The sequence below is a fragment of the Lampetra planeri genome, chromosome 48 (genome assembly GCF_965212315.1).
Source record: "Lampetra planeri chromosome 48, kcLamPlan1.2.h2, whole genome shotgun sequence".
Lineage (NCBI taxonomy): Eukaryota > Metazoa > Chordata > Hyperoartia > Petromyzontiformes > Petromyzontidae > Lampetra > Lampetra planeri.
The window spans coordinates 2,998,191-3,101,670 of NC_136154.1; the positions used below are offsets into that span (position 1 = coordinate 2,998,191).

The 103,480-nt window shown below is 48.2% G+C and overlaps 1 protein-coding gene and 1 long non-coding RNA gene across 7 annotated transcripts; both read left to right on the top strand.

Annotated features, from left to right (window-relative positions):
- The first annotated feature begins 17,799 nt into the window (after positions 1–17,799).
- Positions 17,800–71,271, top strand: LOC144733855 (glutamate--cysteine ligase catalytic subunit-like). 2 transcript variants are annotated; one of them, XM_078615861.1, is made up of 19 exons: positions 17,800–18,170; positions 25,481–25,597; positions 26,620–26,727; positions 27,337–28,075; positions 42,208–42,320; positions 48,670–48,852; positions 49,246–49,356; positions 50,113–50,171; positions 50,309–50,445; positions 56,250–56,324; positions 56,450–56,566; positions 63,893–64,031; positions 65,074–65,189; positions 65,807–65,899; positions 66,200–66,304; positions 68,003–68,084; positions 68,731–68,816; positions 69,789–69,909; positions 70,399–71,271. In XM_078615861.1, exons 4-19 carry the CDS (start codon positions 27,929–27,931, stop codon positions 70,593–70,595), a joined length of 1,881 nt encoding a protein of 626 aa, XP_078471987.1. In that variant the 5' UTR covers positions 17,800–18,170; positions 25,481–25,597; positions 26,620–26,727; positions 27,337–27,928; the 3' UTR covers positions 70,596–71,271. The 2 variants fall into 2 exon arrangements, with proteins under 2 accessions (XP_078471987.1, XP_078471988.1); XM_078615862.1 differs by having other exon boundaries at positions 26,652–26,727.
- Positions 71,272–89,467: 18,196 nt separating this feature from the next.
- LOC144733856 (uncharacterized) lies at positions 89,468–99,262 on the top strand. Of its 5 annotated transcripts, XR_013588440.1 has the most exons (8): positions 89,468–89,844; positions 92,272–92,389; positions 93,188–93,257; positions 94,830–94,945; positions 95,850–96,905; positions 97,072–97,230; positions 98,216–98,311; positions 98,444–99,262. It is a non-coding gene; the product is annotated as an uncharacterized LOC144733856 (long non-coding RNA). The 5 variants fall into 5 exon arrangements; XR_013588438.1 differs by having other exon boundaries at positions 93,188–94,945; XR_013588439.1 differs by lacking the exon at positions 93,188–93,257.
- Positions 99,263–103,480: the final 4,218 nt, after the last annotated feature.

The following is a 103,480-nucleotide window of genomic DNA, read 5'->3' on the forward strand; positions in this document are numbered from 1 at the left end:
CTGCCCCCCAGACCCCTCGGCGCTGATAAAGAAGTCAACGCAGCAACTAATAAAACGAGCCAAAAAAGGTTCCGTCCCTTGCATCACGTCACTCCAAATGAGGCTCCCCCCCCCGTCATTAATAATCATGAGCGGTTGACGTCACTCCACATGGAGCACACCCCTCATTAATAATCATGAGCGGATGATGTGAGGCACCCCCACTTGAATGCAGTGGGCTCACATGACATTGTTTTTTTCCGAGACCAAAGTACTCTGCAAACCTTCGGGCTACCATCAAAGATTTGTTCATTAAGCCATCCAGATATATAAACACAGACATATAGATTCCAAGACCACAGGATGAGATATTACTATCCTTTGTGCAAGCACTTCCAAGAGTTCATGAACAGTGAGCCTGGTGAAATTTGGGGAGCGCATCGTCAGTAGTGTACCTTTGGTTCCTAGAGTGTTTCGGCCTTTCACACTATACACCCTCCCCAAAGGCGGCCAGCGACAGGGTGATCAATCCTACGCTTGCTTCCCATTCTCAATTAGTCATAGGAGTTGCCTTGTTGTTGATAGCCAACATCCCATGGGACTATGCATGGCAGGGGCGTCCTCCTCTCTGAGTCAAGCATTGTTGACCGCATACCTCTTGGCCCTCTCACTTCGGGGCCCAGCTGGGGTCTTTCCTCTTCATCCAGAGCCACTGACTGCTGCCTTCTGCCGCCTCCGATACAGCTCTGATTGCCAAACGCTGGCTCTGGCCCTTAATTCCCAGGTCTCTAAGCAGTCTGGTTGTAGATGTTGCCACAAAACCTCTGCAGCCCACCTCCACTGGTCGGACTTCTGTGTTCCAGCCATGATGCCGTGCTTCGGCAGCTAGATCGGCATAGCGCAGATGTTTTCGCTCATAAGCCTCATCTACTGAGTCCTCCCAGGGTACTATGGGTTCAATGATGAAGACCTTCTTGAGCGAACGGGACCAGAGCACCATGTCAGGTCTTAGGGTGGTGGTTGCGATCTCCGGAGGAAACAAGTTGCCGGCCAATGTCAGCTAGCATTTTCCAGTCGCGGGCCAAGCGCAGCTGGTCTCGCTCTGATGGTGAGAAGATGGGTACAAATTGAGCGATCATTGGAAGGACGTTATTAACCAGGTAAAACCTTAACTGGTTGTTGATGTTTCCATCCTACCTGCCATTGTCAGCAGTTATTTTCGACTCTCTGGGTTACATTACCAAGTTAAATGTCTTTACATTAACGGGCAAAATGTCTCACTAACAATGCCAACGTTGCCCCCTTTCCCTCGATGTGGCAGTGGCTCTCGTATTTTAGCAGACGACAACTGGCTGTGATGTTGTTGTGTGTGTCTCTCTCTGTCTATTTTGTGTGTCCCTCGATTTGTGTGTGTCTCTCTCTTTCTGTCTCCGTGTATGTCTCTCTCTGTGTGTGGGTGTGTCTTTCCGTGTGTGTCTTTCTCTCTCTCGGTGTGTCCCTCTGTGTGTGTCTCTGCGTGTGTCTCTGTGTGTCTCTCTAGGTGTCTCTCTCTCTCTGTGTCTCTTTGTGTGTGTGTCTCTCTGTCTTTGTGTTTTTTATCTATATGTATCTCTCTCTGTGGTTGTCTCTCTGTGTGTGTGTCTTTCTGTGTGTGGGTGTGCCTCTCGGCTTGTGTCTCTCTTCTTCCCTCGATGTGGTGATGTCCCTCGTTTATTTCCCTCGTTTTCTAACGAGCTGGATGTCGCACTAAAACAGCCCCCGTTGCGTTGGTTCGTTTACATTGACATGCTAATCTCTCACAATACAATGGCCACCTCCTCACCTCTGCGTCGTTGTCGTGCTTTAACCCCCCCCCATCTCGGTTCCCATCTTTGGATTTCCCACTCGCTTAGGCACAGTCTCTAGCCCCACTCTCTTGCCCGATGCTGCACCCCCCCTCGGCTCTCTGCAGTGAGGGAAAAAAGTATTTGATCCCCTGCTGATTTTGTACGTTTGCCCACTGACAAATAAATGATCAGTCTATAATTTTAATGGTAGGTTTATTTGAACAGTGAGAGACAGAATAACAACAAAAAATCCAGAAAAACGCATGTCAAAAATGTTATAAAATGATTTGCATTTTAAAATTATAGACTGATCATTTCTTTGTCAGTGGGCAAACGTACAAAATCAGCAGGGGATCAAATACTTTTTTCCCTCACTGTATATATAAGGACTTGTTTCTGCTGCCAGTTTCTCTCTCCCACCTGAAGACGATTTCTTGTGGCGATCGAAACGTCGTGATCTATTATTGTTTTCTACCTACATGACTTTACCGAAAGAACCAAAGAAGTATGAATTCCGTTAGTGACAAAAGCTTCAAATCAAGATTATTAATAATTATTAGCGGACCACGTCACTCCACATGGAACTCTCCCCTCATCAATAATCATGAGCTGATGACGTCACTCATGTGGACCCCGCACCCCACCCCGCATTATTAATCATGAGCAGTAATACAAATTAAGTTAATAAAAAATAATTAAAATAAAATAAACTGCCAGTACGCTCACCGAGGTTAAGAACCATTCTACAGTCTACATTCGACTGTCAGCACAGTCACCACACTTAATAACCAGGCTACAGTCTACATTATAGACTGCCAGTTCACTCACTCAGATTAAGAACCAGGAGGCTACAGTCTACATTAGTGGTGCGGGTGGGGTGTGTGTGCGACTCCTCGAGGCGCCTCACCTGGCTAACGCTGCCAATAAAAGCAAGAGAGAGCGATAGAAGCAGGGAGGGGGTTATGAGGAGGCAGCGGCGGTGGTGACGGCTCTGGATGTTGGCCAGGTGAGAGACGGGCGAGGCGGCATCCGGGGTAAGACACTTTCACCGCGGGTGCGTGGCACCACAGGGTGACCACCCTCGTGAGAGCGCAAGAGACCTCTCTGGCTCTCGCGCAACGTGTAAACAACGCACGCATACGCACTGCACATCAACATTTGCGCATCAACACGTACACATGATCATGCACATGTGTATTCGCGTGTAAACAACGCACGCGAACACAATGCACATCAACACCTGTGCATTAACGCCTCCATATGCGTGTTGCATATGCACGTGAACGCATGCGCGCGAAAATAAACACAAACGTATACACATAAATACATTAACACGCTCACACACACGTGCACATGAACACATCAACACGATCACATATCACACCAATGCACACATGTGAACACACACACAGATGTGTATGTTAACACGCACAATAGAAGGCGACGCGTGAACACTGTGGCGAACTTGTGGGTCATACGTTTAGTTTTGCCCACTTGGCAACCAGCTAATTATTTGGTTAGGCTCGATGTCTTCGAGTTCATTCCTGCCTTTTTATCTTCCAGAGTTTTTGAGAAGTAGTGTGGTGCCATAGCCGCGGAGCAACTCCGCAAGCGCCGCGACTCCTCCCTGGCCCCCACCCTGAGCACACACACACACGCAGCGCACACACGTAGTGTCCCAGCGCGGGATTGCCTGGCACAACGGGTTTTAGTCTAAAGGGTCCTTCGAGGGAAAGTCCCACGGTTTCCTGATGCCAGGAGATTTGCCGACCCTCACAGGTCACATTGCGGTGCCCCTGAATTGGCTTAAAATAGTTTTGGCGCACAAAGGTACACCGGGCAGCAGCAATGAGTCATACACGACATCGGTGAGGGGGCTGGGGTGTAATATTAATACTCTTAGTTCATTCTTTCGGTAAAGTCACGTAGGTAAAAAAAATGAAATTAAAATTAATAAAAATAAAATAAAAATCACGACGTTTCGGAAGCAACACAAGTCTCCGTCATCAGGTGGGACCGTCACAGCCAGATTTGCTGCATCAAGTGAATCTGGCTGTGTTGCCTCCGAAACGTCGTGATTTTTATTTTTTATTTTATTTTATTAATTTCAATTTCATTTTTTTTTACCTACGTGACTTTACCGAAAGAACTAAGAGTATGAATCCTTGCAGTCACGAAAGCTTCAAATCTAGAAGTGTAATATTAAGTTAACAGAGCAGACAAAGAGGTCAGGGGATCCCAGCGACACAGACCGAATGTACACTGGCAGGGTGTTTATTCACCAGCTGGACGTGCTTCCAGATTAAACAGGTGAGCCATGTGGCTCTTAAGTCGCGTGCAACCGCAACAAACAAAATATGAACACAGAACATCCCAAAGCGACGACGCACCACAGGAACATCCTGGAATGAACCAGCAAATATACCCAAAAAACGTATTCAAACGCTGTGTGCAAAAATCACAATGTGGTGCAAGCCAACAAGAACAACCATAAGACAATTTAGATTAACCATATGTTTTCGAATCATCAAAATAAAGCTATACAAACAATGTAACAACAGTAATCATAGGAACTGTGATTTAAATTTAACAATAAACGATATACATAACACGTACGACCAAACCTGCAGCCATAGCTGGCAGCACGACACTCCCAGTGTATGATGTGTGAGTCAACGGCAGCGTGAGTGAGTTTATGATGTGCGAGTCCCGCGGTCCCACCGGCCCCCTCACAAACGGCCCCACCAGCCGCTGCTGTGAGCGCAGCCCGGGAGCGCGCGCCTCAAGTGGCCATCTTGCTCCAATAGGTAGCAAAAGAAACTGTCGCAACGCTGCATGTAAGGGAAGGAAAATGAGCGAAAATCACGGGAGGCGCACGATTGGCTGTGCGGGATAACGTAACCCTGGATTTTTGAAGTCAAGGGGCATAAAAAGGGAGCCAAAAAAAGTTCAGGAGAGATCTCATCTCCAGCAGCTTGGTCGCTAAGACCCCCCTTGCCGTCCTGCCTCCTCGAGCCGCTCGAAGCATCCGTGTGATGCCAGCGAGTGCTGCTACGAGGCAGTTATAGGCAAGTTCTGTTTTTTCGTCTTCCTCCCTCCGACTCTCACAGCGTCTGTACGACGCCGTGAGTACAGCTGCGAGGTACGTGATAGGGCGTGTGAGTGTTTGGGGACTTGGATAGCAGTAGGCTAGGTACTGGTCACAGAATAACGTCGCTCCCCACCTGCATGGCGAGGGTGGTGGAGTGGACGCCGGCCACCACAGTAGCTTCTAATGTCGCTGTGATTAACCTCAGTTCCTCTTGTTCGAATGTGTTCACGTGTATGTTCTGATACTTGTTTTATATGTAACTCTCGCGTAGTTTATCCAAAATCACCTCGTTACCTCAAAACATTATCCGCTTTCACCTCGTCACCTATTCACACTTCCTTACCCTCACCTCATTACACTCCATTAACATCACCTCACCACACTCCCTTATCCTCACCTTGTCACACTCCCTCACGTCGTATCAATTCCGCAAGTCGTCTTTAACCTCATCAATGTCTCTCTGAACCTCATCGCCTCCCCTCACCTGCACTCTCACCTGCTCGTCACTCACCTCATCTCGCCATCGCCCCCCTCATTCTCTCCACCAAACCTTGTTGCTCACCTAATCGTCTCTCCATAGCCCCGTAGTCTGCCTGATGATGGTGCTGGTTAAATGTATGTTAAACTTCTGTCACGCCCGGGGGAAGGTGCGGGGGGAAGGCCAATTGAACATGAAATTATAATCAACAAAACACAATCACGCAACAAAAAAACTTGTCGCTTTACTTCTAGCGCCACAGTGTTACTGACGAATATGTTTGTTATATTTTCAGTCTGAAAGAGGCATCGGCTTGGCGGTGATGACCCGGCAGTGCCGCTGTTACCTCCCTCCACCTCTCCATCTCCCCATCCTCTCTCCGTCCTCCCCTCCTCTCTGCGTCTGTCTGTTGTATATATCGGGTTATGAAATTTTGATGAAAATAATACAATTTAATAATTTTCCGAAAAATGCGCAAATCGCATTAATTATGTTAATGTGTGTATTAACATGCATAAATTATGATGGTGTGAGTAATTATATGCATAAATTATGATAATGCATGTAATTATATGCATAAATTATGATAATCGCTGAGATAATCGTAGTAATTTATGCGAATGCTTGCGATGATGTTAATGTGAGCAGTTATGATAATTAGGCTCAGCTTCGTTTATCCAGAGTTATGTCAATCAGGATAACACGATGATCATTGATTAAACGTTTACCGATTATCCTAGTGTGTGTTATGATATTTAGGTTTCCATTTTCATATCTCATCACAGGATACAGTTATCAAGAATAAGATGGTTTTGCATGGACTTGGAAAGAAGCACTCGAACAGTTGGTGTTAAGCAATTTTATTCTAACAAGCATGTGACATTCTATCATGCAGGTCGAACATGCGTCAATAATTCATGAATAACCAAACTCTTATGCATTTGCGATATTATGCATCCGATTAATATGAATAACTAAAATCCTTATGCAATTACGAGACTATGCATTTAACTAAAATGAATGAATAAACACTTATGCATTTGCGAGAACAACTCAAAACTCTTATGCATTTAACGAACTGAATGACTAAAAAAAACCTCCTAACAACCAGGCATCTCATTAGTTCATTTTTGTATGGATCACAATCGGCGACTGGCCGAGTTTGAAAACAAGCATGACACACTTCATTTTGCGGTAATAAAAATCACTTGTTATACCCAAGAGGCGAAAGTATATGTCAATAGATTCATCGGCAAGTGTGAAATCCTTTTAACGGAAGGTTGGAGTCAATGGTGGGTGAGGCGTGTTGCGGGAGAGCGAATTTGGCTCGGTTTTAATTAATTCTTCCGCGAGACTCTAAGACAAAGGAAACTGGTTTGACAAGATTTTCTCTGTGTTTCATTGAGTCTGTGTGTGGGAAGCGATACGACCTCTCTGCTGTCTGTGCGAGCGTCAGCTGACACTTTCTCCGCTGTGAGGTGAGCGGCGGCGCTCGTCCAGAAGGCTTTGACTCTTTTCCTCCACGGCGGGATGACGAGTCGGTTTTGGTTGATGCGGGTCGATCTGGGTGTCGCTCGTTGTCGCTCGGTGGCGCGCGGTGGCGCTCGCTTGGCGCTCGCTTGGCGCAAGGTGGCGCAAGGTGGCGCAAGGTGGCGCAAGGTGGCGCAAGGTGGCGCAAGGTGGCGCAAGGTGGCGCAAGGTGGCGCAAGGTGGCGCAAGGTGGCGCAAGGTGGCGCTCGTTCAGCGATCTCCGCCTTTCCTGCGGGTTGTTCGCTGGTCGTCACTCTGACGAGGAGCGATGCTTCGTTCGTGGCAGGGTGGACGTTGGCGTCTTTGTTGGCTTCACTCGCAGCTCTGCGACTCAGGGTAGCGATTCTTCTCAGTTGGTGCAGACCTCGGCTTGTAGCGGCGCGTCGCTACCTCGCGAACCTCGTCCTGCTGGATGACGAAAACTTCTTCGTTGTCGGCGTTGAGATGAGATGGGGCCCGTGGCCCGGACGATGTGGTGGGGCCAGAGGCCCTGACGATCTGAGTTGGGGCCCGTGGCCCGGATGATCTGCCCTGGCGACGAGATGGGGCTCAGAGCCCTGGCGATCTATTTTGGATGGATTTTCCTTCGGTTTATATTGAGAAAATCCCCTCAGTTTCCCGAGTTGTTCAAAGTCTGTCATAAAACCTTCCTGTGGGTGGGACCATCTGCATCCGTGTGTGTGTGTCGTGTGCGTGTCCGTCCGTGTGTTTCGCGTGCGTGTTTGTCCGTGTGTTTTTTAGCTTTGAAGACACAGCTGTGTGTCGTTCTGGAAGGGGGGGGGGGGGGCCTCGTGACGGCGCCACCGAAGTTATCCATCAGACCGATGATTCGCGTCGAGTTATATATATATATAAGAAATATTCGAATCCATGTTTTTGTTACTGAATAATATTTGTCGCGAAAACCTATGCGTTAAGCGAGCTTAATTATTCCCTCCCTTGTGGGATCATATCTTTTGTCTCACACAGCTTAAGTTGTTTTGGTTTGGAAGTTGAAATGCGACTTATTTCCATTATGCCCCAGTTATGCCGAAACCGTGTTCCCGATGTTTCATCGTGACCCGATCTCTCATGGAAATGTTATTTCCTTGCGTGTGCAATTTTTGCTGTCCGTGTTGTGGGAAGACAAAGACGGTTGTTTCCACGGTGGAAGCACCCGGCGCATGCGCTCATTTATTTATTTCCGAGAGCGTGTTAATTTCCTTTGTTAAGAATATAATTATATATTCCTCCGTGGTGCCCGGCCCTGCAAGGCTGTTTCCGAGAGGGTGTCATTCCAACCCCCCGCCTGCCATTCCCCCCTCCCTTGTTCCTCCTGTGTGAAATTCGGGGAGTTTTTATGATCTTGATTACCCTTCTTTCATGGCCTCTTTCCTTTGAAATGAGGTGTGCGCACATGTGTGGGAGTGTGGGGGCGTGTCCGTTCTCACGTTGCCCCGTGTCTATTAAAAAAACGATATTTCATATGTTGGCAGAATAATTCTAAAAAAAAATTAACAAATAATATTTTAAAAAAATAAAAAGGGGGCGTATACACAACAGTCCGCCCGTTTGAAAATTATCAGGGGTCGATTTGGCCACTGGCGAATTTTCAAACAAAGTAATGCCCCCATTTTATGTCATGCATCCCATCAGCCGCCCTTACTCTCGGCGGTTATTTCTTACGACGTGCGTGCACGTATTACAATCTTAACCTGGTTACATCTGAAATAAGCAAAGAAAATAAACAACACGTTAAACATCGATATTGCGTTACATCGGTTCTCATACATCATAACTCCGACGAATATTCATTTTTGTTTTCGTTAAATCCTGGGAAACGCTAGGTAGCGGTTTCGAACGCATTTATGCGTCACCTTCCTCATGTTGCCTGGTTTACCACTTATCACTTTGATAATTCGATTACGGTTTTCGGGTTCGTCTTTGTAGTTTCCTTTCTCACTCTCTCGCGTCGTGATAGTGTGTGGTGAAAAATTGTGCTGCACATACCCAGAATTCGCGCACACGACCCACTTTGACACTTGGTTCGTGGCGTTCGCTCTCTCTGCGATTACATGCACATTTGCCGAGTCAGTGTGTCGATTTACTCCTGTGCCTCGTAATGTTGCCCTCTTTGTTTTTACGAGTGTGTTAGATTCCAACACCATTCCCGATATGTCATGAACATTCGTCTCCATTTTAGCACTCCGATCCACATAAATTTTGGTTTCCCTTGGATATTTTTCATTCAAAGGCTCACGCCTGCGCTCCTCAGGGCGTGTCTCTGTGTGCTCTCTTTGTCTCAGCTGTCTGTTATCTACTGTCCGATCACGCCTCAATGCAACCCTGTCCCTGTATTCGATCCGCGCGTCATTTACAAGAGCACTGCTCGTGTTTTTGCCCGCCCTGTCACTTGCAGCCTGCTTGTATTTCCCATTGAGCTCGGGGTTTAACAAAACCTCGGCGGGTGGTTCATCCTGTATTTGGACCGCATTCATTGTTATTCCTCTATTCCCTCCTGGTATAGCCGGTGGAGGAATTGGTCGGAATTGGATCGATTGTGTTTGACCTCCCATCCTGCGATTCTCCTGAATGTTCGCATCCATACCTCCGCGGTCTGTGTAACACCTTCCCGCTAGGTGGTTATCTCGCCATCTTAGTGTGCAACTTTGGCCTCGTGTGTGTCGTGGCATGGGGTGTTGGTATGGTTCTGTTTTGAACCTCCCCCTCCTGCGATTCCTCTGAATGTTCGGCTTTGTGCCGCTCTCATTCTCGTGCCAACCTCTCTCTGGGTTATTTTGCCATGTGTGCGTGCGCCCTTGCTCCGTCCTGCATTGTGGGACTGCTCGGTGATTTTTATTCCTCTCTGAGAGGCTGGGTTCCTTATCCCTCTCCCTGTGTTCTGGATCCGAATTACGATTCTTAGCTCTGTATAACCATGCCATGTACGCCTTGCTCTCTATGCGGCGTAAGGATGCGGTTTCTGGATTCAAAACCATTCTCACCCTTTCTGTAATCTCTGGGCTCAAGGATTCAAAAAACATAATTTTGAACATTTTATCTCCTTCGTGGTATTGATTCACATCGCCTGCGTAATACGCTCTTTTAAATTGTACGAGGTAGTCACGTGGATCTTGGTCCATGCCCTGGGTCATCGATTTTACAGCATAAAACCCCTCAGTGAGTGTCGAATATTCTCCAAACTTCCGAATCACTGCCAGGCTCAGTTGTTTAAAATCATTTCTAACCTTGTGTGGTAGTGACTTTACCCATGGAATAGATTCTTTCTGTAAGCTCCGTTTCAACAAACTCGCTTTTTCATCCCGTCTCCTCAGCCCTCTAATCATTGCCTCCTCTTCTACTGTTGCGATATGTGTGTATATATCTATAGTCTGATTGTGTGGGTCAAAATCGGAAATTCTGACTAGAGCCTTGTCCATCAATTTAAGGGTTTTACTGTTGAATAAGTATTCCGAAAGTTGATCGCCGACAGCGTCATCATCAAACAAGTTATCATCAGGCAATCTGTCACTTTTATCTGTGCTGTGTCGCTTGTGTTTAAGTGGCGTGTATTTTTTGTGTGCGCGCCCAGTGCTGTGTCGCTCGTGTTGCCATTTCCCTTCAGTTTTTGCCTCTGCCCTTAGTGGAGCATGTCCAGTCGACTTTACTTTAACATTTTGCCTCCCTCTATCTGTGAAGTTGTCAGTCTCACATGTTTTTGTTTGCATATGTATCTCTCCCTCCCTTCTCTCGAATTGTGAGGGTTTCCCTTTGTCAAGGATTTTTTGTTCGATATCCATAATTTTTTTCCGATCAGTCCCTGGACTCTGTCCACGTACACAAGAGTGTGGTTTACTGTTACTTCCATATTTATTCTGTGGATCAACGTCTGTGAGTTTCGCTGGTGTCACGAGCACTGATTTCTCCTCCCTTACGATGGTGTGAGGACATTTTTCCTCGTTTATTAGAGACGATTTCTCTCCCGTTTCCTTTCCAAATTTTTCCTCATTCCACAATCCCTGTCTGTATGCCTGTGTGAAAAGGAATGAGTCCTGTCCTGCCTTCTCTGCAGCTTTTGCATCGTGTTCGCCTTCGTTACATTTTATCCAGTCAATTAGTTTCCCCCGAGGTGTGTTCGTGTTATCGATACAGCTCCCTTCCCATATGTCTCTCTGACTGTACTGCTTTGTAACAGATTGGTCGGTACGTTTTAATACGAGCTCCCCGTATCCCGTAACCCATTCAAAAATTATTCTTAATCCTAGCATCTTAGGTATGGCAAGAGTTACTTTGACAATTCCTTTTAGAGTGCATATAAAACAATTATCTCACAGAGTGTAGTCAGTTTGACTCGAGCTATTGTTTTTTTCCGATTCAGAGTGCGTACCTCTAACACCATTTATCACAGGATGCAATCGGTTTGATACGATATTATCTTAATTCCACTGTCTCTGTTTCAACCTGCTATTCTGGGTTTTAACCTTAGAGGGCGTTTTTTGTTTTTTGTTTCACGCCCGTTTACAATCACAATGCAATGTTTGGTCACAATATTCTGGTTAACACGAAGTGATTCATTCCTTCATCCATGCAAAACACTGTCTGTGAGAGATCCCGGACGAGCCCCCATTATGTTGTGTGTGTCGGGTTATGAAATTTTGATAAAAATAATACAAATTAATAATTTTCCGAAAAATGCACAAATCGCATTAATTATGTTAATGTGTGTATTAACATGCATAAATTATGATAATATGTGTAATTATATGCATAAATTATGATAATGCTGAGATAATCGTAGTAATTTATGCGGATGCTTGCGATGGTGTTAATGTGAGCAGTTGTGATAATTAGGCTCAGCTTCGTTTATCCAGAGTTATGTCAATCAGGATAACACGATGATCATTGATTAAACGTTTACCGATTATCCTAGTGTGTGTTATGATATTTAGGTCTCCATTTTCATATCTCATCACAGGATACAGTTATCAAGAATAAGATGGTTTTGCATGGACTTGGAAAGAAGCACTCGAACAGTTGGTGTTAAGCAATTTTATTCTAACAAGCATGTGACATTCTATCATGCAGGTCGAACATGCGTCAATCATTCATGAATAACCAAACTCTTATGCATTTGCGATATTATGCATCCGATTAATATGAATAACTAATATCCTTATGCAATTACGAGACTATGCATTTAACTAAAATGAATGAATAAACACTTATGCATTTGCGAGAACAACTCAAAACTCTTATGCATTTAACGAACTGAATGACTAAAAAAAACCTCCTAACAACCAGGCATCTCATTAGTTCATTTTTGTATCGATCACAATCGGCGACTGGCCGAGTTTGAAAACAAGCATGACACACTTCATTTTGCGGTAATAAAAATCACTTATTATACCCAAGAGGCGAAAGTATATGTCAATAGATTCATCGGCAAGTGTGAAATCCTTTTAACGGAAGGTTGGAGTCAATGGTGGGTGAGGCGTGTTGCGGGAGAGCGAATTTGGCTCGTTTTAATTAATTCTTCCGCGAGACTCTAAGACAAAGGAAACTGGTTTGACAAGATTTCCTCTGTGTTTCCTTGAGTCTGTGTGTGGGAAGCGATACGACCTCTCTGCTGTCTGTGCGAGCGTCAGCTGACACTTTCTCCGCTGTGAGGTGAGCGGCGGCGCTCGTCCAGAAGGCTTTGACTCTTTTCCTCCACGGCGGGATGACGAGTCGGTTTTGGTTGATGCGGGTCGATCTGGGTGTCGCTCGTTGTCGCTCGGTGGCGCGCGGTGGCGCTCGCTTAGCGCTCGCTTGGCGCAAGGTGGCGCAAGGTGGCGCAAGGTGGCGCTCGTCCAGCGATCTCCGCCTTTCCTGCGGGTTGTTCGCTGGTCGTCACTCTGACGAGGAGCGATGCTTCGTTCGTGGCAGGGTGGACGTTGGCGTCTTTGTTGGCTTCACTCGCAGCTCTGCGACTCAGGGTAGCGATTCTTCTCAGTTGGTGCAGACCTCGGCTTGTAGCGGCGCGTCGCTACCTCGCGAACCTCGTCCTGCTGGATGACGAAAACTTCTTCGTTGTCGGCGTTGAGATGAGATGGGGCCCGTGGCCCGGACGATGTGGTGGGGCCAGAGGCCCTGACGATCTGAGTTGGGGCCCGTGGCCAGGATGATCTGCCCTGGCGATGAGATGGGGCTCAGAGCCCTGGCGATCTATTTTTGATGGATTTTCCTTCGGTTTATATTGAGAAAATCCCCTCAGTTTCCCGAGTTGTTCAAAGTCTGTCATAAAACCTTCCTGTGGGTGGGACCATCTGCATCCGTGTGTGTGTGTGTCGTGTGCGTGTCCGTCCGTGTGTTTCGCGTGCGTGTTTGTCCGTGTGTTTTTTAGCTTTGAAGACACAGCTGTGTGTCGTTCTGGAAGGGGGGGGGTGGGGCCTCGTGACGGCGCCACCGAAGTTATCCATCAGACCGATGATTCGCGTCGAGTTATATATATATATAAGAAATATTCGAATCCATGTTTTTGTTACTGAATAATATTTGTCGCGAAAACCTATGCGTTAAGCGAGCTTAATTATTCCCTCCCTTGTGGGATCATATCTTTTGTCTCACACAGCTTAAGTTGTTTTGGTTTGGAAGTTGAAATGCGACTTATTTCCATTATGCCCCAGTTATGCCGAAACCGTGTTCCCGATGTTTCATCGTGACCCGATCTCTCATGGAAATGTTATTTCCTTGCGTGTGCAATTTTTGCTGTCCGTGTTGTGGGAAGACAAAGACGGTTGTTTCCACGGTGGAAGCACCCGGCGCATGCGCTCATTTATTTATTTCCGAGAGCGTGTTAATTTCCTTTGTTAAGAATATAATTATATATTCCTCCGTGGTGCCCGGCCCTGCAAGGCTGTTTCCGAGAGGGTGTCATTCCAACCCCCCGCCTGCCATTCCCCCCTCCCTTGTTCCTCCTGTGTGAAATTCGGGGAGTTTTTATGATCTTGATTACCCTTCTTTCATGGCCTCTTTCCTTTGAAATGAGGTGTGCGCACATGTGTGGGAGTGTGGGGGCGTGTCCGTTCTCACGTTGCCCCGTGTCTATTAAAAAAACGATATTTCATATGTTGGCAGAATAATTCTAAAAAAAAATTAACAAATAATATTTAAAAAAAATAAAAAGGGGGCGTATACACAACAGTCCGCCCGTTTGAAAATTATCAGGGGTCGATTTGGCCACTGGCGAATTTTCAAACAAAGTAATGCCCCCATTTTATGTCATGCATCCCATCAGCCGCCCTTACTCTCGGCGGTTATTTCTTATGACGTGCGTGCACGTATTACAATCTTAACCTGGTTACATCTGAAATAAGCAAAGAAAATAAACAACACGTTAAACATCGATATTGCGTTACATCGGTTCTCATACATCATAACTCCGACGAATATTCATTTTTGTTTTCGTTAAATCCTGGGAAACGCTAGGTAGCGGTTTCGAACGCATTTATGCGTCACCTTCCTCATGTTGCCTGGTTTACCACTTATCACTTTGATAATTCGATTACGGTTTTCGGGTTCGTCTTTGTAGTTTCCTTTCTCACTCTCTCGCGTCGTGATAGTGTGTGGTGAAAAATTGTGCTGCACATACCCAGAATTCGCGCACACGACCCACTTTGACACTTGGTTCGTGGCGTTCGCTCTCTCTGCGATTACATGCACATTTGCCGAGTCAGTGTGTCGATTTACTCCTGTGCCTCGTAATGTTGCCCTCTTTGTTTTTACGAGTGTGTTAGATTCCAACACCATTCCCGATATGTCATGAACATTCGTCTCCATTTTAGCACTCCGATCCACATAAATTTTGGTTTCCCTTGGATATTTTTCATTCAAAGGCTCACGCCTGCGCTCCTCAGGGCGTGTCTCTGTGTGCTCTCTTTGTCTCTGCTGTCTGTTATCTACTGTCCGATCACGCCTCAATGCAACCCTGTCCCTGTATTCGATCCGCGCGTCATTTACAAGAGCACTGCTCGTGTTTTTGCCCGCCCTGTCACTTGCAGCCTGCTTGTATTTCCCATTGAGCTCGGGGTTTAACAAAACCTCGGCGGGTGGTTCATCTTGTATTTGGACCGCATTCATTGTTATTCCTCTATTCCCTCCTGGTATAGCCGGTGGAGGAATTGGTCGGAATTGGATCGATTGTGTTTGACCTCCCATCCTGCGATTCTCCTGAATGTTCGCATCCATACCTCCGCGGTCTGTGTAACACCTTCCCGCTAGGTGGTTATCTCGCCATCTTAGTGTGCAACTTTGGCCTCGTGTGTGTCGTGGCATGGGGTGTTGGTATGGTTCTGTTTTGAACCTCCCCCTCCTGCGATTCCTCTGAATGTTCGGCTTTGTGCCGCTCTCATTCTCGTGCCAACCTCTCTCTGGGTTATTTTGCCATGTGTGCGTGCGCCCTTGCTCCGTCCTGCATTGTGGGACTGCTCGGTGATTTTTATTCCTCTCTGAGAGGCTGGGTTCCTTATCCCTCTCCCTGTGTTCTGGATCCGAATTACGATTCTTAGCTCTGTATAACCATGCCATGTACGCCTTGCTCTCTATGCGGCGTAAGGATGCGGTTTCTGGATTCAAAACCATTCTCACCCTTTCTGTAATCTCTGGGCTCAAGGATTCAAAAAACATAATTTTGAACATTTTATCTCCTTCGTGGTATTGATTCACATCGCCTGCGTAATACGCTCTTTTAAATTGTACGAGGTAGTCACGTGGATCTTGGTCCATGCCCTGGGTCATCGATTTTACAGCATAAAACCCCTCAGTGAGTGTCGAATATTCTCCAAACTTCCGAATCACTGCCAGGCTCAGTTGTTTAAAATCATTTCTAACCTTGTGTGGTAGTGACTTTACCCATAGAATAGATTCTTTCTGTAAGCTCCGTTTCAACAAACTCGCTTTTTCATCTCGTCTCCTCAGCCCTCTAATCATTGCCTCCTCTTCTACTGTTGCGATATGTGTGTATATATCCATAGTCTGATTGTGTGGGTCAAAATCGGAAATTCTGACTAGAGCCTTGTCCATCAATTTAAGGGTTTTACTGTTGAATAAGTATTCCGAAAGTTGATCGCCGACAGCGTCATCATCAAACAAGTTATCATCAGGCAATCTGTCACTTTTATCTGTGCTGTGTCGCTTGTGTTTAAGTGGCGTGTATTTTTTGTGTGCGCGCCCAGTGCTGTGTCGCTCGTGTTGCCATTTCCCTTCAGTTTTTGCCTCTGCCCTTAGTGGAGCATGTCCAGTCGACTTTACTTTAACATTTTGCCTCCCTCTATCTGTGAAGTTGTCAGTCTCACATGTTTTTGTTTGCATATGTATCTCTCCCTCCCTTCTCTCGAATTGTGAGGGTTTCCCTTTGTCAAGGATTTTTTGTTCGATATCCATAATTTTTTTCCGATCAGTCCCTGGACTCTGTCCACGTACACAAGAGTGTGGTTTACTGTTACTTCCATATTTATTCTGTGGATCAACGTCTGTGAGTTTCGCTGGTGTCACGAGCACTGATTTCTCCTCCCTTACGATGGTGTGAGGACATTTTTCCTCGTTTATTAGAGACGATTTCTCTCCCGTTTCCTTTCCAAATTTTTCCTCATTCCACAATCCCTGTCTGTATGCCTGTGTGAAAAGGAATGAGTCCTGTCCTGCCTTCTCTGCAGCTTTTGCATCGTGTTCGCCTTCGTTACATTTTATCCAGTCAATTAGTTTCCCCCGAGGTGTGTTCGTGTTATCGATACAGCTCCCTTCCCATATGTCTCTCTGACTGTACTGCTTTGTAACAGATTGGTCGGTACGTTTTAATACGAGCTCCCCGTATCCCGTAACCCATTCAAAAATTATTCTTAATCCTAGCATCTTAGGTATGGCAAGAGTTACTTTGACAATTCCTTTTAGAGTGCATATAAAACAATTATCTCACAGAGTGTAGTCAGTTTGACTCGAGCTATTGTTATTTTCCGATTCAGAGTGCGTACCTCTAACACCATTTATCACAGGATGCAATCGGTTTGATACGATATTATCTTAATTCCACTGTCTCTGTTTCAACCTGCTATTCTGGGTTTTAACCTTAGAGGGCGTTTTTTTTTTTTGTTTTACGCCCGTTTACAATCACAATGCAATGTTTGGTCACAATATTCTGGTTAACACGAAGTGATTCATTCCTTCATCCATGCAAAACACTGTCTGTGAGAGATCCCGGACGAGCCCCCATTATGTTGTGTGTGTCGGGTTATGAAATTTTGATAAAAATAATACAAATTAATAATTTTCCGAAAAATGCGCAAATCGCATTAATTATGTTAATGTGTGTATTAACATGCATAAATTATGATAATGTGTGTAATTATATGCATAAATTATGATAATGCTGAGATAATCGTAGTAATTTATGCGGATGCTTGCGATGGTGTTAATGTGAGCAGTTGTGATAATTAGGCTCAGCTTCGTTTATCCAGAGTTATGTCAATCAGGATAACACGATGATCATTGATTAAACGTTTACCGATTATCCTAGTGTGTGTTATGATATTTAGGTCTCCATTTTCATATCTCATCACAGGATACAGTTATCAAGAATAAGATGGTTTTGCATGGACTTGGAAAGAAGCACTCGAACAGTTGGTGTTAAGCAATTTTATTCTAACAAGCATGTGACATTCTATCATGCAGGTCGAACATGCGTCAATCATTCATGAATAACCAAACTCTTATGCATTTGCGATATTATGCATCCGATTAATATGAATAACTAATATCCTTATGCAATTACGAGACTATGCATTTAACTAAAATGAATGAATAAACACTTATGCATTTGCGAGAACAACTCAAAACTCTTATGCATTTAACGAACTGAATGACTAAAAAAAACCTCCTAACAACCAGGCATCTCATTAGTTCATTTTTGTATCGATCACAATCGGCGACTGGCCGAGTTTGAAAACAAGCATGACACACTTCATTTTGCGGTAATAAAAATCACTTATTATACCCAAGAGGCGAAAGTATATGTCAATAGATTCATCGGCAAGTGTGAAATCCTTTTAACGGAAGGTTGGAGTCAATGGTGGGTGAGGCGTGTTGCGGGAGAGCGAATTTGGCTCGGTTTTAATTAATTCTTCCGCGAGACTCTAAGACAAAGGAAACTGGTTTGACAAGATTTCCTCTGTGTTTCCTTGAGTCTGTGTGTGGGAAGCGATACGACCTCTCTGCTGTCTGTGCGAGCGTCAGCTGACACTTTCTCCGCTGTGAGGTGAGCGGCGGCGCTCGTCCAGAAGGCTTTGACTCTTTTCCTCCACGGCGGGATGACGAGTCGGTTTTGGTTGATGCGGGTCGATCTGGGTGTCGCTCGTTGTCGCTCGGTGGCGCGCGGTGGCGCTCGCTTAGCGCTCGCTTGGCGCAAGGTGGCGCAAGGTGGCACAAGGTGGCGCAAGGTGGCGCAAGGTGGCGCAAGGTGGCGCTCGTTCAGCGATCTCCGCCTTTCCTGCGGGTTGTTCGCTGGTCGTCACTCTGACGAGGAGCGATGCTTCGTTCGTGGCAGGGTGGACGTTGGCGTCTTTGTTGGCTTCACTCGCAGCTCTGCGACTCAGGGTAGCGATTCTTCTCAGTTGGTGCAGACCTCGGCTTGTAGCGGCGCGTCGCTACCTCGCGAACCTCGTCCTGCTGGATGACGAAAACTTCTTCGTTGTCGGCGTTGAGATGAGATGGGGCCCGTGGCCCGGACGATGTGGTGGGGCCAGAGGCCCTGACGATCTGAGTTGGGGCCCGTGGCCAGGATGATCTGCCCTGGCGATGAGATGGGGCTCAGAGCCCTGGCGATCTATTTTTGATGGATTTTCCTTCGGTTTATATTGAGAAAATCCCCTCAGTTTCCCGAGTTGTTCAAAGTCTGTCATAAAACCTTCCTGTGGGTGGGACCATCTGCATCCGTGTGTGTGTGTGTCGTGTGCGTGTCCGTCCGTGTGTTTCGCGTGCGTGTTTGTCCGTGTGTTTTTTAGCTTTGAAGACACAGCTGTGTGTCGTTCTGGAACGGGGGGGGTGGGGCCTCGTGACGGCGCCACCGAAGTTATCCATCAGACCGATGATTCGCGTCGAGTTATATATATATATAAGAAATATTCGAATCCATGTTTTTGTTACTGAATAATATTTGTCGCGAAAACCTATGCGTTAAGCGAGCTTAATTATTCCCTCCCTTGTGGGATCATATCTTTTGTCTCACACAGCTTAAGTTGTTTTGGTTTGGAAGTTGAAATGCGACTTATTTCCATTATGCCCCAGTTATGCCGAAACCGTGTTCCCGATGTTTCATCGTGACCCGATCTCTCATGGAAATGTTATTTCCTTGCGTGTGCAATTTTTGCTGTCCGTGTTGTGGGAAGACAAAGACGGTTGTTTCCACGGTGGAAGCACCCGGCGCATGCGCTCATTTATTTATTTCCGAGAGCGTGTTAATTTCCTTTGTTAAGAATATAATTATATATTCCTCCGTGGTGCCCGGCCCTGCAAGGCTGTTTCCGAGAGGGTGTCATTCCAACCCCCCGCCTGCCATTCCCCCCTCCCTTGTTCCTCCTGTGTGAAATTCGGGGAGTTTTTATGATCTTGATTACCCTTCTTTCATGGCCTCTTTCCTTTGAAATGAGGTGTGCGCACATGTGTGGGAGTGTGGGGGCGTGTCCGTTCTCACGTTGCCCCGTGTCTATTAAAAAAACGATATTTCATATGTTGGCAGAATAATTCTAAAAAAAAATTAACAAATAATATTTAAAAAAAATAAAAAGGGGGCGTATACACAACAGTCCGCCCGTTTGAAAATTATCAGGGGTCGATTTGGCCACTGGCGAATTTTCAAACAAAGTAATGCCCCCATTTTATGTCATGCATCCCATCAGCCGCCCTTACTCTCGGCGGTTATTTCTTACGACGTGCGTGCACGTATTACAATCTTAACCTGGTTACATCTGAAATAAGCAAAGAAAATAAACAACACGTTAAACATCGATATTGCGTTACATCGGTTCTCATACATCATAACTCCGACGAATATTCATTTTTGTTTTCGTTAAATCCTGGGAAACGCTAGGTAGCGGTTTCGAACGCATTTATGCGTCACCTTCCTCATGTTGCCTGGTTTACCACTTATCACTTTGATAATTCGATTACGGTTTTCGGGTTCGTCTTTGTAGTTTCCTTTCTCACTCTCTCGCGTCGTGATAGTGTGTGGTGAAAAATTGTGCTGCACATACCCAGAATTCGCGCACACGACCCACTTTGACACTTGGTTCGTGGCGTTCGCTCTCTCTGCGATTACATGCACATTTGCCGAGTCAGTGTGTCGATTTACTCCTGTGCCTCGTAATGTTGCCCTCTTTGTTTTTACGAGTGTGTTAGATTCCAACACCATTCCCGATATGTCATGAACATTCGTCTCCATTTTAGCACTCCGATCCACATAAATTTTGGTTTCCCTTGGATATTTTTCATTCAAAGGCTCACGCCTGCGCTCCTCAGGGCGTGTCTCTGTGTGCTCTCTTTGTCTCTGCTGTCTGTTATCTACTGTCCGATCACGCCTCAATGCAACCCTGTCCCTGTATTCGATCCGCGCGTCATTTACAAGAGCACTGCTCGTGTTTTTGCCCGCCCTGTCACTTGCAGCCTGCTTGTATTTCCCATTGAGCTCGGGGTTTAACAAAACCTCGGCGGGTGGTTCATCCTGTATTTGGACCGCATTCATTGTTATTCCTCTATTCCCTCCTGGTATAGCCGGTGGAGGAATTGGTCGGAATTGGATCGATTGTGTTTGACCTCCCATCCTGCGATTCTCCTGAATGTTCGCATCCATACCTCCGCGGTCTGTGTAACACCTTCCCGCTAGGTGGTTATCTCGCCATCTTAGTGTGCAACTTTGGCCTCGTGTGTGTCGTGGCATGGGGTGTTGGTATGGTTCTGTTTTGAACCTCCCCCTCCTGCGATTCCTCTGAATGTTCGGCTTTGTGCCGCTCTCATTCTCGTGCCAACCTCTCTCTGGGTTATTTTGCCATGTGTGCGTGCGCCCTTGCTCCGTCCTGCATTGTGGGACTGCTCGGTGATTTTTATTCCTCTCTGAGAGGCTGGGTTCCTTATCCCTCTCCCTGTGTTCTGGATCCGAATTACGATTCTTAGCTCTGTATAACCATGCCATGTACGCCTTGCTCTCTATGCGGCGTAAGGATGCGGTTTCTGGATTCAAAACCATTCTCACCCTTTCTGTAATCTCTGGGCTCAAGGATTCAAAAAACATAATTTTGAACATTTTATCTCCTTCGTGGTATTGATTCACATCGCCTGCGTAATACGCTCTTTTAAATTGTACGAGGTAGTCACGTGGATCTTGGTCCATGCCCTGGGTCATCGATTTTACAGCATAAAACCCCTCAGTGAGTGTCGAATATTCTCCAAACTTCCGAATCACTGCCAGGCTCAGTTGTTTAAAATCATTTCTAACCTTGTGTGGTAGTGACTTTACCCATGGAATAGATTCTTTCTGTAAGCTCCGTTTCAACAAACTCGCTTTTTCATCCCGTCTCCTCAGCCCTCTAATCATTGCCTCCTCTTCTACTGTTGCGATATGTGTGTATATATCCATAGTCTGATTGTGTGGGTCAAAATCGGGAATTCTGACTAGAGCCTTGTCCATCAATTTAAGGGTTTTACTGTTGAATAAGTATTCCGAAAGTTGATCGCCGACAGCGTCATCATCAAACAAGTTATCATCAGGCAATCTGTCACTTTTATCTGTGCTGTGTCGCTTGTGTTTAAGTGGCGTGTATTTTTTGTGTGCGCGCCCAGTGCTGTGTCGCTCGTGTTGCCATTTCCCTTCAGTTTTTGCCTCTGCCCTTAGTGGAGCATGTCCAGTCGACTTTACTTTAACATTTTGCCTCCCTCTATCTGTGAAGTTGTCAGTCTCACATGTTTTTGTTTGCATATGTATCTCTCCCTCCCTTCTCTCGAATTGTGAGGGTTTCCCTTTGTCAAGGATTTTTTGTTCGATATCCATAATTTTTTTCCGATCAGTCCCTGGACTCTGTCCACGTACACAAGAGTGTGGTTTACTGTTACTTCCATATTTATTCTGTGGATCAACGTCTGTGAGTTTCGCTGGTGTCACGAGCACTGATTTCTCCTCCCTTACGATGGTGTGAGGACATTTTTCCTCGTTTATTAGAGACGATTTCTCTCCCGTTTCCTTTCCAAATTTTTCCTCATTCCACAATCCCTGTCTGTATGCCTGTGTGAAAAGGAATGAGTCCTGTCCTGCCTTCTCTGCAGCTTTTGCATCGTGTTCGCCTTCGTTACATTTTATCCAGTCAATTAGTTTCCCCCGAGGTGTGTTCGTGTTATCGATACAGCTCCCTTCCCATATGTCTCTCTGACTGTACTGCTTTGTAACAGATTGGTCGGTACGTTTTAATACGAGCTCCCCGTATCCCGTAACCCATTCAAAAATTATTCTTAATCCTAGCATCTTAGGTATGGCAAGAGTTACTTTGACAATTCCTTTTAGAGTGCATATAAAACAATTATCTCACAGAGTGTAGTCAGTTTGACTCGAGCTATTGTTTTTTTCCGATTCAGAGTGCGTACCTCTAACACCATTTATCACAGGATGCAATCGGTTTGATACGATATTATCTTAATTCCACTGTCTCTGTTTCAACCTGCTATTCTGGGTTTTAACCTTAGAGGGCGTTTTTTTTTGTTTTACGCCCGTTTACAATCACAATGCAATGTTTGGTCACGATATTCTGGTTAACACGAAGTGATTCATTCCTTCATCCATGCAAAACACTGTCTGTGAGAGATCCCGGACGAGCCCCCATTATGTTGTGTGTGTCGGGTTATGAAATTTTGATAAAAATAATACAAATTAATAATTTTCCGAAAAATGCGCAAATCACATTAATTATGTTAATGTGTGTATTAACATGCATAAATTATGATAATGTGTGTAATTATATGCATAAATTATGATAATGCTGAGATAATCGTAGTAATTTATGCGGATGCTTGCGATGGTGTTAATGTGAGCAGTTGTGATAATTAGGCTCAGCTTCGTTTATCCAGAGTTATGTCAATCAGGATAACACGATGATCATTGATTAAACGTTTACCTATTATCTTAGTGTGTGTTATGATATTTAAGTCACCAGTTCAGATCTCATCACAGGATACAGTTATCAAAAATAAGATAGTTTTGCATGGACTTGGAAAGAAGCACTCGAACAGTTGGTGTGAAGCAATTTTATTCTAACAAGCATGTGACATTCTATCATGCAGGTCAAACATGCGTCAATAATTCATGAATAACCAAACCCCTATGCATTTGCGATATCATGCGTTCGATTAATATGAATAACTAAAATTCTTATGCAATTACGAGACTATGCGTTTGACTAAAATGAATGAATAACTCAAAACTCTTATGCATTTAACGAACTGAATGACTAAAAAAAACCCTCCTAACAACCAGGCATCTCATTAGTTTGTTTTGGTATCGATCACAATTGGCGACTGGCCGAGTTTGAAACCAAGCATGACACACTTCATTTTGCGGTAAGAAAACGCACTTATTGTATCCCAGAGGCGAAAGTATATGTCAATAGAGTCGTCGGCAAGTATAATATCCTTTTAACGGATTGTTTGATATAATGGTGTGGGAGGGCGTGTGTGTGTGGCGAGCGGATCTGGCTCTGTTTTAATTAATTCTTCGGCGAGATTCTCTGACAAAGAAAACTGGTTTGACAAGATTTTCTCTCTTTGTGCACGGTCGATTCGTAATGAGGATTTCGGGAGGTTGAGTTTGCCTCGACGAGTCTATTGATCGCCTATGTGATGAGCGGAATGAGGGAAAGGCACGGAAAACAACCTCACTCTTATAACCGACGGACTCTTAATCACTCGATGGGCCACGATTCCTCATGGCCAGCTAATGGTTCATGTGGTTGATAATCAGTCTTCTGATAATTGACTAGGGTTGATACGATGATAAGGGTGAACTAGATAGGATAGTTGCACAGGTGAGTGGGGCGTCGATGCGTGCGTGTGTGTGGGTCTATTGGTGGGGGAAGTTGTGGGTACGAACGACTTTCGGAGAAGGGCCCTCCTTGTCGCGGTTGCGGTGATCAGCTGCTGCAGACTCCGCCCTCGGCTGACCCCGTACGATGATTGTCGGCGCGGCCGCGCTCGTTTGCGTGGTCAGGCGATGCACCTCGGCGTGGCGACACGGCACGGGAGCTGGGCTCGTACACTCGTGTGCGGCAGGCGATGCACCTCGGCGTGGTGACACGGCAAGGGGTTGAGTCTCGTGTACTCGTTTGGGTCAGGCGATGCGCCTCGGCACCCCGCGAACCTCGTCCTTCTGGATGACGAAAAGCTTCTTGTTGGCGGCGACGAGAAGAGTTGGAGCCGAAGCCCTGGGTATCTGTGATGGGGCCAGAGGCCCTGACGATCTGTTTGGTGGGGCCCGTGGCCCGGACGAAGTGGTTTGTATGGATTTTCCTTCGGTATATATTGAGAAAATCCCCTCAGTTTCCCGAGTTGTTCAAAGTCTGTCATAAAACCTTCCTGTGGGTGGGACCATCTGCATCCGTGTGTGTGTGTGTCGTGTGCGTGTCCGTCCGTGTGTTTCGCGTGCGTGTTTGTCCGTGTGTTTTTTAGCTTTGAAGACACAGCTGTGTCGTTCTGGAAGGGGGGGGGGGTGGGGCCTCGTGACGGCGCCACCGAAGTTATCCATCAGACCGATGATTCGCGTCGAGTTATATATATATATATATAAGAAATATTCGAATCCATGTTTTTGTTACTGAATAATATTTGTCGCGAAAACCTACGCGTTAAGCGAGCTTAATTATTCCCTCCCTTGTGGGATCATATCTTTTGTCTCACACAGCTTAAGTTGTTTTGGTTTGGAAGTTGAAATGCGACTTATTTCCATTATGCCCCAGTTATGCCGAAACCGTGTTCCCGATGTTTCATCGTGACCCGATCTCTCATGGAAATGTTATTTCCTTGCGTGTGCAATTTTTGCTGTCCGTGTTGTGGGAAGACAAAGACGGTTGTTTCCACGGTGGAAGCACCCGGCGCATGAGCTCATTTATTTATTTCCGAGAGCGTGTTAATTTCCTTTGTTAAGAATATAATTATATATTCCTCCGTGGTGCCCGGCCCTGCAAGGCTGTTTCCGAGAGGGTGTCATTCCAACCCCCCGCCTGCCATTCCCCCCTCCCTTGTTCCTCCTGTGTGAAATTCGGGGAGTTTTTATGATCTTGATTACCCTTCTTTCATGCCCTCTTTCCTTTGAAATGAGGTGTGCGCACATCTGTGGGAGTGTGGGGGCGTGTCCGTTCTCACGTTGCCCCGTGTCTATTAAAAAAACGATATTTCATATGTTGGCAGAATAATTCTAAAAAAAAAAATAACAAATAATATTTAAAAAAAATAAAAAGGGGGCGTATACACAACATGTCCCGGTGTGAGCGCGCACGTCGAGTACATGCTCGTCTCCTTCGATCACACGGCACGCAGGGCCCGCGTCTTGTTCAACGCAGAGGAGCTGATCAACTACTTGAGAGCCATGGATGAGGAGGCCAACCCGGGGTGAGACCTCCTCCTCATCATCCTCCTCCTGCCACGTGCTCACAGGTGAGCGGCCGTGGCCCAACGGCTCCAAGCCGTTTTTCAAATCCAACACTTTGCGTAAATTATGCGAATTCCCACTGCTTCCCCCCTCCCCCATTCGGGAAGGAGCAGGAGGAATGCACGCAGGCTGGAGACAGGAATAATGACACGCAGAGGTGGTGAGGGCGGTTGGGGATGGGGAGCCGATCCTAGAGGAAGAGATTTTCAGATTACATTTTCGCAATGTTTCGGAATTGACTAGATTTTTTAGTACAAAATGTCCAGCCTCAGCCATGCATTCACTAATATAATGAGCCAAGAATGTATGTGTGTAACGCGCGTGACGTCACTCCACGTCGACCAGCCCCCCTCATTAATTATCATGAACAGGTGGGGTCCTCCACGTAGACCCCCGCCCCGTCATAAATAATCATGAGCGGGTAACGTCACTCGACATGGAGCTCCCCTCCTCATCAATAATCATGAGCTGATGACTTCACTCATGTGGACCCCACCCCCTAATTAATAATCACGAGCGGTAATAAAAAAAAGTAAAGGAAAATGTAAAATAAATAAAAACTGCCAGTACGCTCACCGAGGTAAAGAACCAGGCTTCAGTCTACATTATAGACTGACAGTACACTCACTAAGATTAAGAAACAGGCTACAGTCTACATTGTATTTTTTGTTTTATATTATTTTATTTTAATTAACTTTATTTTTATTTTTCTATCTACGTGACTTTACCGAAAGCACCAAAGAATATTCATTCCTGCAGTCATGAAAGTTTTAAGTCAAAATGAAATCATGAGCGCGTCATTATTTTCTATTGAATATTTAAGATGAACTGCAATCCACCGGTCTTTGGACGGGCTATAGGCCAGTGTAATAATGATGGTTGTGGTTAAAATCCTTTTCCTGCACACAACCAACTAAAAAAGAAACTCAGCACGATTGATGTTTCGTGCGCCTGCAGATGATCAGGGCACGTCTTCGTGATTGTTTTCTGTTGGCATGTCTATGGGGTGTGTTTGTGACTCCCCGAGGCGCCTCACGTGTCTAACGCTGGCAATAAAAGCCAGAGAGAGAGGAGATCGACGCAGGATAAGGGTTAAGAGGCGGCGGCGGTCGTGACAGCTCTTGATGTTGGCCAGGTGAGAGACGGGGGAGGCAGCACGCGGGGTAAGACACGATCACTGCGGATGGGTGGCACCACAGGGTGACCCCTCTAGTGAGAGCCCAAGGGACCTCTCTGGCTCTCGCGCAACGTGTAAACAACGCACGCGAACGCACAGCACATCAACACTTGTGCATCAACACGTACACATAACCATGGACATGTGTAAATAACAAACGTGAACGCACTGCATATCAAGACCTCCATATGCGTGTTCCATATGCACGTGAACGCATACGCGCGAAAATACACACATACACACACAAGCGTATGCACGTAAACACATTAACACACACACGTGCACACGAACACATCAACACGACCACATATCACACCAACGCACACACAGACGTGTATGCTAACATGCACAATAGAGGGTGACGCGTGAACACTGTGGTGAACTTGTGGTTCATACGTTTAGTTTTGCCCACTTGGCAACCAGCTTCTTCAAAGGTTCTGTCTTCGAGCTCAATCACGCTTTTTTATCTTCCAATACGAGTGTCTGAGAAGTAGCTTCTAATGACGCTGTGATTAACCTCAGTGTGTGGCTGTTCCACACTCACCTCGTTACCTCAAACACTCTCAGCCCTCACCTATTCACCTCATCACACGTCCTTACCCTCACCTCATCACACTCCCTCACGTCGTCTCAATTCCGCAAGTCGTCTTTAACCTCACGAACATCTCTCTGAACCTCATCGCCTCCCATCACCTGCCATCACACCCGCTCATCACGCACCTCATCTCGCCATCGCCCCCCTCACTCTCTCCAACAAACCTCGTCGCTTACCTCATCGTCTCTATCTAGCTCCCGTCATCTCCCTCATTTCTTCACTCTCTTCATCCCCCCTCCACCTCATCAACTCATCGCTCACCTCTTCACCTCTCCCTAGCCCCCATCATCTCCCTCATCTCGTCTCCCACCCTCATCCCCCTCCCCTCATCGCCTCCTCCACCTCATAAACTCGTCACTCACCTCGTCATTCACCTCATCGTCTCTCTGTAGCCCCGTCATCTTTCTCATCTCGCCGCCTCGTCACTCCCCTCACTCCGTCCACCTCGTCTCTCCCTCGTCCCCGTCATCTCCCTCCTCTCCTCCCCTCGTCAACCGCCACCCCCCCCTCACTCCCTCAACCTCGTCCACACCCCAACCTCGTCGCTTCACCTCGTTACCGAGGATGGCGCCGCAACTGAGAGGAACGACGCTGCGCTGGAGCGACACGAAGCTGCGCGCGGGGTTCGTGCGCGCACGCGGCCTCCAGCAGCTCGTGCGGGGCCTCACGCAGCGGGGCCACGGGGACCACCCGCTCCTCTGGGGTGATGAGGTAAGATCGACGAGGTGATAAGTGAGGCGACGAAGTGATGAGTGAGGGGACGAGTGATGAGTGAGGCGACAAGGTGAGAGAGACAACGCGAGAACGACGAGGTGAAGAGTGAGGGAACGAGGTGATGAGTGAGGCGACGAGGTGATGAGTGAGTGGACGAGTTGAGAGACCAGGTGATGAGTGAGGCGACGAGGTGATGAGTGAGGCGACGAGGTGATGAGGCGACAAGGTGATGAGTGAGGGAACGAGGTGATGAGTGAGGCGACCAGGTGTTGTATATATTCGGTCTTGAAAAATTAATAAAAACAAAACAATTAAATAAAAATAAAAAGGTGTAATTATCCAAAAGTATGCTAATTTGTGTAATTTTGCAAATAAATGTATGCTAATTAAAATTGTGTAATTGTTTAAAGTTATGCAAGTGTGATGTAAGTATGCTGATTAAGCTTGGCTTCGTTGTTTAGGGTTGCATTATCAATCGGGATAATACAGTGAAGAAGGTGTCATTGTATCAAGTTATGTAAGTGTGATGTAAGTATGCTGATTACGCTTGGCTTCGTTGTCTAGGGTTGTATTATGAATCGTGATAATACAATGAAGAAAGTGTCATTGTATGAAGTTATGCAAGTGTATGTAATTGTGCTCATTAGTCTCGGCTACGTTGTCTAGGGTTGTCTTATCAATCAGGATAATACAATGATTCTCGCTTTAACTTTTACTGGTTATGTTTTAGTGTTTATGTCAAGTCTCATAATACAGATCTCACTGCAGGATACAGGTATTATAATTAAGATTATTAATACGCATTCACTTAGGAAGGCACTACTCAGACTCTTCTGTGTTGATCAACTTTAATCTCGAAACAAAAATATAACACTCTAATATGTGAACTCTTATACTAGGAATGTCAACACAGTACTCCTGGAGATGTACTCCTCATTGATACGTACATTTAACCCTCAATTATTACGTTTGTTAAACTGGGTAACAGAACAATCGGTTAATTCCTCAGAGTAAAGCGATCATTCACGGCGATGAGAAAAAGTCCTTTAAAATTAATGTGACAATATTCATACAAACAGCAATAAAGAAACATGTCCCGAAAGCAAAGGTAGACCACGATGAATTAATGGGTAAGATTATGCAATTAACGAAATGTCTTGGAACCATGGTGTACGGCAGTGTGCCTGCTTGTCTAGTAAATGCTTATCAATTGGCTAAGGCTTCACTAAATTCGTGGGCAAGATTCCTGTGATCAAAAGAAAGATTTTTAACACAAAAGACTCCCTGCGAGTGTGTAGATTCGTAACATAGATGTTTCTAAATGGTTAGTTTCGTCAATGAATTCATTGGTACAGTTAGGCTATTAACAACAAGAATGACTAAAACACTTCTAAACGACCGTAGCTACGTAACTCGATGGGCAGCAATGCTTTTCATGATCAGTTAACGCACCACCTTAGGATGGCCACGCTTTTTCAAACACAAAGATAACTTTGGAGTAATCTTATTAGTCCTGTTATGTGCGTGTGTGTGTGGGCATGTTATACACATGGCGATCTCGCTCTCTCCTGGCGGCAGCTACAGGCCTGTCTGCTGCTGGATGAGTCAGCACGACGCTTGTGTTTGAAGGTGCCCGATTGCGCTCGCAGCTCGTCCTCAGGTCGCCGGGGCCTGCACTCTTGCTCGGCTGTGCTGGTTGCGTGCTCTTGTGGGGGTCGCTAGCCCCCGAGATCCCTCCCTCGATAATACTAACGGCCGGACTAACATCATCAATCGCCCCCCCGCTGCTAAGCGAACCGCCGCTAGGCTCCTCACCCAGGGTGTGGGAGCCGTCACCCGAGGATTCCCCTCCACCGCGGGTCCGCGTAGCAGGCATGGATAACCACGCACGCGCACACCCACACACAGCTCTGCACGGCACTCACCCAACCCTGACCACTCACGTTAGGATCGCGCACCTGTGTTACACACGTCGTGAACGTGCGCGCACACACGCATACAGCTCCACACGCGATACCCACTCCTGCGCCGCTCTGCGCCGCGCTGGCCGCCCACGTTACGATCGCGCACCTTGGGCACGCCGATTACGCACGCCGAGAGCTTACGCAAGTAACGAGCGCACGCAAGCGGGGCACACGCCGACACGACGACTCGTCCCCTCCCCCACTCGCGCGTGCACGTCAACACAAATATCGTACAAGGACGATTCTCCTCTCACACGGCTGCGTAGTCACGCCAACACACCAAAAGTGCTCTCCCCGGGCGTTAACGCACACACCTCCGTACCCGCACAATCGTACAGAGACCACGGCCTTTATGCGTACAACGACCACACACTCGCGAATGCAGTGCACGCTAATACCACGTTCCAAAAACACCCAACAACACGGTTTTGTTACTACGCTCGAGATTTTATTAGCCCTTGCTAACCAACCGAGCCACCCGTGTGTGTGTGCGGGACAGCAAGGCGCTTCTAACCCACACTCTGGTGCCGTGTAGCCCTATTCTATGCTGCGCTCTCTGCTAAACCGCTTTCCTACTCGTCCTTACCCCGAACTAACCCTCTCCTACGGATCCTACCCTCCGCTCTGAGGTGTTGTAAGGCGCGCAACACGATACCGTCTGTAGTCCTTGGTGACCTTGCGGCGCTCAGATCGTCCTGCAGACAATCTAGCGGCTCGCCCGATGACTCCTTCGTCGCTGACCCCGTGTCCAAACTCCAGAAGAAGAGAGTTCCCTACTGCCCCTGCGTTTTCTTTTAAACTATTCACATCAAAGGCTAGGCGCCCCCGTCCCGACCGCCTTGGTCTCTCGACCAATCCTGAGCCTAGGATTTCCCGCTCTTTTGCGATCCCGCCGGCCTTTGAACTTTCGACCAATCAGTCGTCCCGGGTCCTGATCCCAGCTATTTGCCTTGCTGACCCGTGTTTGTGTTTGTATGCGTTTCTAACTGCGGGGCTCTCTGAGCTCGCCGTGGTCGTGCGATCTCAAATCCGCCCACGGCGCCGCAGTGTTACTTGGCCTGGGAAGGGTCCTGTCCAATTCCCTGGCCCTGAGAAACCGTGGGGTAACCCCCCTAGGGGGCCCTCGGGTGAAAACTCAGGGTAGGTGACCCGACCACGAGGCCCTACGTGGGTGCGGGTGCGTGTTTATGTGGGGGGGGTGATGGGGGGCAGTGCGGCGGTGGAAGCCGGGCGGCTCCCTGGCTCGGCCGAGCGGCCCCGTCGCTGTGGCACCACATAGCCCCCCGGGGTGCCAGTCCCCGTCCCGGGTTGACTGGAGCACCTCGCCTGGGTTGCCCCCACGAGGTATCGCCGCGGGGTCCGCGGGATTCGCCCGGCCCTTGTGGCTGGCCTCGGGGGTGGCGGCTCCGTCTCCTGGGGCTCCGGCGGTGGTCTCCTCCTCCATTCCAACGGCTCCCCTCGGTCTCCGGCACCTGCGGGCTGGGGGACAAACTCAGAGGCGGTGGGGTTTAAGGGTCGCCGTCCTCGTCGCCCCCGGCCCCGCCCGGGGCCCCTCGGAGCCCGGGGCTCCGTGGGGCCCATATACTGCGCGAGGCCCCCGGGCACGGGGGGTGGGGGGACCCCGGGGTTTCGGGGTACTTGGACGGCGGGGCTCCCCCCCTCGGGGGCTGCTCGCCACGGCTTCAGTCGGCGGATGTTGACCACCATCTCCCGGCCCCTCTCTCCTCCCTGAATCAGCACCGTCCATGGTGAGATCTGCCGTCTCACAATCCAGGGTCCTCGCCAGTAGGTGGTCAGCTTCCCCACCTGTCCGGCACCGACGCGGGGAGTGTACAGCCACACCTCAGAGCCCGCAGTGTAGAAGGGGGGCTCCATACGGGGTCGGGCGCCCTGCTCTTGCCGCTGGTGCGCGGCCTCTCCGTGCGGGTAGGCTCGGCCCCTGGCCTCTCGCAGGGTCTCCAGCAAGTGCTCCATGGGGTGGCTCCCTTCCTCCCGTTGCGGCGGAGGGACACCGAACAGCAGATCTGCGGGCAGGCGAGACTCGCGACCAAACATCATTAGGAACGGGGTCTGTCCTGTAGATGTGTGAACGGCGGTGGTGTAGGCGAACAGGGCATAGGGGAGGTGTTCGTCCCAGTCCTGTTGATTCGCGGCCGCCATGCGTTTAAGCTTCCCGGCCAGAGTCTGGTTCATCCTCTCTACCATCCCGTTCGCCTGGGGGTGATATGCCGTGGTTCGGTCCTTCTGGATCCCGAACTCTCGGCACAGCGCCTGGAATAGTTCGGCCTCGAATTCACTACCCTGGTCGGTAATGACTCGTTCGGGGATCCCGCACTTAAGTACGTAGTTTTCCACGAAGGCCCGGGCCACTACGAGGGCTGTTTTATCCGGGATAGCCACCGCCACGGGGTAGCGGGTGAAGTACTCCACCGCTACAAGAATATATCGGTTGCCCCGGTGGGATCGTGGAAAGGGCCCCTGCAGGTCGATTCCGACCAACTGATTCGTCCGACTGACTCGGAACGGCCTCAGGGGTACCTGGTACCTCGCCGGCTTTTGCCCACACTGCTGACAGGCCCGGCAGCCCTGCACCCAGGCGGCCACATCTTGCGCTAATTTAGGCCAGAGATACTGGCGACGCAGAGTCTCCCGGGTGCGCCGTTCCCCATCATGGCCCCCGAGCGGGTGGTCGTGTACCAGTCGTAGTAGTTGGGGCCGCACATGGGCGGGAACGCAGATGCACCCCGGCTGCCCAGCGTCGGCCAGTTCCCTCACCACCCCGTTTTCTACACACAACCGGGCATACAAACCGCTCCAGGGCCCTGGTAGTGCATCCTTCCTCTCTCGCAGTGCCGCCTCCACCGCCGCCAGATCCGGATCCCGCTGCTGGGTTTGTCGCAGCTGCTCGTCGTCCAAGCCCGGGAAGGCGCAGCCGACATCCTCTTGGATCCGCCCGGTTGGGGTGGGATGATCCGTCTGTCCCCGGGCTCCTTCTGCAGGGGTTCCTGCGGCGCACACTGCACTCTCTCTCGGGGGGGGGAGTTTAGTTTCCGCGCGCTCCTTGGGTTCTGCTGTCTGGCGGCAGCGTCCCCCCGTGAAGCACGGGCAGGCGTCTCCCTCCCTCGTCTCAGCGCGCACCGCGGGCCGTCTTGACAAGGCGTCCGCGTTCGCGTGTGTTCGCCCCGCTCGGTACTCGATCTGCAGGTTGTACTCCTGCAGCTGCGCCAGCCATCGAGCCATCTGCCCTCGCGGTTCCTTGAATGTAAGGAGGAACTGCAGTGCATAATGATCGGTGCGCACACGACATTTCCTGCCGTACAAGTACGGTCGGAACTGTTTACACGCGAAAATTACAGCATACAGTTCCTGACGGGTTACACAATAGTTCAGTTCGGCCCCGCTCAGGGTCCGACTGGCGTATGCGATGACCCGCTCCGTCCCACCCTGCACTTGCGACAGCACCGCGCCCAGCCCACTGCTGCAGGCGTCAGTGTCCAAAATAAAATCGGTGGTGAAATCTGGGAAAGCCAAGGTGGGGGTGTGGGTGAGGTGGTCTTTGAGTGTGGTGAAAGCCGTCTGGCAGGCCTCCGACCACTGATAGGGGTTCTTAGGGGAGGTGAGTTGGGTGAGGGGGCGTGCAATCTCACTGAATCCCTTTACAAATCGACGGTAATAAGTGGCGAGTCCCAAGAATGACCTGATCTCCGTCAGGTTCCTCGGCCGCGGCCAATCCACTACGGCACGCACCTTCTCGGGATCGGTGCTCACCCCTGCCTCGCTGACTCGGTGTCCGAGGTACCCCACCTCGCGTTGCGCAATGTAACACTTACGTGGCTTGAGCTTGAGATGGGCTGCTCGCAGTCGCTGGAATACTTCCCGCAGCCTGGACCAGTGTTCGGACAGCGACCTACTGAACACTATTACGTCGTCCAGGTAAATCAGGCACTGTTCCCACTGCAAGCCCCGCATCACCAACTCCATCAACCGCTGGAACGTCGCGGGCGCGTTAGTGAGTCCGAACGGCAACACTCGAAACTCAAACAGGCCCATCGGGGTGGTGAATGCTGTTTTTGGCCGATCCTCCTCCGTCATCTCCACCTGCCAGTAACCGGACGCCAGATCGAGGGTGGAAAAATACCGCGCTCCTGCGAGACTGTCGAAGGTGTCGTCGATGCGTGGGATGGGAAAAGCGTCGCCGAGGGTGACTGCGTTCAATTTTCGGTAATCAACGCAGAACCGAGTCGATCCGTCCTTTTTCGTTACCAGTACCACCGGGGCAGACCAAGGGCTCGCGGAGGGCTGGATTATGTTATCGCGTAGCATATCCGTGACTGCCTCTTTGATCTGGGTCCGTTCAGGCGCGCCCACTCGGTATGCGGGGAGTTTGATGGGTCGGGCTGCACCTGTGTCAATTTGGTGCTTGACCAGGTCGGTCCGGCCCACGTCCGAATCGTGCTCACTGAACACGTCGGCGTACTCCCGCAATAACCCGCGCAGCTGATCGGCCTCCCCCTTAGGTAAGGCTGCCCAAGGCACATGTAACGCATCCTGCAGGGGAACAATCTCGGCTCGGGGGGTCGGGCCGACCCGCCAGGCCAGATCCTGGCTGTCCTCGGGGCGGCCAGGGTCCTCCGCCCAGAGTGCGAACACCGAGTCGTTCGAGTGGCGAGCGTGCAGGGGGTGTACGGTGGCTACCGGGGTGCGTCGTCGTATCATTGCCGGGGTACTGTGTGGGTTAAACACACGTATAAACAGCCGGCCCCCATCTGCGTTTACCAGTGTGGCTGACCCTACCACCCCGTATCGCGATGCCAACTCCGGGTGAGGAGTCAGCATTACCTCGCCCGATGGTCGGTGGGTTGGGTCGGTGGAGAGGGTTGCCACTGGCACCAGCATCTCGGCGAGAGGCCCGATGGTGACGGCCGACACCAGCGTAGCGGCCACGGGTGTGAAGCGTGGGCGATTCGGCTCCTGTCCTAGGAACGGAATCCGCTCCCCGCTGCCCTCCACCGTAGCGCATCGTTGCCGGGGCTGTACGTTAAGTCCCAACGTTTCCAGGAGGTCCGTTCCTGCAATGCACTCGTGGCACAACACACTCGAAACGTAGAATTCCTGTGTGCACACCTGGTTTCCTATGCGGACCTCTAGGGTGGCTCTCCCCAGCAGCCCCATTCCGGCTCCGCTCGCCGTGTGCAGCGCGCGGTCCGGTGCCTGCAGGTGACGCACGTCGACCCCGATCGCGCTGCAGTGCGCTGCGCTCACGAGCGAGGCCACCGCCCCCGTGTCCAGCAGAATTCGGGTACGCACTCCGTGTACCTCCCCTTCCACCAGCGACGTGGCCCCCGTGATCCCCGCCACCAGCTCCCGTAGCCAGTCGCCAGGAGTCACCGTTTCCGTGGGCGTTGTTGTTGGAACCTGTGTGGAGATCACTCGCTCGCCATTATTACCATTACCGTCTATTTGTATCGGGACCGCGTCGATTGCACCCCTAGTTGGTCCGCTCACTAGGAGGCGTTGGAGTTTAACCCCCGCGCCTGCCTAGCTCGGGTGATTTCAGGACAGTCTCTCACTAGATGCCCTCGGCGATCGCACATATAACATGCCCGGGGAGGGGGGGCGGCTCCGTAGTGGGCCCCCCGCCCACTCCCTCCCCCCCCATTACGCCGCTGTCCACCCTCCGCCTCTAGTCGGGCTACCCTCCCAGATAACCCTCCCACCGTGGCGCGTAGGTCCACCATTTCAGATCGGATGGTCTCAACGGAGGATTGCAATTGGGTCATATTTTTGTTCGTTTCCTCGCGTACCTGGGTTACCTGGCCGGAGACATCCTTTATACCCGTTTGTATACCGGCAACCCATCCCGGGGTTGTCTCGCGGGACACTGGAGGTTCTCTTTCCCGGCCCCTTACCGTCCTCGCGAGCTCCTGTTCCTCCTCCTCGTCTTCCGAGAGCAGGCTCGCAATGGCGCGCTCTCGTCCCAGCCCCCGGAGCTGCGCGCGTTCGCTGTGAATTCTTTCACACTTACGTGCGCGCTCGACAAGGGTGTTAAAGGGAAGACGTGGGCAGCTCATGTCTGGCTGCCACCACGCCGTGCGAGACAGGTACCGCTGGATTTTCTCGGCAGCCAGTTCCTCAATAACCTCAGTTGCGTACCCCGGGCGTGCGATCTTTGTTAACTCGCGCACATCCTCGGCGTAATCACGGAGATCTTCGCCAGGTTGGCGACGGCGCGCCTCTAAGGCCGATTTTGCTTCCTCCTCGTCACGCGTGCCAAAACGCTGATCGAGTCGGCGCATCAGCTCCTCTAGTTGTGTCTGTGCGCTCGCGGGTAACGCTTCTACAAAATCGGCTGCCCGCCCATCAAGATTCATATTAAGTTGACGTACTGCCTGCGCGTCCGTCCATCCATTAATTTCCTTGGCCCCTAAGAGATTGCGGGCGAATGCCTTCCACGAAGGGGCCCCCCGGCCGGTAAATATCAGTCTTATTTTAGCGTGAGGTAACGCGGGGGTCCGTACCGCTTCCGACACCAATTTGTGGGGGTCGCTAGCCCCCGAGATCCCTCCCTCGATAATACTAACGGCCGGACTAACATCATCAATCGCCCCCCCGCTGCTAAGCGAACCGCCGCTAGGCTCCTCACCCAGGGTGTGGGAGCCGTCACCCGAGGATTCCCCTCCACCGCGGGTCCGCGTAGCAGGCATGGATAACCACGCACGCGCACACCCACACACAGCTCTGCACGGCACTCACCCAACCCTGACCACTCACGTTAGGATCGCGCACCTGTGTTACACACGTCGTGAACGTGCGCGCACACACGCATACAGCTCCACACGCGATACCCACTCCTGCGCCGCTCTGCGCCGCGCTGGCCGCCCACGTTACGATCGCGCACCTTGGGCACGCCGATTACGCACGCCGAGAGCTTACGCAAGTAACGAGCGCACGCAAGCGGGGCACACGCCGACACGACGACTCGTCCCCTCCCCCACTCGCGCGTGCACGTCAACACAAATATCGTACAAGGACGATTCTCCTCTCACACGGCTGCGTAGTCACGCCAACACACCAAAAGTGCTCTCCCCGGGCGTTAACGCACACACCTCCGTACCCGCACAATCGTACAGAGACCACGGCCTTTATGCGTACAACGACCACACACTCGCGAATGCAGTGCACGCTAATACCACGTTCCAAAAACACCCAACAACACGGTTTTGTTACTACGCTCGAGATTTTATTAGCCCTTGCTAACCAACCGAGCCACCCGTGTGTGTGTGCGGGACAGCAAGGCGCTTCTAACCCACACTCTGGTGCCGTGTAGCCCTATTCTATGCTGCGCTCTCTGCTAAACCGCTTTCCTACTCGTCCTTACCCCGAACTAACCCTCTCCTACGGATCCTACCCTCCGCTCTGAGGTGTTGTAAGGCGCGCAACACGATACCGTCTGTAGTCCTTGGTGACCTTGCGGCGCTCAGATCGTCCTGCAGACAATCTAGCGGCTCGCCCGATGACTCCTTCGTCGCTGACCCCGTGTCCAAACTCCAGAAGAAGAGAGTTCCCTACTGCCCCTGCGTTTTCTTTTAAACTATTCACATCAAAGGCTAGGCGCCCCCGTCCCGACCGCCTTGGTCTCTCGACCAATCCTGAGCCTAGGATTTCCCGCTCTTTTGCGATCCCGCCGGCCTTTGAACTTTCGACCAATCAGTCGTCCCGGGTCCTGATCCCAGCTATCTGCCTTGCTGACCCGTGTTTGTGTTTGTATGCGTTTCTAACTGCGGGGCTCTCTGAGCTCGCCGTGGTCGTGCGATCTCAAATCCGCCCACGGCGCCGCAGTGTTACTTGGCCTGGGAAGGGTCCTGTCCAATTCCCTGGCCCTGAGAAACCGTGGGGTAACCCCCCTAGGGGGCCCTCGGGTGAAAACTCAGGGTAGGTGACCCGACCACGAGGCCCTACGTGGGTGCGGGTGCGTGTTTATGTGGGGGGGGTGATGGGGGGCAGTGCGGCGGTGGAAGCCGGGCGGCTCCCTGGCTCGGCCGAGCGGCCCCGTCGCTGTGGCACCACACTCTCTCTCCTGCTCCGTGCACGGTTGGTCCTTGTAGACTTGACCTTTGCAGGAGTATGCTCGGCTTCCGAGTCCACACGCTCGTGAGTAGTCGTTAGCCGCTGCTGCTGGTCCTGTGCGATGCTCGCTTGGTTGATGCTTGGAGCTTTTGCACCCTTTCTCCAGGTTGATTGCTTGTCGTTGCTCATCACTCTCTCTTTCTCTCTTGCTGCAGCTGCTAATGGCAGCTGGCACTCAATGTAGAATACAACTTTTAGCGATACTTCGTCTTTCAGCGCCGAACTCGTACTCGGTGACACATCGCTACTCTTCAAGCCTTGCCATCCTTGGTCGATTACAGGGCCCACCCCCGGAGTTTGCCGCAGCAAGACTCAATTTCCGTATCTCTTGTATAGCTATTCAGTACTAAAATACAGTGAGGGGAAAAAAGTATTTGATCCCCTGCTGATTTTGTACGTTTGCCCACTGATAAAGAAATGATCAGTCTATAATTTTAATGGTAGGTTTATTTGAACAGTGAGAGACAGAATAACAACAACAAAATCCAGAAAAACGCATGTCAAAAATGTTATGAATTGATTTGCATTTTTACGAGGGAAATAAGTATTTGTCCCCTCTGCAAAACATGAATTAGTACTCCATGGAAAAACCCTTGTTGGCAATCACAGAGGTCAGACGTTTCTTGTAGTTGGCCACCAGGTTTACACACATCTCAGGAGGGATTTTCTCCCACTCCTCTTTGCCGATCTTCTCCAAGTCATTAAGGTTTCGAGGCTGACGTTTGGCAACTCGAACCTTCAGCTCCCTCCACAGATTTTCTATGGGATTAAGGTCTGGAGACTGGCTAGGCCACTCCAGGATCTTAATGTGCTTCTTCTTGAGCCACTCCTTTGTTGCATTGGCCGTGTGTTTTTGGTCATTGTCATGCTGGAATACCCACCCACGACCCATTTTCAATGCCCTGGCTGAAGGAAGGAGGTTCTCACCCAAGATTTGACGGTACATGGCCCCGTCCATCGTCCCTTTGATGCGGTGAAGTTGTCCTGTCCCCTTAGCAGAAAAACACCCCCAAAGCATAATGTTTCCACCTCAATGTTTGACGGTGGGGATGGTGTTCTTGGGATCATAGGCAGCATTCCTCCTCCTTCAAACACGGCGAGTTGAGTTGATGCCAAAGAGCTCCATTTTGGTCTCATCTGACTACAACACTTTCACCCAGTTGTCCTCTGAATCATTCAGATGTTCATTGGCAAACTTCAGACGGGCATGTATATGTGCTTTGTTGAGCAGGTGGACCTTGCGGGCGCTGCAGAATTTTAGTCCTTCACGGCGTAGTGTGTTACCAACTGTTTTCTTGGTGACTATGGTCCCAGCTGCCTTGAGATCATTGACAAGATCCTCCCGTGTAGTTCTGGCCTGATTCCTCACCGTTCTCATGATCATTGCAACTCCACGAGGTGAGATCCTGCATAGAGCCCCAGGCCGAGGGAGATTGACAGTTCTTTTGTGTTTCTTCCATTTGCGAATAATCGCACAGACTGTTGTCACCTTCTCACCAAGCTGCTTGGCGATGGTCTTGTAGCCCATTCCAGCCTTGTGTAGGTCTACAATCTTGTCCCTGACATCCTTGGAGAGCTCTTTGGTATTGGCCATGGCGGAGAGTTTGGAATCTGATTGATTGATTCCTTCTGTGAACAGGTGTTTTTATACAGGTAACGAGCTGAGATTAGGAGCACACTCTTAAAGAGAACACCTGGGAGCCAGAAATCTTTCTGATTGAGAGGGGGTCAAATACTTATTTTCCTCATTAAAATGCAAATCAATTCATAACATTTTTGACATGCGTTTTTCTGGATTTTTGTTGTTGTTATTCTGTCTCTCATTTTTCAAATAAACCTACCATTGAAATTATAGACTGATCATTTCTTTGTCAGTGGGCAAACGTACAAAATCAGCAGGGGATCAAATACTTTTTTCTCTCACTATATGTATCGCTTTTTGCGGTTTTGACGCTTTAAGTGACTCAAGGGCATGTTTTGAGCAGTGTTTACAGTAGGCGTGATTTGGAATTTCTTCATGGTGTTTGATATCTTAAGGGGAGGCGCCCTCCCTGCATGTGTGATGTATTGCTACCACGTGTTTCTGGAAGACAAAGGCGGTTTGGAGGTTCTGATTCTATGGAATACATATATATCTTGGTCGTGTGTGATTTACATGTTTCGCATTTTATTTCTTCTGGATGACCCTCGGTATAATATTTAATAATTATTATTTGGTTTATGTTTAACCAAGATTTGTGATCTACCATAGTTGTTACCACAGATATTCCTAGGGTTTTATTAACCTTGTTCCCCGTCTGTATCCAGGGATCCGTGCTTTTTATTCTCGAGTTGTATTTTGATATCCTGAGGTTTGGAGATCTGGCTAAGTAAATTCACGTAGATAGAAATATACAATAACAAACAATATTTCTGGTGAATAAGAGTAAAATAAGGTAAGTAATAATAAAAGTCACTAATGTAGACTGCAGTCTGGTACTTAATCTGAGTGAGTGTGTTGGCAGTCTTTGATGTCGACTTATTCTTGTCGCTAAGTTTCGAACTTTACCGTTAACTAAAAACAACTTTTTAAAAAACGTGTCTGTTCGGTTCTTGCCGCCCGGGAAGAATTGTGGCGCATGTTGCTTGTACGTGCTATGTGGCAGCCTTTGAAGCCGTGTAGAGATTTCCCCAGAATTTCATTAGCAACCCCCCCACCTCTCCCCTTTTGCACCAGGTTTTTTTTGTATTACCTGTTATGTCTACTTCCTAGCCTGGTGTGGCTTGTGGGAGGCAGCTGCTGTTTTAGGGGAGGGTGTTTGTGTCGCCAACCTTTTTGCCCCAAGCGACACCCCGATCGATTATTATAAAAATATACATATTGTCAGACTTATTCTTAATATCAATGTTGGAAAAGGACCTATATATGCAATAGAGGTCATGAGTGATGTAACGAGGTGAGAGAGACAAGGCGAGAACGACGAGGTGAAAAGTGAGGGAACGAGGTGATGAGTGAGGGGACGAGGTGATGAGTGAGGCGACGAGGTGATGAGTGAGGGGACGAGGTGAGAGAGACGAGGTGATAAGTGAGGGGACGAGGTGAGAGAGACCAGGTGATGAGTGAGTGGACGAGGTGAGAGAGACAAGGTGACGACAAAGCGAGTGAGCGCGGTGATGATGTGACTAAGAAAAAAAGTGAGAGGACGCGGTGATGATATTATTTAGGGGATGAGGTAAATGAGACGAGGTGATAAGACAAGGTGAGAGGATGAGGTCAGTGTGAAGTGACGATGTGTGTATCTAACGTGATGAGGTGCGTTCCCTTTTGCCTCTATGCCCAGTCAGAAGCAGCAATTACAATTACACACCTGTACCTCGAGCCCATTGCAGTGTGACTGTGTGAGTGACAGTCGGTCGATGGTGGTTGCTCACTCACAACAACTTGCTCCTGCACTCGGTGGAGCCTGTACGGGGCATCTTTGGCGGTAGTTAGATGCCCGCTCACGGACACCAGTGACGATTGTCTGAACCGGTACCTGGGATTCCACTAGGTCGACTCGGTCTCAAATGAGTACCTAGTGCGATGTGTAAACATTGGCACGGGGGAGACAAAGGCGGCCGGCGTGATGCTGGCCAAACACCCCCTCATGTGCCGTGCCGGCCTTCGTAGGTGCTCGCTAACAGCACTTGCCCCTACAGACTGTTCGGGGGGATTTGCCTTTGGTGAAGGTGATGATGATGTTGCTGGTCGTCTGAATGTTGAACTTCCGTCACACCGGAGGGAAGGTGCGGGGGGGAAGGCCAATTCAACATGAAATAATAATCAACAAAACACAATCACGCAACAAAAAACTTGTCGTTTAACTTCTAGCGCCATAGTGTTACTGACGAATGCGTTTGTTGATATTTTCACTCTGAAAGGGGCATCGGCTTGGCCGTGATGAAATGGCAGTGCCGCTATTACATACTTCCACTTCTCCGTGTCCCTTTCTTCTCTCCGTCTCCCCCTCCTCTCTCCATCTCCCCCTCCTCTGCGTCTGCCCCCATGTGAGCACGCAGGTCGAGTACATGCTCGTCTCCTTCGATCACACGGCGCGCAGGGCCCGTGTCTTGTTCAACGCAGAGGAGCTGATCAACGACTTGAGAGCCATGGACGAGGAGGCCAACCCGGGGTGAGACCTCCTCACCCTCCCCTTCCTCCTGCCACATGCTCACAGGAGAGCGGCCGTGCCCCAACGGCCCAGAACCGTTTTCAAACCCAACACTTTGCGTAAATTGTGAGAATTCCCACTACCCCCCCACCTTGCTCCCCCCATCGGGGAGGAGCAGGAGGAATGCACGCAGGCTGTAGACAAGCAGGGATAATGACACGCAGAGGTGGTGAGGGCGATTGGGGATGGCGAGCCGATCCCAGAGGAATAGATTTTCCGATTCTATTTTCGTAAAGTTTCGGAATCGATTAGATTTTTGGTACAAAATATCCAGCCCCAGCCGTGCATTTACTAATATAATGAGCCAATAATGTCTGTGTGTAACGCGCGTGACGTCACATAATCATAAACAGGTGGTGTCCTCCACATGGACCCCCCCCCCCTCATTAATAATCATGAACGGGTAACTTCACTCCGCATTAATAAGGTGCAGCGGAAAAGAACATTTGTTTACGCAAATTGGCTTTAATTTTAACCTTTCTTCATGGTAAATAAACCTAATAAATAAATCAACGCATCAACTAATATAACGAACCAAAAAAGTTTGTGTCTGTGTCCCGCGCGTGACATTACTCCACATGCGCCCCTCCCCTCATTATTATTCACGTGTGCCTGGATTTTCAGACGACCGCAGAAGAAGGTCGAGCGGCTATGACATTTTTTAAATGCAAATTCGCTTTCGATTTTACTTATCTTCATACAAAGTGAAGGAAATAAATCATTATACGCCGCATCACTGTGCATTTGGTGTCTTTAGCTTCCTAATTATGCTATCATAAACATTTCTCTGCTACTTTGCAGACATTATATTGAATTCGAATGTTTTCAACCCAGCGAGCGAAAGCGGAAGGTAAGTGTCAGAGCAGTAAATATCAAATAATTGATAAGTCCGTTAATTACAGTGCTACTATGATGTTACGTCAGGTGTTTTATGAAATAGTTGCGTGCAACAAACACTGCGATTAATGCAGTGCTGCTGTCAAATGCTGTCAGGTGTTTTATGACTTCGTTTTGTGCAACATTCACTGCCATTATTACAGTGCTACAGTGAAATGCAGTGAAGTGTTTAATGACATTCTTTTTAAAATATTCATATTTTTTGGGTCCCATAGATAGGTTCAAAGAAACGTAGTTTTTGTTATTGTTTGTGATTTTCTTTGAACCTATCTACGTGACTCTACCGAAAGACCCAAATAATATGAATTACTGCAGTCATGAATGCTTTAAGTCAAGATTTTTCAATATTCTTTGCCATTACATTTAGAAAAGATGCAATTATACTCTGATCAATTTATTCATAACTCTAATGCTTCTCTTTGGTCTTCGTTATTTGCTAAGTTACTTCAGACAGTATCACCACTCTACTTTCTTCACTCTTCCCTATTAAGCGCCCTTTGGAGAAGATTCATTTGTTAGTTAACAGCTTCAGGTGATTTTAAAACAGTGCTAAAGTGAAGTTACAGTTTTTTTTCAAATTAGACAGCCACATAGATTGCTCACCTTTGACTATTGTGTAAGATACCGAAGAGTTCCTGGTAAAAAAATTACCAATTTGAATGCTTCTTTTGACTCTGCCAGCTAAATGTGGCCCCTCTGTAGATCACACTGCCCCTCTACAGTGTCTAAAAAGCGCGAGGCAACCTTATTCGCAGTTTTACAGCTGCTGGAGCACGTTAAGTGTCATAAGATCTAAATACGTGAGCCCAGGATTGCCAAACATCATGGAGGACGAAGATACTGCAGCTAAGAAACGCCGTTTGCAAAGAGAAAGACAGCAGAGATGGAGAGCTCGCCAGAGCCAAGACACTTTGATGCTGGAGCTCAAGTCAACGCAACAGTATGTTGGAGCGCAAACGGTGATCAGAGGCACATTCAACCCACAAATCAGTGCTGGAAAGCTTACAAAACCGTGTATTGTCGATTCGTACCTGCAGGTTGAACCTAATAATTTGAATTACATACGTCAACATCAGCCGAAATTACGAGTTGAGCTTTATCAAAAACTTGCCGATCACATAGAGAATGCCTATCAAATGGCTGCAGGACGAGCCGGAATTCCTGTTATTCTGCCATCGCCTTTCGAAGGTTCACCGCGGAACATGAAAGAGCAAAGCACGGACGCCATTACAATTTTCACAAAGCAATAGCTCCCGATCTCTTCATAACATTCACTGGAAATCCAAGGTGGCGAGAAATCACCAACAATTTGCAGCAAGGTGAACAAGCATCTGATCGACTTGACTTAGTGGCACGTGTTTTCAAGTTGAAACTGAAATCGTTGATGCAGGATCTCACTGTCCATGGCGTTCTGGGAATCTCAACGGCTTTCGTCTACACCATCGAGTTCCAGAATCGTGGTCTGCCTCACGCACACATCCTGGGAACATTGCAAGTTGATGATAGATTCACAAGCTCTGAGCACATTCATCAGGTTGTGCCTGCTGAAATTCCCGTTGCGGCTAAAAATCCGCAGTTACACGAAATTGTCACAAGATGCATGATGCATGGCCCATGCGCAGCTGCAAATTCTCGCGCAGCCTGCATGCAAAATGGAAGGTACTAAAAGGCGTTCCCGAAGGAATTTGCTACCATGACAGTGCACAATGTTAACGGATATCCTTTGTATCATCGGCGACAAGGAATTTCAGCTGAAGTTCGTGGATCGTCAATGGATAACAGATATGTGGTGCCGTACAATCCATATCTGTTGCTGATGTACAATGCTCACATCAATGTTGAGGTCTGCACGTCACTACGAGCTATTAAATATATTTATAAATATATTTACAAAGGATTCTATTGCGCCAATATGACGATCACTACCAGCGAGATTTCTCTACTTACACACGACGAGCTGTGAAATTTCATCAACGCAAGATACGTCAGTGCACCAGAGCTATGTGGCGTTTGCTCGAGTCGCCAATGCATGATAGCTCGCATGCCGTGATGAGATTGCCCATGCATTGCCACCTCAGCAATGACTTATGTTCCAAGAGGGTTGAGAAGATGAGGCGTTGGAAGCCGCACGAACAGGTCGCAGGAAGATCGACGCTAGGTTTCAGCTATGCTTCAAAGATCCACACGCACAATAATTTATCTACAACGACATTCCCTACAATTGTGTATGTCAACAACAACTGGAAGCAGCGACAAAGAGGAGGCACTAAGATCGTTGCGAGATTATACAGTGTTCGAATAATAGATGAGGAGCGCTTCTATCTGAGGATGCTGTTGCATCACGTCAAAGGCGCTACCAGTTTTGAATTGCTCAGAACCGTCGATGGTGTCGTTTACAACGCATTCAAGGAAGCTGCCTTTCATCGGCATTTGCTGGATTCAGACGAAGAATGGGCTCGATGCATGCAGGAGTCCACGAAATGACCAATCATATGCGACAGACGTTTGCTCACGAGTTGTGGAACAACCATTAACTTGACATCTTGCTGGATTATCTACGGTGTCATGATGAGAATGTTGCAACATGCCTCTGCACGACATCAACGCTATTCTCAAGCAACATAGATTGTCTTGTGCATCAATTGCTATTCCCGAACCGATAAGCCATCCAATCGAAGCTCAGCTATACGATGCAGTGCATGAAGAACGAGAAGTGGAAACGGGAATTTCCTCCCTTAATGGCCAACAGTTTGAAGCTTTAACAGCAATAATGAGAGCTGTCGATGATGAGCATGCTCAGAACAGACTTTCCTACTTAGATTATCCTGCCGGATCTGGTAAGACTTTCCTGTACTCCACGCTGCTCTCATTTGTTTGCGAAAAAGGTCACATCGCTCTTCCTTTTACCACCACTGGAATCGCAGCTACTTTACTGCAAGGCAGACGAACTGTGCACAGCGGATTCAAGCTTCCAGTTCCCCTCATTGACACCTCTTCTTTGTCGATGAGACTTAATTTGCCACAAGGCGAAACGATGAGCTTCATTCATAATAATTGATGGAAATTACGATGCTGACAAAGCATGGCATTCGATGCATCGATCAGCTGCTGCGTGACATCGCGCAGATTCAATGCCCATGTGGTGCAAAAGTCATCGTTATCGGTGGCGACTTCAGACAGACTTTGCCGGTTGTACCAAAAGGCACACATGTTGATGTCGTCGAGTGCTGTATCAAATCCAGCGTATTATGGCAGCATTTTTGCAAGTTGACTTTCACGGCAAACCTTCGGAGTGATGGTCAAAATGAGCATAACAATTGGCTGCTGAAAGTTAGATAGGGAAGTTTGACGGAGTTATCTCGATTGCGGTTAGGTTCCATTGAAATTCCACCTCAAATGATCACGGTTGATGATCTGGTCACCGCAATGTACGGTCAAAGCTTGCAACACATGCCTGCCGAAGAACTTGTGAAAAAAGCGATTATGGCACCTACCAACAAGGATACTCTCGATATGAACAGAAACATCATCACACAGCTGTCCGGAGATATCCAAAATCATTACAGCTCTGACTTGATCGTGTCGGAAGATTCTGTGGACGCATTTATTTACCTTCCAGAATTTCTTCACGCTTAAACACCTTCAGGAATGTCTTCACACACATTTGCACTGAAGACAGGCGTTATCATCATGCTGCTGCGAAATCTTAACCCGAAGAATGGCCTTTGCAATGGAACGCGTTTGATGGTCAAATCATTACAAAATAACTTAATCACCGCAAATATTGTATTGGAATGCAACCGAGGCGAAATCGTCTTCATCCCGAGAATCGACCTAACTCAAAGTGATGTCACTTTTCCTTTCGTACTGAAACGACGACAAATTCCAATAATTCCTGCATATGCAATGACGATCATCAAGTTGCAGGATCAGACTTTTGAAAATGTGGGTATTTATCTCAATTAACCCGTATTTTCCATGGCCAGCTGTACGTGGCTCTGTCTAGATCTACATATCCTCAGCGGATCAAAGTGTTCATCAAGGATAGCCAACTGAGCCAACTGCAAGGAAACCTTTTGAACAGTGATAAGAGATTCACACAAAATATTGTATACCGAGAAATCTTTCAAAGTCCTTAATTTAATTTAATAAGTTAAGAATTTTTTCTTTATGTGCTACATTTCCTAATAAAATTTACAATGACACATTAATTTACATTTTTTATATGACAGCTTCCATCCTATGACGGGCTAACAATTGAGTTCCATAAAATGGAATCGAAATTACACTGCTATATATTTTTTTCAAACTATAGATTCAAATACAATTACCCCCACCTCTAAGACAATTATGGCTCTCGCCTGATGATGCTGGGTGTAGTTACCTGCAAAACGTCGTACTCGAATTGTAAATGTTGTGGGTTTACTCTCCAACACACAATTGTGCTGAACTACTGAGTAATTGGCAAGTTTTGTTTACGTGACAACCCTTAATAGTTGGGTTTGTTGGGTGGTGGCAGGTTTTACGACGCATTTATATTTACGCGATCTAACCCAAAAAACTCTGTTCAACGGTTATTTCCTACACGGAGTATCCTGTTTAGCCAGTTACCCAGCTAGTTTTTCAACGAAGTTCCGTTGTGCATCACCATGGAGCGAGCACAAGTGATCCGCGGTATGGAGGAACGGGCGACGTCACAACACTAAAACGTGACAATATTAACCAAACCAATAGGCACAGTGCACCAAAGACAAGGACGAGAGGAGATGCGCGCTAAGTTGTAAGCGAATGCGGTCGAGCGAATGCAACCATCACGGGAACGCAAGGTTAATGAGTGGGTTATGTGGTTCTCGCCTGCCGTCTCCTTCAAAGTGGACGCTAAAGGTCTCGTGACGTCATTTGCAGGTGTAGGCCCGTTGTGCACCAGCATCCAAGGGGGCGCTACGGTGGCGAGATGTTAACTACCTCGCTTGGTATGCAGGAGGTCGTGGGTTAGATCCCTACCTTGACTCCTGTTGTATATTTGGAGTTAGCATGTTATCCCCGTGGTGGCGTGGGTTTTTCTCCAGCTGCTCCTGTTTTTCCCTCCACATTTACTAACATGGTTATAGTGTATTTGGCTGCTCTATATGTCCACGTGATAAGCCACTTCGTTGAACTATCATTTGTGGTTAGGTAAAATAAAACAAAAATAGTTTAACAGTTAGAATTTTGCCTATTTTGAAGAAAAAAATACCCGCAAAATTACATGCATTGGAATATACATATCAATCATCTCCACCCTACTATGACAATAAGGCAGGACTCCACTTAAAAAGAGTCATTTTGGCTCGGTGAGACTCCCTTGCGTGTACAAACAAGCAGGATGAAGCAACGCAATAATAATAATGGTAATATCTCTCCCATGCGGCAGGTACCCATCGCGGTGGCACCTGGAGTATGGCAGCTACATGCTGGAGGGGATCCCAGCGCAGCCGTACGGAAGCTCCATGGCCGAGCTGGCCAGCGTGGAGCCGAGCATGAGGCTGCGGCGGAGGGACATGCTGGCTCGGCTGCGCTCGAACGAGACGATATGCTCTCTCACCACCTTCCCCAGGTGAGTGGGAGCGTCGTCGGCGTCGCTATCCTCTTAGTGGAAGAAGTAGGCACCTGCGTGCAAGCTGAGCCCCTTTGTATGTATGTGTAGTGTCGTAGGTCTCTTCTCCCTTGTTGAGGCTTGTGTGTGTGCGGGTGGCGTGCGGCGCACACACTCAGCCGGAGACGAGGTAGTCGCAGGAGGCACTGTCCTTCCTTTAATACGTTCACGCCATCAACTCCGGCCCTCTTTCTTTCTCACGACCACGCTGCTGTACGACCCGGTCGCTGTGAAGATGTCGGTTCAAACAGGGAGAGGCAGCCTGCATGCGTGTATAGCTGGTTCGCTCGCATTCACGCGCGGGCGACCTCGCTCACCCGCTGGCTTGCCTGTGCATGGCTCCTGTTGATGCAGACTCGGCTGCCCAGGTTTCTCTGAGCCCGAGTGTGTGCCCCAGCACCGAGACGGACAATCCGCGTCCCTGTTCTTGCCGGACGAGGCTATCACCTGCCACCCGCGCTTCAGGTGAGAGTGTGTGGCGAGTGATTGAGTGTGTGGAGTGAGGACATGAGTGAGTGCGTGAGATCTGGACAGAATCACACTCATGGTCAACAAGAGTGAAGATTATCTGAACCGGTCCTGGGCCTCCCCTAGGTCGACTCAGCCTCAAACGAGTACTTGGGAGTAAACTAAATACATTTTTATTGTTTACTCTTTAGTTATTTCGGTGAAGTCTCGTACTTAGAAAAAATAATAGATCACGACGTTTCGATCGCCACACAACTGAAGACGGTTGCTTGTTTGGCGATCGAAACATCGTGATCTATTTTACCGAATAAACTAAAGAGTATGAATTACTGCGGTCACGAAAGCTTCAAATTAGGATATTTATTTTATTTTACCAGGTAAGGCTCACAGAGCTATGTAGCTCTTTTCCAGAAGCGACAAAGTGGCTCATTGTGTGGAAATGTATAGCAGTCAAATACTCTAAACACATGTTTCTAAATGTGGAGGGAAAAACCGGAGGACCCGGAGAAAAATCCACGCAATCACGGGGACAACATGCAATTCCAGATATACCGGCGGCAGCGTCGGGATCGAACTCACGACTTCTTGTATACCAGGCAAGGTAGTTAACATCTCGCCACCGTGGTTCCCTGGGATTAACGTCAGGGGGCAGGGAATGCTGATGCTGCGGGGAACCATTACGGAGGGCCGTTGCATTCATTTGAAATTAACAGGGACTTTGTCGGATTTTGATTTGTCGTCTTTTGCCCACAGCGCGCTTACGAGGAACATCCGTGAGAGGCGAGGAGAGAAGGTCGTGGTGAACGTACCGAGTGGGTATCATTCAAACCAGCTGCCCCCCTCCCCCTTCTTTTCCCTTTCACCTGCAACGTACAACAACAGGAGTATGTGCTGCGCTTCAAACCTCGCTTCCCCCCCCCCTTATCTACCTACCCCCCCCCCCCCCTAGTCTTCAGGGACAGAAACACTCCGTCCCCATTCATCGACCAAATCCCGCACGGTGACGAGGAGGCGGCCATCGCGGTTAAGGCTGACCACATTTACATGGACGCGACGGGATTCGGCTTGGGAAACTGCTGCCTGCAGGTAGAGTTAAGAAAAAAACGATTCAACTATTGTCAGGAATTTCACATCGGTGTACAAAGTTGAAACTAAACAATTGTTTTCTTAGTATGAGAAAAAAATCATGATAAGAAGGCCCACTAAGCTACGTAGCTTTTTTTCAGAAGCGATCAGGCTATCACAAATGATAGCTCGACGAAGTGGGCTTATTATCATTGTCGTGTGGAAATTTACAGCAGCAGCCAAATACTCTGAATGTGCGATGATGATTCTAAATGTGGAGGGGAAAAACCGGAGGACCCAGAGAAAAAATCCACGCATCCACAGGGAGAACATGCAAACTCCAAATATACAGGCATCAAGGTCAGGATCGGACCCACGATTTCCTGTACACCAGGAAAAGTAGTTAACATCTCCTAGCCACTGTGGCGCCCCAGTTAGACAAGCCTACCCCCACGGGGCCCACTCATGTCCACCGCGGGTTTTGTGAAATCCCACAAACTGGCTTACGACACGAAAACGATTGAGAAACATTTGTTGCATGTGTAATGCGGGCGAAAGCGACCTTCCGGATGTGACGTCACAAGGAGGCGGAGCCAGGTGACGTGGGTGAAAGGTTGGGGTCCTTAAGTGGGTAAACCGGAAAGAGAAGTCAGTCGGGTTGTGAATGGAAAAGGGTGAGGCCACGAGGGCGAACGAGAGGAGGGGGGCACCGCCGGCGAGCGGGAGCCGACCCCAGAGTACAGCCAGGAAGGCTGTGTGTTAGAGGCAGCGGTGTGGCTGCAGAGAGTCGCAGGAGCGACGAAGAGAGAGGAGAGTACAGCCAGGAAGGCTGTGTGTTAGAGGCAGCGGTGTGGCTGCAGAGAGTCGCAGGAGCGACGAAGAGAGAGAGAGACAGCACGAGGCTGTCAGCGCTGCGGAGTGAGCAGCAGCGATTACAGCCAAGGGGGCTGAGAGTGAGTAACAGCAGCGGAGCTGCTGTGGGGGCTGCAAGAGCGACAAAGAACAGCAGCGGAGCTGCTGACGGTGACTGGAGTGACATCGGAACCAGCACTGAGAGAATAAGAGAGACAGCCGTGTGGGAACGCAGTACGGACCAAATAAAGGACACTGAGCCAGAGATCGTGGTCAAGTCTTTTATTACACTGGTGTCAGAAGTGAAACGGCTTGTCAAGACGGCTCGGAAGAAAGAATATTCCTGTGCCATCATCTGCTACATCATCCGACTTACGATTGAGACAGATGGCGCAGCTGGAGACCTGGAAAATCGTGCTGGCGAAACCGTGTGAGCTCACCACGCCGACGACGGCAGTGGGGAGAGCCGATGGTGGTCTGCAGGCCGACGCCTTGCCTGCGCTGCCAGCGCCATCTGCCACGCGGCACGAAGACGCCATCTTGGGCGTGGCAGGGGAGAAACGGCGGGAAGCCGCCATCTTGTCTTCACCGCGGCGGGGAGACGCCGCCATCTTCAACATCGCGGCGGAGAGGCAGCCTTGCGCTGCCATCTGGAGGTGCCGCGGGGAGAGCAGCCTGCTGTGAGCTGCTGTTTTGCGAGGGGGAGCTGCGAGGAGAGGACGACGACGCTACAGCTGCTGGGGCGGGAGCTCTCCCGTCCTGGCTCGGGTGCGTGACAACGGAGCAGTCAAGTCGCCGAACGAGTTCTGCGAGACGACTCAAGTTGCCGCCCTGCCGTCCTCTTCTTGCTGCAGCCCCGGGCGGGTCGTAACAATACGCACCCGGCCTTTACACACACCTCACCCATCTTTCGAGGGCCGGGTGGGGGCGATTTTGTTTTCTCTCATGACTCGATTGTGCGGAGCGCGGTTCGGACTGTGGGTATGTGTGTGTAATAACGATGAACGCGCTATCTGCTTGTTGCTCGGTGTCAATTAAAGTGTGTACGTGTGTTGAGAATGGACGGAGAGTATGCTGTGCTTGCTGAGTGTTAAATTGTGTGTGTGCGCTGCGGTGTGGAGTTGTTATATTGATGGCGAAGTTAATTATTAACTCGGGAGCGTCGGGTATCTTGCGCTGTATCATCTCGTGGGTTACCTTGTGCGATGGGCTTAATTGGAAAATATATATTTTTTTTTGGTCTATTGTGCTGCGAGGTGCTATGTGCGATGTGGTTGTTGCAAGAGAGAGAATATTTGTGTTGTTGCTGCAATGTTACGACTGGATTAATGGTGTGTTGGTTACCTGCAGATCGGCTTGCTATTGTGCTTAAATGTGCGTGTGTGATCGCGATATGCTGACTGTATGTGCTGTTACACCGTTCTGTACGGTTATGGGGTGCGATGCATTGATTGACTATTGTTGTTGGGATGTTATTAATTGTGCGTACCTGTTTGGAAATTGGTAACAAATTCGAGGGGGACCCTATTATTTGGTCGTATGGATGTTATGTACACGCGATTTTGTGTATATTATGGGTAACGGCGCTTTGTGAGAGAGAGAGCGCGCTTTGAGGGTGCGTGATGACGCCGTTGTGGGTGTCTCAAAGGTTAATGCTAATGGGACCATAAATTGGCGCCAAGTTGCGTCGCGTATTCGGTTGGTCGCATGCAGCCACGAGTTGCTTTGCGAGTTGGGTTGTGTAACCAATGTGGTTGGTAAAATATTGGTTAAAAATTCCCCGATATGACTGCTGCGCGCAGCAAGCTGGGGCTGTGCGTCTATCGTTGTTGGGATTGTTACAATAAGACGGGGGAAGCAATTTGTGACCCCCAGCAAAGGGAAGCTGGGGTGCACGAATGGAGAAAACTGGCCACGTGTTCGCACGTTGGGCCGCCATTTTGCGCACACGCGGGGTATGGCGTCGATGCGCTTTGCGGAAAGGGCCGCCATTTTGAGTGCACGCGAGATATTGCGCGAACGCGCTGGGCGAAGGGGGCCGCCATTTTGAGCGCGCGGGAAAAACCTCGGTGGGGCAAATATTCCATCTGTTATGCCTGCCATTGTTGATTGGGTGATGCACGAGTGGTGGTCACGTCGGCCTATGGCTGATGGCTGACCTGACAGCCCGGAGGCGAAACCTCCGTGGTATGTCTTAAACTAATGGGCCGTGTGCTCATATGGCTCGGGGAGTCATGGTTCAGTTGTGCGGTGGCAGACTGAACCTGGTGTGCCGGGGGCTCACGGGTTTTGGGTTAGGGCGTTATTGTCTCTATAAGAGAACATTACCCCGTGGGGGGGGTCGTTGATATCTGGCCTTGCCGAGGGATTGATCTTCCCTTGGCTATGAAGCGCATTTCAAAGATTGATGGAGCTCGTTTGACGGGGTTGCAGTGGCAGACGTGTCTTATATATTTGGACGATATCATTGTCTTCAGCCGCACATTGAGGAACATTTAACACGGCTGGAGACAGTGTTCACGAGGATGCGCTCTGCGAATTTAAAATTTAAACCAAAGAAATGCCACCTACTGCAACGGTCCGTCCGTTATCTGGGGCACATTGTGAGTGCTGAGGGGGTGTCCACGGATCCGGAAAAGACGGCGTGCGTCCGGGATTGGCCGACTCCGGCCACCGTGGGGGGATGTTCGGCGATTTTTGGGATTTGCCTCGTATTACCGAAGATTTGTGCCGGGTTTTGCGACGATTGCGAGGCCCTTGCATCTCCTTACGGGTAAAGGACGGAAATTTGTTTGGGGACAGCCGGAAGAGGCGGCCTTTTGGAGTCTGCGTGATCTATTGGCTACGGCTCCGACATTGGATTATCCCGATTTTGATCGCCCTTTCATTCTTGATACGGACGCGAGTGACACAGGTAATGGGGCGGTATTATCACAGTCTAAAGGGGGCGTAGAGCGCGTCGTGGCGTATGGTAGCCGAGTCTTGTCGCCTGCGGAAACACGCTACTGTGTCACTCGTAGAGAACTTTTGGCGGTTGGTTTTTCCTACGGCAATTTCGACCGTACCTTTACGGTCGTTCTTTTATTGTGCGTACGGATCATGCGGCCTTGCAATATGCACTTAAAATGGACCAGCCATCGGGACAGTGGGCACGTTGGTTGGACACGCTACAGGCATTTTCCTTCCAAATTCAACATCGGAAGGGAGTGCGCCATGCGAACGCTGACGCACTTTCCAGATTACCAGGGCGCGCCCCTTGTAAATGTGCGTCGGGGACGCATAGGTGTTCGCCGATTCTAAACCCCCCTCAGCCGCTTACGTTGGCCGTCGAGAAGTCGGATACTCCGATGGAACCGGGACCGACTGACGGGGTTTTGAATCTGCCGCGGTCTGTCTGGATTCGGGAACAAATGATGGATGAGTTGTTGTTGTCCATGCGGAAGCGGTCTATGAGGGACAATGGGAGTCCGAGTACGGCTGTGGGGCCGCGAACCGCTCTCCGAGATGGTCTGCTTATGTGGCGAGAAGGGTTCCAGGGAAGCTGGCGTGTGGTGCTACCAACGTCCTTGCGATTCGAGTTGATTAGAACTCTCCATTGTGACACACTATTGCATTTAGGGGTGCAGAAGACTTTGTTGACGTTGCAACGTCATTATTTTTGGCAAGGCTGGTGTGTGTCCATCGCTGATGGGATAGTAAGGGAGGAGCATGGCCGAGTGCTGCTCATCCCCGAAATGGCACTAGCTGAGAGTATGGTAAATGGATGTTGCCGTGGGTTGACGACCACGGTGAGGGTTACGGCGAATTAAACGTTACCGCTGGGGAGCGTGGCTCTCTCCACGCGAGGGTGTGCGATTAGGGGTTTTGTTGGTTTGTTGAGAGTGACTGTGGGTACATGCTGTGTACGTCTGAGGTCTGTGCTGGTCCTCAAGGGAGGACTGCTGGTGGGTAAGAGCAGAAATGTTTTTGTTGTTGTTGTTTTCACGTGTAAATAATATTGTTGTTAAAATGTAAATACTCGGGCGTCCATCGCGGTTATTTGGGTAATTATTGGGGTTTTCTTAAGCGGCCCGGAATTACATCATCTCCACTACCCTGGGGCCGGGTGGCTGTCGTGTACGACATGCGGATGTGCGTTGTTGTGCTTTGTGCTGTTGTTGTTCTTGTTGTTATATTACATGCTTAGTGTCCTTTAAGGGGGAAGGTCGGTTCACCGCATTACGCTTTGGTATTGTTCAGCCGAGGTCGGCTGGGTTTTTTCTATGGGGGAGGGTGGTGTAATGCGGGCGAAAGCGACCTTCCGGATGTGACGTCACAAGGAGGCGGAGCCAGGTGACGTGGGTGAAAGGTTGGGGTCCTTAAGTGGGTAAACCGGAAAGAGAAGTCAGTCGGGTTGTGAATGGAAAAGGGTGAGGCCACGAGGGCGAACGAGAGGAGGGGGGCACCGCCGGCGAGCGGGAGCCGACCCCAGAGTACAGCCAGGAAGGCTGTGTGTTAGAGGCAGCGGTGTGGCTGCAGAGAGTCGCAGGAGCGACGAAGAGAGAGGAGAGTACAGCCAGGAAGGCTGTGTGTTAGTGGCAGCGGTGTGGCTGCAGAGAGTCGCAGGAGCGACGAAGAGAGAGAGAGACAGCACGAGGCTGTCAGCGCTGCGGAGTGAGCAGCAGCGATTACAGCCAAGGGGGCTGAGACTGAGTAACAGCAGCGGAGCTGCTGTGGGGGCTGCAAGAGCGACAAAGAACAGCAGCGGAGCTGCTGACGGTGACTGGAGTGACATCGGAACCAGCACTGAGAGAATAAGAGAGACAGCCGTGTGGGAACGCAGTACGGACCAAATAAAGGACACTGAGCCAGAGATCGTGGTCAAGTCTTTTATTACACATGCACAGATTTCGTTTACTCTCGCGCACACAGAGAGACAGGCGAGAGAGAAAATGATCAATACGGCTTTGGAAGCTTTCTCTTTTGCGTCACAGGTTACACTGCAGGCCAGAAACATAGAAGAAGCACGACATATCTACGACCAGCTGGCTCCTCTGTGTCCCATCATGGTGAGTGAGTTTCAGTGAGTACAGCTGGCTGCTCTGTCCCATCATTGTGAGTGCCAGTGACTACAGCTGGCTCCCTCCATCATTGGCGAGTACCATCTGACTGTGTGCACTCGCCCCTCCTGCAGATGGCCCTTGGCGCCGCCGCCCCCTTCTACCGGGGGCTCGTGTCGGACGTTGACTGCCGTTGGAGCATCGCCTCCGCGGCAAACGACGACCGCACGCGACAGGAAAGAGGGCTCGAGGTGACGTTTAATCATCTTTTTTTTACCCCGCCAAATGCGATTCCCCCCCCATTCTGATCGCTCTGTCTGTGTTCACGATGGAGATTCCGACACCCCCCATGAAAGCGGATATCACAGAACTACCGCTGAGATCCCTCGTTCAAAGTGCCATCTGATCCAGCGCTCTTTCACTTGTGCGTCGCACGGCAGTCACACCGATATTTTCATTTTATTTCATAGCCAAATTAAGTGCAGAACCAGTTTAACATTTTCTTTATAGTACTTTTCATTCAGGCAATGTGCAGACCCGACACATCACCTTGTGACGCACGTGTACACACACCGTCAGCATAAGCCAAGGGTTGAATTAAGGGGGAAGGGATGACGAGGGGAGAGAGGGATACATCCTGTGAACGTATTACAGGTGTTGTATGAGGGGGGACCATCTGGCTTCAAATTCCTGCAGAACCAAATGTAATGTTGTGGGGGTTTTTTGTGCAAGTCATTGGTGACCTGGCTAAAACCATTACCTCACTGCACTAGAAAGCACAGATTTAGTCACAGGCAGCTGAGACCTGGCTTCAAACCCAGAACCTCAGTGGTGCTGGCTCACTTCCAAGAATGTTTTATTTATTTTCATAATCGCTCATTGACTGAGCAAACCTTGGGGATTGGCAGTCGACTATAAATATTTTAGGCAGCGATGGCGAGGTGCGGTCGCACCAACGGTGTTTGGTCGTGGTAACCTCTTGACCGTTGCAATGATTTTTCAGGCTGCACGACATCTATGAAGCCGTGTATTGCAATCAGGATTTAAGTTCTGTCACTGAATATCTTCCGGTTGTTGACAGGTGACTGGAGTAGGTGGCTCGTAATGAGTAGAAGTAGGAGCCAAGCCGTAGTGGTGAGAGATATACAGGATATTTATTTTATTTCTGGGTGCAATTGTGAACAATAGCAATATAAGACACTAGTGGTAAGAACCCGGCGTTGCCCAGGGGAAAATATATCTATATATATAAAATCTCAAATCTGTCTGTCTGTTTGTCTGTCTGTGTGTGTGTCTGTCTGTCTGTGTGTCGCCGGACCATACACAGTTTCATTGGACGAAATGTGAGGGATTTGTGAGACACGATTGGTCCGTTTGGTTTTCCACGGCGGTTGCCCCTGGCAACGGGTAGCGACGCATTCGCTGCGGGGTGGACGCCATTTTTAATTCCCGTTAAAAATATGCGCACGCATTAACACGCGACTCTGAGGTAAATTCATCAAAGTTTCACGTCCTCTTCACTCCCCCCCCACCCCAATGTGTGCAATTACTATTATAGGGTCGGTAGATAATACAATTATAGCGATTAGACAGTATTATTGTAGCGCGGGGGGGGGGGGGGGGTAATGGCCCCAGTACCCAACCTCAGACGGGTGGGCAATTTAGGCGAGGCGGAGGCTCTGCACGGTACTAGGCCTCGACACCCCACCATACTATAGGCCGTACATATTACTGCACAGCGGCCGAGGAGATCGTGGCTGGGGGGGGCAGGGGTAGCAGCCCATCTGTGTATATATGTAAGGTTATTAAGAAATATATATTTTTCACCCGGGCAATGCCGGGTACTTCTGCTAGTATATATTTATAAACTTCTCTTACAAACATAACATATACATACACAAATACTAAAAAGTTTTATGTATGTAAAAAGTATTTGCGTATAAATTTTACGTGATTAGGGGAATGCAAAATAAACTCATACTAAATAAGCAAGCAATGCAACTGTGAACGCAAATGATGGACCACATAATAAACCAGTGTGGTCTCCGTCTCTTCAATGAAGGAATAACAGGATAGCATGAGCTCTCTCTTGAAGCCTTTTTGTTGTAAGCAGACCTCAACATTGACATTTAGCTCCGCAAAAGTGGCATACGCAAGTATGCACTTCACAAAACAAAGACGGTATATAATTGGGAATAGGTAAATGAGGGAAATTGGGGAGACGGGAGGTAGGGCAAGTAATGACCAAGCGGTGCCGCAAACAATCGCTGGCAGCCAGATCGCCAACAGGACACTTGGCAGGCAAGGAGGCAGACAGGAGACTTGGGGATGGGGCGATGAGATGTGGGATGGCGAAGAAGCTGCGCTGCATGAGCGCCATCATGAACAGCCGCCGGCAGCCAGGCCGCCGAAATGGTGCCCGGCAGGCGCGGGTGCAGGCGGGAGACCCGGAAAGGAAGCGATGTGCATGCAGCACAGGGCGGCGAGAAGTGGGCGCGGCTCAGCGAGCACTCGCCAATATCCGAACTGCCCAACAGCAGGCGTGAGGTAAAGAAGCACACGTGATTTTTATTTTATTTTTATTTTACTTTTATTAATTTGAATTTTTTTTACCTACGTGACTTTACCGAAAAAACCTAAAAATAGGGCCTCTCAAAAATAATCAAACTGACACATTTTGCTGACCCCCACACCCCTATCAAAGAGCTTTTTTGTAAACAATGTCTCTGGTGTGGACCAATCAGTTTCAAAGACAATGCATAAATTAGCAGAGTATTGTTTTTTGTTTGCATTTGACTGCAAGTATTGTGGTTAATGTAAGCATGATTCCTTGCAAAAGGTGTCAGTTTTGTTGCCAGAAAAAAAAGGGGAAAAACCCTATTAACATCATAGGATAGTTCACGTAGAATCTCTTGGGCAAGGACAAGCAGGTTGTCCCTGGAGGATGTTGGTAGTCCGATAGACTTGAGGTCTTTTCCACTAATGGAGTGAAGTTTGTCTTCAAGGAGGATGAGGGCCTGGTTAAAAATAACATCAGAAAAGTTAAATTCGATTCTAGATTTGAAGCTTTCGTGACTGCAAGGATTCATATTCTTAGGTTTTTTGGGTAAAGTCACGTAGGTAAAAAAAAATTAATAAAAGTAAAATAAAATAAAAATAAAATAAAAATCACGACGTTTCAGAGGCAACACAAGCTTCCGTCTTCAGGTGGAACTGTCACAGCACGCTTGCTGTATCAAGTAAATGAGAAATTCCAAGATATACTACCCGTATATATGCTGGTTGAGGGGGGGATGAGCCAGGACAGGCCCCCTTTTAATTATTATGGTAAGGTTGGTGCGGCTTGAAACTACGGCTAGTCTACATAACAAAGGACTGAGCCTTTGTTATGTAGACTGGCTGAGAGGGGGCGGGTGCCAGAGTTGTTAAAGTGCAACTGCTGATAATGGGGCCGAGCCTCTGCCATGTAGATGGTAAAAGCAAAAAAGCAGGTCAGGAAGAAACAGCCTCCTGCTATGTTGCTTGGTGGGTAAAACTTATAGCAGGAAACCAGCGTGTGAAATAAGAAGCTAAACATGATAAAACAAAACTGGCTGTCTATCAGTAAACTGTACAGTAACTCAAGAATAGTTGTCTGTCAAATAAGATGGTCCAAATATGTGTAGTTAAATATTTTTTTCATGGTTAATCACATTTTTCCAATGATTACTCAGTTTGTACCCATCATTACGGTTGAAATTATGTCTGTGTTTGTATATTTGTATGGCTTCGTGTACAAACCTTTGATGGTAGCCAGGAGGTTTGCAGAGCACCTTGGTCTCGGAAAAAGACAATTTCATGAGAGCCCACAGAGTTGTAGCAATGATCGGCAAAGGTCGAAGAATCAGTTCTACCGTGTTTCAGATCTGACTTGTGCTCGCGGACACGATCAGAGAAATGACGTTTCGTTTCTCCAATGTAGCAATCACCACTACTGCAACTCAGTTTTTAGACTCCAGGGTACTGTAAGTCAGGAACGACATCCTTCACAGATGGAATCAGATCACGGATTGTATGCACTGTACTGAATCGGACTTGGATCTTATGTTTGTTTAGAATTTTGGAGATATTTTTGGTCACGCCTGCTATGTATGGCAAAGTGATAGTTTCATGTGGCTGTTTCTGTATGGTGGGAGAAACAGCTTGGCGGATGGTGCAGTCAGAGTATCCGTTCATCCTGAGGGCCCAATGTACATGTCTTAATTCACTGGCCAGGTGGTGTTGGTCAGAAATGCCATGAGCTCTGTGGTATAGCGTTTTGATGAGAGAATTCTTTTGAGATGGGTGGTGGTGGGAAGCAGGTTTCAAGTAGGAATCTCGAGGTTGGAATTTTCTCGTTGATCTCTGTGGAGGATGTCCTCACTCATGCCTTCTTCGTATTTTTTACAGAGTCCCATGGGGTTAGATAGGCTGCAAACTTGAAGAATTATGCATAACAGCAATCTCAGTTGAGAAGCTTCTGTCATAGCTTTATCAAGATGCTGATCATCCTCGAGAATCCCACGAAGATTGCAAGCTTCCATGTATGTTTGACAGACAACTCCTTCCACTGTGTTTAGGTCTTGGAAAGATTTTGGCCCTTTGACAACATGGAGAAGCATTCGCAAAAATTAGCACTCCTGATTATTGGGATGAACTGTGTAGACTCTTCCTAAGGAATCAGATTAACCATCACCAGCACGTCACTTCCTTATATAGTAGGAGGGAACTAAAGGTAAGTGATACAGTAATTTTAGCTGTGACGGTCCCACCTGATGACGGAGACTTGTGTTGCCTCCGAAACGTCGTGATTTATTATTTTATTTTCATTATTACTTTTATTAACTTTTATTTTTATTTTTTACCTACGTGACTTTACCGGAAAAAACCTAACAGTATGAAGCCAAGAATTCTCCAAACGGCCTCATTGCTGCTGATGTATCTGCCTTTGACAAAAAGGTGAACTTCATCCACACTTTTTCCCCTCTTTTTGTAAGGCAATCACAGCCATAGCAGACCCTTTGTTGATGCATTTGCAAACATATTTGATAGCTTTCACAGAATTGCAGAATTCCACATTAATGTGGGCTTCAAATATATTGCACTGAAGAGGGCAGTCGGGAACGACTTACTGGTTGTCAACCTTCATTTCATAGTTAGTACCAGGTCTGAGCGTTGTTTGAAATCTACCATCTTCAGAGGTAGTGGGTAGTTTGTGATAAACTACCTCAGGGCGTGATGACCCTGCCTTACGCGAGTCCCAGGCACAGCTGGCCCAGCTGTCAGTACCTGGTAAGGGCCCCTGACTAGGTACTGACATTTTGCATCGCGTAGTCATGACCTAAAACGTCTAGCTTTACTCCAGAATGTTTGGCCACTTCCGACACCAGCTGTAGGGAGTTAAACTGAGTCACAGACATACTCTTTGGAGGCAACACATTTATTTATACCAACACAAAGGGGTAACTGCACCTTTACCAGGTAACAACCTATGGTGGTGGACCACCAGGCAAACTACACTAATTACACTGGGAGTAGCTCCAATGTATAGGACCCTAGCTTGGGTTCAGGTCCACGTGTTGGTGACTCTTCTTGGGCGTAGAATGTAGAACGTGGATTCTTTAGGATAACCACAGCAGCCGGTCCATCTAGGGAACCCGGCTTGTATCCTCTGTGGTGTGGCTGGCTCCGCCCTCAGCCACAACCACCTTAGAAAACCCTCGAGCAGGATCTCGGCCCTGAGACGTGACCACCCCTAGCCTCCACTTGGGGGCCCTTTGTAGACTTTACCGGTTACGTGTCTTTCGGGGTCAACCAGAGTGCCATGGCTTTGTGTAACCCCATTCCCATGACCGGCACTCTCACACCCTATCCTATAGGGGTCGGCACTGCACGCAGAGCGTGGTGCCATCCAGCACTCCCAGTCTGTGCTCACCGAGCCCCTTTAGGGCCGGTACTGCATCCACATACACGTGGTGCCAGCGATGTTAATACATCGCACGCCGTGCCTCTGTGGGGCAGGCATTACACAGTGACATCCGCAATGTCACGACAATAGTGTAAAGGAGAGCCGACACAAGATTGCAGGGGTTTCGTCTTTTAATCCTTTTCTCCCATCCACACCTGTCCCCAGCTGTCCCAATCTCGTTCCCGCCAAAGGCCCCCTCTTCCCGCCCGTTCTCCCCTTATATCTACTCGATCACTCCTCCCACTAACCCTCCTATTGGTGGGAATCCTTCCCCTGACACCCCTACAATAGTACTAATTTCATAGAGTGTAGTGGTGAGGCATAGTCCCGTGCAGAGCCCCCCGGCCTCGCCTAGATTGTACAGCCGGCCGAGGTCGCACTTTTGCAGGCTGGGGCTGGTCTGCTACCCCCCCCCCCCGCCCGCTTTACAGTAAGAGTATCTAAGGGCTATAATCGTAGCATCTACCGACCCTATAGTATTAAGTGCACATATTGGGGGGGGGGGGGGGGGGGGAGAAGACGACATTACACTTTGAATAATTTAACTCAGCGTTGTGTGTATTTTTTTTGCATTTTTTATGGGAGTAATAATTCCCCCCACCGATCGCGTGTGTGAGTTGCTATGGGAACCACGGCTCAGCGTTTCGCTCATGCGCAGATGCATGCTCTGGCGTTGCCCTGTGCTTATAAAATTAATACATTGTTAATTGCACTACTTTAAACTTGACATATGTGAAATACGAAGAGCACTGGCTCACCACGGGGCTTATTGTGTGGTATCTGGGTACTTTTATGAAACATACCCCACAGTTTGTGAGTTAAATCCGTCACAAGTTGTGTACACACACAAACATACAGACCCACAGACAGACAGACAAAATTACTTATATAGGTAAGATTATTATATATAATCGGCATAATCATTGGTTCACTGCAGCTAAAACACTCAGTCCTACAAGGCTGTGGTTAAGTTAGGAGATGTACCAAATGTGCTCGGCATATGGAGGCCGAGAAGACCAGAATCAATGATTTAATGTTTTCGGATAGGTAATTATATATCCGGACAGCAGAGTGAAGCAGAGCTTCTGTCCAGGGAGCAATGTTCTGGGAACCTGCGGGAGGCAAGGGCATTCCGGGAGCAGAAACATCTTCTGGATTGCCAACCCAGAGAGGCCCCCAGCTGAATTCAAGCCCTAATTTGGCTGTGCTCCCTGTTTCGCTCCTGTTAACTGATCACTGGACAGCGCTTGAGATGTCGTGACCGAACATTATGCGGACAAACGGTGCTCGTCTGTCATTCGAGTCGGCGACCTGCGATCGGTGGTGTCGCTGCTAAACACCGCGTCACAATTAACTCTGCAGGGGGAGTGTGTACGTGCTCGCGAAAATACGTGACTACAGTTTGAGAACATTTTGCTCTGAAGATTTGAAATAATAATAAATATAATAACGCGTTGTTCCCTCGGCACCGGGTTTATTGCCATTATTTTTACAGCCTTTGGTTGTCGTGGCCATGAGGCGACAGCATTGAGCTGGCACCGCTGATAATCTTTACAATCAAAATGTCAATCCGTTCATCTCCCTTTTGCAGCCCCTGACAACGTCCAAGTGGCGAATCCCCAAGTCGCGGTTTGACTCCATCGATAGCTTCCTGTCGCCCGGCGGAGCGCAGTTCAATGACCTGGAACTGCCCAAGGACGAGGACGTCCACCTGCAGCTCCTGGATGCAGGCACGGAATTTCTCCCTGCCACGATCACCTACCCTACCAGGCTCACCTCCACCACCATGCTCACCTCCCCCAACATTCTCACCTCCCCTGCTTTACGCACCTCCCCTGCCGTACTCGCCGCTCACCTCCTCTGCCATGGTCAACTCCCCCGTCGCGCTCACCTCCCACGCTGCACTCACCTCCCACGCCGCGCTCACATCCCCCGCCACGCTCACCTGTCCCCTTCTTCACTCTCACGAACCGTTTATTGGGGTTATGTATTAATCGCGCATGCTGTGAAACACCGAAGATTTTTTGACTTGCCGTGCCGGTTCAACTATCAGCTGCTCCTCACTGGTCGCGGGCACGTGACTCGGTGCTGCGTGACCACAGGCATGCCGGCGAGGGAACCATGATACGTCATGTCGATTGTGATGGGGCTGAGTGCGCCTAACTGGCTGGTGTCCCTTGCAGGCCCCCGCTTCCCCACCCCTACAACCCATCCCCTCCAGCTCTCTACTCTTCGCTTTTTAAACTGGTTCAGGCCATAATAGAGGGGGGTTTTCTGGGTTAAATCGCGGAAATACAGCCAATTTGTAAGGTTTGTCACTTAAACAAAACGTACCAATTAGTTACTCGTTCAGCACACAGGCTGTGTGTTGGAGAGTAAACCCCACAACATCTTGTCACTGCAAAGTTGTTTTCTTCTTATTCGAGTGACATGCAACGTTTGTGTGCGTGAACTGTGTGTGCATGTGGAGAAGCAGTAGTGTAGCAGTTAGTGTGCTGCTCTACGAAGCTGGCGACCAGTGATGATCATCTGAACTGGTCGTGAGCCTCCCCTAGGTCTACTCAGCCTCAAATAAGTACCCGGTGCAGTGTTTAAGCATCGCTCCTGGGGAAACAAAGAGGGTCGGACGTGGTGCTGGCCATGCACTCCCCTTGTGTACCATTCTAGCCGTCATCGGTGCTCTCTAACAGTGCTTGCACCTAGCAGCCTCTGTTCAGGGCCACACGGCAGGGATCTTTGTCTTTTTGCATGAGCCGTGCCTGTGGCCAACAGGCATCGATCCGCTGCTCGCTCAGCACTTTGCTCACCTCTTCATCCGCGACCCCCTCGTGCTGTTCTGCGAGAAGATCCACGCCGACGACGATGAGAACGAGGCCTACCACTTTGAAGTGAGACATCCGCCAGTGCACTTTATGAATATTATTACGTCCGCTTGTTTACCCATAACGGCCTCGCCAGGTCCCAAAAATATTTTGCAGGAGGGTGCCGCCAATTTTTGTGGAAGGGGGGGGGGTTGTGATATTGCTGCAGCTGCTTCTGTGTGCTGCTTATTTGAGAAATTTGTAAGTACATTTTCAGCATTGGAATGTTGTTTGGCCAATGCCGGTTGCATCGCGTGGTGTATTTTTTTTTGCCTGTAGGATGAAATCGGGGAATCCGTAGGAGACCCGTAGAGAACAGTGGGGAAAACACACACAAAGCTTTCCACGCTGAAAGGTCCCCGAGTCGGGAATCTAACCCAGGTCTCTTCCTGCTGTGAGATACAAGTGTGTTATTACCGATCCGCCCTGCCGACCCCCGAATTCCTCACTGGTGGTGTCTGTGGCTACCAGTCGTGTGCCAGCCTAACCGGTGACCCAATAAAATATTCCATGAGAAGTGATAGCCTGACTGGAGTACACCTACGAGGGATCGGCGTGTGTCTTCCATGATCGTGGGCACTGACCAGAGTGCATGCCCCGTGTGCATGCGTGCGTGCGTCCGTCCGTGTGCGTGTGTGTTGCAGTGCATCCAGTCCACAAACTGGCAGACATTGCGCTTCAAGCCTCCGCCGCCGAACACCAACATCGGGTGGCGCGTCGAGTTCCGGCCGATGGACGTAAGCCTCTCCGAGAGGGCGACGCGGATTATACGTTGAGGTGGAGTCATACCGAGATGCATTTGAGGCTTAGGAAAAGAGGTGATGATGGGAGGAGGGAATTTCAAAGTCGAGCAGTGCGTGGGTAGAAGCAGAAAGAGAAGCGTTCTGACCACGCAGTGTGGTGAGTAAGTTGGTGAATAAGTGAGTGGGTGAGTGAGTTGGCGATTGAGTGCGTGGGCTGTGACATGCAATCGTGGTGGTTGAGCACAGTGCGGGTCAGATAAAGCAACCAGACCGAGTCCCCAATGTGTGGTGCAGGTGCAGCTCACGGACTTCGAGAACGCGGCGTACGTGGTGTTCGTGGTGCTGCTCACGCGCGTCATCCTCTCCTATGGCCTCAACTTCCTCGTGCCGCTCTCCAAGGTAAGGAGCCGCGTCCCTCCCCACTGACCGTGCGAGCGCTGCCGGAAAGCCCATTCTGGTCAGATTGGAACCCGGCCGCTTGTATATAGGCTGGCGCAAGTGGTAGCTCTTGTGCCTCGGGTTCGATTTCCAACTTGGGCACGTGTGAGCGCTGCCGCGATGCTCGACCTGGTCGTATTGCAACTCTGTGAAAACAATAAGAGGAAAAGTGGGAATGGTGGAAACAGCCCGATGCTGCAGCCCGACTTCCTAACCCAGTTCCACCCACTCTTTCTGGACAAGTGCCTGCGCTGCACCAAAATCTGACAATCCCAGATCCATGTTTTCAGCCATCTTCGGACCCACAGATAATCCAACTTTTCTATGAAAGACAATTATCCTCGATTGCGACGGATAGCCTATGATAATGGTAGAGCTTGTGTCTTCCCGACGCTGGTATCTTAATGAGTGGATTTAGTTCTGCATGGGTTTCCTCCGAGTTCTCTGGTTTTTGCAGTTAACGTTTGACCTTCTATAATGACCCCATAGTTTCGACCCATGTTAACATTGTGACTAACGGTACGTTTTCGTTACGCACACCGCTTCCCACACACATACACACACGTGCACCTTCGTGAAACTTCCAGTGCCGCTCGCGCTGCAAGGTTGCCATCTCCTGGCTCTGGCTAGGGTATGGCAGTGCAGCAAGTGGATTAATTGCCATCTGTATTCCATCTGCAACCCCTCCTCCCGTTCACACACAGTGGGTTTTCTTCGAGTGATCTGCTCTCCTCCCACGTGTACAAACACACGTTCATAGAGTTGGACTAAGCGTCCAAATACACTGACTCCTCTTACGAACGAGTTAGGTTCCATAGGCCTGTTCGTAAATCGATTTGTTCGTAAGTCCAACTTTACTCCCGTCGATTCCAAACCCGTTGTATGGCATGTACGCTAAACACAGGGAATGGCTTCAAAAGTTTAATAATCTCATGTAGCTGTAGATGCCACTGTTTTCTTCATGTTCTGCAGATGTAGATGCCACTGGTTCTGCAGATGTAGATGCCACTGGTTCTGCAGATTAACCTTATGGCACGACCCCTGGGATCCCATTAGCTCCCGGCTCTCGCATAAACTAAGTTGCGAGATAATGTTATGTCTGTTGAAGGTGAATGATATGGCAATCTATTCCTCTCGACGAGCTCCACACGATGCGGTAATCACAGTTTAAAAGTTTTGTTTCTTCTGCGCATTCGTCCTCGCTGCGCTTGGACGACATGAAAACAGAATAATCCGTGCCAGGTGGTTCGCGGCGTTTATGTGTGCGGTGGGACAGATTCGCCAATTTTTTTTTTATTAATTACGTTTGAAATCCGTTTATTCGGGACCCCGGGGTCCCACCATAAGGCTCAGATGTAGATGCCACCAATGACATCAATTGCACGGCAGTTGAATTTACGACTGTTCGGTCCGTTCGTATCTTCAAAAATCCGTTTATACGTAGAGGAGTCCCTGTAGTGGGCCTCAGAGCTTGGGCAATTTTTAGCAACAGGCTCTGGTTCCGGTGCCCCTGAATCTTACGAAAACTGTGCAGCGCGTAACAAATGTGATTTTTTTACTTTGCTACTTTTTTATTGCTTCTCTCAAGCACCTTTGGTGCAAAAGGTTGCCGCCTGAATGTTTGGCACATCCCTGACCGTCAATTATCTTCTGCCACAGGTAGATCAGAACATCAGGAAGGCGCAGAAGAGGAAAGCTGTGCTGGAGGAGATGTTTTATTTCAGGAAGGATATTCAGGCAGGCAAGTCGAGCCATTACAAATCATACGTTGTCTTTTTCCACAACTTTACTCTGAGTGTGCTCTCGGTGTCGAGTCACGAGATGAAGAATCCATTCAGAAATCTCACATGGCAGTGACCCACCCCCATCCCCGTGTTAGACAATAGCCCACAGAAGTGAATATCCCGGAACTATTTTTGAGATCTCTTCTGCAAATGACCTCCGTGTCACATGGTAGGGGGCAGCACTCTCCAACTTGCCCCGGTGCCAACAGTAATGTTTGTTGCATTGCAGTCAAAGCAATATTTGAAGTCTCACATCTGGAATTTGGCGAAGTTAAGTGCAGAACCAAATTTTACGTCATGGATATTGTAATTTTTGAGCAATCATTGTTGACCGGGCTGATACCATCTACTCACCACACTTGAGAACCCGGTTTCATCGCAGGCGGTTACTGAACTCCAAATTTGAACCCAGGGTCTCAGCGGTGCGGGCTCAGCCACTCTGACCTCCAAGCCAACGATCCGGACCTCCTCGCAACCCAAGCCTTCACCCCAGCCTGCCCTGCATGTGTGTGTGCATCACACGAGCGCTTAACCTCGCTCACGGTCGCTCGCCAACTCGCGTGATCGTCAAACTGCCATGCGGTTTATTTTCTTTGCGACCAGAGGTGGACGCTCCCCCAGCAGATGACACCGAGTCCGAGGACGAAGTGGGGATCCTCATGAGCATTGACACCATCATCAACGGCAAGGTGGGCAACCCGGCGGGGCAGGGCTCGCGGCCATCCTCGCAGTGTCAAGCCCTGCGGGCTCTTGCAGCGTCACGCTCACCCTTTGTCATCCACCGCCATGGTGGTCCAGAGCACCAAAACAATCGCTTGCTGTACGTCTCGCTGCCGCCATTTTGTGCGGTGGCGGAGTGGTCGGCGTGCTGCGGCTAAAGTCAGTTGGCGAGCGAAATCTGAAACAGTTCTGGAGACTCCGCCCCCCCCCATGCCCGTAAATAAAACCCATGCTAACGCATGTGATGAATGGTAAAAACCCCATGACTGTGTGGGGAGGCCATCATCCAAGCGGTGGATTGACAGTGGTAACTTATGATTAGAGCTCGTCTCCCAGTTATCACGTGAGCTGCCTTCAAGCGAGCAGCTCCACTCAAAGCAGTTACGTGCACTTCCCGTGCTGCAGACTGGCTCACCACTTTCCAGTCATGGATCCATCCCACATATCATCAGCCATGATCAATAAAGTGCTGGATTCAGGCCTCCCCCAAGGCATTGCCATCTGTCGCCATCCTGTGATGCAACAAATCGACGCGACAATCCTGGTGAGAGTAACACTGATAAACTGAAGGCTGCAGCTGACACTGCCTGCCATGGCGTGGTGTGCTGTGCTGTGGAGTGTGGTGTATACGGTGTACTATGGTGTGTGCGGTATGTGTGATGTGTGGGCTGTGCTCTGATGTGTTGTGTGTGCTGTGGTGTGCTGTGATGTGTGCAGTGTATGCTGTGGTGTTTACGGTGTGCTGTGATGTGTGCGGTGTGCTGTGATGTGTGCGATGTGTTTTATGGTGTGAGCGGTGTGCTGTGATGTGTGCGGTGTGCTGTGATGTGTGCGATGTGTGTTATGATGTGAGCGGTGTGCTGTGATGTGTGTGGTGTGCTGTGGTGTTTGCGGTGTGCTGTGGTGTGTGCGGTGTGCTGTGGTGTGCCGTGCAAGAACAGGTGGGGGTGTTCCAAGGCCTCATCCCCATAGTCAACAGCTTCCTGGAAGACATGGAGGTGGACGTGGAGACTCGGTGCACGATCTCCCACTACATGGAGCTCATCAGCAAGCGTGCGTCTGGTGAGTGCACTCCAGGGGATCATCACCCCTTCTCCAAGTGCGAGCGATGATGAGTCCTGACCTCGTGCAAGCCTCATCGTCGATGTGCAGGGGATGATGGCCGACAGACGAGACTGGTGTTGGAATGGCAGCCATAAGAGGGGAAGCAACCGAGGAGGTGATGACCGCAGATTGTTGATGGCCAGGAGCATAGAAGCGGGAGCGTTGTACTGTACAATTGATTTTGGGGACATTGCCCTCCGCAGCCGACGACGTAGCACCGCAGCAGCGTGTAACGCCTCGGCGTGCACGGTGGTCGCCCATCCAAGCGCTCTCCGGGCTCAGGAATCCTGATCGGGTTGCGTGGTGCGACGAGCTCGGGCGCCTACCGTGCGCGAGAGACTCCGCACACCGCTACGTGCATGGGAGCGGTGGTCGTCGTCGTCTCCTCCTCCACTGCCGTTGACGACGCTGCGGCGACCGCGTGCGCTTCTCGTTGGTTTCCCCTAGGGGAGCTAGGAACGACGGCCCAGCGGCTTCGCGCCTTCGTGAGCGGCCACCCCGACTACGCACACGACAGCGTCATCTCGGAGCGCGTCAACTATGACCTGATGCTGCGCTGTGACGCCCTGTCGCGTTCGGGGCCCCACCGCCATGGCGCGGACCCCTTGCACGAGCTCAGCCACGGCGCTTGCCAGACCGGATAGCTCACCTCGCTCGCCACGCTCAGCGCACTTACCACGCCCACCAGGCTCGCGATGCTCACCACGCTCACCTCATTCGCCAATCTTACCTCGCTCACCGCACTGACCTCGGTCACCGCGCTCACCACACTCACCGCGCTCACCATGCTTATTGCACTCTCCTCACTCACCTTGCTCCCCGCACTCACCACGCTCACCTCGCTCGCCACAATCACCTTGCTCCCTGCATTCACATCGCTCCTTGTGCTCACCACACTCTGATAAACCCAAAGGCAAACGCCAGGTCACCCCCGTTACAGCAGGGACCCTGTGGCATGTGGGCAAAATGCGGGCCATGCTTCGTTTTTACAGTGGCTCGTCACTCCAGTTCACATCAATTCATTGTTTCACGGGGCCCTTCATGTCATATAATTTGATTAAAAAAACAAGACAAAGCTTTTGTAGAAGTTGTGGTGGTCTGTGGGTTTCAGGTGAGGTCAGCAGGGAACCGTGTGTGAATTGTCCACTGCAGCCTAACAAATGTAAAGGTGGACCGAAGTGACCGTGTGTGCAGATTTAATGTGTGCAGGCTTTCACGACCTGATGCGATTCAAAATAGTTTTTTGGTTAGATGGCTGCGAGTAAAATGTGTGTCGTTACACCCTCCTCCAATTCATGAAATCAAATGCTTGGAAACTAAGTATGTGTGTGCTGTGCGAATCGGTGAGTGGTCATTGTTACTGTGAACTTCACTCATTGATTACTCCACCCATATCCACACAGCGTTCAACCAGATCAAAACGACAAAGACAAAGACCTTCCCTATAGCCTTAACAAACTGTTGGGGCAAGTGGTGTTAGTGACAAGGCTGGATTATGGACCGGGCCAGTGGGGCTAGTGCCCCGGAGCCTCGGACTGCCAGGGGGCCTCCAAGCCTCCGGGCGCGCACGGTGCGTGGCCCAAGACTTCCAAAGGAAGTTGAATGCCGGGACCCTCAATGCGCACAGCGCAAACTGATCGCTAGGCCCCTGGGTGCTTATAGCATGAACTAACCACTACTGCCCCCCAGACCCCTCGGCGCTGATAAAGAAGTCAACGCAGCAACTAATAAAACGAGCCAAAAAAGGTTGTGTCTCGTGCATCACGTCACTCCAAATGAGGCTCCCCCCCCCCCCCCGTCATTAATAATCATGAGCGGTTGACGTCACTCCACATGGAGCACACCCCTCATTAATAATCATGAGCGGATGATGTGAGGCACCCCCACTTGAACGCAGTGGGCTAACATGACATTGTTTTTTTCCGAGACCAAAGTACTCTGCAAACCTTCGGGCTCCCATCAAAGATTTGTTCATTAAGCAATCCAGATATATAAACACAGACATAGAGATTCCAAGAACACAGGATGAGATGTTACTATCCTTTGTGCAAGCACGTCCAAGAGTTCATGAACAGTGAGCCTGGTGAAATTTGGGGAGCGCATCGTCAGTAGTGTACCTTTGGTTCCTAGAGTGTCTCGGCCTTTCACACTATACACCCTCCCCAAAGGCGGCCAGCGACAGGGTGATCAATCCTACGCTTGCTTCCCATTCTCAATTAGTCATAGGAGTTGCCTTGTTGTTGATAGCCAACATCCCATGGGACTATGCATGGCAGGGGCGTCCTCCACGAGTCAAGCATTGTTGACCGCATACCTCTTGGCCCTCTCACTTCGGGGCCCAGCTGGGGTCTTTCCTCTTCATCCAGAGCCACTGACTGCTGCCTTCTGCCGCCTCCGATACAGCTCTGATTGCCAAACGCTGGCTCTGGCCCTTAATTCCCAGGTCTCTAAGCAGTCTGGTTGTAGATGTTGCCACAAAACCTCTGCAGCCCACCTCCACTGGTCGGACTTCTGTGTTCCAGCCATGATGCCGTGCTTCGGCAGCTAGATCGGCATAGCGCAGATGTTTTCGCTCATAAGCCTCATCTACTGAGTCCTCCCAGGGTACTATGAGCTCAATGATGAAGACCTTCTTGAGCGAACGGGACCAGAGCACCATGTCAGGTCTTAGGGTGGTGGTTGCCATCTCCGGAGGAAACAAGTTGCCGGCCAATGTCAGCAAGCATTTTCCAGTCGCGGGCCAAGCGCAGCTGGTCTCGCTCTGATGGTGAGAAGATGGGTACAAATTGAGCGATCATTGGAAGGACGTTATTAACCAGGTAAAACCTTAACTGGTTGTTGATGTTTCCATCCTACCTGCCATTGTCAGCAGTTATTTTCGACTCTCTGGGTTACATTACCAAGTTAAATGTCTTTACATTAACGGGCAAAATGTCTCACTAACAATGCCAACGTTGCCCCCTTTCCCTCGATGTGGCAGTGGCTCTCGTATTTTAGCAGACGACAACTGGCTGTGATGTTGTTGTGTGTGTCTCTCTCTGTATATTTTGTGTGTCCCTCGATTTGTGTGTCTCTCTCTTTCTGTCTCCGTGTATGTCTCTCTCTGTGTGTGGGTGTGTCTTTCCGTGTGTGTCTTTCTCTCTCTCGGTGTGTCCCTCTGTGTGTGTCTCTGCGTGTGTCTCTGTGTGTCTCTCTAGGTGTCTCTCTCTCTCTGTGTCTCTTTGTGTGTGTGTGTCTCTCTGTCTTTGTGTTTTTTTATCAATATGTATCTCTCTCTGTGGTTGTCTCTCTGTGTGTGTCTTTCTGTGTGTGGGTGTGCCTCTCGGCTTGTGTCTCTCTTCTTCCCTCGATGTGGTGATGTCCCTCGTTTATTTCCCTCGTTTTCTAACGAGCTGGATGTCGCACTAAAAGAGCCCCCGTTGCGTTGGTTCGTTTACATTGACATGCTAATCTCTCACAATACAATGGCCACCTCCTCACCTCTGCGTCGTCGTCGTGCTTTAACCCCCCCCCCCATCTCGGTTCCCATCTTTGGATTTCCCACTCGCTTAGGCACAGTCTCTAGCCCCCACCCTCTTGCCCGATGCTGCACCCCCCCCCCCCTCGGCTCTCTGCAGTGAGGGAAAAAAGTATTTGATACCCTGCTGATTTTGTACGTTTGCCCACTGACAAATAAATGATCAGTCTATCATTTTAATGGTAGGTTTATTTGAACAGTGAGAGACAGAATAACAACAACAAATCCAGAAAAACGCATGTCAAAAATGTTATAAAATGATTTGCATTTAAAAATTATAGACTGATCATTTCTTTGTCAGTGGGCAAACGTACAAAATCAGCAGGGGGTCAAATACTTTTTTTCCCTCACTGTATATATAAGGACTTGTTTCTGCTGCCAGTTTCTCTCTCCCACCTGACGACGATTTCTTGTGGCGATCGAAACGTCGTGATCTATTATTGTTTTCTACCTACGTGACTTTACCGAAAGAACCAAAGAAGTATGAATTCCTTTAGTGACAAAAGCTTCAAATCAAGATTATTAATAATTATTAGCGGACCACGTCACTCCACATGGAACTCTCCCCTCATCAATAATCATGAGCTGATGACGTCACTCATGTGGACCCCGCCCCCCACCCCCGCATTATTAATCATGAGCAGTAATACAAATTAAGTTAATAAAAAATAATTAAAATCAAATAAACTGCCAGTACGCTCACCGAGGTTAAGAACCATTCTACAGTCTACATTAGACTGTCAGCACAGTCACCACACTTAATAACCAGGCTACAGTCTACATTATAGACTGCCAGTTCACTCACTCAGATTAAGAACCAGGAGGCTACAGTCTACATTAGTGGTGCGGGTGGGGTGTGTGTGTGACTCCTCGAGGCGCCTCACCTGGCTAAGGCTGCCAATAAAAGCAAGAGAGAGAGAGAGAGCGATAGACGCAGGGAGGGGGTTATGAGGAGGCAGCGGCAGTGGTGACGGCTCTGGATGTTGGCCAGGTGAGAGACGGGCGAGGCGGCATCCGGGGTAAGACACTTTCACCGCGGGTGCGTGGCACCACAGGGTGACCACCCTCGTGAGAGCGCAAGAGACCTCTCTGGCTCTCGCGCAACGTGTAAACAACGCACGCATACGCACTGCACATCAACATTTGCGCATCAACACGTACACATGATCATGCACATGTGTATTCGCGTGTAAACAACGCACGCGAACACAATGAACATCAACACCTGTGCATTAACACCTCCATATGCGTGTTGCATATGCACGTGAACGCATGCGCGCGAAAATAAACACAAACGTATACACATAAATACATTAACACGCTCACACACACGTGCACATGAACACATCAACACGATCACATATCACACCAATGCACACATGTGAACACACACAGATGTGTATGCTAACACGCACAATAGAAGGCGACGCGTGAACACTGTGGCGAACTTGTTGGTCATACGTTTAGTTTTGCCCACTTGGCAACCAGCTAATTATTTGGTTAGGCTCGATGTCTTCGAGTTCATTCCTGCCTTTTTATCTTCCAGAGTTTTTGAGAAGTAGTGTGGTGCCATAGCCGCGGAGCAACTCCGCAAGTGCCGCGACTCCCCCCTGGCCCCCACCCTGAGCACACACACACACGCAGCGCACACACGTAGTGTCCCAGCGCGGGATTGCCTGGCACAACGGGTTTTAGTCTAAATGGTCCTTCGAGGGAAAGTCCCACGGTTTCCTGATGCCAGGAGATTTGCCGACCCTCACAGGTCACATTGCGGTGCCCCTGAATTGGCTTAAAATAGTTTTGGCGCACAAAGGTACACCGGGCAGCAGCAATGAGTCATACACGACATCGGTGAGGGGGCTGGGGTGTAATATTAATACTCTTAGTTCATTCTTTCGGTAAAGTCACGTAGGTAAAAAAAATGAAATTACAATTAATAAAAATAAAATAAAAATCACGACGTTTCGGAAGCAACACAAGTCTCCGTCATCAGGTGGGACCGTCACAGCCAGATTTGCTGCATCAAGTGAATCTGGCTGTGTTGCCTCCGAAACGTCGTGATTTTTATTTTTTATTTTATTTTATTAATTTCAATTTCATTTTTTTTTACCTACGTGACTTTACCGAAAGAACTAAGAGTATGAATCCTTGCAGTCACGAAAGCTTCAAATCTAGAAGTGTAATATTAAGTTAACAGAGCAGACAAAGAGGTCAGGGGATCCCAGCGACACAGACCGAATGTACACTGGCAGGGTGTTTATTCACCAGCTGGACGTGCTTCCAGATTAAACAGGTGAGCCATGTGGCTCTTAAGTCGCGTGCAACCGCAACAAACAAAATATGAACACAGAACATCCCAAAGCGACGACGCACCACAGGAACATCCTGGAATGAACCAGCAAATATACCCAAAAAACGTATTCAAACGCTGTGTGCAAAAATCACAATGTGGTGCAAGCCAACAAGAACAACCATAAGACAATTTAGATTAACCATATGTTTTCGAATCATCAAAATAAAGCTATAAAAACAATGTAACAACAGTAATCATAGGAACTGTGATTTAAATTTAACAATAAACGATATACATAACACGTACGACCAAACCTGCAGCCATAGCTGGCAGCACGACACTCCCAGTGTATGATGTGTGAGTGAGTCAACGGCAGCGTGAGTGAGTGTATGATGTGCGAGTCCCGCGGTCCCACCGGCCCCCTCACAAACGGCCCCACCAGCTGCTGCTGTGAGCGCAGCCCGGGAGCGCGCGCATCAAGTGGCCATCTTGCTCCAATAGGTAGCAAAAGAAACTGTCGCAACGCTGCATGTAAGGGAAGGAAAATGAGCGAAAATCACGGGAGGTGCACGATTGGCTGTGCGGGATAACGTAACCCTGGATTTTTGAAGTCAAGGGGCATAAAAAGGGAGCCAAAAAAAGTTCAGGAGAGATCTCATCTCCAGCAGCTTGGTCGCCAAGACCCCCCTTGCCGTCCTGCCTCCTCGAGCCGCTCGAAGCATCCGTGTGATGCCAGCGAGTGCTGCTACGAGGCAGTTATAGGCAAGTTCTGTTTTTTCGTCTTCCTCCCTCCGACTCTCACAGCGTCTGTACGACGCCGTGAGTACAGCTGCGAGGTACGTGATATGGCGTGTGAGTGTTTGGGGACTTGGATAGCAGTAGGCTAGGTACTGGTCACAGAATAATCCCTCCATGCAGTGCAGGGTTTGCGCCGTGAATAAACGTTCGCACAGAGCATTTGTGCAGTGTCTGTGATTTGTTTGTGGTGCGGCTGCGTGTGCACACACGCGGCGAGAGTGAGGGCAGAGCCGCAGCACGAGCACTCGTTTATATAATCGCCTGCAGGTGCGCGCGCGCGCGCTTTCACGCCAACGCTCTAGATTTAGCTGTGTGGTGTACGCGTGTTAGGATATAATCGCCTGCAGGGTCGCGTGTGTTCGCGCCGCGGCTTTAGCATTAGTGGTGGTGTACGCGGGCGTGTGTGGAATAACCCCCTGCACTGGTGAGCCAGCAATTTAGCTAAGTCCTTCAGAGAGGGCGCTCGTGTGGGGAGGCGGGCCGGCGGGGGCCCGGCGGGAGCCGATCTACGCAGTGAAGGAGGTAGTGGAGGGGGCGGACGTCGCTCCCCACCTGCATGGCGAGGGTGGTGGAGTGGACGCCGGCCCCCACAGTAGCTTCTAATGTCGCTGTGATTAACCTCAGTTCCTCTTGTTCGAATGTGTTCACGTGTATGTTCTGATACTTGTTTTATATGTAACTCTCGCGTAGTTTATCCAAAATCACCTCGTTACCTCAAAACATTATCTGCTTTCACCTCGTCACCTATTCACACGTCCTTACCCTCACCTCATTACACTCCATTAACATCACCTCACCACACTCCCTTATCCTCACCTTGTCACACTCCCTCACGTCGTATCAATTCCGCAAGTCGTCTTAAACCTCATCAATGTCTCTCTGAACCTCATCGCCTCCCCTCACCTGCACTCTCACCTGCTCGTCACTCACCTCATCTCGCCATCGCCCCCCTCACTCTCTCCAACAAACCTCGTCGCTTACCTCATCGTCTCTATCTAGCTCCCGTCATCTCCCTCATTTCTTCACTCTCCTCATCCCCCCTCCACCTCATCAACTCATCGCTCACCTCTTCACCTCTCCCTAGCCCCCATCATCTCCCTCATCTCGTCTCCCACCCTCACCCCCCTCCCCTCATCGCCTCCTCCACCTCATAAACTCGTCACTCACCTCGTCATTCACCTCATCGTCTCTCTGTAGCCCCGTCATCTTTCTCATCTCGCCGCCTCGTCACTCCCATCACTCCGTCCACCTCGTCTCTCCCTCGTCCCCGTCATCTCCCTCCTCTCCTCCCCTCGTCAGCCGCCACCCCCCCTCACTCCCTCAACCTCGTCCACACCCCAACCTCGTCGCTTCACCTCGTTACCGAGGATGGCGCCGCAACTGAGAGGAACGACGCTGCGCTGGAGCGACACGAAGCTGCGCGCGGGGTTCGTGCGCACATGCGGCCTCCAGCAGCTCGTGCGGGGCCTCACGCAGCGGGGCCACGGGGACCACCCGCTCCTCTGGGGTGATGAGGTAAGATCGACGAGGTGATAAGTGAGGCGACGAAGTGATGAGTGAGGGGACGAGTGATGAGTGAGGCGACAAGGTGAGAGAGACAACGCGAGAACGACGAGGTGAAGAGTGAGGGAACGAGGTGATGAGTGAGGCGACGAGGTGATGAGTGAGTGGACGAGTTGAGAGACCAGGTGATGAGTGAGGCGACGAGGTGATGAGGCGACAAGGTGATGAGCGAGGGAACGAGGTGATGAGTGAGGCGACCAGGTGTTGTATATATTCGGTCTTGAAAAATTAATAAAAACAAAAAAATAAAATGAAAATAAAAAGGTGTAATTATCCAAAATTATGCTAATTTGTGTAATTTTGCAAATAAATGTATGCTAATGAGAATTGTGTAATTGTTTAAAGTTAAGCAAGTGTGATGTAAGTATGCTGATTAAGCTTGGCTTCGTTGTTTAGGGTTGCATTATCAATCGGGATAATACAGTGAAGAAGGTGTCATTGTATCAAGTTATGTAAGTGTGATGTAAGTATGCTGATTACGCTTGGCTTCGTTGTCTAGGGTTGTATTATGAATCGTGATAATACAATGAAGAAAGTGTCATTGTATGAAGTTATGCAAGTGTATGTTATTGTGCTCATTAGGCTCGGCTACGTTGTCTAGGGTTGTCTTATCAATCAGGATAATACAATGATTCTCGCTTTAACTTTTACTGGTTATGTTTTAGTGTTTATGTCAAGTCTCATAATTCAGATCTCACTGCAGGATACAGGTATTATAATTAAGATTATTAATACGCATTCACTTAGGAAGGCACTACTCAGACTCTTCTGTGTTGAGCAACTTTAATCTCGAAACAAAAATATAACACTCTAATATGTGAACTCTTATACTGGTGTAATGCGGGCGTAAGCGACCTTCCGGATGTGACGTCACGGAGAGGTGGAGTTATGTGACGTGGGAGAAAGGTTCGGGTCCTTAAGGGGAGAAACCGGAAGGAGACGGGAGAGAGTGGGAGACTGAGCAAGGGTGAGGTCACGCAGGGCGAAACCAGGGAGGGGTGGCACCGTCGGCCAGCGGTGACCAACCCCGGGAGCAGCCAGCGGGGCTGCGGGAGGAGACAGCAGTGGGGCTGCTGGAGAGGGAGAGCGGTGGAGGAGCTGCAGCGAGTACAGGCAGGGAGGCTGTGTATGGGAGACAGCAGCGAGGCTGCTAGGAGCTACGGGAGCGACAGGGAAACAGCCGCGAGGCTGTCCGAGGCTACGGGAGCGACACGAGGAGGAGCTGCAGCGAGTACAGCCAGGGAGGCTGTGTGAGAGTAACAGCAGCGAGGCTGCTTAGAGGCTACGGGAGCGACAGAGACCAACAGCGGGGCTGTTAGTGGTGACGGGTGTAACAACAGCGTCGGCACCGTGTGGAAGGTCTCAAAGGAGGACAGCCGTGTGGGAGACAGCAAACGAACCGAATAAAGGACACCAAGCCAGATATCGTGGTCGAGTCTTTTATTACATTGGTGTCAGAAATGCAACGGCATGTCGAAGCAAGTAAGAAAGAAAATTATTCCGGCGCCAGCATCGGCTTCTTCGTCCGACGACGACGACCTCCCTCCAACCATGGATTCTGCTGGGGTGGTGGAGGAGAGCCCTGCTGAAGCGAGCACGGGGACTGGAGTTGAAGATGTCGCCGCGGTGGCGGGCCCGCCAACATCATCGGACGCTGATCCACGATGGCAGCAGATGGCGGAGCAACTGGAGACTCTCAAGGACGTCCTGGCGCAGTTGAGTCATCTCGTCACGCCAAGGACGGCGACGGAGAGAGCAGAGAGTGCTCCACAGGCCGCCACATTGTCTTCGCTTCCGACGCCATCAGCCACGCGGCACGAAGCCGCCATCTTGCGCGCTCCGCGGCGGGAAACCGCCATCTTGACCACGCCGCGGTTCGACGCCATTTTGAACTTACCACCGGAGGAACCATCAAAGGAGGACGGAGTAAAGAGAAGTCGGAGTCGCCATCTTACCACAGTCAAGGAATTCGCCATCGGGGGCGATTGGAGCGCTTTCACCTGCAGATTCTTGGCGGCGGTCCGTTCTGCGAGGTGGACCGATGCTGAGGCCTTAGAAGTGTTGCCGACTCTTCTGGACGACGAATCAGTTAGAATTTTTCGTTCCATAACGGCCGAAAAGAAGAAGACATTACGTGGAGTTTTTGAAGAAATGGCCGACGCCTAAGAGCCACCTGACGATGCGCATCGGCGATTTGCTCAACGACAACGAGCGCCCGAGGAATCGCCCGTTGCATATAGGGGTGCGGTGCTGGAGTTGGCTATGGCCGCATATCCAGAGACGACACCTGACCTGCTCGAGCCTCTCATCTTGGGTAAGATGCTCGAGCTGTCTCGGGATCTTGGGATTCCCATGCCTGTGTGTGGGCATGAGAAGCTCACTTCCCGGGTGGGAGCAAAATGTCTGGATGCACAATTCAACCTCCGACGGTGGAAACAAGTCGCGGCGTGGACGGGGGGGCCCGTCGCAGAGGGTGGTGCTCTGGGTTGGGACCCTACGAAGGCGGTCTACGTGCCGGATGGGGGGGGCCCTCAGGAGCTGACGGCCGCCTCCGGTCCATGGTCGGGACGTGGTGGGCCGGGCCCGCGCGCTGCACCACCGGTACGGGGCCGGCGGGATGCAAGGCCTGCACTTCGGCGCAACGACGTCGACTGCTTCCGCTGTGGGCGGAGGGGCCACTACGCAAAGGACTGCTGGGCCCGCATCCCGGGTCCGCCGCAGCAGGAGGCCTCATCAACGGACAAGCCGACCAAGGAACCTCCGAAACAGACAGACTGGCCGTGACGCCGCAGGTGATGAAGGGCCCTGCTCGGAAGGTGCCTGCCAGGACTGCGGGAACTCCGGGCCCTGCGGCCCTTCCGACCCCGCTGCAGGCACATTCGCGGGACACGTCCAGGGCTAATTCTTCAGGGACACGGGACGTTGGTGGACCTCCAACATCGACAGGAGGATTACGCCCTGTCACTCCTCAAACTCCATCACGTTCCCGCTCTGCGGGTGGGCCGCCGACCGTCCGGGACGGGCCGGCGACCCGCACACGTTCTAAATCCCTTACGTTTCGTTGATTGTTATATGTTGCATTGTTGTTCTTACTGTTATATTTATTGCCTGCTTCTCGTACGTTCGTTGATTGTTATGTTGTGTTGATTGTTCTTACTGTTATATTGCATGCTTGGTGTCCTTTGGTGTGTCAAGGTCGGTTTCGCCCGCATTACTGTTTGGTATTGTTCAGCCGAGGTCGGCTGGGTTTTTCTCTACGGGGGAGGGTGGTGTAATGCGGGCGTAAGCGACCTTCCGGATGTGACGTCACGGAGAGGTGGAGTTATGTGACGTGGGAGAAAGGTTCGGGTCCTTAAGGGGAGAAACCGGAAGGAGACGGGAGAGAGTGGGAGACTGAGCAAGGGTGAGGCCACGCAGGGCGAAACCAGGGAGGGGTGGCACCGTCGGCCAGCGGTGACCAACCCCGGGAGCAGCCAGCGGGGCTGCGGGAGGAGACAGCAGTGGGGCTGCTGGAGAGGGAGAGCGGTGGAGGAGCTGCAGCGAGTACAGGCAGGGAGGCTGTGTATGGGAGACAGCAGCGAGGCTGCTAGGAGCTACGGGAGCGACAGGGAAACAGCCGCGAGGCTGTCCGAGGCTACGGGAGCGACACGAGGAGGAGCTGCAGCGAGTACAGCCAGGGAGGCTGTGTGAGAGTAACAGCAGCGAGGCTGCTAAGAGGCTACGGGAGCGACAGAGACCAACAGCGGGGCTGTTAGTGGTGACGGGTGTAACAACAGCGTCGGCACCGTGTGGAAGGTCTCAAAGGAGGACAGCCGTGTGGGAGACAGCAAACGAACCAAATAAAGGACACCAAGCCAGATATCGTGGTCGAGTTTTTTATTACAATAGGAATGTCAACACAGTACTCCTGGAGATGTCCTCCTCATTGATACGTACATTTAACCCTCAATTATTACGTTTGTTAAACTGGGTAACAGAACAATCGGTTAATTCCTCAGAGTAAAGCGATCATTCACGGCGATGAGAAAAAGTCCTTTAAAATTAATGTGACAATATTCATACAAACAGCAATAAAGAAACATGTCTCGAAAGCAAAGGTAGACCACGATGAATTCATTGGTAAGATTATGCAATTAACGAAATGTCTTGGAACCATGGTGTACGGCAGTGTGCCTGCTTGTCTAGTAAATGCTTATCAATTGACTAAGGCTTCAATAAATTCGTGGGAAAGATTCCTGTGATCAAAAGAAATTTTTTTAACACAATAGACTCCCTGCGAGTGTGTAGATTCGTAACATAGATGTTTCTAAATGGTTAGTTTCGTCAATGAATTCATTGGTACAGTTAGGCTATTAACAACAAGAATGACTAAAATACTTCTAAACGACCGTAGCTACGTAACTCGATGGGCAGCAATGCTTTTCATGATCAGTTAACGCACCACCTTAGGATGGCCACGCTTTTTCAAACACAAAGATAACTTTGGAGTAATCTTATTAGTCCTGTTATGTGCGTGTGTGTGTGGGCATGTTATACACATGGCGATCTCGCTCTCCTGGCAGCAGCTACAGGCCTGTCTGCTGCTGGATGAGTCAGCACGACGCTTGTCTTTGAAGGTGCCCGATTGCGCTCGCAGCTCGTCCTCAGGTCGCCGGGGCCTGCACTCTTGCTCGGCTGTGCTGGTTGCGTGCTCTCTCTCCTGCTCCGTGCACGGTTGGTCCTTGTAGACTTGACCTTTGCAGGAGTATGCTCGGCTTCTGAGTCCACACGCTCGTGAGTAGTCGTTAGCCGCTGCTGCTGGTCCTGTGCGATGCTCGCTTGGTTGATGCTTGGCGCTTTTCCACCCTTTCTCCAGGTTGATTGCTTGTCGTTGCTCATCACTCTCTCTTTCTCTCTTGCTGCAGCTGCTAGTGGCAGCTGGCACTCAATGTAGAATAAAACTTTTAGCGATACTTCGTCTGTCAGCGCCGAACTCGTACTCGGTGACACATCGCTACTCTTCAAGCCTTGCCATCCTTGGTCGATTACAGGGCCCACCCCCGGAGTTTGCCGCAGAAAGACTCAATTTCTGTTTCTCTTGTATAGCTATACAGTGAGGGGAAAAACGTATTTGATCCCCTGCTGATTGAGTACGTTTGCCCACTGATAAAGAAATTATCAGTCTATAATTTTAATGGTAGGTTTATTTGAACAGTGAGAGACAGAATAACAACAAAAAAATCCAGAAAAACGCATGTCAAAAATGTTATGAATTGATTTGCATTTTTACGAGGGAAATAAGTATTTGTCCCCTCTGCAAAACATGAGTTAGTACTTCGTGGCAAAACCCTTGTTGGCAATCACAGAGGTCAGACGTTTCTTGTAGTTGGCCACCAGGTTTACACACATCTCAGGAGGGATTTTGTCCCACTCCTCTTTGCAGATCTTCTCCAAGTCATTAAGGTTTCGAGGCTGACGTTTGGCAACTCGAACCTTCAGCTCCCTCCACAGATTTCCTATGGGATTAAGGTCTGTCGACTGGCTAGGCCACTCCAGGATCTTAATGTGCTTCTTCTTAAGCCAGTCCTTTGTTGCCTTGGCCGTGTGTTTTTGGTCATTGTCATGCTGGAATACCCACCCACGACCCATTTTCAATGCCCTGGCTGAGGGAAGGAGGTTCTCACCCAAGATTTGACGGTACATGGCCCCGTCCATCGTCCCTTTGATGCGGTGAAGTTGTCATGTCCCCTTAGCAGAAACATAATGTTTTCACCCCCATGTTTGACGGTGGGGATGGTGTTCTTGGGGTCATAGGCAGCATTCCTCCTCCTCCAAACACGGCGAGTTGAGTTGATGCCAAAGAGCTCCATTTTGGTCTCATCTGACTACAATACTTTCACCCAGTTGTCCTCTGAATCATTCAGATGTTCATTGGCAAACTTCAGACGGGCATGTATATGTGCTTTGTTGAGCAGGTGGACCTTGCGGGCGCTGCAGGATTTTAGTCCTTCACGGCGTAGTGTGTTACCAACTGTTTTCTTGGTGACTATGGTCCCAGCTGCCTTGAGATCATTGACAGGATCCTCCCGTGTAGTTCTGGCCTTATTCCTCACCGTTCTCATGTTCATTGCAACTCCACGAGGTGAGATCCTGCATAGAGCCCCAGGCCGAGGGAGATTGACAGTTCTTTTGTGTTTCTTCCGTTTGCGAATAATCGCACCAACTGTTGTCACCTTCTCACCAAGCTGCTTGGCGATGGTCTTGTAGCCCATTCCAGCCTTGTGTAGGTCTACAATCTTGTCCCTGACATCCTTGGAGAGCTCTTTGGTCTTGGCCATGGCGGAGAGTTTGGAATCTGATTGATTGATTCCTTCTGTGAACAGGTGTCTTTTATACAGGTAACAAGCTGAGATTAGGAGCACTCTCTTTAAGAGTGTGCTCCTAATCTCAGCTCGTTACCTGTATAAAGAACACCTGGGAGCCAGAAATCTTTCTGATTGAGAGGGGGTCAAATACTTATTTTCCTCATTAAAATGCAAATCAATTTATAACATTTTTGACATGCGTTTTTCTGAATTTTTGTTGTTGTTATTCTGTCTCTCATTGTTCAAATACACCTACCATTAAAATTATAGACTGATCATTTCTTTGTCAGTGGGCAAACGTACAAAATCAGCAGGGGATCAAATACTTTTTTCTCTCACTATATGTATCCCTTTTTGCGGTTTTGACTCTTTAAGTGACTCAAGGGCATGTTTTGAGCAGTGTTTATAGTAGGCGTGGTTTGGAATTTCTTCATGGTGTTTGACATCTTAAGGGGAGGCGCCCTCCCTGCATGTGTGATGTATTGCTACTACGTGCTTCTGGAAGACAAATGCGGTTTGGAAGTTCTGATTCTATGGAATACATATATATCTTGGTCGTGTGTGATTTACATGTTTCGCATTTTATTTCTTCTGGATGACCCTCGGTATAGTATTTAATAATTATTATTTGGTTTATGTTTAACCAAGATTTTTGATCTACCATTGTTGTTACCACAGATATTCCTAGGGTTTTATTAACTTTGTTCCCCGTCTGTATCCAGGGATCCGTGCTTTTTATTCTCGAGTTGTATTTTGATATCCTGAGGTTTGGAGATCTGGCTAAGTAAATTCACGTAGATAGAAATATACAATAACAAACAATATTTCTGGTGAATAAGAGTAAAATAAGGTAAGTAATAATAAAAGTCACTAATGTAGACTGCAGTCTGGTACTTAATCTGAGTGAGTGTGTTGGCAGTCTTTGATGTCGACTTATTCTTGTCGCTAAGTTTCGAACTTTACCGTTAACTAAAAACAACTTAAAAAAAAACGTGTCTGTTCGGTTCTTGCCGCCCAGGAAGAATTGTGGCGCATGTTGCTTGTACGTGCTATGTGGCAGCCTTTTAAGCCGTGTAGAGATTTCCCCAGAATCTCATTAGCAACCCCCCCACCTCTCCCCTTTTTGCACCAGGTTTTTTTTAATACCTGTTGTCTACTTCCTAGCCTGGTGTGGCTTGTGGGAGGCAGCTGCTGTTTTAGGGGAGGGTGTTTGTGTCGCCCCCTTTTTGCCCAAAGCGACACCCCGATCGATTATTATAAATATATATATTGTCAGACTTATTCTTAATATCAATTTTGGAAAAGGACCTATATATGCAATAGAGGTCATGAGTGATGGAACGAGGTGAGAGAGACAAGGCGAGAACGACGAGGTGAAAAGTGAGGGAACGAGGTGAGAAAGACGAGGTGATAAGTGAGAGGACGAGGTGAGAGAGACCAGGTGATGAGTGAGTGGACGAGGTAAGAGAGACAAGGTGACGACAAAGCGAGTGAGCGCGGTGATGATGTGACTAAGAAAAAAAGTGAGAGGACGCGGTGATGATATTATTTAGGGGATGAGGTAAATGAGACGAGGTGATAAGACAAGGTGAGAGGATGAGGTCAGTGTGAAGTGACGATGTGTGTATCTAACGTGATGAGGTGCGTTCCCTTTTGCCTCTATGCCCAGTCAGAAGCAGCAATTACAATTACACACCTGTACCTCGAGCCCATTGCAGTGTGACTGTGTGAGTGACAGTCGGTCGATGGTGGTTGCTCACTTTCTTCACTCTTCCCTATTAAGCGCCCTTTGGAGAAGATTCATTTGTTAGTTAACAGCTTCAGGTGATTTTAAAACAGTGCTAAAGTGAAGTTACAGTTTTTTTTCAAATTAGACAGCCACATAGATTGCTCACCTTTGACTATTGTGTAAGATACCGAAGAGTTCCTGGTAAAAAAATTACCAATTTTAATGCTTCTTTTGACTCTGCCAGCTAAATGTGGCCCCTCTGTAGATCACACTGCCCCTCTACAGTGTCTAAAAAGCGCGAGGCAACCTTATTCGCAGTTTTACAGCTGCTGGAGCACGTTAAGTGTCATAAGATCTAAATACGTGAGCCCAGGATTGCCAAACATCATGGAGGACGAAGATACTGCAGCTAAGAAACGCCGTTTGCAAAGAGAAAGACAGCAGAGATGGAGAGCTCGCCAGAGCCAAGACACTTTGATGCTGGAGCTCAAGTCAACGCAACAGTATGTTGGAGCGCAAACGGTGATCAGAGGCACATTCAACCCACAAATCAGTGCTGGAAAGCTTACAAAACCGTGTATTGTCGATTCGTACCTGCAGGTTGAACCTAATAATTTGAATTACATACGTCAACATCAGCCGAAATTACGAGTTGAGCTTTATCAAAAACTTGCCGATCACATAGAGAATGCCTATCAAATGGCTGCAGGACGAGCCGGAATTCCTGTTATTCTGCCATCGCCTTTCGAAGGTTCACCGCGGAACATGAAAGAGCAAAGCACGGACTCCATTACAATTTTCACAAAGCAATAGCTCCCGATCTCTTCATAACATTCACTGGAAATCCAAGGTGGCGAGAAATCACCAACAATTTGCAGCAAGGTGAACAAGCATCTGATCGACTTGACTTAGTGGCACGTGTTTTCAAGTTGAAACTGAAATCGTTGATGCAGGATCTCACTGTCCATGGCGTTCTGGGAATCTCAACGGCTTTCGTCTACACCATCGAGTTCCAGAATCGTGGTCTGCCTCACGCACACATCCTGGGAACATTGCAAGTTGATGATAGATTCACAAGCTCTGAGCACATTCATCAGGTTGTGCCTGCTGAAATTCCCGTTGCGGCTAAAAATCCGCGGTTACACGAAATTGTCACAAGATGCATGATGCATGGCCCATGCGCAGCTGCAAATTCTCGCGCAGCCTGCATGCAAAATGGAAGGTACTAAAAGGCGTTCCCGAAGGAATTTGCTACCATGACAGTGCACAATGTTAACGGATATCCTTTGTATCATCGGCGACAAGGAATTTCAGCTGAAGTTCGTGGATCGTCAATGGATAACAGATATGTGGTGCCGTACAATCCATATCTGTTGCTGATGTACAATGCTCACATCAATGTTGAGGTCTGCACGTCACTACGAGCTGTTAAATATATTTATAAATATATATATATTTATATATTTATAAATATATTTACAAAAGATTATATTGCGCCAATATGACGATCACTACCAGCGATATTTCTCTACTTACACACGACGAGCTGTGAAATTTCATCAACGCAAGATACGTCAGTGCACCAGAGCTATGTGGCGTTTGCTCGAGTCGCCAATGCATGATAACTCGCATGCCGTGATGAGATTGCCCATGCATTTGCCACCTCAGCAATGACTTATGTTCCAAGAGGGTTGAGAAGATGAGGCGTTGGAAGCCGCACGAACAGGTCGCAGGAAGATCGAAGCTAGGTTTCAGCTATGCTTCATAGATCCACACGCACAATAATTTATCTACAACGACATTCCCTACAATTGTGTATGTCAACAACAACTGGAAGCAGCGACAAAGAGGAGGCACTAAGATCGTTGCGAGATTATACAGTGTTCGAATAATTGATGAGGAGCGCTTCTATCTGAGGATGCTGTTGCATCACGTCAAAGGCGCTACCAGTTTTGAATTGCTCTGAACCGTCGATGGTGTCGTTTACAACGCATTCAAGGAAGCTGCCTTTCATCGGCATTTGCTGGATTCAGACGAAGAATGGGCTCGATGCATGCAGGAGTCCACGAAATGCCCAATCATATGCGACAGACGTTTGCTCACGAGTTGTGGAACAACCATTAACTTGACATGTTGCTGAATTATCTACGGTGTCATGACGAAAATGTTGCAACATGCCTCTGCACGACATCAACGCTATTCTCAAGCAACATAGATTGTCTTGTGCATCAATTGGTATTCCCGAACCGATAAGCCATCCAATCGAAGCTCAGCTATACGATGCAGTGCATGAAGAACGAGAAGTGGAAACGGGAATTTCCTCCCTTAATGGCCAACAGTTTGAAGCTTTAACAGCAATAATGAGAGCTGTCGATGATGAGCATGCTCAGAACAGACTTTCCTACTTAGATTATCCTGCCGGATCTGGTAAGACTTTCCTGTACTCCACGCTGCTCTCATTTGTTTGTGAAAAAGGTCACATCGCTCTTCCTTTTACCACCACTGGAATCGCAGCTACTTTACTGCAAGGCAGACGAACTGTGCACAGCGGATTCAAGCTTCCAGTTCCCCTCCTTGACACCTCTTCTTTGTCGATGAGACTTAATTTGCCAAAAGGCGAAACGATGAGCTTCATTCATAATAATTGATGGAAATTACGATGCTGACAAAGCATGGCCTTCGATGCATCGATCAGCTGCTGCGTGACATCGCGCAGATTCAATGCCCATTTGGTGCAAAAGTCATCGTTATCGGTGGCGACTTCAGACATACTTTGCCGGTTGTACCAAAAGGCACACATGTTGATGCCGTCGAGTGCTGTATCAAATCCAGCGTATTATAGCAGCATTTTTGCAAGTTGACTTTCACGGCAAACCTTCGGAGTGATGGTCAAAATGAGCATAACAATTGGCTGCTGAAAGTTGGATTGGGAAGTTTGACGGAGTTATCTCGATTGCGGTTAGGTTCCATTGAAATTCCACCTCAAATGATCACGGTTGATGATCTGGTCACCGCAATGTACGGTCAAAGCTTGCAACACATGCCTGCCGAAGAACTTGTGAAAAAAGCGATTATGGCACCTACCAACAAGGATACTCTCGATATGAACAGAAACATCATCACACAGCTGTCCGGAGATATCCAAAATCATTACAGCTCTGACTTGATCGTGTCGGAAGATTCTGTGGACGCATTTATTTACCTTCCAGAATTTCTTCACGCTTAAACACCTTCAGGAATGTCTTCACACACATTTGCACTGCACTGTAAAAATGACAACTCAAAATTGTTCACCTTACTAAGATTTTTGCATTCACTGACAATAAAATTGCTAGTTGGAACTTGAACTATCTGTTGTAAGCCACTTGAACTCACTTTCAGACGTTTCTGAGTAAAAGTTCATCTTACTTTATAAATTGAGTTGATTTTATTTTTAAGTTGTAGTTGACACCCAGTTAAAGTGAGGTCAACTTATCTGCGCATGCTCATTTGAAATTTGTCATGGCAACCGGCTGCCACGGGGTTTCCAAGGATTTTGCCAGGAGCTCTCTTCGACAGTTTGAAAGTTTGCGTCCGCCATTTTGTCACGATGCCAGCGGTAAATTTCTCTGACTTCTTGGCCGAAGATAAACAACATTCATTCTAACAGGTAAGCTAATCATATGAATATGTATATGCATTTGGTATTTGTATTACATTTCATTGCGCGAAACAAAATCGATAAATCATAACCAGGCGAGGCGTTAATGGCAATACAAAATCCCACACTTGCTAACGTTAATTGGTTAGAAGCTAACGTAGCTTATTTTGAACAGCTAAGCTCAATATAATTCTTGTCCACATATTAATTGAAAGATTTGTGTTGCCGTTATGTTTGTTATTCTCGATGAATGATATGGCATTGTTTTATGCACGTCTGCTTTGCTCATTGACCTGAAACCGAAGCACCGGCGGTAACAGTTCACATTGCTGCTCGTGATCAAGGTAGAACTAACGTGCTAAAACTTTGATACAAAACTTCGGTTTGATACGGTTAACTAGATTTATATAGCTTCTAGCATGCGACCTTTGTGTAGGGCTGGGTAAGTTGCCGAGTTCGATACTTTTTAGGTAACGTTACCGACCGAATTGCCTCGATACTATCGAGTAACTTTATCTAAAAATGACATGTGGTTCGGTTCCAGTTCCAGAATTCGATAACGTTACCTAAGGAGTTAACTCGTCAACGTCAGTGCTCAAACAAATACATATGAAATGCACAACGACACACATAAAGTCGCTCACGCACACTCATATTATGAGACGCGCGCGCGCACCCACAACTTTTCACACGCATACTTATATGAGACGACGCAAGCACACACACACAAACTCTCCGCGCACATATTCATATGAGACGCGAGCACACACACATAATACCTTAAAGATGTGGAAAAGTCGATCAAAAGTGTGGGTACATTTCTCCAGGCTCGATGCCAACAGCGCGCGATTCAGTATTCGCATTAAAATAATTGCTGCAAAGACCGGTACCACGACAAATATGATGAAGACCTTGACAGTGCACGGAGTAAACATAAGAGCAGAAAGTTGCTCCGTCTTCGACTGGTAAATGAAGAGATACCTTGTTGATCACTCCAGTGTTTATATTTCAATAAATAACCTACTGAATGTAACGTTACACACTGTCGTTCAAAAATGTGTTGGTTTGTCAGAATTTGTTTTCTGTAAGGATGCATTAAAGTTATCAAAGGGTGACATTACAACGTGTAATGTTACAAAATATTTCGTTTTTAAATAAATCTTTTTTGAATTTTTTATTCATCAAATAATCATGAAAAAAATTATCATAGTTTCCAAAATATTAAGCAGCAAACTGTTTTCATATTTCTGAAGGGTCATTTGACACTGAAGTAATGATTTTGAAAATTCAGCTTTGATATCACAGGAGTAAATTACATTTTGAAATATATTAAAATAATATTTTAAATTGTAATACTATTTCACAATATTAAGTTTTACTGTATTTTTTTATTTTTTTAAAATCAGTTTTGGTGAGCATGAGCTCTTTATAAAAAAAATGTGTTCCTTTGTGCACTGGCTAAGGAGCATGAGTCAAACTAAAAAAATAAAACCAAAGTTTTTCTGAGGTAATGTGTTATGTATAGGGATGGGAATTGATAAGGATTTAACGATTGCTTATCGATCCGATTCCTTATCGATTCTCATTGGGTGAGGGAATAAGTACAAATGTGTTTGTTTGTATTAACTCGCTTTAATATCTGATCAGAAGACAGAGCACATACTGTATACACAAATTATGTGTAGCAACCTCAGAACAAATCTAAAAGTATAGGTGAGCTACTTCTCAAAGTGAGTGTGTGTGTGAGTGAGCATGTGTGCGTTTGTGTGTGAGTGAGTGAGCGCGAGAGAGTGTGTGTGCGCTAGTGAGTGAGCGAGAGTGTGTGCGTGAGCACTAGTGAGTGAGTGTGTATGTGTGCGCGTGTGTGAGTGAGTGAGCGCGAGAGAGTGTGTGTGCGCGCGCAAGTGTGTGTGTGTGCGCATGAGAGTGAGTGAGTGTATGAATGTGTGTGAGATAGCACGCGATGGCTTGTCGGAAAGCAACATGGCGTCCCGTTAAAGGCCTCATTATACTTCTGCGTCGAACTTCTGCCTCTGCCATGTTTGCCACGTTCTTAATCAAAACAATGCAGCGCGTGTGTGACATCATGACACATTTGCAACGAGCGGAACCGATACGCGGAATTGTTAAGCAGGCATGCTAACGGTTCCAAGGAATTGATTCACTGGGCACCGGTTCTGAAGAAGAATTGGTTCTCGGTTCCCATCCCTAGTTATGTAATCTTTTTAAAATGGATTTCATAAAATTGGTATCGAAAAAAGTATCGCTAGGAACCGGTATCGAAACTGAGGTATCGAAATTGGCACCGGATCGAAAGATTTTGAACAATACCCAGCCCTACCTTTGTGTGTTTTAGCCCTGAAGCTCAACAGCATTAATGTGAACGGTTGCGAAGTATGTCACTGTGTTAATTTTCTCCTCTTATTTTTGTGCTAGGTTTTCTATGAAGTGTCGCTTCTGCAGCTTTGCCAGTGCCAGTCAAGAACGTCTGCTTAGGCACCATCGGCTCAGGCACGGTAGAGGAGCTTACTGGCCGTGTGTTTACGGTGACTGTGTATGTACTTTTAAAACACCTGGCGCCTTAAAGTCACATTTGACCAGATCACATTTTAGGACAGCCAAAATACATGATAAATTCACCTTTTTTTGTAATCTATGTGAATTCCGGGAAATCTGCACGCAACAGTCTTTCTTCAAACACCTTGGACGCCATTTAAAAAAACATGAGACTGTGTGTTGCCCCTTCTTGAGATGTAGTTTTAAAACAAACAATCTAAAGACTTTTAGTTCACACAAAAGTAGGAAACACAAGCATGGTGATATCAGAACCTGTTTAAGAGCAGACTTAGAAAATGAACCTGTGTCCATTGAGACAGATTCCTCTGACCAACCATTAGGTATCTGTAGTGAGGAAGATACACTTCCAGGTAGTTCTGGAAATTCAGATGTCCAAGAAAAGGAGGAGTATGTAGATGCTGAGACTCTTGAACACAGGGCTGCTGGATTTTTTCTACGTATGCAAACTGAATTACATGTTAGTAGACACGCTGTACAGAAAATAGTTGAGGGGTTTAATGATATTTTACATCTTTCAAAATCCCACTCGCAACCAGGTATCAAAGCAGTGCTTGCAGAACACGGCATTGAATTAGATGATAGCGTTCTCCATAAGATTAATGATGCTGTCTTGGAAACAAATCCATTAATTGTAAGCACTCAAGGAAAGGGTGCATAGGCCACTGATCACAGGAGAAATCTTTTTTTTAAAGATAAGTTCCCTGTAATTCAGCCTACTGAGTATACATATAAAATAACCCATAAACAAACATTTGTTTATGTTTCAATCCTCCAGGTTCTTGGGACTTTGTTGAGACAGCCAGATTTTGTGGAGAAGTTGGTGTTTAGTCAAGGGGACAACCCAGGTAAATTTTGCTCTTTTCGAGACGGACAGTACTACAAAGACAATGGTCTTCTGGGTGTGCAAGATGCAAGTATCTCTATAGGACTTTACATAGATGACCTGGAACTATGTAATCCTTTGGGGTCCTCAAAAAAAATCCATAAAATTACTGCTGTCTATTGGATTTTGTTGAATTTACCAAGCAAGTTTCGCTCTACTCTCCCCCTAATTCAACTGGCTTGTCTTGGAAAAACTGTCGATGTCAGACAATTTGGGTATGATGCCTTTCTTTATCCTTTGATTAAGGATCTTGGATATCTTGAAAAGATAGGAGTGTATATTGAGACTCTAGATACATTTGTAAAGGGAACAGTGTTCTGTGTCTGTGCTGATAACCTTGGTGCACATAGCTTAGCAGGTTTTCAGGAAGCTTTAAATGTCGAAAAATTCTGCAGATTTTGTTGCATCAGTCGAGACCAAATTGGAAATTGTGAGCCAAGGAACTTTCCACTGAGAACTGCTACGCAACACGATTCTTTTGTGGAACAACTCAAGTTGAGTGATAAGCCTAAGCCATGTGTGAATGGTGTTAAATCATCCTGTGCTTTAAGTAAGTTGTCTTTCTTCCACCCAGTTACTGGATTTCCCCCTGATCTTTTGCATGATCTATTTGAAGGTGTTGTCGCAGCGGAATTAAGTTTGTGTTTAAAAGAATTGATTAGAAAAGGTTTCATTACATTCGATGGACTGAATAACCGCATAAAACAGTTTCCATACAAATTCTCTGATTTGGTCAACAAGCCACATGCAATTACAAAGACAAGCCTTGTATCTGGAAAGGTAAACGGTAACGGACATGAAAACTGGGCACTTTTACGTTTGCTACCTCTCTTGATCGGGAACTATATACCTGAACAAGAGCAGTCATGGGAAATTTTAATGGACCTTAAAGAGATTGTGGAGATTACGGTGTCTACTACGTTATCAGAGGGAACATTATGTTACTTGGGGAATAAATTGTCTGACCATCGCCAGTTACTCACTGACACCTTTCCTGAATTTAAGTTGAAACCAAAGCATCACTTCATTGATCACTATGTGCATCTCACACGGTGCTTTGGGCCATTAGTGGATCTGTGGACGTTTAGATTTGAGTCTAAGCATAGTTTTTTCAAACAGGCAATCAATGATGCTCACTGTTTTAAGAATGTACTACTCACCCTTTCCACTAAGCATCAACACCTCATGGCATATCTTCTTTACACACAGCAATTGTTCAAGCCAAAATTGCATGTTGGTAGTGTAGATAGAGTGAAAATATCATCTTTAGATGAAAAGCTCAGGACAGGACTAGAAAAGAAGTACCCAAATGAAGATGATGTGTCTCTTGCTAAAGAAGTACATTTGTATGGGACCCAGTATGTGAGGGACATGATAGTGTCTGCGGGTGAATGCAGTGGACTGCCAGAATTCTTTAGAATACTACACATATTGGTGGACAAGTGGTGTAAAGTGTATTTTGTCACCGCAAGATTATCATCTTGGTACATGGAACATTATCGGTCTTACCAACTTATTGATAACTGTCACTCAGATGTAGAGATCCTGGATCCAGAGACTTTGAACGATTACCACCCATTGGCTGCATACCAAGTTGGTAGAACTTTGATGGTGACCCCAAGGGCTTGGCTACTGCAGTAAATTGAAATGGTAAGCACCTTTCTGTTTGTATGTTTTCATAATTTTGTCATGTGTTAATGACTTGATTTTAAGTCTTCAAGGTACAGTCATGGCCAAAAGTATTGGTACCCCTCCGGATGTGTTGGTTTTCGAGCAAAACTCACAAACTTTTGAAGGTGTTTTTAATGTAATAACCAAACCAGGATATTTTCAATAGCTCAACAGAACTGAAACAACAAAAATTGGTTTCCTCAAATTCAACACAAAATATCACCAAAATACTGCGGGAAGTGAATACTGCATGGTCAAAAGTATTGGCACTCAAAATAACCGTCTTTTGCTGTGATACAAGCACACTTTTCATTGTTAAAATCCACAGCTAAGGTTATGGATAGTCAGACATCAGCTGTGGTAGCATTCCTGAGAAGTATAAGCCCATTTCTAAAGGATAATAAAGTCGATTCTACTTGAAGAAAACCTTATACTGTCCATATAAACCAACAGATGTATAGTAAGTAAACTGGAGATTTTTGTCCGTTAGAAATGGGCTGATATTTCTCAGGAGTGCTACCACAGCTGACGTCTGACTACCCATAACCTTAGCACTGGATTTTAACACTGAAAAGTGTGCTTTTATCACGGCAAAAGACACTTGTTGTGAAGGGTGCCAATACTTTCGACCATGCAGTATTCACTTTCCACAGTATTTTGGTGATATATTCTGTTACATTTGGGGAAACCAATTGTTGTTTCAGTTGTGTTGAGCTATTGAAAATATCCTGGTTTGGTTATTTTATCAAAAAACCTTCAAAAGTTTGCGAATTTTGCTTAAAAACCAACAATTCTTGAGGTGTGCCAATACTTTTGGCCATGACTGTATATGGCTTCAGTTTAAAGTGTCATGCAAATATCTGTTCTTCTTTTGTCCTCACAGGCTTTGTTGCTTCTGGTCCACATAAATCCCAAACTCGTCCGTAAGATTCGGCTGACCAAAGCTCCTGAAACTTTAGAGGAACTGTACAATGAACTGCGTCAAAAACTTGAACTTGTGGGTGAATTCTGTATACAGTATGAAGACTCAGACTTTGGCCAGGCAGTTTGCAACCTGATTGACATAGCAGAGTTACCTTCAGAAAAGGCTGTCTTGCATATTCTGTGGAGCAATGAGGACATGCCATCACCACCACCTCCAACACCAACTCGGTCATCCTCCATCTCTTCCCTTGACACAGCCATCATTGGATCTCCAGGCTCAATCCACAGCTTATCTTCAGTTGTGCGGACATATAGGAGGAATGTTTCACAGTGGCCCACTCCGTTCCCAGTACCAGAATTCTCATATGATGTGGAACTGATACTCCGCAAGGGGAATGACACGTTTGAATTATTAGGGAAGGGTTTACATGTAACCAGAGATGTGAAAAAAGAGATTCTGGACAAGTTGGCACAAGAAATATTTTCTGTGAAAGCCTACCCTGAAAAACATGAGTTTGATTCTGTTGCTGCTGAACTTGTCAACAAACATCCCTGCCTCAAAGAGCCTGGTGGTGGTACTGGATATGCGGGATGGACAACCAGCATAAAGTACAAGATGGGGAACTACAGATCAAAACTACGTCAAGCTGGATGTAATGAGGTTGGTGTCAACAGGAGATCAAGAAGGGAGGAGGCGGATGATCATGGTGTCAACAGGCAAAGAAGAGATGATGATGATGGGGATGGTGGTCCGGAGGGAAGGTTTTCCTTGAAAAAACCAAAACGAGGTGAGGTCAACCATGTACCAGATCATCCTGAAAGCTACACCGAGGATGACTTGGAAGACCTGAGGTCTTCCCTGGTTGAAGCCATGAAGAAGAAAAACAAGGACATGGAGTTCATCAAACAGAAGATGGACATCACATTCTCCCTTAGGAGAATGGAGATTGTAGAGATGGAGCCCATGGTCTCAGAGGTTCTGGAGAGGTGGCCCGGTCTATTTCTTGAAGAACAGGTAAGGAATCTTTTTTTTTCTTGAACTTGGTGCATTTGTGTTATGTTTTTTCCATGATAGTGTATGTAGGTTAATTTGTATTATGGCTTTGAGTTTGCAGTCTTAATTATAACAATGAAATCACACTATCAGCTTGTTGTATTTGTATTGCATTTGTTTAATTCAGATTTGTCAAGAGTTCACTCGTGTGACCACCAAGGACCTGATGGGAACATTTAAAGCTGCCCTTGAGATGTTGACCCCTCGTCTGCTGAAATTGTATCGTGCCAGGAAGTGCGCCTTTAGTCGAGAGATGGAAACCCTTTTGGAAATGCTTGACAAACAGGTTGTTATATTGACTACAAGGCCCTTTCTTGGTAACACTTTACAATTTGGTTCGTTAGTTAACATTAGTTAACTACATTAGTTAACATTAACTAATAATGAACTGCACTTATACAGCATTTATTCATCTTTGTTAATGTTAATTTCGACATTTACTAATACTTTATTAAAATCTTATTAACATGAGTTAATGCACTGTGAACTAACATGAACAAACAATGAACAGCTTTATTCATATTAACTAACATTAACAAAGATTATTAAATACTATAACAAATGTATAGTTCATGTTAGTTAATACATTAAATAATGTTTAATAAATGAACCTTATTGTAAAGTGTTACCCTTTTCTTCAGTTTGTCCACTAATATTTAAACCATTAATCAAGAAGGAACTACCAAGCTAGCACTCTGCACTTTTGATGGAATATAACTTAATAATTTTTTTGCATCAGCTACATTGGTGAGCGAGTTCCATCTTGATTGTCTATTTAATACAGTAATATTTAAAGGATACGTTCACGGTTTTGCACTTTGAGCCTCCTCTCTGGGTTGATGAAATAGTGTTTGACACCCGAATTTTGACTATTGGTCCAGTCTTGAGCTTTTGGCTGATTTAGAATCGGCCCTGCCATGCTTCAGAATGGCTAGCTACATGCATTCACAAACCTGTCTTTAAATCAACCCTAAACGTTCGTTTTCAAAGATGTGCAACTCACCGATTGGTTAGTGGTGTTCGTTGAGTGTTCGTCAAACACTCTATTTCAGCCAAGATAAAAGTGCAAGGGCTCAAAGTGCAAAATAGTGAACTTATCCTTAAAAGACAAAAATAAACACTAACAAACTAACAGAGCCTGCAATTATTTTATCTGCCTACATGCACAATTGTAGAGATGGGAATACAAATGGAACCAAGTGCACATACAGGAGTACATTTCACAGAGCTAAACAAAAGTATTTGTTTGTTTTTATATTCTTCCAAAACAGACATCTGACATCACAAGTCATCGCAGACAGGCAGCTGTGGAAGGTCTTCCCATATTTCTGCGGGAGAATACTGAGAAGCTTTTCTCTAGATGCCTGGTGAGTGCAGCTTGGAAGACCTTCAGCTTTTAGTAGTGTTGTATAGCAAAGAGGCCATACACAAATAGACATCACTCTTTATTGACTAGTTTTCTACAGGACATTATTTCAGTGGTGTTTTTGTTTTGTCAGGCAACTGATGCAGATGACAAACAGGTGAAAGGCATCAAGATGGGGGTCCTCACAGTGCTTGATGATGATGACGACACAGTCATTAATATTGCCCTTGTGTTGGAGGAAACCATTGTCCTGAAAGACATCCCAGACACCCCGACTGCGCTTGCGTATCTTTTTGGCTTGCTTTATGCCCTTAACATGGAGTTCCCAAAAGACATCAAGTATACCTGTGAAACTATCCAGCACATTTTCATGGAAATGTCCACCAATTGCTCACAGCGTGTCCGGAGCTTCAAGACCAAGCTGTTAAACCAGTGATTCATTTTCCATGGGGAAGATTTATTTTATCATGTTTGTTCATTTATGTTTGGATATTTTGTAAGTCTTCACATGGACCACCTTATAGTTTTTATGTTGTTCTTTTATTTTGACTAAAAAAAAATCTGTTATTTGTAGCTGTCATATAACTGTCACGAGAATATTGATTGTTTCTCAGTAGAAGCAAGCTGTGTTTCACAATTACTGTTATAGCCTGCGTGTTTGCATTTTTGGCTAATTTCAAAGTTCAGATAATTCAGAACGTTTAGACAATTTGGCTTTTTCAGCTGGGGATTTACACATTTCTGAATTAATACTTAGGCACTATACAACTGTTTATCGGTCATCTTTGACAATATTGCATTATTTGTAAGGTCTCAACAAGAGTCGGAAAGTAAAAAAAAAGATGTATTTGCTTTGGGTATAACTCGTTTACATTGCCCAATGCCCATACTGATGTCATTATGGAATTGTAAAGCTGTGCCAAAGTCGTTCAAATAAACATGCATAAATTAACAGTTTTACTGTCAGTGGATGATTTAGTGTGTGTGTGTGTGTGGGGGGGGGGGGTAATTTAAACTCAAAATAGTAAGCTTTTACAGACTTAAAAGTTCCAGTAACTTGAACTAAAAAAACTTAGTTGTACGAACTTGAAAAACTTAGCTGACGCAACTTAATAATTGTTGTTCTTCAAAACTTAAAAAATTAAGTTGATATCTTCAACTCAAAAATTCTGTGCAGTCGGTTACCTTGAAAATTTGAGTTGAACTAACTTAGCTGACGCAACTTAATAATTGTTGTTCTTCAAAACTTAAAAAATTAAGTTGATATCTTCAACTCAAAAATTCTGTGCAGTCGGTTGCCTTGAAAATTTGAGTTGAACTAACTTTTTCTTTTTTACAGTGTGAAGACAGGCGTTATCATCATGCTGCTGCGAAATCTTAACCCGAAGAATGGCCTTTGCAATGGAACGCGTTTGATGGTCAAATCATTACAAAATAACTTAATCACCGCAAATATTGTATTGGAATGCAACCGAGGCGAAATCGTCTTCATCCCGAGAATCGACCTAACTCAAAGTGATGTCACTTTTCCTTTCGTACTGAAACGACGACAAATTCCAATAATTCCTGCATATGCAATGACGATCATCAAGTTGCAGGATCAGACTTTTGAAAATGTGGGTATTTATCTCAATTAACACGTATTTTCCATGGCCAGCTGTACGTGGCTCTGTCTAGATCTACATATCCTCAGCGGATCAAAGTGTTCATCAAGGATAGCCAACTGAGCCAACTGCAAGGAAACCTTTTGAACAGTGATAAGAGATTCACACAAAATATTGTATACCGAGAAATCTTTAAAAGTCCTTAATTTAATTTAATAAGTTAAGAATTTTTTCTTTATGTGCTACATTTCCTAATAAAATTTACAATGACACATTAATTTACATTTTTTATATGGCAGCTTCCATCCTATGACGGGCTAACAATTGAGTTCCATAAAATGGAATCGAAATTACACTGCTATATATATTTTTTCAAACTATGGATTCAAATACAATTACCCCCACCTCTAAGACAAATATGGCTCTCGCCTGATGATGCTGGGTGTAGTTACCTGCAAAACGTCGTACTCGAATTGTAAATGTTGTGGGTTTACTCTCCAACACACAATTGTGCTGAACTACTGAGTAATTGGCAAGTTTTGTTTACGTGACAACCCTTAATAGTTGGGTTTGTTGGGTGGTGGCAGGTTTTACGATGCATTTATATTAACGCGATCTAACCCAAAACACCTATGTTATGGATACTTTTCGTTTGTTGACGAAATGCATAAGAAGGTAAAATGTGGCATCGCAGGACATCTTTCAGAACGGTTATTTCTCACACGGAGTATGCTGTTTAGCCAGTTACCCAGCAGTTTTTCGACAAAGGTCCATGGTGCATCAGCAAGGAGCGAGCACAACAACGACAGAGTGATCCGTGGTACAGAGGAACGGACGACATCGGATCACTAAAACGTGAAAATATTAACCAAACGAAAAGGCACATTGCACCAAAAAGACGGATGAGAGGAGAAGTGCGCTATGGTGGAATCAAACGCGGTCGAACGAATGCAACTAACCATCACGGGAACGGCCAGTTCATGAGTGGGTCACATGGTTCGCGCCTGCCGTCTCCTTCAAAGTGGACGCTAAAAGTCTCGTGACGTCATTTGCCGGAGTAGGCCCGTTGTACACCAGCATCCAAGGGTACGCCATGGTGGCGAGATGTTAATTACCTCGTCTGGTGTGCAGGAGGTCATGGGTTAGATCCTGACCTTGACGCCCGTTGTATATTTTGAATTTGTGATGGTCTCCCTGTGGTGGCGTGAATATTTCTCCAGCTGCTCCGTTTTTTCCCTCCACATTTACCATCATGGTTATAGTGTATTTGGCTAGTATACATGTCCACACGAGAACCTATTTCGTTGAGCTATCATTTGTGGCCAGGTCGCTTCTGAAAAGAGCTACAAAGCTCAATGGGCTTTAACTGGTAAAATAAAAAATAGTTTGCCTATTTTGAAGAAAACAATACCCGCAAAATTGCCTGAATTAGAATATACATATCAATCATCTCCACGCTGCTATGAAAATATGGCAGGACTCCACTTAATGAGAGTGATTTTGGCTCAGTGAAACTTCCTTGCGTGCACAAACAAGCAGGATGAAGCAACGCGATAATAATAATAATAATGGTAATATCTCTCCCATGCGGCAGGTACCCATCGCGGTGGCACCTGGAGTATGGCAGCTACATGCTGGAGGGTATCCCAGTGCAGCCGTACGGAAGCTCCATGGCCGAGCTGGCCAGCGTGGAGCCGAGCATGAGGCTGCGGCGGAGAGACGTGCTGGCTCGGCTGCGCTCGAACGAGACAATATGCTCCCTCACCACCTTCCCCAGGTGAGAGGGAGTGTCGTCGGCGTCGCTCTCCTCTCAGGAGAAGAAGTAGGCACCTGCGTGCAAGCTGAGCCCCTTTGTATGTATGTGTAGTGTCGTAGATCTCTTCTCCCTTATTGAGGCTTGTGTGTGTGCGGGTGGCGTACGGTGTACACACTCAGCCGGAGACGAGGTAGTCGCAGAAGGCACCGTCCTTCTTTCATTACATTCACGCCCCCAACTCCGCCCCCTCTTTCTCTCACGACTACACTTCTGTATGACCCAGCCTAGACACGACCCTGTCCACGTTGCACCTACGGCGTCGACCGAGAAAGCAAACTACTGTCCGGCCTCGCAATGATCGGGCAAAGGCGGCAGCGACAACGGCGGTGATGACGACATCTACGATGAGACGAGTGCACTCCCAGAACCAGCAGCCCAGAGCTCTCGCTCTCCACTGCGAGCTCTACATGATGCTCTAATCAAAGTTTCAAACGTTTGTTTCTTCTGCGCATTCGTCCTCACTGTGCTTGTGTAGTGACTGTGATTGTCATTGTGGGGTGCCGGGCTTATGAAGCCACGGCGGATAATGTGTTGGCATTATGTGTAGCCCGCTTACTGGGTGTAGTAGCAGCCCTAGTGGGGCTTGGGTGAGCGCTGGTCAGCGCGGAGGCACCACGTACAGTGTGCGGTGTGGGCTCCCGGTGAGGGAGCGAGAGGGAGCGTCAGCCAGCCAGGGTTACGTTGGGGCATGATACGCTGGTTGACCTGCCGATACGTGACTAGATGATATTGGAGGGGGGCCACCGGTGGACGGGGGCCGCTGGGCGGGCACGTGGTCTAAAATAGCTCTCGGGGAGCCTTCAGGAAAGAGCTCGAGAGATCTATAAGGTGGGCGGGGCGAGGGGTGGAGCTAGGCCCAGCCCAGGACAATATAACGGGGGCCCCGTGAGGGGCTCGGGGTTCTTTGTGTTGCTGGTGATGAAGATCCACGGTCGGGCCACGCGGTCCGGGACCCAGCTTGTGGTCCGGGCCGGGATGTTGAATCGTGTCTAGTTCTGCCATAGCATGGCTTGATGAGCATTCAACACCCAAGTGTAGGTTGTGTCGCAGACGTTGTCCTGGGAGCAGGACAACGTCTGCGACTCAGTTGGACTCACTACACTTGGACGACATGACAACAGAGGTGGGTCGCGGTGTCTATGTGCGCCATGGGACGGAGTCGCGAAAATCGTTTTTAATTTATTCCGATTTTGACTTCCGTTTATTCTGGACCCCGGAGTCCTGCCATACGGTTCAGGTGCAGCTGCTGTGCAGCAGTCAGTGCTGTGTCGCTACATATGTATGTTGAACTTCTTTCGTACTGAACGTAGCCAACCGGGCTAATCGCAGTGTGCAGGGGGAGGGTGGGGGTGTGGAGGACAACAAACTAAACACAACAACAAGCAGTTTTAAAGTAATTACTTTTCTATCTGAATTAAAAAGCGCAAGGCCCGCCCAGATGTTCCCAGAAGCCCGGCACAGAATGCTACGTGTGGGGGGGGGAGTGGGGGGCCCGAATTCACCGCCTGGAATATTTGCCCTCATTTATCTCACGACCACGCTGCTGTACGACCCGGTCGCTGTGAAGATTTCGGTTCAAACAGGGAGGGCCAGCCTGCATGTCACGTATAGCTGGCTCGCCCGCATTGATGTATGGGCGCCCTCGCTCACCCGCTGACTCGCCTGTGCATGGCTCCTGTTGATGCAGACTCGGCTGCCCAGGTTTCTATCAGCCTGAGTGTGTGCCCCAGCACCGAGATGGACTATCTGC

Bases quoted from the DNA above. Each gene is read 5' to 3' on its own strand.
- LOC144733855 (XM_078615861.1), top strand. From the start codon at position 27,929: ATGGCGCCGCAACTGAGAGGAACGACGCTGCGCTGGAGCGACACGAAG. The intron at 28,076-42,207 runs GTAAGATCGACG...GTGAGCACGCAG, and splicing joins CGCTCCTCTGGGGTGATGAG to GTCGAGTACATGCTCGTCTC. The intron at 68,817-69,788 runs GTGGGCAACCCG...GTGCAAGAACAG, and splicing joins ACACCATCATCAACGGCAAG to GTGGGGGTGTTCCAAGGCCT.